Raw genomic sequence first — 132,887 nt, 5'->3', positions numbered from 1 at the left:
AGACTTTGCCCCATAGAAAGTTAAAAGCCATTAAAACTGGTGGTGTGGCATGTACAAGTTAGCATTTTAGAGAGGTTAGGTGGCTGGTTTGGAGGCAGAGATATTATTTAGAGTTGATGGATCATTTATTAGGTAATAGCTTAGTGCCAGGCCCTGGGGTAGGTGTGGGAGGAGATACAAGGTTGAGTAAGACATGGTCAGATCCCAAGGAGCTTGTCAGATTATTGGGATTTTTTTTTTTTAAGATTTTGTTTATTTATTTGACAGAGATCACGAGTAGGCAGAGAGGCAGGCAGAGAGAGAGAGATGAAGGGAAGCAGGCTCCCTGCTGAGCAGAGAGCCTGATGCAGGGCTCAATTCCAGGACCCTGGGATCATGACCTGATGATCATGACCTGGGATCATGACCTTAAAGCCAAAGGCAGAGGCTTTAACCCACTGAGCCACCCAGGTGCCCCAACTGTTGGAATATTTTAAGTGTGAGACAATGAAGACTTGGAGAGCCCCTTTGGAAAGAAAGGAATAAAACTGGGGAAGAACTAGTTGTACTTAGTAACCGACTGTATGGAGAAGAGAAAAAAAGGCACCAAGATTTTGACCATAAATCATGGGCAGAACTAGGGTCTCAGGATAGGTTTGAGTCTGAGGAGATGGCAGGGCATTTAGAAGCTAGGAATCCAGTTGTCAGTGAAAATGTTAAATTGAAACTTAGGAAGAGATTAGAGCTGAAAGAGTTGATTTGTGGATCATTTTGCAAGAAGGGGCAGGTTAAAGTCATTGAGGGTGGATGAGAACTTGGGAGAAGCAGTAGGGGAAAGATCAGAGAGATGAGGAACGAGACTTGGCGAACGAATTCTCATGTTTGAGAGGTGGGAGGGGGAAATGGAGGCAGAGAAGGAGCGAAAGAACCCCCAGAAAGGCGGGAAAACCAGGGAAGTAGAGTCGTAGAAGCCAATAGGGATGGGCGTTTATTAAGGGAGAGAATGTGAAGTGCTTCACGCTGTAGTGAGGTCAGAGGGGAAGACACCAGGAAGAGAGGAAGAAAATATAAATCAATCTAGAACAACGTAGAAAATGTGAATTAACTGCTAACCATAAGAAATGATTAAAATATTTGTTAAAAGACTCTGGGCTAGGGGCGCCTGGGTGGCTCAGTGGGTTAAGCCGCTGCCTTCGGCTCAGGTCATGATCTCAGGGTCCTGGGATCGAGTCCCGCATCGGGCTCTCTGCTCAGCAGGGAGCCTGCTTCCTCCTCTCTCTCTCTCTCTGCCTGCCTCTCTGCCTACTTGTGATCTCTCTCTGTCAAGTAAATAAATAAAATCTTAAAAAAAAATAAAAGACTCTGGGCTAGGTTTTTATTTGGGAGGGGGTGTAATTTTATTTTTTATTTGTTTTCTATTATTTATTTATCTATTTACTTATTTATTTTTTTGACAGACAGAGATCACAAGCAGGCAGAGAGGCAAGCAGAGAGAGAGAGGAGGAAGTAGGCTCCCCACAGAGCAGAGAGACCAATGTGGGGCTCAATCCCAGGACCCTGGGATCATGATCTAAGCCAAAGGCAGAGGCTTTAATGCACTGAGCCACCAAGGTGCCCGTTTTCTATTTTTCTTAAAGTTAAAATATAGTATTTAAAAGTTCATAAAGAATAATAGCAGTGTTATTATTATTTTTCCTCCTAGGCCTATTCCCCCGAGACAACCACTGTCCGCTCTGAGATGTTTCACTGCATTCCTAGATAGTATGCTTATGTTACCACTTCTCGATGATAAAATTTGGGCATTATCTATTGATTTTCTGTTAAAGGATGAGGATATAATTCTCTTAAGCTGCTACCCACTTCCCTTCTCTGCATCTTTCATAAATCATTATATTACACATTGTAGTTAAATGAATGTTATGTAATTTGGATTCTGTAAATGTTACATTATTACGGAACCAAGTTGTGTGCTGTGATAGGTTTCTTTTTGTAAAATTTAGTGTTTTCCCTGGAGATGATGATTACCTTATTTTTTTTAACCAGGCAGAATTTTCCATATCCATATCTTTAATCCTTTATCCAATCTATCACAGGCCTTCAAAAAGATGATCTATCAATTCTGGGGCGCCTGGGTGGCTCAGTGGGTTAAATCCTCTGCCTTCGGCTCGGGTCATGATCCCAGGGTCCTGGGATCGAGCCCCGCATCGGGCTGTCTGCTCTGCGGAGAGCCTGCTTCCTCCTCTCTCTCTCTCTGCCTGCCTCTCTGCCTACTTATGATTTCTGTCTGTCAAATAAAAATAAAATCTTAAAAAAAAAAAAGATGATCTATCAATTCTGTTTTCACCTCCTCAAGATCTTCCAGAGTCCTCTTTCTCTTTTTCCTTTTGGACTAATTGTTTTGGCCATTTTTCATTTTAGAATTTTCTTATCTCCTTTCTCCTATTAGAGTCTTTCCGTTCCTGGATCCCATTTTATCCACTCTACCTGTTCACTTCCCGTTTTTCTGAAGTACACCTCTGGTGGCTTCTTAAGATAACATGGGAGGCAATCTTTTTTTTTTTTTTTTTTTTGAGTCATTGCCTGTCTTTATTCTTTCCTCACATTTGACTGGCAATTTGTTTGGGTATAGAATTCCAATTAGAACATAATCCTTAGTTTTGAAGGCTTGTTCCTTTGGGAATATAGAAACAAGAGTTACTCTCTGCTGGCCATATGATGAAGTCACATATAAAGCTGAGTCTGGAGGGGACCATATTTAGGTTTTGTCTAAGTAGTAATGGAGTAGAGGAGTATGCACAAAATAAAGGAAATATGCAGAGATGAGAGACCTTGCTGCCCCAGAGAGATTGAGACTGTCACTGTTTAGGTTCTGTTGGCTTTCTGGTTTCTGATTTCAGAACCCGGATCTCATGAGGGCTTTATTCCTTTATTCCTGCTTTATTATTTGTTCCTTTTAACCCATGGCAGCTTGAGCAGATTCTGTTTCTTTACAACTAAACGTTTATTAAGACAACCATCCATTTTATCTCAAATCCATCTCTGTCACAGCGTGAAGGCTCAGTGTCTGTATTTAGAACTAGGACCACATTTCTTTTTTTTTTTTTTAAGATTTTCTTTATTTATTTGTCAGAGAGAGAGGGAGAGAGAGCGAGCACAGGCAGACAGAGAGGCAGACAGAGTGGCAGGTAGAGGCAGAGGGAGAAGCAGGCTCCCTGCCGAGCAAGGAGCCGGATGTGGGACTCGATCCCAGGACGCTGGGATCATGACCTGAGCCGAAGGCAGCTGCTTAACCAACTGAGCCACCCAGGCGTCCCATAGGACCACATTTCTGAGAGATCTCTGAATTAGAATCAAGAAAGCCTAAATTTCAGACCTCTATCTGCTTTACTGGCACTGGTCAGCAAGACAAATTGAACAAATTGCTTTACCTCCATGTAACCCAGTCTCAGTGTCAATAAAAATGAAATTATTTATCTCAATAAGATTTTTAAAATAAAAGACAGAATGAGATCACTATTGTATTCATGCTGTGAGCATTTGCCACTACAGTGGGACTGTGGGAAATGACTGAGTCATGGGAAGGACTCTGAAGTAACTATTTCTGTCTCCAGTTGCTGACCCTGCTTATTATCTCATCTGGTGGCATGTGGGATGTCAGAGCTCACCTGTGACTAAAATAGAGAAAAAGTGACCCTGAAGGCGGATGTCTGGCTTCCGGCTTGTGGCACAACACTGGTAGGTCCCACTGTCCGATGGTGTGATTTGGTTTATGGTGAACACCAAAGGAGATGGTATTTCACTGACACCATCTCTCCCGGGATTCCGTTTAAATCTCAGTTGCTGCAAGCTGGTCTCGGGGAAGCAGTCAGAAGATCTGTTCTTGCACAAAAACACTATAACCCCCTCAGCCTCTTCTTTCTTATACTGCAAAGTACAGATCAAGTGTAGTTGTTTTCCTTCCTGGTGAAATGAGCTTTGGATCTGCATGCCCCCTGGAATGGGAAGGGAGAAGAGTTAGCCAGGGGAAGTTCACTCACATAGACTAAGTGCACTCACCCAGAAATGTTGAGGCAGAGGAGGCAGCTGCCCAGCCTACATTAAATACTACCTCTTAGAAGAGTAGTTTACGGGCTATACCTGTATCTGAGGGAGACCTGTAATCCCAGTTATTTGTTAATTCAGAAATGGTTTAGATTTTATTTCTACTCCAAATGGAACTTATATAGGACCTTTATTAAATTGCATTTATATACATCTAATCCTCGGTATAGCCCTAGAACCACGTACTGATGGTCCCATTTTATAAACTGAGCTACACAGTGGTTTAGTGGGTTGCTAATGCTGACATATATATTTCAGAGAGAGGAGAGGCAGAGGGAGAGGAGGAGAGAGAATCCTAAGCAGGCTCCACGTCCAGCACAGAGCCCAAAGCAGGGCTTGATCTCATGACCCTGAGATCATGACCTGCCTTGAATCAAGAGGTGGATGCTTAACCACCTGAGCCACCCAGGCGCCCCCAAGTTGACACACATTGTACTATATGGATCTCAAACCTGGATTTCATAAATTTAGAATGTATAAGATCCTGAAAGTATCTTAGATTGAGGGCCAGATTACCAGGCTCTTGGCAACACATAGCAGAGGCAGAATGTCTGATGGGGAGGGCAAAAGCATTAGTTTTAACAGAAAAAGAAAAACTATATTTTTCACCCTTCCATTAGTGTCAAGAGGGAGTGGGTCCTTTTCTTCCCTACCAGAAAAAAAACCTTGGGATCCATCCCTTCTCCTGAATCCAGGATTTTCCCTGATGGCTATCTCTGCTCTGGGGATCTGAGGAGGGGCTGTCCTCACCACCAAGCTGGGTGTCCACGATTGCCAGCAGAATGGCCAGGGTGAAGCACCCTCTGCCAGATGCCATCAGTGTCCTGCACAGTGTCAGCAGCCACAGGAACTTGAAGCGAATGTTGGCTCCAATGATGTCTTTGCCTCACTTTCCTGAAAAGGAAATGTTGGCTCCAATGATGTCCTTGCCTCACTTTCCTGAAGCACATGAGGACTCCTCCCAGGGCTCCAAGACCATCTCCATGTTCCAGGCCCTAGCTTAAGTTGGCTAGAGTCTGGTGGTAGAAGGCTTGGGCATGAAAGTCCAGCTGGCTGGGAAGCGAGAAAGTTAATCAAATGAGGTTCACTGGAGAGAAGAGAGGAGAAAAGAGGGAAGAGACAGAGACACTAAAGGCTCTATTTTCAGAATAATTTTTTCTAAATTAAGTTGCATTACTAGGTCAAAGACTAGGAACACAATTTTTTTTCTACTACATATTATCAGATTGCTTCCCAGAAATATGGTTGAGATTCAGATATTCAGCAAGAATGCGCTTGTTAGGGCACCTGGGTGGCTCAGTGGGTTAAGCCTCTGCCTTCAGCTCGGGTCGTGGTCTCGGGGTCCTGGGATCGTCCCGCATCGGGCTCTCTGCTCAGTGGGGAGCCTGCTTCCCCTCTTCTCTGCCTGCCTCTTTGCCTACTTGTGATCTCTCTCTCTCTGTCAAATAAATAAATAAAATCTTAAAAAAAAAAGAATGCACTTGTTAGCACTGAATATTTTACATTTTTGCCAATTTTGATGAATGAAAAATTAGATTTCACTGTTGATTTATTTTGCATTGCCATGACTAGTGAGGGTGAGGCTCTCTTCTTACATTTATTCGTCATTAGTATTTCCTCTTCTATGAATTGCCTGTTCATATCCTTTGCTTTTTTATTCCCAAATCAACTTTCTAAAAAATCAGCTTTTCTCTGTATTAGAGATATTACCCTGACTTTTTTTTTTTAAACAAGTATTTTCTCCCAATTCATTGTCTCTTGAAAAAAATGTTTTTTTCCATCAGGAAAATTCACATTTGCATGTAGTTAAATACAGTCTATCTGTCTTTTCTTTTAAGTGATCTGTAGTTCTCTGTATTGTTTAAGAACGTTTCCCTCAGGGGCGCCTGGGTGGCTCAGTGGGTTAAGCCTCTGCCTCGGCTCAGGTCATGATCCCAAGGTCCTGGGATTAAGCCCCACATCGGGCTCTCTGCTCAGCAGGGAGCCTGCTTCCCCCTCTCTCTCTGGCTGCCTCTCTGCCTACTTGTGATCTCTATCTGTCAAACAAATAAATAAAATCTTAAAAAAAAAAAAAAAAACTTTCCCTCAGGTTGAAGTTATACTTTTTTCCAATATTTTATTGTTTTGCCTTTTATGTTTATATGTTCTTTTTTTATGTTTATATCTTCTAATCCTAGCTAGGAAAAAATGCTCTCATCTCAAAAAACCCAAACTGAACCCAAAGCAAAAGCAAGATAAAACCAGGGTTTTCATCAGTTGGAAATCCTTGAAGAAATTTTGAATCATTCATACAGTAGAAAATCATATATTATTAAAAAGAATGAGTTCTGGGACGCCTGGGTGGCTCAGTTGGTTGGACGACTGCCTTCAGCTCAGGTCATGATCCCAGGGCCCCGAGATCGAGTTCCGCATCGGGCTCCCAGCTCCACGGGGAGTCTGCTTCTCTCTCTGACCTTCTCTTCACTCATGCTCTCTCTCACTGTCTTTTTCTCAAATAAATAAATAAAATCTTAAAAAAAAAAAAAGAATGAGTTCTTTAAATATGAGCTTGAGGAGGGATCAATAATCCACCATTATATCAAAAAAGGCAAATTGCAGGGCTATGCATATAAAATAAATATTCTTATTTTTTTTAATGTTCTTTTTTTTTTTTTAAAGATTTTATTTATTTATTTGACAGAGAGAAATCACAAGTAGATGGAGAGGCAGGCAGAGAGAGAGAGAGAGGGAAGCAGGCTCCCTGCTGAGCAGAGAGCCCGATGCGGGACTCGATCCCAGGACCCTGAGATCGTGACCTGAGCCGAAGGCAGCAGCTTAACCCACTGAGCCACCCAGGCGCCCAAAATATTCTTATTTTTTAAAATCCCCTCTCTTTATATAAGTGTTTTTAAAATATATTTAAACACTTTACTAGTTTGTAACTTTTTGGATAGATAATTTCATTCACAGGGTTCAAAGGGGTAGAGCTGTGTAGTTAAAAGTTTCCTTCCTACTCCCACCCCCAGTGATCTATTGCCTCTTCCCAGAGTCAACCGATGTTGCCTTATTGGGGATACTTCTAGAGCTATTCTATGCATATTTAAGAGGTTCCATATCTTTCCTTTTGTAAAAAAAAAAAATCAATAACAACAATAAATGATAGCGCACTGTATATTCTGTTCTATATTTTGCTTTTTTCACTTACCAGTATGTCCTGTGGAGACATTCCTTATCAGTACATAAACAGCTTTCCCTCCTTAAAAATTGTTGCGCAGGGACGCCTGGGTGTCTCAGTCGGTTAAGCCGCTGCCTTTGGCTCGGGTCAAGATCCCAAGGTCCTGGGATCAAGTCCTGAATCGGGCTCCTTGCTCAGTGGGGAGCCTGCTTCTCTCTCTGCCTCTGCCTGCCACTCTGCCTGCTTGTGTTCTCTGTCTCTCTCTCTCTCTGACAAATAAATAAATAAATGAAATCTTTTAAAAAAAGTTGTTGCACAATGTTCATAATTATGTGAATTTATTCTCATAGATTCCTACCAGTGAAGATTTTGATTATTTCTAATCTTTTTATAGAGGTATAATTCACATACATGATATGACTTACAAGTAATGATTTGACAATAGTTATGCACTGTGAAACGATCACCACAGGAAGTCTAGTCACCATTGATCACCATAAAAATTTACCAAAAAATGTTTTTCTTTTGATGAGAACTTTCAAGATTCACTTTGCTGGCCACCTTCAAATGTGCACTACAATACCATTCGCTGTAGTCCCCATGCTGCGCACCATATCCCCATGACCTATTCATTTCACAGCTGGAGGTCTGTACCTCCAGACCCTGTTCACCCATTTCACCCACCCCTCAGTCTCCTCTTCTCTGACAACCACGATTCTGTTCTTTGTATCCAAAAGTTAAGTGGAAAATATTAGAAGAGGTGAACTTTAAGGGGGGAAGGGCAGTTCCTGTCAGTTGGGAGGCACATAAATGTAAGGAGGCTTTTTTTCCTCATATAACACTCTTCCACTTAATGTAGTAACACTACTTTTTATTTTTTTATTTTTAAAAAAGATTTTATTTATTTATTTTACAGAGATCACAAGTAGTAGGTAGAAAGGCAGACAGAGAGGAGGAAGCCGACTCCCCATGGAGAACAGAGCCTGATATGGGGCTTGATCCCAGGACCCTGGGCTCATGACCTGAGCCAAAGGCAGAGGCTTTAACCCCCTGAGCCACCCAGGTGCCCCTACTACCACTTTTTTAAAAAGTAGTTTTATTTATTTTTGTGTGCGTGAGATAGAGAGAGAGAAGGAATGAGCAGGGGAGACAGGCAGTGAGAGAAGCAGGCTCCCTGATGAGCAGGGAGCCCGAAGTGAGTGGGACTCGATCCCAGAACCCTGGGATCATGACCTGAGCCAAAGGCAGATGTTTAACCAACTGAGTCACTCAGGTGCCTCTTAGTTTGTTATAATCCTAATGAAAACTCCCAGTCGTCTTGCCCCCAGGGCTACTGCCCTAGCCTTGACCTTGTGTTCCTTCTCCTGTGTGTTGTCTTACTTTCATGCTCTTCCATGTCTCCACCAGAATGTCCTGCTGACTCTTGAAACAAAACATTGAATGACATGCTTTGTGTCTAGCCACAAAGTATTATCTGATTTGAAAAGGAAGATAAAGAAATGAAATTTTGCCGTTTGCAAGGAGAAGGAAGGAACTGGAGGGTATTATGCTAAGCCAAAGTAGTCTGTCAGAGAAAGACAACTATCATATGATCTCACTCATATGTGGAATTCAAGAAACAAAACAGAGGAGCATAGGGGAAGGGAAGGAAAAATAAAACAAGATGAAATCAGAAAGGGAGACAAACCATCAGAGAATCTTAATCATAGGAAACAAACAGGGGTGCTGGAGGGAAGGTGAGTGGGGGATGGGGAAACTGGGTGCTGGGCATTAAGGAGGGCATGTAATGAGCACTGGGTGTTATAGAAGACTGATGAAACACTGAACACCACCTCTGAAACTGATTATACATTATATGTTAATTAATTGAATTTAAATTTAAAAACTCGAAAAAGGAAGATGAAGAAGAATTGCAGTTATTCATTTAGCCTAGGTTTGTGGTTTAAAGCATAGACTCTGGAACCAGACGGCTTGTGTCCCAACACTTACTGATGCCAGATCTAAGGAAACACTTATACTTAGGCTCCTGGGATAGGAACCATCCTCAGCCCTTAATAAATGAATATATTTGACAAACACTGAACAACTATGATGTGTTAGGCACCACAGAGCCCAGAGAGACAACTAAAACAGAGGCTGACTCTCTCAGTGGTTCTGTGCAGCCTCTAGTCAGAAGGACCCATCTGTACTCTGGCTTTGGCAAGTTTCTTAACCTCTCTGAAAAGCAGCTTACTGAGCTGTAAAATGATGATCATATTCTCTTTCCAGGGTTGTTCTGTGGGTTAAAGGAGGCAACCCATGTAAACTGCTTACATGGTTTAATGCCAGGGTAGTGGCTGGCATAGAGTAAAAACTCAGTAAATGTTAGCCATGATTATTTTTATGCTTCCTCATATTTGCAGCAATTTACAGTGTCCCAAACACCTCCACATCCACAATTGTGTTTAGTTCTTATAAAGCACGACTTTTCTAGTTATTTAAAAATGTGTCACTTTTACCAAGCGTATGGAAGCTTAGAAAGGCGTTGTGAGGAGCTTAAAAATCACAGCTTCTAAGTGAAGGAGCTAGGATTCTAACTCCCAAGTTATGCGGGTCTTTCATGTCCTTTGTCCCTCTCCTCACATCTATCTAGCCACTCAGGAACGGCTGCAATCCAAGGAAGGCTGTGATAACAAGAACAAGGTCATAAAGTGTATCAAGGAATAAGAAAGGAGAAATTCTGAATGAGAGGTCTGGAAAGGCTGCAAGACCGGAATGCAGTTAGGCCTTGACGGATGTTTGCTGACTGGGGATCTGGTGGTGAGGTAAGGCAGGGAACGATCTGGAAAGATTGGGCTTCCAGTCCTGGCTGTGCATTAGCTAGCTGCGAGATGTTGAGAAGGTCACGTCCCCTCTCTAGGCGTGTTTCCTGAGGGACTGGTGCAGCGGGATGGGAGGGGCGTGGTAGGGACCGCTTCCAAGAAGAGAGCGGCAGAGTGGCGGGCAGGCTCCCAGGGGCTGATGCAGGAGTGGCCGCGCTTCGTGGTGCCTAGGGCCGAGCTGGAGCAGAGCGTGTAAGTTTATCGTGGGCCGTTCAGGGGGCCTGGGCAGGTAGGGGCCATGGGGAAAAGATGCTCTTGGAGTAGGTGACCTTGGTGCCTGGAGGGGGAGCACCCCGGTGTGATGCAGGCAGGGCCGGGTGGAGAAGGCACCGTTGCTTCTGCGTTATGACCACTAGAGGGCGCTGCCTTCTAGTTGAAGCCGGAGGTGGCGCGGGGTAGGGTGTGCAGGCTAGCTGGGGAAAACCTGAGCTAGTGCTGGAGGTGTGGGCGGTGCAAGATCCGGTTTGGTGGGTCTTGACCTATACTAGACCCCTCCAAAGCGGGAAGAGGTGTTGGGGAGCGAAACGTGGGGACTTTCTGGGTCCACAGGCTAGATGCAGGTCTCCTCTTCCTCATAAGACATGGCGAGCCCTGGAGTTGGCAACGATGAGGGTCCAGGTTAGGTTGGCATCGTCACCTTTCAGCCTTCCCCGCGGTCCCTGAACTATGCTGGGTGCCCAGGACCTTTGGACTCTGAGGATGTGCCTCTGGAGGTAAACACCCTCCTTCTCCCTGACCTTAGAAAGCAGGAGGCATCTGGAGTCCCAGACTCAAATCCAAGCTTCATATGATCTGGGGCATGTTACCAACCTTGCTCAGCCTTACACTCCTCCTGTGTTTAAAGCTCCCTCCTGTGAATGTTGCGATAATTAAATGACACATGGGTCTGTGCCTGACATTTTCTGTGGAGTGTGGACCCTCTGCTGGTGGGTAAAGACTGGAAGGAAGAGGCTCTTCTTTTTGCTACCAAAGTCCTGATCTAACCTCTCAGAGGAGCTGGAAGGTTAGCAAACAGCTTCACAAATATTCGTTTGCAGATTGCCATTTGCAGATCTCCCACCAAGCTGAAAAAGATGCCCCAGACCCAGAGATGGGATTTCATCAACCACCACACACCCAACTTTCTTAAAATAGAAACAGATTAGTAAGTAAACTGAAGTCAGTCTCAGAAGGCCCTTGGAGCACTTGTCTGCTTTCTCAGGCTTGAGGCCCTGACCTGCCTTGACACACAGAGTTGGGCTTCTCAACCATAACATAAATGCACCACAGACACCTTTGGTATGTCTGGTGAAGCCTGTGGGTCCGCTTCTCAGAATAATTTACAAATTAATAAAACAAAATATAAAGGATAACAAAGGAAACAAATTATATCAAAATAGACATCTAAACATTGTAACATGTGATAGTGTAGTGTGTTTCCTAAGATCTAGCATCAGTAAATCATCATAATCTCATAGTAGTGATGAATCTATGTGACATTTTGAGAAATCTGTAACAACTGTAATGAGATTTGGAAATGTTTCTGATTTCTATTGATGGCAAATTCTATTGTGGTTGGTTTCCTACATTCATAATTGAAACAAATGCTAACTTTCAGCTAGAAACTGGTGGAAATAAAGATATAATGTTTCTCTCGGGTTTATGAATCTCATGAATGGACCCTCAGTTAAGAACTCCTACAGAACAGGCTCCTTGTGGGGCACCTGGGTGACTCAGTGGGTTAAGCCGCTGCCTTCGGCTCAGGTCGTGATCCCAGGGTCCTGGGATCGAGCCCCACATTGGGCTCTCTGCTCAGCGGGGAGCCTGCTTCCTCCTCTCTCTCTGCCTGCTTCTCTGCCCGCTTGTGATCTCCGTCTGTCAAATAAATAAATAAAATCTTTAAAAAAAAAAAAAAAGAACAGGCTCCTTGTTTTGTAATTAGGGAAACTGAGGAAACCAGCTCTCCTGATTCCTAGGTGAAAAGTCTTCCACTAAAGTGCATAACTCTGGAACTTAGAGGAAAACCCTTTCTCTCTCTCTCTCTCTCTTTCTTTCTTTTTTTTAATATGGGCCTTAATTCATAACCCTGAGATCAAGACTTGAGCTGAGGTCAAGAGTCGGTTGCTTAATAGACTGAGCCACAACAGGTGCCCCAAGGAAAACTACTTGTTCTTCTTTTTCTTTTTTTTTTTTTTTTTTGGATTTACCCATTCATTTTACAGAGAGAGAGAGGGGAGGGAAGGGGAGGAGAGGGAGGAGGGAGAGAATCTTAAGCAATGAGCATGGAGCCTACGTGGGTCGATCCCCCCGAACCCAAGATCACAACCTGAGCTGAAACCAAGAGTCAAACAGTCAATTGACTGCACCTGGCATCCCATGGAAAACTATTTCCAAATCATTATTTTCACTCTGGAATTCACAAGTTTATTCTGCCAAAACATGCCAGTTGGCCTGAAGCCTCTCTTGTTGGTATCCCCCCTCCCAGAGCATACATCTGGGATATAAACTTCCCTTGGGGTGCCTCACAGGACCGTCTGAAGCTCCATGCAGCCCCGTGGCTTGTCCTAGGCCAGGCTTTGAGGGATCTGGAGGACAGTGGATCCAAGTCTTGAGAACTTTCCTCTAGTGACCATGTCCTTTTTATTGATAAAAATGACCCTTTGTCATTCATCTCCCATGAACACTGACCAAAACAAAGTGGCCTGTAGGATTTAGAACAGCATAAGAGATTTGTGCTTGGTCAGGTTTGTTACTTCGGGAGCTTGCCTGGATTTCCCTCCCATGAACATGCAGTACAGTTCTTTCATGTTTGAGGCAAGTGTTAGAATGGGGCCTGGATCCCTGGAAGCCGACTTGGGAAGAGCAAGCATGGTGCCCCAGCTGGCACAGTAACACTTCTCTTTCTAGCGTCCTAAGGGTAAAGAGCATTGCAAAAATTAGGGGTTCTCAAGGACCTCACTGGAAGCCTGTCCTTACCTGAGCAGTTCTGTCAATGGTCCCATTCCCACTCCCAGACCCCAGTTCCCCAGTGGGCCTCATTACCTTGGGACAGAAGTTCTTCTTTCTTGCTCTCAGCCTGGGGGCTCTGGTGAAGGCACTTTGAATGAGCTCTCAGCCCCTGTCTTGTTCTTTGGTCGTCTCCCACTTCCGTCATTGCTCACACCTTCATGACCTGTATATATGGTCTTTGAAAACCACAGCATGGGTTTTTGTAGCAATCAGGGGTCTTCCTGCCTCTCTCTCCTTCACCCCCACTGTGAACTTTTTCTTTTCCACCTCATCCTCTGCTGCTTTTCCTCTTCCTTTTTGTGTTAGGGACAGACTATCTGCTGAGGGGGCTGAGAAAAAGCACTCTTTGAAATTGTTTTCTTCACCTTGGGGGACAAAGATTTTTCACTGATAGTTCATAATGAAGATAAGACTGATGATAGAATGACTGAGCATGTGCTCTCAAGTATAAAGAAGGGTATCAAGTCTTTTCCTGAGAGAAGGCTTTGCTTAAGGACAGGACAGAGGAGAAAGCAGCTCCAGGCTGAAGGGGGAAGAGGGTGGCACAGTGAGGGAACCTGAGGGCGGCGTGGGAGATGGAGAGGGGGACAGCCCAAACGGTCCTGCATGGGGTGGGGGTGGGGGTTGAGTGGGTGAATGGCTGACCTTGTTTCCCCATCTATGACCCCTTCAACCCATTTCTATTCTGTTCTGATCTGTTCCTCCTTGGTCACTGGTGTCCAAGGGAGGTCACTGGGAGATTGCCGGGATTATCCCTGAATTCTAGTGTCACGCACCTTGATGGAAAGAGCATCGGTCTGAGAGTGAGAAGTTTGGGGTTCTAACTTCTGCAAGGCTGGGCCAGGCTCCATGCCGGAGAGGACCCAGCACAATGAGAAGCCCCATGGTTCTGAAACAAATAACCAACGTGATTGTTGAAAATGCCAAGCTACCCAGGAGCCCAAGGACTGTCAGAAGAAGAGGGGTCAGGGAAATTTTTCATGACAAATCTAGAGTCACTCATCCATGTGTGGACAGGGATTTCCTGGTTTGTAGTACTCTGTGGTCCTTTGGTCCTTTCATGGGACCCACCAAAGCCATTGTCATGTTATCAGGTGAGACAGGCATCAGCTCCATCTCCTTATTCTGTTAAACTGCTCGGCTTTCACAACAGAATGTGTGGATTCCTGGGGGATGGAAACCAGCTGGGTGGTGGGAGGTTGCTGGGATTGCTGAGGGGTGGGGGAGGGGAGTCTCTCCTCTCATCTGCAGGTCTCTCACCATCATCCTGGGCCCAGGACCGGTCCACGACAGCCATAGGACACCGGGCCCCACAGACATGAACTGCTGAATGGGGTCTAGTATTTTCTATCCCAGCCCCTACAAAAGTGGCCAAATTTATGACTTCTCTGTTCCTTGAAATGGAGACTTGCTTGTGCTCATCTCTGTGAGACACCCAGAAGTTTGGCCATGACACCCTTCAGTCTTTGTCATCAGCTGGAGGCTATGCAACAATGAAAAAAAAAAGTCAAAGATAACAAAACTGTGGAGTTGCAACTTTGGGGCCCCTTGAGCACCAGCAGACACACGTGTGCTCACAGTGGTTGTTGCCAAACCCTCAAAATTCTGCAAAGACCTCAGGCTTGAAAGCGAATGGCAGAGGACTTCCTTCCAATCAGGGTGCATCTGCCCGTCGTGCAACACCTGCGTACATGATTTCCTCAAGATGCTGCTTCTGCTCCCTCCTCACTGAATGCCATTGTGTTTTGGGCCCTGCGGGGTTGATGTGACGGAGCACCAGCTGGCCTGTTCTCAAAGAGAGCACGCTTGGTGGTGAGGGACAAGGTGCTGGCTGAGGCAGAATGTGCCCGGTGCTGTAAGCACCACACAAGTGAGAGGAAGCCCAGAAGAAGAGAAGGAATGAGAGAGGAAATGGAGACTGTCCCCGTGACAGACAGTGTGGGGCACTTACTTCAGTGGACCAAGTGACGTTTGAATTAAACTCTGAAAGGAGGTGGAATTTCAAAAGGCAGTGGTAAGCATTTTTCAGGTGTACGAACAATATAAACAAACATGGTATAGGGGGACGCCTGGGTGGCTCAGTTGGTTGAGCGGCTGCCTTCGGCTCGGGTTATGATCCCAGCGTCCTGGGATCGAGTCCCACATCGGGCTCCTTGCTTGGCGGGGAGCCTGCTTCTCCCTCTGCCTCTGTCTGCCTGTGCTCGCGCTCTCTCTCCCTCTCTCTCTGACAAATAAATAAATAAAATCTTTAAAAAAAAACCAAAAAACATGGTATAGGGATAACTTGACAGGCTTGTTGGAAACCAATGAAGCCACTGAAGTGACCGGAGTGTCGGCTGTGTCCCCTTGCGGGGGCTTGGGGCAGCCTCCTCCGGCCCACAGCCTCCCAAATGTTTATCCTGTCAGCCTTAGGATGTCTGAGGTACCTGAGGCCAGTTGTACAAGCTAGCAACTGACACGTTGTGTTCTGGGTATTACTAGGAAGTGCTCAACATTAAAAGAAGATCTGGTTGGATGTTAAATAATCTCTTGCTCCTGGAGAATGGTGAGGTCTAGTCCAGTCGCTGGCAGGGTGCAGAAAATTCTAGGCCAGTGATTCTCAGACTTGAGTGTGTATTAAAGCCACTAGACAAGGGTTAAAATGCAGATGGTTGGGCCCTGCCACGGAGTGTCTGATTCCGTAGGTTTGCCGTGGGGTCCAACCATGTGTTTGTGTCCCCCACAAGCTTCTTGGTGTGGCATTCACCGAGTTGCTCCTTGCGAACTGTTGTGTGTGATACCTCTTGCAGACTCTGCTTTCATCTCTCTGGTGGTGTGTGGCTCATTACCATCCAGAGTACCCGCCCAGCGTTCTTTTTGAGCACCTCCGGTTTACAAATTCTTTGTCGTATTGCCTTCAGATCTGCCTCCCGTTAACTTCCAACCATGGCTCCCTGTTCTGCTGAGGGCCGCACACAGAACATGTTCTGGATGGTGGTTCAGCCCCAGGCACAGGAGTCAGACTGCGAGGTTCATCTTCTGACTCCATTTAGGAGATGGCCTTGGGCAAGTCACTCAACTTTTCTTAATTTCCTCCTCCATGGAATGGGCCTGATAATAGCACTTTTGTCATGGGATCAATAGCTAGTTTCAATGAGAAAATGTATGGAAAACAGTTAGTGTGGTACTTGGCACATAGTAAGTACTCAGTTAATGTTAGTTATTGTCATTACCTAGTTTCCCTTCCCACACAGAAGTCCATCAAACCTCTGAAGAAAGGTCTTCATACTAGTTAACACTTCTCCTTTCGGGGCTAAGTGTCCCCGGCTCCTTCAACTACTCCTTATGGTCCAGTGTCAATGTGTCCTTCAGCCTCGTCATTCTCTCTGAACATAGTCTAATTTGTCCCGTTCCCTTGTCAAGTACGTGGAGCCTCAGACCTGCCCCCTGCCTAGCATAGTCACAGTCTTGTCTAGTCAGTGTAGTCAAAGATTGCTTTAACTTTGGTGATGAATTCTCACTTTTCACTTGACCACATTGGACTTTAAGGCAACGAAGATGCTAGCGGCTGACATCTGCAGGCAGAGGGAAAATCTGTCATTGTGTCACATTCCCCCTGAGGCTTGCCTGGTTGCAGCCATGCAAGGCTCTTACTGTGTGTGGGTTTGTGGGGGTGTTGGTTGGGGAGAGTACCTCTGATCCTTGATTGGACTTGGGGCTTACACCTGTTTCATGACTGGTGTGATGGGTAGGAACCCAAGTGACTGTGAGGAAGGATGTCAGAAGCTGAAGGATCTATATCCCTCTCTGCCGTGGCCTCAGCCCATCCTGGCTCCAGGGACTTCGTGGGAAACCCAGCAGCAACCCTGGAGAAGATGAACTGAGCCATCTGCCGCAGCCAACAGTTCTCTGGAAGGAAACCAATCTCCAGCCAGAGGACATTTAAAGCAAAGCTGTGTGGGCATTCCAGTCCTCGTCCCCAGCCGTGTCACCACTGGCTTCTTGCCCAGAGTCCTTGGTAAAATGTGAGGAGGGAGTCAGGGCTGTTTCACTATGGAGACCGGGTTTGAGTATCAAGATGGCAGAACAAGCCTTGGGAAGGATGTCTCTCTCAGTTTCACTTCTCATTTCCAGTCTTTAGTGAATGGTTCCCCAGGAATATTGACCCAAAGTTCTGTCCTTGTAAATAGAAGGCAGAGAAAAATCTCATGTCACTATGGTGCACTAGAGAGTCTATCTCGTCTGTCCCTGGTCCCAGAGGACACCAGCCAGGCCAGGCCTTGTGCTGACAGGGGACCAGGCCCACAGGACCACTGGCTCAGCTGTCCAAACCCTGCCACCGGCTCACCCACTGATCTGCACAGAGGCGCACTGAGCTTCTCCAGGACACACCAGCCTTGTGGTAGAACTAGCCACAGTCTCAGCTCTGTCTGTGCTCTGGGCTGGAGCGCCCCCTCACTGCTACCCCAGAGCCACGCTGTGCTGTGTAAATAAATAGGAAGAAGGCTTCTCTCCGCAACTCCAGGTACACTGAAGTCATATAACACAAACACTGTGGCTACAGATGCCCCATCCTCCTCTGCCTCTCACCTCCTGGGACCAGCCGCATGAAGCTATCGCCGAGTTCCTCCCTGAGGCTCCTGCCAAGCTCTGCCTTTGGCCACAGGAGCTGAGGAAACCAGCCTCCCATGCTTTGTGACATCTGTACTTTCTCAGTCTTCCCACAGCCCCCGGGAACCTCAGGCCTTCCTGATGCCCGATTCTTTGAATCAGGGATTCACATTTTGTCCTCCAGGATATTTTCAGGCTGATCTAGGGGAAAGGTAAAAGATGGTGTTTAGCAAAGGGTACCCTGCCAACAGAGGACTCGCAGGCAGTCCTCTGGCTGGCTGGGCACAGAGGCTGTGCTCCACCTTACGGCAGATCAGATGGGACTCTCCTGGTCCAGACTTGGGCTTTTGAGAAGAAAATGTACATTCTTCAGTGGATAACGAAGGCAAGCATCACTATTATCTTTTTTCTGGCAAGTTAGAATTCTTTTTTTTTTTAATTTTAAATATTTTATTTATTTATTCAACAGACAGAGAGAGCTCACAAGTAGGCAGAAAGGCAGGCAGAGAGAGAGGTGGAAGCAGGCTCCCTGCTGAGCAGAGAGCCCGATGTGGGGCTCGATCCCAGGACCCCGGGACCATGACCTGAGTTGAAGGCAGAGGCCTCAACCCACTGAACCACCCAGGTGCCCTCCATGTTGGAATTCTAAACAGTGGGAAAAAACAAGGTCTACATAGATTAGTGCTCCAAACTGGAGTGTCAGGAGGCACTAGAACCATCCCAAAGGAGGCAAAACTTTGAGATAGTGGTGTCTTTTATTTTCATTCATTCATTCATTCATTCATTCATTTTAAGTAGGCTTCAGACCCAGTGTGGAGCCTGACATGGGGCTTGAACTCCCAACCCTGATATCAGGACCTGAGCTAAGAGTCAGATGCTTAACTGACTGAGCCCCTGAAGAAAGGGTGTCTTTTTTTTTTTTTTTAAGATTTATTTATTTATCTGACAGAGAGAGGGAGATCACAAGTAGGCAGGCAGAGAGAGAGGAGGAAGCAGGCTCCCTGCTGAGCAGAGAACCCAAAGCGGGGCTAGATCCCAAGACTCATGAGATCATGACCTGAGCTGAAGGCAGAAGCTTAACCCAGTGAGCCACCCAAGTGACCCAAAAGGGTATCTTTTAAATCATGCTATAGACTTGGGGCCACTAGGCTGCTCCTGGTCTTGATTCTCTCTCACTGGCCCTTCCGCCTTGGATAGTCTCTCTGTGAAGGGTAGAGTCAGGGTGAGGCTATAACCTCGAGAGGCCTGGTACTTTCCTTGCTGTTCTCTTGTTCCCGAACTTGTCCCTCTGGGGCCCTTGAGAAGGGGTCCAAATTTCCCAAGAACCACTGATATTCTGTTTCTGTGTTTCTCAGAAAGATGCAGGTGGAGACCCAAATCCAGACTCTGAGAGGACTCAGACTTGGTCCAGGCAGGAACCCAAGACTGTTCCTGTTCTGCACCTCAGTTTTCCTTTTAGTGGAAAAGTATTGTGTATTCTGCCCCCTCAGCTGGGAAAAAGAATCAGGGAGGGAATGACTGCTAAAGTATCATTTGCAGCCAGCTTGCAAGTGTTAATAATTCACAGCTCTCTAGGGGTCCTCGGGCCTCCCCTGACCTGCCACCTTGTTGCGGAGAAAAACGAGAAAAAGTTCAGATCAGCAATCATGTGGGGCTCCAATGTGCGATGTGGCGGGGGACAGTGGCCTTGCACCGCTGTAAAACATTTATCTCAGGTCTGCATCTGGACCCTGGCCTAATAAATTCCTCAGCAGGTATGCAGACTACACAGATTGTCTCTTCAGGTGGTGGATGAGGCCAGAGTAACATGGGGAGTCCAAGCGGGGGGGAGGAGTCATAAACACTGACTCAGGACAGGGACAGAAACCCACTGGAGCTGAAAATGCTAGACTCCAAGTTAATGAGCTACTACAAAGACAGGGTAAGACAGGGATAATCAGATCTGAAGTTGGAGTAAAAATTTGGGGATATCAGGGATGAATCTTTTTTTTTTTTTAAAGATTTTATTTATTTATTTGACAGAGAGAAATCACAAGTAGATGGAGAGGCAGGCAGAGAGAGAGAGAGAGGGAAGCAGGCTCCCTGCTGAGCAGAAAGCCCGATGCGGGACTCAATCCCAGGACCCTGAGATCATGACCTGAGCTGAAGGCAGCGGCTTAACCCACTGAGCCACCCAGGCGCCCCTCAGGGATGAATCTTAAAGGTGAGGATTGGAGGCTGTTATCTCGTACTGAGCCGGGCAGATTGGTGTAGTAGGAAAGGGCTTTGGCCTTGGGAATAAAAGTGCTAGGTTTTAGCCATGGGTCTGCTATGAACCTGAGGTGACCTTGGCTAAGTCACTTCACCTCTCTGGATCTTGGTTGCATAGCCAAAAAATTGAGACTGTACAACTCAACAAAAAAAAATCAAACAAGCAGATTAAAAAATGGACAAAAGACTTGAGCAGACATTTCTCTGAAGAAGATATACCAAAGATCAATAAGCACATGAGAAGATGCTCAGAAGCATTCATTTTCAGAGGAACATCACTCAAGTGAGATGTCACCTCACACCCATGAAGATGACTATTATTGGGACACCTGGGTGGCTCAGTCAGTTAAGCATCTGCTTTTGGCTCTGGCCATGGTCTCAGGGTCCTGAGATCGAGTCCTGCATCGAGTTCCTTGGTCAGCTGGGAGCCTGCTTCTCCCTCTGCCTGCCACTCCCCCTGCTTGTGCTCTCTCTCTCTCCCTGACAAATAAATAAAGAAAATCTTTTTTTTAAAAAATCAGGATGACTGCCAACAGAGTCATCTGTTGTCAGAGTCACCAAAACCCAGAAAGTAACAAGTACTGGTGAGGATGTAGAGAAATTGGGAACTTTGTGCTGTTGGTGGGAATGTACATTGGTGCAACCACTATGGACAAGGGTATGGGGGGTTCCGAAGGACACTAAACAGAAAATCACCACATGATCTGAGAACTCCACTTCTGGGTAAGAACCCGAAAGAACTGAAAGTGGGGACTTGTGTTCATAGCACCATTATTCACAATAGCCAAACTGTGGAAGTAACAAATTCATCACCAGACGAACAGATAAATGAAATGTGGTGTGTCCATGCAATGGAATATTCTTCACCCGCAGAGAGGGAGGAAATTCTGACCCATGCTACAGTATGGATGAACCTTGAAGACATTTGCTAAGAAAAATAAGCCAGTCACAATAAACAGATACTATATGATTTCGCTCATGTGAGATATCTAGAGTAATGAAATTCATAAAGACAGAGAGTAGAATGGTAGTTGCCAGGGCCTGGGGACAGGTGAAAATGGGCAGTTGTTTCCTGAGTATGGAGTTTTAGCTTGGGAAGAAATAAATGAGAACTGAAAGGAATACATCAGAACAATTTATTGGAAAAGACCAAACTTTCCCTCTGTTCTTTGTCACAAATCAACTGTTTTTATTTGTTTGGGTCTGTTTGTGGGGGGTGGTTTCCTAGTCTATTCCGTTGGCCTATTTGTCCATCTGGTGCCCATGCATATTGTAGTAATTACCATCCTCTACTGTCTTGTTATCCAGGAGGGCTTCCTGAGTCTTATTTTTCAGAACTAGCTTGTCAACTTCCACCAAAAAACCCCAACCAAACAAGTAAGCAAACATGCCCTGCGGGAAGTTTGATGGGGAATACATTAATCTGTCAGTTTGGAGAGAATGAACATCTTTACAGTGTTGAAGTTTCCGTCCATGACTATGATATAATCTTCATTTACTGAAGTTTTCTTTAGTGGCTCTTAGTAACATTTTATAGTTTCCTATGAGTGTGGCAAAGTAGCAATCCCTTTAACCTTTAAGGAGTTTGGGAGAGCTTAGGGCAGATGGTCCTAGATGAGTCACTCCAGCCTTGAAGAGCCTCATCTGTTTACCCTCGTGAACTAGACAACTGTTAATTTCTGTGTGACATGGTGGGGAAAGTGTTGGGAAGCACTGGGAGGTCTTTGAAGTTTTCTGTTTTCTGTTTCTGATCAGTTGCACAGAATGCTGTGCCTTGGGCTGGCAGGCGTACCATCCATAATGCCCCCAAACATCCTGAACTCCTGACTTGCCCAGGGCGTACTCCTAGCCTGTTTGTTTACATGAGCTCGTCTGTACAATGTGTGCCCATAAATCAGGAGAGCGTGACTTGCAGAAACAATAGTAATAATGGTATTATGTGCTGCACATTTACCCGATTCCAGGAGATCAACAAAAGTCTTTTCACTTAAGCCTTCTAAAAACCCTATGAGGTTGTTAATATTACTGATACTTACAGAAGAAAAAGCTGGAGCTTTGAGAAGCAAAGTAACTGCTAAGTGGCAGAGCCATTTCTGGAAATGTGGAAGACTGATAACCTGAAAATCCTCCCTCCTCAAAGGCCATAGAAATGCTGGGTTAAAATATATCAAACACTTTTTCAATAGATAGTTAAGCTTGCAAGAAAGGAAAGAAATTTCTAAGGTCCGGAAGTGAAGAGGAAGCTAAAAAAACAGCAAGCAAGCAGTTTGTTCTCATAGGGTCACTTTGGGATAGGAGATAAGACTGAGGAACTGGGACCCTAGATAGAGCTGAGACCCCAAAAATCCACCTTCTTAGGAAAAGGCCAGACTAAAACCAAGCTGGCAAAATGAGATGTATATTTTCACTCCTTTGCTCAATTTCATTTTTTGAAAAGCTTGCTATAATTTAGGCTCCTATTCCAGGCACTTGGGATGCAGTGAGAAATATAATCTTGCCCCTGGGGAATTTATATTGTGGTGGGGGAGAGACATAAAATAAATAATAAACATAATATAAATGTATGATGAAGAGGGATCTATTTATGGAAAACACAGAATAGGGAAGAACTGATCAGGGATAGCTAGGAAACCATCTATCTTGGCCTGGACTCTGTGAAGAAAAAAGAATTTCCTCCTGTGAGTTCCCAAACACAGATTTGCCTTTAGAAAGGGCTTGAGTAGAGATGTCTGGGTGACTCAGTGGGTTAGGCGGCTACCTTCAGATAAGGTCATGATCCCAGGACCCTGGGATCGAGTCCCACATTGAGCTCGTTGGTTGGTGGGGAAACTGCTTCTCCCTCTGGCTGTGCGCTTGTGAACACTCTCTCTCTTTCTCTGACAAATAAAATCTAAAAACAAACAAACAAAAAAAAGAAGGGGCTTGGGTTGGGGGGCCTGGATGGCTTAGTTAGTTAATCATCTGGCTCTAGATTTTGGCTCAAGTCACGATCTTAGGGTAGTGAGATCGAGCCTTTTGTTGGGCTCTGTGCTGGGCATGGAGCTTGCTTAAGATCCTCTCTCTTCCTCTCCCTCTGCCCCTCCCTGACTCAAAAAAAAAAAAAAAAAAAAAGAGAAGGGGCTGGGGTTGTAACTGATGTGAATTGTTTGCATGATCTAGAAACACTAAGGCAAGTAACTAACACAAATTGGCCCTGTTGCCAGTGTCTTTCTTCATCATTCTAGGGGGATGAGGGGTGGGCTGCCTCACAGAAACAAAGCAGACCCTCCACCCAGGCTGCCAAGAGTTCCTGCAGATAAAGCCCAAACTTGAGCTCACAATAAAAAAAGAACAAACCCATCCAAACTATTAATGGCAGAGTTAGGGTTCACTGCAACATCTGTTTGATGCTGGAGCCCATGCTCACAACCCTTAGCCATACGGCCTTCCACACACACACCAGGGCTTACAGCACCCACCTTCCTAGCTCAGCTGTCGTAGATCCGTGGTGTTCAGCATCTAACAGATACACAGCCATCCACCTCTGCTTGAATACCCCTACGGAGGAGAGCACATTCCTTCTTGGGTGGCTAGGGGCCTTTTTGTACAGGTGCCACAACGCCCAGACAGGCTCCTCAGTTCTTCTGCACCAAATGATCCCAGACAGAATAACTGACCAGGTGAGTTTTCGCTTTTCTTATCTGTGAAATAGAGATATTGGCCTGAAGCATTGTGCCCTTTTAAACAGAATAGTGGATATAAAGGCTTACCAGGTACATAATAGATAATGCTGTTTGCTCCTCTCATTAATGTCTAGGTCTAAGCAATCAATAAGACCAGTTCTGCTTTGTATTAATCAGATCAGATCCATTCATAGGCAGGAGTGCTTTTAAAACTCAAGCTCTAGGGGCCCCTGGGTGGCTCAGTCATTAAGCGCCTGCCTTCGGCTCGGTCATGATCCCAGAGTCCTGGGATCAAGCTCTGCATCAGTCTCTCTGCTCAGCGTGAAGCCTGCTTCTCCCTCTTCCACTCCCCTGTTTGTGTTCCCTCTCTCACTGTCTCTCTCTGTCAAATAAATAGATAAAAAACTTCTAAAAAAGTAAATAAAATTCAAGTTTTAGTGAGGTTAAACCTCATTTCGTTCAACATTCCAATGAGAAATTCTTTAGTCACTTAAAAAAGATGTTTGTTTCTATTTGATTTTGAACCAAAGCTTACTCTGCATTTCTTTCTTTCTGTTTAAAGAGTTTATTATTTATTTATGTATTTATTTATTTAGAGTTCTAGCAGCAAGGAGGGACAGAGGGAGAGGGAGAGAGAGAGAATTCAAGCAGACTCTGTGTGGAGCTCAACATGGGACTTGATCTCAAGACCCTGAGATCAGGACCTGAGCTGAAATCAAGAGCCTGACGCTAAACGGACTGAGCCCCTCAGGTGCCCTGCTTTCTCTGCATTTCGATGTCTTTTCTGTTTCCTGTCTCAAAGATTGTGACTATTTCCCCTTCTGCACTGGGATGGAGGGCCAGTCTGAGAAGTCTCCTGATGAGTATATACTCCACTGGGAGGGCTGTTTTCATTTTATTTCTGTCACCCAACTTTTAAAATTTCACAAGGGTCAAGAATAAATATTACTGATGTAGGCTTCTTAGCAATTAAGATATCTTTTATATACAGTGTGAATCACCCTTTTACATGTATAGATTGATGAAATTTGGTAATTTTAGACAATCGAATATCCACCCCCACATTCAAGATAGAGAACAAGATCTAGAACAATTCCCTCACTTTAAAGTTCCCCCTTTAGACCCTTGATTTTAAGAGGCAAATTGGGGACACCTGGGGAGAAGCCATGAAGTCATGGCCTCTGCAGATCGCCTTAGGGAATAAGGGGCATTCATTTTATCCCAGAGAAAAGAAGGTTTATGGAGAGTATAACAACCTTCAAATATCTGAAGGGCTGCTATGTAGAATAGAGTAGACCTAGAGTAACTCTGGAGGGAAATATTAGGATTTATGGACAGAAGCGAGAGACCTTTTGACTCAATAGTAAAAAAAACAACAACTCTAGGGCGCCTGGGTGGCTCAGTGGGTTAAGCAGCTGCCTTCGGCTCAGGTCATGATCTCAGGGTCCTGGGATCGAGTCCCGCGTCGGGCTCTCTGCTCAGCAGGGAGCCTGCTTCCCTCTACCTCTCTCTCTGCCTGCCTCTCTGTCTACTTGTGATCTCTCTCTGTCAAATAAATAAAATCTTAAAAAAAAAAAAACTCTAAAAACAATATAATTACAATTATTTACAGATGATGAAGGTTAAGTGAGACTCCGAGTCAGAAATAAATTACTCTTGGGGCACCTGGGTGGCTCAGTGGGTTAAAGCCTCTGCTTTCAGCTCAGGTCATGGTCCCAGAGTCCTGGGTTTGAGCCCTGCATCGGGGGCTCTGCTCAGCAAGGAGCCTGATTCCTCCCCTCTCTCTCTGTCTGCCTCTCTGCCTATTTGTGATCTCTGTCAAATAAATAAATATAAATCTTTAAAGAAAAGAAAAGAAAAATTACTCTAGAGAGTAAAGCCCCGAAATGGCGAAGTCAGCATTTGAACACACGTATTCTGATCTTCAGTCAAGATTTTTCCCTTCTCCATGGCCATTTCGGAAGAGACACAGGAGGCCCCGGGGGCAGGGCAATCCAGATGGACAGGATCTGATTTGAGTTAGCTGCTCAGATGTTTGTCATTTTTGACCATTTACCCTCTGGCTTGGGCCAAGCCTTTCTTGGGAAAACCTAAGGCCCATTCAAGGTCAGTAGCCCTTTAGGCATGGGTGGAGGAGGGGGTCTCCCATCCACAGACTGGGGTTAGCTTCGCCTTACTGCCTGGAGCACCTTCTCGCCCTCATTTGCAGCGTGGGCTGCGGATCCAGGTCCGGCAGGAGCCTGGCTTGGGTCTGCCTGTGTGGGTGCTGCTGGTAGGGCTGAGCTGCTGCTCTGGGTGCCTGGAGCCCTTCCCCACTGCCCAGGCGGTCCTCAGCCTTCCACCTTCCCCCGCTGGGCTTGCCTGAGAGGGAAGTGAGTGGAAGGGGAAGGCAATTTTCAAGAGGCTGGAGAATAGAGACCAAGCATCCTCAGGTGAGAAAAGGGAGGGAGGAGAGCACGGGAAAGAGGAGGGGAGTCTGGGAAGTAAGAGCAAAGGTTTTGAGTGTAGGTAAAAACTCCCGGGGGGGGGGGGGGGGGGGGGGGGAGAAGGGCGCCTGAGGGGCTTTGCTCCATTTACTGTGGCTTGTCTGCCTCAGGCCTTCTACTAGGTAGGGGGTCTCAGAGGTTCCTGCTCCCCAGGGAGGCCTCCGTGCTCGAGGGTCCTCTGGTGGTGGCCCGCAGCGCCCCCACAACCCTGGGATGGGGCACGGCGGAGGGTCCTAATTCACTGAGTGTTGCTTGGTGTGACCAAGGCATTTGCCAAGGGAGAGAAATGAGGAAAGCCGAGGAGCCTCCTCCCCCAATGCCCCTTCTCTTCTCCCCGCCCCCCCTTCTTTGGGAGGGGCAGAGGAGCAGCAGCGTCCCCTCAGGGCTTAGGTGGGCGGTGGCACTGGGCTTGTTGTGGGTTGTCTCAGGTTTGAGCTGCTCAGGGCCCACCAGCTGGCAGGAAGCAGGACAGAGGTCACTTGAACTCAGACCACAGGTCCCTGTTAAATACATCAGCTTTTAAATCAATCTTTGTTCAAAGTCCAGTGAGTTCCAAGACTAGAGCTCACCAGCAGAGAGAGAATTCCCCGGTGAACGGACCAGCTTTTCTTCTTTCCACATTCAGGTAAGAGCTGACTCTGGTCGCCCTGACTGAGGGCACCAGCTGTCTGGGCTTGAACCTCCTTCTTTCTTTTCCTTTCTCCTTTGCCAAGCAGTGGCTGGCTATCCAGGGCAGAAGGGAGGCCTATGGGGAAGGAGCCAGGGGCCTTCTGTGGTGGGGGTGGCGGGGGGAATTGTTCACACTCTGAGGTTCTCTCTGCTCGTGATGCCTGACCCTCACAGGTTAGGGTCTGTTTCACAAAGGAATTGGTAAACTGATCCTCAGAAAAAGCTTTCCCATGGTTGCCTAGGGGGTTGGCGTGCAGCCCAAAGGGAGCGTGACAACAGACCTCACAGGTCACCAGGGGGATACTCCTCTGACCTCCCCACTAGGCAAGGTCTTTGTGTATTAGAGATTTTCTTCTGGAAGCATCCCTTCAAGGGTAAAACCTAACTTAACTTTCCCACCCAATAAAAACAGGCATCTCCTCTTTTCATCACATAACAACACTAAGAAATGAGAAAAAAACAGTGAGTTTCTAGGTGGCTGAGTTTTCAAGTAACCTCCCCAGGCTCTACCTTTTGAAGTTTATAATTCTTTGGGTCTTGTGTGGGTCTGAAAATCTTTGTTTCTTTAACATTCCAGACGATTCTGGTGTGCAGCCAGGTTTGGGAACCACTGGTCTCTTCCTAAGAGGAAGACACTAAGGGACTTAAAGGTGACTTTATATAAGGGTTTTCCAGCGGAGGAGACCCTTGATCCGGGCAGGTTCCTTCCTCCTCAGCTGTCCCTGCAGCCCTGTTCAATGTTCAAGCATTGCTCTCAGTCCTATATCCAGAACTCAGTCCTACATCCAGAACTCATAGGCATGCGGGTGTCTAGTCACCTGTAGTCACATGTTCTTTCCTGCAGCAAATAACTCAGGGACTTTGAGTTTGTGTGTTATGACTAAGTAAATTGTTCTTATCTTTAACTCTTCTGTATGTTCTCTGCACCATAAACTATGAAGTAGCTAGTAATGATGTCTTGTGTTTGTAGACAGCTGCTTCTCCTCCAGGGGAAAGGACACGGGACTGGGGCACAAAGAGCCCGTGCTGTTGTTTGGTTAGTGGTGACAGTTCCGTTAGACAAGACAGCTGGGGCTTCAGTTTCACCATCTATCAGTGATGGCCTCGCTTTCCCCAGGGCTGTACTGAATATAAAATTATAAATGAGACATGTTTGAGGGGATTCAAAGCATAAACGTAAGGTGTGTACATTTCCAGCGTGAGTACCAAAGGCTCTGTGGGAGGAAACAGGCTGTGGTCAGTGAAGGCACCTCGTCCTGGTGTTTTCATCTCAACAAGCCTCTCTGGACTCCCTATAAATCGGGAGTTGGGACTAGATCATGGCCAATGTCCTCTTCAGCCCACCAAGTCAAGGTGGAGCCCTAAGTATGAGGACTTCATTATCCTGCAGCTCAGAAGGCTGGCTCTGTCTCGTCGTCTGGGTTTGAATCGAAATGCTACCTTCCCAGGAAGGGCTTTCCAAGCCAGCCTCCCCCTCAGGCCCATCACCACATCTCCTCGTTCATAGCCTTTGTCCCCAGAGGTCCTCTCGTTTACTTTCTACTGGTCACCCTTGCCAGACGTCAGGCTTCAGGAGAGCCGAGATCTCCTCTTCTGTGTTACTGCTCTAATCCCAGCTCTTAGGAAGGCACCTGGTGTAGAGCAGATGCTTAGCTATTCAGCTAAATGGGCTGCCGGTTAGTGTGTCAGGGAACGGGCTGCAAGAATGGAATCAGGGTGTTTTGAGAAACCGCTCTCCAGGAGAGGATGCTCAAGTGCTCTGATACTCTCGGGGCATCTGAGGGCCTGGCTTTGATCACGGAGGGATGCACATCTCTGGCCACAGCCCTGTTAAATGGTTTTCATATTTGTTGCATATGAGCATAGCAAGTTCAACTTAGATATGTTTCCTCAAGATCGTGGCAACTCCTCTCCTTGGCATTTCATGAGGGGCTGCCTCATGATGTCTTACTCTCGTTGGCTAAGTGGTGAAGTGCATGGATGCTGGAAAGCTGCATTGCAAGCAGACATATTCTTCTTTTCTGAGACTCTGTGTCCTCCTCCGTCAGACAGGCACAGCCACTTCATTGTGGTGTCTGGAGGATTAGGTGGGAGAACGTACCTTGGAGGGTCTCACACACAGACCACAGCCTGTTTCCTACTGTTATGATGATTTTTTTTTTAAAGATTTATTTATTCACTTGAGAGAGAGCACAAGTGGCAGGGGACTGGGGCAGTGGCAGGGACAGGGGCATGGGGAGAGGGAGAAGCAGACTCCCAGCTGAGCGGGGATCCTGACCTGGGGCTCAATCGCAGGACCTAGAGATCATGACCTGAGCTGAAGGCAGAGGCTTAACCATCTGAGCCGGCCAGGCGCCCCTGTTTGATGGTCTTCAGACAACTCTGTGATGGGCATAGCCCCAGAGAAGGTAGGACCCCAGGTAGCGGCAAGGAGTTTTGATAAATAGGAACAATAGCCTCTAGGCAGCTTGAGGGTATCTCTGCAGGGTTTGCTCTTGGTCTGAGGCGGCCTCCAGCTTCTGAGGCTCTAAACCTCATGCAGCACGAACACTGGAGATCTCCTGTAAGACTGAGCCTAACGTGCTTCCCAGGCTCACCTGAACTGCTTCTTCCTTTCCATATACACTTCTTCTCCTGGCTTTCTGGACTATTCACTCTTCCTTTTACCTGGGCTGCCTTCCTCCTTCCAGTCTAACTACTTGTGTCCCCTAACACAGCAGATACCTCAGGGGTGGGAGGCTGGGGAGATGGGGAAAGGAGCCTAGACTCCAGTGGGTTTGAATCCAGGCTCTGTGGCTTATCCAAATAGCCATGGGAAACCAACTTAACTCTTCAGAGTCTTTTTTTAAATTTATTTTTTACTGGTGGCATGGGCCATTAGGATTTCTTTTTTTCTTTTTTTCCCTTTTCTCACTTTTATTTATTTATTTATTTATTTATTTAATTTATTTATTTTCAGTGTGGACCATTAGGATTAAATGTAAACCATAATAGGTACCTAGGCTGGTGCTTGGTGCTTAGTAGGACCTCAATAAACACATTTAACAATAGCAAGACATTTTCTTTTAGATATTACTGTACCCATGCCATTTTTGGATAATTGTGTTTCTAACTTTCCCCACTGCACTCCTGGGCTCTGTGAGGGCAGGACAGTGTCTTTTTTTTTTTTTTTTTAAAGATTTATTTATTTGACAGATAGATCACAAGTAGGCAGAGAGGCAGGCAGAGAGAAGGGGGGAAACAGGCTCCCCACCAAGCAGAGAGCCCAACATGGGGCTCGATCCCAGGACCCTGAGACCATGACCTGAGCCGAAGGCAGAGGCTCCAACCCACTGAGCCACCCAGGCGCCCCGGCAGGACAGTGTCTTAATTTGATTAGGGCCTTGGGATCTGTCTGCCCCAGAACCAAATATACCTTGTCGATTGTATAAATGATACTTAAAATTCAGACAACAGAGTGATGCCCTCAGACTGAGGTGCTTAGGAAAGGATTTATGTTTAAAATTGACCTGAGCCTTGAAAACAGGTAGGTTTTAGATTCATTCACTTGGAAAGAATGTTTACTTAGGAGATACTATGTATAACTAATCAGAGTGGGGAAGGTACTCCAGGCATGAGCAAAGGGCAGGCTGGGTGTGGGTGGCCATGCGCAGGCCAGCTGGGTATCTGCTGAGGGCCTAGAGGAATGAGGTAGGGCAAGATTATGCCCGAGCAAGGAGTCTGGATTCTGCTTCTTGAATGATTCTTTTGTTTTTATTTATTTTTATTATTCTTTTTCTTTTAGAGATCAAGAGGGCAGGGGAAGGATAGAAGCAGAGAGAGAATCTTAAGCGGCGCATGGAGCCTGACATGGGGTTAGATCTCACAACTCTGAGATCATAACCAAAGCCAACATCAAGAGTCACATGGTTAACTGACTGAGCCACCCAGGTGCTCCTTGAATGATTCTTTTAGAACCTGATAGGATGATGGCAAGATCTCAAGGCAGTAGGTCGGAGAGCCTGGGGGCAGGAGGACTGTGGAACACATGAAAACAATGTCGGGGTAGAAATTCAAGGTCAAGAGGTCTTGTAGAACAAGATGCCAATTTGAGGGATAGCCGCTGTTCCAACCATCCCTCAGGGTGACTTGGTTATTCTCAGGTTTTACCAGCTTTACCAGCGGCAAAAGTTATCCTCTGTGAGGGCGTCTTTGTTCCCACATAATGTTGACTCTGTCCTTCTCCCAGCTTGCAGAACTCTTAGGTAAGCAAGTCAAGTGTGAAAGACCTTGACCTCCAGCCCAGAGTCCTGCTATGTAGGACAAAGTGTCATTCATGATGCCTGGGGACTGGGGGTAGTATTTGGTACCAGCTGGCCACATGAACTTTGAGATAAGCAGATTCATTCCTTATCATAAATGAGGAGTAAGAATTAACTCCCTGGGCCTGGAGTCGCTCTTTTCCACATAATGCTCAGTGGAATGCATTTCATTAATTTCCCACATTTGAAATCTCTTGCTGGCTAAGACCAAATGGTAACTGTGACAATGGGAAAGTAAAGTTAGCAAATACATATCTTAGGCTCCCGCTTATCCTTCTGTTTTTGACACTAATTCTTTAAAATGAAGACACTTGAGTGTTTGAACTTCCATAGGTCTTGCTTTTCCAAGGAGGAACCCAGGTGGTCCCAAGTGAATTATCTGCAGTGAAGACCTAGAACCTGCTCCAGGTGAAATGTTTGTGAAGAAAGATGAAATCTTTATCTCTTCCTTGCTGGGGACATCTGTCAATCCCAGCTGGGACACGATAGGATTCCTCTTATGCCATTGGAAGAAACTGCGTGTCTGAGGCTCTGAGGCTGCCCTTGAAGGAAGGCAGACACGCCAGGGCAGGAGGAGGCCTTGGTCAGGGCTGATGGCTGTTGGGGATTCTTGGCCTGTCCCTGTGCTGACTTAACTATCTCATAGTCTCCAACAATGGCATTTTTCTGATAGAACTCTAGTGTTTGTCTGTCTCACTCATGACACAGATGCACACCAGGGAGGGAGGGACAGTGTTCTCCATGAGGACACAATGTGCCCAGATGCCTGGTCAAGGTTCCTGGGAATGTTGCCTTCTCGCTGAAGTTCCAAGGGTTTTATAGACTAGCAAGGAGCTCAGTGCAAAACGAATACCATCCAGGTTGAATGTTACCCTGGGCTCCCACCCTCTCTTCCCTTCATGCCTTGATGAAACAGAAGCGATTTTTCTGTGGTACATCCTAGTCCTACAAACAGCCATCCACAGTCACAATTACTAGGGTTAAACATTATTCACCTGCTGCGTGGCTCAGTGACTGCTGTGTAGTTTTCCACGGCTCTGGTGTTGGTTACATAAGTGCCTTTTGAGGAGAGACTGTTTTCTTTGTGGTCTGGTACTCCCTGCACCACTGGTTCCCAAGTATTAGACAAGATAGCACTGGATCCATCGTGACTAGTGGCTGTAGGCACCGTGTTTGTAGACCAATTCTGCTGCATCCTAGTCAGAAGAGCCCACCCCTTCCTTCTTGGAAGTCCTTACACCAGGCTGTGGGTCACAGCTGACAGTGCTCATCTGTTTTTCTGCTTCCAAACAGAATGCGTTTCTCCCATGCCCTTTCTTGAATCTTTTGGAAATTCAGGGGTGTGGCCTGGCAGGTGAGCCTGCTCACTAGTTGCTGCTTGGCTGCCATGGTCCCTACCTGGAGAAGCTTTCTGAGTACAAGGTCCCGCTTCCCTCACGCACCTTCTCCACCCTTGTCTGTTCCTTGGTGCCTGTGCTGGTTGCCTCGTGTGCACCCCTTTTAGAGCTCATCTGCTTCCGGCGGCACCACCCCCCCCAACTTGGTCTGGAAGTTTTGTAAAGCTCCCCAGAATCTTATGCTTCTATGATATATGGTATTTGGTTTTATTTTTGTAATTCCCTGGCTTTCAGACTTACGTGCTCCTTCTGGGGTCGGTCGGAGAAATCGGAGCTCGTTACATGAGTTTTAGTTCCCGAGGAACAAAATCTTCAGCCCTGTCTTTCCGGTGGTTAATGCTAACTTTAAAGAGTTGGACTGCAGAGAACCCTGGCCTGATGATCAAGGGGCCCTCTTAGCCCCAGCCCAGCCCTTCTCGTCTGCTTTAGAGAGAAAAACAGAAATACTGCTCAAGTGTTCTCGCAGAAAAAGGGATTGGGGCTCCCACCAGAGGACCAGGCAGACAATGTGCATGGCTTGCCTTCTATGTCCCAGATACTGTGCTCAGATGCTTTACTTGGTTGATCTTAAGTCCTCTTCACCATGTCTATATGCATTTCCTATTCCAGGTGTACCTTTGTCTTCAGCTCAAAATTAAAGAAGTCACCCATGTTCTTACAGCTAGAAAGTGGTGATGCTGGGGTTAAAAACTGGGTTATCTCCAAAACTCTAGTTCTTAATAATGTCCTTTACTGCGACTTGAATGATATGGGAAGATAGAAATAAAAATATGAATTCCCTTCACATCAGCTATATACCCAGACATCTCTTTTAGACTTTTCATGACTAGAAATTACTCTGTCTTATAGATCTTTTCGGATGACCTTTCCTCTGTTGATCCCTTAATTTTTGAAACCTCTCCTTCCATTCCTTCCTTCTCCGCATTTGTCCTGCCCAGCCAGTCCCTGACACTCTACATCTCTCCAGCCCTATCCTTTGACTACTCTTACCTGCCAACTCATGTTGGTCTAACATTCCAGCTCTATGCTCATTGTAAGTATAGAAATCCTCATCTCCAAACTTTCTGTTTTTTAAACATGTCTAACCCCAACTTACGGTAAAAGTTACCACTTTCTCCTTCTATTCATGGACCCTGTGGTGAGGAAAAAGCCATGAGAAGCCATCCTGATTGGTCTACTGTCAATTAATGAGATTGGCCTATCTATCTAATAGGAAAACATTAACCCAAGTTGTTTCTTAGAAAATTGTATTCAATTTGTTGACTCATTGTAGTGAAGCAATGCTGTGGCTATTGGAAATCCTTTTTGGCCAGTGGTTATAAACTGACAGCCCAGGGGCTCAATTCTGTTGGGTTTACATGGAGTTTCTTAAAAATTTGAAATAGCTGTCAGCTTTTTACAGTGGGGAAATTTTGCATAAAACTGGATTTCCAGATTCTCTTGAGAAATTGACAGGTCCAGCATTCCTGGTTCCTATCCCCTCCCAGAAGCTGTCTCAAAGTGCTAAATAGCAGAGCAAATCCACAGGCCTCTCCTGACCCTAGCGATTTGCCAGTTTGAGCCCACTGGACATTTTGGTCCATATCCTCAGAGTTCCTGATTTGTCTTAGTTACTCTGCAGGAGAGATTGGAGCCAAGGTAAGTGACCTTCTTTTCTTCTTCATCTCATTTTTTTTTTTTAAAGGTTTTATTGATTTGACACAGAGAGACATCACAAGCAGGCAGAGAGGCAGGCAGAGAGCAGGGAAGCAGGCTCCCTGCTGAGCCGAGAGCCTGATGTGGGGCTCGATCCCAGGACCCTGAGAACATGATCTGAACTGAAGGCAGAGACTTAACCCACTGAGCCACCCAGGCGCCCCCCCACCCCTTTTTTTTTTAACTTCGGCCCTTGTGGAAATATTCTACCCATCGAGGTAAAACCCATTTCCTGTGCTCCCTGTATTCTTCCTTGATACACTAACACACTGCTCATTTTTTTCACAGAATAAAACCACCAGCCCTGCTTTCCCCCTCAAGCTGTTATTCCTGTTCTGTCCATCATCTGTTTCGAGATGTGTCTATATCTGTTGTCTCTGTTACTGTTTGCTAGCTTCTCAGGCCCTTCTCCATCCTGGACTCCTGTGTTCTAAGTTTAGTGACATGTTCTGTTTTCATTCTCTTTACCTCTTAATGTCATTTTGCATTGTCAATTACAATCTTGAAATGCTTTTCATTTTGACTGCACTGTAAAATCTCAGCCTTCTGCTTATTCCTTCTCTGCTTCCTCTTCTGATTGCCGGGATATAGGATTACCCCAGGCCTTATCCTGGGTACCTCATCCTCCATGTTCCCACTCGGAGGCTTTCCTTAACTCTGTGGCACACGCCCAGTCCTTTGTCCTGAGCTTCAGGCCCATACTCCCGTCACTCTTCTGTTAGTCATCAGGACATGGGCTTCTCTGACACCTTCCCTTGGCAACATCATACCTGAGTGGAAAACTCATTAGTCTCCTCGCTGCTATAATCAGAGTACCACAGACTGGGTAGTAGAATGTGTGTGTGCTTAAGCAACAGAGATTTAGTTCTTCACAGTTCTAGAGGCTGGAAGTACAAGATTAAGATGTTAGCCGGGCTGGTTTCTTCTGAGGCCTCTTTCCTTGACTTGCGGATGGCTACCTTCTGTGGGCTCACATGGCCTTTCTCTGGGTGCGTGCACTTCTTTCCTGTCCCTTCATCATCTCACAGGGATTACTGGGTTATTCCCCACCCTGTGACCTTATTTAACCTTCCTTATCTCTTTGTAAAGCCCAGTCTCCAAATACAGTCACCTCGAGGGTTAAGACTTCAACATCTGAATTTTGGGCGGGACACTTCAGTCCACACAGAAAGGGAGGCTAGGGTTTAACGGAGGAGAGCTCTCAGAGATGGGTAGCAGGAAAAACTGAGCTAAGGTCATAAATCCAAGTAACACGTGGCCTTTATGGAGCAGCAGACGGAATGGGAAGACGACTGCAGAAATCGAGTATCCTCCTAGCTCAGAACCGAGAGGAACCAAAACACAGCCATGGTCTGTGGCCTCAGGGGCGGCCTCAGAAGGCTGTACTGCGCATGTGCCGCTTGCCCCGCCCCCCGCCCCCCCCCCCACCTTTCTGGTGATGTGGGACCGCCGACAAGCTGCGTGGAAGTAAGGTCTGCAGAGGCTGGGGAGAGCAACAGGGACCCCCCCCCCCCACACACACACCACCGGGGGCTGCGGCCCTGTTGAACCTCCTGTTCACTGGTCACAGTGAGTGTATGTAAATAAGTATTTTGGACATCTGTGTTACAGAAACCTCCCTGTCTGTGGCCACCTCTGCATGGAGAAATTGGAGGGAACAGGATTGAAGAACTGATACACTCTGTCCTCGCTGTAGTTCCCCCACCACTGTCACCTCCTCTCTGTTCTCACAGCTGCCATCCTAGGGCAGGGCCTTCCTGGATAATCCTCACTGTGAGGAGGATTAGGCAACAGCCTCTCACCTGGCCTCCCCACAGAGCATCTTTGCTTCAGTTCATCCCACCTGCGATTCTTGGAGCCCAGCTCTGGGCCTGTCATCCCTCTGCTTATATGCCTTGAGCTCCTTGGGCTGACATTCGAGGCCCTTACAGGCTAATGTGTCACCATGACGGAAGGACACATTGGCTGCTGTCCCTCAGTCACGTTGAGTTCTTAACTCTTCCTTTACTGTACCCCAGCACGTTCCCACTTCCACAGTGGAGGTTTACATTCTCTGTTTAGAATGTTCTCTTCCTACTTTCATATCTGCTGAAATCCTACCTATCTGCTGTCAAGGTCTACATCAAGTCCTACCTAATCCATGGAGCTCTCCTGAGCTTGTGTCATGTAGGTCGTATGGCATTTATACTCTGTTCATGGTGATGGCTATTTTTGTATTAAAACTTTTCCTTCACTCCTATTCAACCACAAAGTCTCTTGAGAATAGAGGTGGTTTTTTTGTCTTTATCCCATCAACCACTGAAGAGTGTTTTGGATTTAAGTGTGAGGCAAGCACCGGTGGCATGGACTAATGAAATCAGCTTTAGGGTTCTAGGTCTTCTTGATGTTCAGGAGAAAGTTGAAGGACTTTTGTTCATGATGCTAAATAGACTTCATCCACTCCCATATGCTAACTGAAGAAACTAAGGCGGAGGGATGGGGAAGAGGTTGATAGGGAGCAAGAAACTGTGAGGTAGAGCTGGCAAGCATCACCCCTCCCCAGGGCCTCACAAGATGACTGGTAGAATCACAAGATGACTGGTGGGGCCTCAGACAAGGATGGAACTTGAGACTCTACCTATAGGGTGATGGGGGAGGAGGCATGGCCTCTGTGATGGTTAGATTTAGGGGTTGGGGTGTGGGCCCACACACTTAATTCATAGAGTAAAGAGCACATGGGAGCTGTTCAAGGTTGGTTTCATCCGTTTTGTTCTTTTTTTTCTTTTAAAATAAACATTTTATTTATTTGACAGAGAGTGAGCAAAGCAGGAGGAGCAGCAGGCAGAGGGAGAAGCAGACTCCTGGCTATACAAGGAGCCTGATGTGGGACTCGATCCCAGGACTCTGGGATCATGACCTGAGCTGAAGCCAGGCACTTAACCGACTGAGCCTCCCAGGTGCCCCCCTCTGCTTGATTTTGTTTGGCTCAGAGCTGGGACTTGGGGAGGGAGGCACGAGGCCCAGACTAAGGTCATCACACACTCCTATACTGTTGGCCAGGACATTGGCCATGGTCAGAGCTGGATCCCAAGGACCACATAGGGTGGCAATGGCCTCCCCTAACCAAGCTGCCCACTTGGTTTTTCATGTTGACTAAGGGTGAGCTTAAGGTGGCTGTTAATAGTTCACCCAACCTTTACATTCTCTCTGACCCATGAGGGTGTTATGCCAAGACTGAGGAGAGAAAACAGGAGTTAGGAGCAGCAAGGGATGGTTTTAAGCGCTAGTTTCTTAAGCTAGTTGGGTGGGAGTGGTTCTCAAAATGTGCATGTTCAGGTTCAAGCTGGGAGATTGAATCAGTAGATCTGAGGTAAGGTTTAAGCATCTATTTTTATAAATCTCTATAGGTGAATCTGTAAGGTGATGGGGAGGGTTTGGTGAGGTTCTGTACCATGCCTGACATGTAATGAGTTTTCAAATGGCAGTGAGATTTATTATTGCTGGCCTCACCTGAAGGTCTATGAATTTATACTGTTTGAGCTAAATATATCTGTTCCCTCTGATGAAACCAGATGGTGCCTTTGGACATGAGTGGATGACCCCCAGGTCTGAGATGAATGAAGATCCTATATTTTTTGCTTTAATTTTCTAGGAGCTGTCCTTTCTTTTCCTTCCTCAGAAGAATTTGATCTCACCTGACTTGTGTTTTATGTGATCTTTGGCGACCTCAGGATTCCTTTACCAAATAATACCTGGAAGCTCCCAGGTGTTAGACAAACTCTGTGTTAGAGTAGGGCAGTGTTTCAGAGACTGTTGTATTGGGAAATGCTTTGTGTTCTTATCAGGCTCCCACTGACCTTCAGACTCTCAAATACGTGTAGATCATGGATTTTTGATGAGCTAAGTGACTTTAAAATCCCTTCCCTCCTACCCCAGTTTCCTACACTGGGTAGGCTTGTGAGCGTTCATGCCTATGATAGTTTTTTTTTTTTTTTTTTAAAGTAGGCTCCACGTCCACTGTGGAGCCCAACACAGGGCTTGAACTCATGACCCTGGGATCAAGAATCAGACCCTCAAACGACTGATCCACCCCAGGTGCCCCTTTATGATAGTTTTTTTCTTTTTTTTAAAGATTTTATTTATTTATTTGACAGACAGAGATCACAAGTAGGCAGAGAGGCAGGCAGAGAGAGAGAGAGAGGAGGAAGCAGGCTCCCTGCTGAGCAGAGAGCCCGATGTGGGACTCGATCCCGGGACCCCGAGATCATGACCTGAGCGGAAGGCAGCGGCTTAACCCACTGAGCCACCCAGGCGCCCCTTTATGATAGTTTTTAATTAGAAATTTCCACATGCAGCCATTGTTAGAACAGAATGTTCTATTTTTTTTAATTTTTATTTTTTCTTGAAGTATAGTTATTGACACAGTGTTACATTAGTTTCAGGTGTACACATAGTGAGCAGACAACTTTGTTATGATATGCTCAAGTGTAGCTGCCATCTGTCCCCCTACAGTGCTATTCCAACACCACTGACTGTATTCTCTCTGCTGCACCTTTCATCCCCATGATGGCAAGCCTGTCTCTCCCACTCCCCTTCACCTCTTTTGCCCACCCTACCCCGTGCCCCCTGGCAACTGTCTGTTTGTTCTCTGCATTTATGGCCCTGTTTCTGCTTTGTTTGTTCCTTTTTTAGATTTCACATATAACTGAAATCCTACCCTGTTTGTCTTTCTCTGATTTATTTTATTTAGCACAATACCCTCTAGGTCTATTCATGTTGTTGCTAATGGCAAGATCTCATTCTTTTTTATAGCCCAGTGATTGATATATATATATATATATATATATATATAAAATATTTATTTATTTTTGTTACTGGTCATTCTGACAAGTGTAATATGATAACTCTTGTGGTTCTGATTTGCATTTCCCTGATGTTAGTGATTTGAGCAGCTTTCTGTGTGTCCCTTTGCTCATCTGAATGTCTTCTTTCTTTCTTTCTTTTAAAGATTTTATTCACTTATTTGGCAAAGAGAGAGACAGTGAGAGAGAGAACACAAGCCAGGAGAGAGGGAGAAGCAGGGAGGTTCTCCCTCAGAGCAGGGAGCCTGATACTGGGCTCAATCCCAGGACCCCCGGATCATGACCTGAGCCGAAGGCAGACACTTAACAACTGAGCCACCTGGGTGCCCCCTGAATGTCTTCTTTGGGAAAACGTTTATTGAGGTCCTCTGCCCATTTTTAACAATCAGATTATGATTATGATTATTTTGGCAGAACAGATAACTTTTTGATGTGCAAAGTGACAGGGCCAGCACACTTCACTGTAAGTCCTGCTGGCACAGGGATCAGTTGAATGGAGTCTCGCTGTGGCCCTGGCTAACCCTGCTGAGGGAAGTCCTGTAGCTTCCAGCCCCAAAGAGGCGAATGGAGGGCAAAATGAGATGACTTCTTAGCCTTGGCCAACTAAGCCGAACTCTCCTGGCTTTTTGGGTCTTGTTTATGTAGATCACGCTCCCCTCAGGAACACCTCCTGGCTTAGACTTCTGCTCTGTGTGAGGGGGTGTTGACTCGGGGTCAGAGATGGGCCCATGTTGATGGCTGCCTGGGAGCTGAGATGCCTTGGCCTGCCTTGGACTCAGAAGAGTCCCTAGTTTCCACCAGATATTTCTTTCCTAAGGAAAACAGCTCAGTAGCTTCAGTTCTTTCTTGTCTGGCCATCTCCAGAGGTCCTGCTTGTCTTCCTCTGTTGTCATTGTCCTACCTGCCCAACTTGTAAAGTATGGAAATATTACTCTCTTTTCTGGTAGCAATAATCTAGTTCTTTTGGAAGAAGGGGTGGGTCTAAAGGTATGATTAATAATTAAGAATGATTAAAAAGAACCCTGGCTTTCCACCCTGACCACCAGCCAGCACTTTGTTCTCTTTCCCACAGACAAGCAACTTTGTTGCCAAGAGTTGACTTTCTTCCCAGAGCTCAGCAGGGGTTAGAGCTTCCTTTCATTTCCAGTATTCTATTTTGGCTATCTGAACTGGGGGAAAAGGCTGCTGAAGATTTAACAGACTCCAGCATTTGATGACTGCTGGTACAGTATTATGGAAACCATATGCTTTCACTAGTTAACTCCCTGTTCACCATAGGGGTCCAGTCTGGATTTTCTCCGGAAACAGAAGATGGGGGCTGGGGGTGAAGAAACAGGAATAAGTATCTTTAAATACAGATGAGATCAGGCGCGTTCAGGGTGGTATGGCCATAGACAGTATCTTTAAATACTAAGATCCTTCCAGTTAGACCCTGTTTTCCAGAGTCCCAGGCATCCTCATCACGGAGCAGGGATAGTCTTGCTACAGTCATGGATCCCAGCCCCGACTTAGGGGCGGGTGTAACACCAGATGGACCCAGATCTGGAGCTGGACTAGAGCCAGGCTCTTTGGCTTCTAGTTGAAGTGTCACTTAGTGAGACGGCAAAGGAAATCGTTTTAGGGCACCAAGGGTCCCACGGAAGGCCTGGCTTTTGGGGTATCGATCTGCTTTTCTCTGTTGCTATGGTTGATGGGGTTAAATATTTCATCAGCGTGGCGTGGGCCCGGGCATCAGTGGCTGGATCTCGTGGAGGGGCTGACGTGGTGGCAGGAGCCCGAGGGGGCTCAGAGCGGTAGCCATCTCCTGGCCCGCACCCGAGGCTTCAAAGACAGATGCAGATCTGAGTGATTGCTGTCTGGTTGTTTGAAAACTTTCACCAAATAAATAAACAACTTGGGATTTTGCCAAGAAATAGAGCTTTGTCTTTCCTTGTGGGTCTCCTTGAAGACCTAGGAAAATGACGCCTCTTTCCCCTTCCCTAAACATGGGACTAGTCTGGCTGACAAAGAGTTTCACTTTCTATCCTCGTAGAACTAAAGAGGAAGCAATTACGATACTGTGGCTGACACCCAGGGTGTGAGATCGCTGAATTTTAGGGGTGGGTGCCTTAGGAAGGAGCGTGCATGTGCTGACCACAGACCATCTCCTCTTTTGGTGAAAACACAGCATTGAATGGCCTCTATTTTGATTATAAGGACATGTTGTGGATTTTGCAAGTTTTGGTTGAAGTTTCTCTATAATTACCCCCAAATTTCAGAGAGCCTTGGTTTTTTTCAGTTTTTAGTCCCATGAAATTGAAAGTTGAGAGGGATCTAGAGGTGAATTTGGACATAGATGTGGGTTTGAGCTGGAAAATGGAACTGATAACACACAGGCCAGATGCTCAGCCAAAAGAAAAATAAAGGTTCCGGGAGACCAGGTGCCTGCACGTGAGGAAGCCCCTCGGGTGCTGCCCAGTTCCCCCCAGTACCCTTCTTCCCGGTCTCCTTCCACAGCGGTGTCTTCCTGGCAGTGGGTCATGCTTCGAGAGCTTGCCAGTGTCCCCCAGGGGTGGCCGCTGCCCACATGATTGTGGCTTGACTTTTCTTTTCCTTGGAGATGCAGTGGGGAGGGCTCAGTCCCTGGGCCCTTGGCGAGAGGTCACTTGAAACCATGTCTCTTGGTTTGTTTTCGTGACTGCTTAGTCATTCCTGCCACTAATGGCGTGGCTGCCAGACTCAGCTGAGACGACTCCCTGCAGTGGCCAAGCTGTCAGGCAGTGGGAGCCTTTCTGCCTAGTTTGTACTGTGTGTCTCTGTGGGCATGAAGGTCAGAGATGGCTATCTGGAATCACTGTGCTGTGGCTGCTAGGGAGCCTGGAGCACTTTGCTGTCTCTCCTCCACCCCACCCTCCATGCTCATCTGTCCCTGTCCCTCTAGGAGGGAAGGGACAGACGGTTTATTCTCCGATTTACTGGTAGGCAACTGTGACGAGCCAAACATGGCTCGCCCTGCGGGCAGTGGCAGCAGCAGAGGCCAGCCTTCTGCTCCCCGCCTCCGCCTGGCACCAGCCGTTCTGGTCCCCACTCTTATTCACCTGTGAAAGAAAACGCTTCCGCCAGGAGAGATGGATGACACCAGCAGCAGCCTTCCCCGTAGGAAGTGGGTGCCCAAGCACACGCTGGTGGTTTTCACGCTTGTCCTTTCTTCTGTGGCCCAAGACCTTGCTCTGGCAGTGGGGCCAAAGGATGGGGAGGATGGATGGAAGTAGAGGCTGCTTCGGGTGGGAGAAGTCAGACCTGGCCACGGGAGTTCTTTCTCTGTGGGGCATCTCTACTCTGCTTGGGCTAGAGCTTCAGGGTCCTGGTCAACCGCTTTTCTATCTCCTCTCCAATAGATCAGGCCAGCTGTGAGGGCTGGTGTCTTTGTTCTTACTTGTTTGAGGTCTTCCTGATCCTGTCCTACCTCACCTGACTCCCACCCATCCTTCAGGTCTTAGGAAAATCATTTTCCCAGGAGGCCATTCTTAATTCTGCCTGTCCCATTCCCTACTCTCAACATCCTCTGTTATACTCTGCCTCATCAAATCCGTTCTTTCCTAGCATATCATTCACTATGTGTTGTGAAAATACATTCTCCCTGATATGGGGGCAAAGGATAGGTCTGTCTTGCCCACAGATTTATCCTCAAGTCCTAGTCCTTGGGAGGCTTGTCACCTATTTGAATGAGAGTGGGCTTGGATTTTCTTAAAAATTTTTAGGTCAGGGGCACCTGGGTGGCTCAGTGGGTTAAGCCCCTGCCTTCGGCTCAGGTCATGATCCCAGGGTCCTGGGGTCGAGTCCTGCATCAGGCTCTCTGCTCAGCAGGGAGCCTGTTTCTACCAGCACCCCCGCCTGTCTCTCTGCCTGCTTGTGATCTCTCTGTCAAATAAATAAATAAAATCTTAAAAAAAAATTCTTAGGTCAGGTATTTAGAGCTCCTTTTTTTTTTTTAGATCAGGGGACAGAGAAGAATTTAGTCTTAGACCTATTGAAACTGAAAAATCTGTGGTCCAGGATGCAGCCAAATACATGGGTCTGAAACTCAAATAAAGAGATCACCCTTGGGGAATAGATTTGGAAATCATTAGCAAGTCCCGGAAGGTGGCCTCCTGTGCCCCCAGTGTTGGCTGCAGTCTAGGTTTGGCATGGTTAGAAGAATAGGATTATGGGGGATGGAGGACAAGGGTTCTATCTCCAAGCAGATTTTCTTTCCCATGGGTTTATCCATTTGTTTTTCATCACAGAAATGGCTTCCACCTTCCATCCGCGAGAATGTGAACTGTCTAAACAAGAAGGGCAAAGCTATGGCTTCTTCCTGCGAATCGAGAAGGACACTGATGGCCACCTGGTCCGGGTGGTTGAGAAGGGGAGCCCGGCAGAGAAGGCGGGCCTCCAGGATGGAGACCGAGTTCTTAGGATCAATGGTGTCTTTGTGGACAAGGAAGAGCATATGCAGGTGAGTGGGCTATCTGGTGTTCTTCCTCCAGGATCTCTTTAGTCCCCACATCTCTACTGATTAGTTTTTGGGGTCGGCGGAGAGTTCCCAGCTGCCACTGGCAAGGCAGACCCCTTCATGGCCCTACCTTCTGCCTGCTACACAAGTCCCTTCCAATGAACTGGGAACTGTAAAATTATTCCTAGATTGAATAGTGTCAGAGTCCATAGGCATCATGTTTGCTATATGCCAGGAACTATGCTAGGCAATTTCATATTCATGATTTTGTTGAACCTTTATCACAACCCATGAGCTTCCATATCACATGCCACAGAAGAGGGCTCAGCTGCTCAGAGAACTTTGCTTGCTCATGCGTTCATGCAGCGAACCCATGGATGGTCTGACCTGCCCCAGTTCTCCCTACCACCTAGTGGATGTTCCTTCCACTATGCCATGCTGTTTCCATTAGCCCAGCTGGGACTGGGCCACAGTCTAGGTTACACTGTTGTAACCACAACAGTGCTAGAGCCCTGTCCCCTCCAGTGTGCCCCTGGATCTTAGGAGGGATGGGGTACAGATGGCTGGAGCCCCATCTGCTGACTCTTTGGGCTTCAGGGGTCAGCAATCTGAATCTCTAGATGCAGAGAATGAGCCAGATGGTGAGGATCCCCTATGGGGGCTTCTTGGTTAAAGTGATCTTTTTCTTCTTCCTAGGTTGTAGATCTAGTCAGAAAGAGTGGGAATTCAGTGACTTTGCTAGTCCTGGATGGGAATTCCTATGAGAAAGCAATGAAAAAACAGGTAGACTTGAAAGAGTTGAGTCAAAGTCAGAAGGAGCCGAGTTTGAATGATAAGAAACTGCCCTCTGTGGTGAACCAAGGAGCACAGACTTGGACCCAGCCACGGCTCTGCTACCTGGTGAAGGAGGGGAACAGCTACGGCTTCTCTCTGAAAACTGTCCAAGGTGAGCTCAAGGGTGGCCTTTCCTGAAGAAAGATATTATTATTGGTTAATGACTTCTTTGACAGATTTTTCAGATGCTCTGGCTGTCCAACTGCAGCTTCTCCCTCCCATCCTCCCTCCCTCCCTGGCCTTTCCCTTGCTTTGACAATTGCGCAATGAGGGATCAAAACACTGGACCCAGCCCAGGGCAGGGAGGGGCGCTGGGCACTGCTGTCCCCCAGTGTTTGTTGGGCTGAGCCTTGGAGGCTAGAGGGTGAGAGGGCTGATGCTTCTTTGTTATTCTTTCCTTTGTGCCTTAGGGTGAGGAGGGAGGGGAGAAGGGAAAGAAAAGGCAAGAAAAAGGAGATTCTTCATCATAGCTACTTTCGAATAGCTACTTTTTCACTTCTGAGTGCCCAGATGCTCCTTTATTCGGCAAATTCTGGAGCACCTGTTGATGAGGCAGACCCTGATCTAGTTTCCGAGGAGGCTATACTAGTCCCCACCCTCTTGTGACACTGAAGTAGTGCCTAGCCTCCCCTGCTCTGAGGTGCCTCTGTCTGACAGGAAGTACTAGAAGTACTAGAAGATCTGTTTCTAGAATTAATAGAGATGCAGCCTGGCTTTTGCTCAGTTGCCCGTGGTTCTGTGATGGTGTCTCTGTGATGTAGGCAGGAGACACAGAGGCTACATTAAGACTTTCGGGTTCGACCTTGAATGTTGCTCCTCCCACGTTCTTTCTGCTACTGGAGAAGCACGGGTCATAATTGAGTAAATCATAAAGAGCCGAGCAATAGTAGACATAAATTGTTTCCGAGTCTTATTTAACCTATTGCAAGTGATGTAAAGTAGCTATAAGAGGTACTTCTCGGGGCGTCTGGGTGGCTCAGTGGGTTAAATCTTCTGTCCTCAGCTTGGGTCATGATCTCAGGGTCCTGGGATCAAGTCCCACATCAGGATCTCTGCTCAGCAGGGAGCCTGCTTCCCTTCCTCTCTCTGCCTACCTCTCTGCCTACTTGTGATCTCTTGTCTGTCAAATAAATAAATAAAATCTTTAAAAAAATGTACTTCTTAAGTTTGTCCATTATTAAACATGAGAAAGGTGGTCAAGGGAAGCTGGGCGTTTCATAGAAGTCCATTATCAGCAAATTGGTGTAAAAGTTATCATAATTCAGGTTCTACTCCTTGGACTCTTGCGCTAGTATACATAATAAATGGTTTCGATTAGCTTTATAAAGAAAATGTCTCACTTATTTTGTCTTTATGAAGTTACCCTTTGACCAGGTTGAAATATTAGTATTTTGAAAGAATTGGCAGCATTTCTATAAGAAGCACCTAAGTCACATCATCTATTAATCCAGACTGACTGTGTGTGCCCGCCCTTCTGCGCCTCTGTTCTCTTAAGCCGGTATGAGTGAGATTTCGTGACTTCACTGGTCACGAATGGTTGGCGATAGTACTAATTAAAGAGGACAGAGTGGAACAGAAGCCTTCTAATTCCACAAAGGCAAAGAATGGGAGTAAGGCACAATGAAGCAGCACGGGCACAGCTTGGTGCTTTCTGCCTCAAGAGGCCACTGCCCTCTGAGATTCCTTCCTTGCATTCAGCTGGGCTCAGAAATTGTACTCGGATTAATAGAGACCAACCAATCAACATCCGTGTCAAGCTTTGTGCCAGGAGCTATAATTTTAATTCCAGATCAGAAGCCCCAGGCTATTTGAGTTAGCCTAAAAATCGGAAGTTGTAATTTTGCATTTTTGGGAGAAAACCCTTTATAATTGGACTTTCCATGAAATAGAGTTGTAATGCTTGTCCATGCCCTTTCAGGTAAAAAGGGAGTGTATATGACCGATATAACGCCTCAAGGTGTGGCTATGAAAGCTGGTGTCCTGGCTGGGGATCACTTGATTGAAGTGAACGGAGAGAATGTGGAAGATGCCAGCCACGAGGAAGTGGTGGCAAAGGTACAGCCCAAAGGGGACTTTCCTTACTTTTCACTCTACTCTTACTGGAAGTGACAGGAAGACACGAATGGCAATTTATGATGGGAGGATTATAGTGATGAGAGGTTAACCAACCCTTTGCATTAAGAGGGTCCAGACACACTAGTGGTGTCAGCAGTGTTAACATGGGCTTCTGGAATAAGGCCTTTGCTGGTTTCAGGTTCTTGGAGAAAAGCATTCTAAAGTATTGTTACCTTTAGCTTTTGGATCTTATTTGTACCTGATTGGGAGCCCCCTCCTAATTTATAACAAAGTCAGTGTTCTAATAAAATGTTTTAATACGAGCTGGCAGATAACCAATGTGGTGATGGATAGAAAGCTACACAGAGAGGGTATTGGAAGACATGTTGCCCCAAATCTTATGTTCCAGCACAGTTCCCTGACACATGGATAGCCCTCTGAGGTTTTCCTTTGTGGTCATATGGAACCTTGAAAACTGACCAACTTGATCTTCTCTTGGTAGAATAATTTTTCAAAGTAGACCTTTTCATGCTTTTCCAAGCTCCTTTTCTAGACTTAAGAACCTCGCTTAAGTACCTTTCTGGGTTTTCTGAATTCTAGCTCTCACTTGGATTCCGTTAGCATCTGTGTGGGTGAGGTCACACTTAGCAAAGGCAGACACAGTTATGGACATGGAGATAGTGTTGACCAGTGAGATGGTAGGAAAGAGTATCATAGTTTAAACTTGGGCCTTACATTCCATTATTTTCTACCGAGTCCAGAGACTGTGTGCCTCCAGGAAGAAACTTTCCTGCTTCCCACACTGTTCTTGGAGGTGGCTGTCGGTCTTACCTGTGTGTGCTGTTGCAGGTGAAGAACTCTGGAAGCCGTGTCATGTTCCTGCTGGTGGACAAGGAGACTGACAAGCTCCATGCTGAGCAGAAGATAAAATTCAAGAGAGAGACAGCCAGTTTGAAATTGCTACCCCACCAGCCCCGGGTTGTGGAGATGAAGAAGGGAAGCAATGGCTATGGTTTCTATCTAAGGGCAGGCCCAGAACAGAAGGGTAAGGTACTAGAAGAATAGAAAACTTGGTGGTATAACCATCTAGTTCTTCAGCCACTCTGACTCCGGAGTTCTTTTAGGCCCCCAAGTCCCTACCCGCTGCTGAGGGGACAGCGAGAGACTAGAGAGCATAGCTGGATCATTTTCCATGGGGGCCATGGGGATCTCAAGGTATCCTTAGCAGAATGATGAGGCAGAATTTTGGATCTGGGCAGTAGTATGCTGTACTTTGCTCTTGGGAAAAAAAATGCCCTAATTTGTAGCATTTGTTGATTTTTTTGGTTTATATTTTTGTGGTGAAAATACTCCCAATATACCTGATTTCAAGCCACGAATGTGCTGTCCTAGCGTGCAAAGTTGAGAAGTCTGGAGCAGAATTAGTTCTGGATCTGAGTAAGGGGTGTGGGTTGGGGTCTGGGAATCAAATAGTATCCGAAATCTTTCTGATTCCTTCTAACTCAACAGGGAAAGAATTAAGGTCCTTACAGGGAAGCTGACTATATAAAGGAATGCAGGGTCAGGCCATTAGCAAACTGTTGTTCTATACGTTGCTATTTTCTTTTCATCGTGTATATTTATATGAATATGAATCAAATTAACATTTGATGAATTATATAAAAACATCCTCAGGGCCTTATAGAATATCAAGTGACTCAAACAGGAATTCTTCAGTCAAGGAGCCCACTATTTAGTAGAGGAGATACAACACGTATGTCCATGACTGAAGGTGGAGGGTGAGGGGCACCATAATAAGGGGTAGAGTACTATTGGAATTCAAGGTTGGAGCAAATTTTTCCTACTAAAAAAATACTGGAAGGCCTCATGGTAGAGATAGCACCTGAGCTCAGGCCTTTGTAGTGTGAATAGAATTTGAACAAGTAGATGGTGTGGGGACAACGAAGGCCATTCCATGAGGATAGGATTGTGTGAACCACGCAGGGAAACGTGGGTGCAGTTTGATCGGCATCTGATGTGTGGCACAGAAAAGCATGTCAGAAAGGGAGGTTGGAAAGAGATGATGAGGGCCTTTAATGCCAGGCTGAAGAGTCTGAACTTGGCTCTGTAGTTGATGGGGAGTGAAAACTTTTTCAACAGTGTGAGAGACAAAAATTAAGCCTGCAGCATCTTGGGGGCTTTAGACATCTCCGTTACTCCTAATAATTCTGCAAGAAGAATTTCTGAAACTGAGGGCTGGGAAAAGATACAGGAATTATTATAAGGACAAAGAGTTATGGTTTAACTGGGATCAAATTTAGATCTTGTTCCGTTCTAGAGTCTGTGCTTGTGCTGTTGTAACCAGGAAGACTTGGTCAGACATTGCATCAAGATGAATCTGAAGGCAGACCTGCATTGGAGAAAGCAAGGATTAGGGACAGGGAGAGCTGTTGGTAAGGTGCGGTAGTCGCTAGGTAGATTTCAGGCAGGAACTAGATGAAATGCGTTTAGGGAGAAGAAGTGGGACCAGAGAAGAGATGTGTCAAACATTAAGGTAGCATCAAATGACCTAGCAGTTGATTGGAATACGGGGAGTGGATACTGTGGAAGAATTGATGTCAGTGACTGGGGTGATGGTGCTTTCATGAATAGGTGACCGAGAGGAGGAGCTTTGGGATGGGGGAGATGGGCAGAGAGACTTTTGGTTTGAACACGTTACATTTGAGGGGACTATGGGCTATCAACTTGGAGATGCCCAGCAGCAAGCTGGAAAAGTGAAACGAGCTTGTTAAAATAGTGGGAGGAACAAAAAAAGTGTGAGAGATCTAAAAGCATCTGGTTACGGCAGTTCAAGTGAGGAGAGGAAGGGTAAATATGCATCTTTGAGGCACGCACACACGAGCACATTCATAGTTGAATACATCCAATTGCTACTAAAATGCCAGCATGTGTTTCTTAGGCTCTGAGTTCTTTGGTTTTGTTCTTCTTTCTTCTTTCTGCCCCATCTTAATGGCTTAGCATCTACATAAGATATATGGGTACAAGGATGCTCACTGACTTCCTGGGAACTTGCTCACTCTTAATGCTTAGCATGCAGTTTTGTCAAGATTATGTCTCAGATGTGTTTAGTTACAACATGATTCTTTTCTTTAAGATCCGTTCATCATTAATGGCTGAGTTTGTTCCTGGAGTAAGTTGTGGGCAGGGAATGTGGCTGGATGGTGTGCTTATCATCTTCCTTGGATGCTGGTGGGAGGGGCAGTAGTATTCAGAATGACTTTTAAATCTATCTTATCTGATAAAATAAATGGGTCCCAGCAGAGAAATTCTACAGCTTAATTTAGGGTTTTTTCTGATAATTTTATTTCACTTTTGGGGAGGGTAGGTCAAGTCATCAAGGACATAGATTCCGGAAGTCCGGCAGAGGAAGCTGGCTTGAGGAACAATGACCTGTTAGTCGCTGTCAACGGCCAATCTGTGGAATCCCTGGATCATGACAGTGTGGTGGAAATGATTAGAAAGGGAGGAGATCAGACTTCGCTGCTGGTGGTAGACAAAGAGACGGACAACATGTATAGACTGGTAAATAATTTAAGGCTGTATATTCACGCATTAAGGTTGGCGTCCATGCCCTCAAGTCCTCAAACTTTGGCTAAGTTACCACTTTGATTTTCAAATTGGAAGGGCGTAGCAATCATCATTAAGGCAGCACTGAAGTTCAAACTGGTAGTGATAAGAGAACGCCAAGTAATAGGTACCTGAGTTTTAAATGCTTAGATTCAAAATTTTGAAAGAATTTGCAAATGTAACTACAGAATTACTCTTGGTGATCTAAGAAAAATCTATGAACTATAGCCTGGGAAAAGGCGGATATAACCCTAACTTTCCCAAATAGGAAACAATGGGATTTTAAATCATAGACCAACGAATCCCATTCACCCACATAAAAGACTAGAAAGGATTTTTATTTTTATTTTTTTAAAGATTTTATTTATCTGACAGAGAGATAAAGACAGTGAGAAAAGGAATACAAGCAGGGGGAGTGGGAGAGGGAGAAGCAGGCCTTCTGCTGAGCAGGGAGCCCGATGTGGGGGCTCAATCTCAGGACCCTGGGATCAGGACCTGAGCCAAAGGCAGATGCTTAACGACTGAGCCACCCAGGCATCCCTAGAAAGGATTTTTAAATAGCTTCTAAGCCCTTAGCAAGGAAATGGAATCACAGATTCACCAAGACTAACTAACCCTAGTGTCAAACTAACCTTATTTGCTCTCAACTTTTAATCACAACTGGTGTTATCTGCATGTTTTGTTTCTTAATAATCTTTTAATTTTATCACAGGAAGTGAGGTGTTCAGTCTAGTTTAACAGACATGTGGGGGCCTTCTATGTACCATCTGACTCGCTAGGTCATGGTCATAAAGATGAACAAAGATGGACTTGTTCCATGCGATACACAATAATGGAAGCATCTGAAGGTGCATAAATGATACAGAGGAGGAATGTGGTAGGGTGTGGTATTAGTCTCTTTTTATAGATTAGCAATTTCTTAGTCTCTTTAAACTTCATTTTAAAAAAATGTCACCCACTTTTTAAATTTGAACCCAACCTGAATTTGAACGCAGGTTCTTTTATTTTTTTTTTTTTAAAGATTTTATTTATTTATTTGACAGGCAGAGATCACAAGTAGGCAGACAGGCAGGCAGAGAGAGAGAGAGAGAGAGAGGAGGAAGCAGGCTCCCTGCAGGGCAGAGAGCCTGATGTGGGGCTCGATCCCAGGATCCTGAGATCATGACCCGAGCTGAAGGCAAAGGCTTAACCCACTGAGCCACCCAGGCACCCTGAACGCAGGTTCTTTTTTTTTTTTTTTTTTTTAAAGATTTTATTTATTTATTTGACAGACCACAAGTAGGCAGAGAGGCAGGTGGAGAGAGAGAGAGGGAAGCAGGCTACCCGCTGAGCAGAGAGCCCGATGCGGGACTCGATCCCAGGACCCTGAGATCATGACCTGAGCCGAAGGCAGCGGCTTAATCCACTGAGCCACCCAGGCGCCCCCTGAACGCAGGTTCTTAATTCATTATACCATATACCCTCTCAGCACATTTTGATGAACTATTTCAAGATACTTGCGTAAAGAAGATTAAAGAGTGAGCTGGATGATAGAACAGTTAATGGGTTTTTAAAATGGGTTTTAGCTAGTTGTACAATCTTACTTGAAGAATCCTTGATATTGGAACAGTGTCAGTCTGAATAGATGACTCCAGTGGTAGGCTTCTTATCTTAAGCAAGTTTTTACCAAATTTGGATGACAACATGGAAAATACTCAACATACTTAAGTCATATGGATGGCTTAATGTATTGATGGGTAATTAATTTACTAGAGATTGTATTCACAATATCCAATCAGGATAGAAAGAAGGGTAAAAACTAATGAGTTTAAGTTTAAACAGGAATAAATTTCAGGTACTAAACTAACTTAAAACTAAATTGTATGAATACCAAATGGTGAGACCTGATTTGAGGACTACAAAAAAGACCAGAAACCTGATTATACTCTAAGTAGCCACCCCCACCCCAAAAAGGCAATTTAAAGTTACCTTCACTGACACTTGGCTTTTGGAGATGATAGTCTTTCTGTCCTGAGTTGTTCAGACCATACTTTAAATGACCCATAATGTGATCTTGGGCAAGTTACCCTCCCTGTGCTTGCCCGCTTAGTTGTAAGATGGGGATTGCTACTGTGAAGGGTTATATGAGGTAGTATTTAGAACATTTAGAATAATGTCCGGCACATAAATATGTTATGTTTGTTAAGACAACACTGTGTCCAGTTCTGAGAACATAACTATAAGAAGGCCAGTGTCCAGAAAGGAAATCAGGGCAGAGTTTTTGGAGATCACCATATGAATATTTAGTTTGAATAAGCGTAGACTTTGGGGAAGAAAGGAGAACATTTTCAAGAATTTGAAAGGCTAGGGATGCCTGGGTGGCTTAGTTGGTTGTCTGCCTTTGGCTCAGGTCATGATCCCAGGACCCTGGGATCAAGTCCTGCATGGAGCTCCTTGCTCAGCAGGGACCCTGCTTCTCCCTCTGCCTGGCGTTCCCCCTGCTTGGTGCGCTGGCGTTCTCTCTCTCTAACAAATAAATAAAAACTAAAAAAAAAAAAAAAAAAAAAAAAAAAGAATTTAAAAGGCTAAATGGTAACTATGTAAGGCAATAGATATGTTAATTACCTTGATTGTGGTGATCACTTCACAATGTGTACATGTATCGAATTACACCATACACCTTGAATATATACAATTTGTTAATTACACATTAATAGAGCTGGAAAAAATGAAGCAAACACTGACAGACTTGAAAGTAGAAATAGACAATTCTACTATAATGGTTGGGAGACTTCAACATCCCATTCTCTATCATGGATAGAGCCACCAATCAGAAGATAAGGAACTCAAGGGCTTGAACAAAAGAAACTAACTAGATCTAACAGAAATACAGAGCACTCTGTCCAGGAACAGAACACATTCTTCTTGAGGGCACGTGGGCCATTCTCCAGGACAGACCATATGTTAAACCACAGATTAAGTCACAACAGCCAAAAGATGGAATCAAACCAAGCGTCCACTGACAGATGAATGGATTTAAAAATGGTGGTAAATATAGTGTGTATATATAAAATTAAAAAAAATATATTTAAAAGAATTCAGAAGGTTATTACATGCAAGAAGCCCCTACATTTGGGGGTGTTCTACGGGGCATAGTTTAACTAAATAGAGAATGTATAGGGAGCTAGCTTTTGGCTTGACACATGAAGCTGCCAGGAGCAGGGTAGCCATTTTTGCCAAGTGGTGACCTTCCAGCTTGTGGAAAAGTTTAGGCAGAAGTCAGGAGGTCACTGCTCTGGCTGCTGTAAAGGGGATTCTGGCATCAGTTATTTTCCAGTCCCTCCTTATTTTATGACAATGATTTCTCTGTAATGTTCTGGTTTAATATAAGAGAAAACTTTGATCTGAAAAGATGCCTGTCCCCATCTTCTCCTCCCCCTCCCCCCGCAAAAGCCCTCTAAAGTAGGTTCTGTACAGTGCTTGCTTCGGCAGCACATATACTAAAGTAGGTTCTGTACAGGGGTGGGTGGCTGGCGGTGGGGGGAACTTTGAGATCTATAGGTGAATCAAACAAACCAGTTCTTGGCACATACTAGGCACCCAAATATATGAAAGTGCATAAAACCTCATGAAGTGTTTAATGTTATGGTACTTCGAGGTCAGCTGCTACTATCCCATACAGCTGATTGGCCTGTTGGGTAGTGATGTCAGGTATTTTTGTATGTATTGAGTCACTGGTAACTTTCCACATTGTAAAGACAGAAAGAAATGTGGGACATTTGCAAGCATATCACTGAAAGCTCTGAAATTTAGTTCACCTGGGTAACTTAGGAGTTCTTAGCTGGTGCTACTCTTGTTTAGAAAGGAAGATGTGGTCTTGTGGTTAGTGAGAGAAATGATAACCAGAGGACCCTATTCTAATTTTAACCAGGTGGCTGAACAGTACAATCTGGGGCAGAGCACACATTGTACTCACTTGCAATTGCTTGATTTTCTACTCCTTGCCCAACAAATGTCCTGGATACTTGTAAGCAGTGATATAACTGCTGATGCAGGATCTTATCATACCCAAATCTACCCTATTAGTTCTCTCAGTTAAAACCCACAGTCTACTAAGCTTTTAATTCTTTAAAAAAAATCAGTCATGTGTTTCCTGTTCTAGGTCTCTTTTGTATTCAAGACTTTCACTCCCTTCTTCACATGGATGGTCTGAGAGAGGAGATGGATTAGAAGTATTTAAAGATGGTGAGGAGTTTGGCCTAACAGGAGTGTCAGCTAATGATTACAACAAAAAATAGTAAAATGAGTACAACAAATTACTCTGTGTACTTCAGATGGTGATAAAAATATTGCTCTGTTGCACTTTCTCTGATGTGTTCAAGGAGCTCTGAAGACCATCTTATTGAGGAGGAAAGGGCCCAATGAACCTATTATGCAGGAGTTACAGGGCAAGTCACAAGAAACTAGCACTTTTGTTACTTATTTTGGGATCTTTGCGCGGCATTCTATACGCTTTGGATTTTTGTGTATTTGTGCATTTGTTTACTCCATAGCTAAGCTCCATCTTTCTTTACATGTTTTGCGGTTGGGGTAGTATAGAAATTTTCCCACCCACAATCAGATGTATCCTCCAGGCTTATGGAACATGGGTGACACCTTGTGAATGAAGCTAGCACTTTTCGTAAAGTATAACTACTCATACTTACAATTAATGTAAACAATTAATGTTTTTTTTCCCCTTTATTTTCAAAAGGCTCATTTTTCTCCATTTCTCTACTATCAAAGTCAAGAACTGCCCAATGGTTCCATCAAGGAGGCTCCAGCTCCAATGCCGGCTCCCACTCCTCCAGAAGTGTCAAGTCCAGATATTACAGAGGAAGTAGGAGATCATAAGCCTAAGCTTTGCTGGCTGGTTAAAGGGGAAAATGGCTGTGGCTTTCACTTAAACGCCATTCAGGGTCAGCCAGGCTCCTTCATCAAAGAGGTATGGTCCTCTGGTTCTAGCAGCCCAATGAGCACAGCCACTGATGGCGTAGTAAAAAGCTTACATGGAAGGCATACACTGAGGGTTTAAACAAATGCTGTCATGGTCCTCTACCCTTTAAGACAGTGACTAGTACAGCCTAAGCTCACCTCTTTTCTTTTTTTTAAACACCTAATTGTCTTTAGATACTTTCAAATCAAATAGAGTGATTTGGCATGACTGTAGTTGACAGTCACTGTCAGCTCTGAGTGGGAGTGATACTTGGTAACTTGCACATTTGGCATAATGTCCCTAGCCTGTAGGGACTGACCACGAGAAGACCATCCTTATGGCTCCTAAGTTGGGAATGCAGAAAGGGAACCTATGAAGGCGAATCAGTGCCTTCAACTCAGATCTATAGTATGACATTCAATCACTGTAATGCTACACATTTTTTTTTCTGATGCTTTTAATGATTTTTTAAAAAAATTGAAGTATAGTTGACATACAATGTTATATCAGGTGTACAACATAGTGTTTTAATAATTATATACATTACAAAGGCTCATCATTGGTTAAGTGTAGTTACCACTGTGTCATACAGTTATTAAATATTGTTGACTCTATTCCTTAAGCTGTACTTTTAATTCCTGTGACTTATTTATTTTATAACTGGAAGTTTGTACTTCTTAATCCCCTTTGCCTATTTTGCCCATATCCCCCATCTATCTCTGCTTTGGTAACCCATCAGTTTTTTTCTCTGGATTTGAGTATTTGTTTGTTTTGTTTCTTGGATTCTGCATATATGTGAAATCATAAGGCACATGTCTTTTTCAGTCTGACTTATTTCTAAGCATAATATTATTTAGCATAATATTAGCATAATATTTAGCTAATATTATCTAAGCCCATCCGTATAGTTGTGAATGGCAGGATTTCGTTTTTTTTTTTTTTAATGGTTGAGTAATATTCTATTGGGACACATGCACACGCCACATCTTCTTTATCCATTCATCCATCAGTGGGCACTTAGGTGGTTTCCATACCTTGGCTAGTAGAAATAATGCTACTATAAACATAGGAGTGCACAGATCTTTTCAAATTGGTGTTTTTGTTTTCTTTGGGAAGATACCAAAGTGGGATCAAAGGGTCTTATGGTATTTCTAATTTTAATTTTTCGAGGAATCTCCATACTGTTTTCCATGGGGGCTGCACTGATTTACAATCCCTACCTGCAGCAACACTGGGGTTCATTTCCTTTTCTCCACATCCTCACCAATACTTGTCATTTCTCATCTTTTTGGTACTAGCCTTTTTTTTTTTTTTTTAAAGATTTTTATTTATTTATTTGAAGAGAGAGATCACAAGTAGGCAAAGAGGCAGGCAGAGAGAGAGAGGAGGAAGCAGGCTCCCTGCTGAGCAGAGAGCCCAATGTGGGACTCAATCCCAGGACCCCGAGATCATGACCTGAGCCGAAGGCAGCGGTTTAACCCACTGAACCACCCAGGCACCCGGTACTAGCCTTTCTGACAGGTGTGAGGTGATACCTCATTGTGGTTTTGATTTGCATTTCCTAATTAATAATGTTGAGCATTTTCCCTGTTTCCTGTGTCTCTTGGCCATGTGTGTGTCTTCTTTGGGAAAATGCCTATTCAGGTCTTCTGTCCATTTCTTAATTGGATTATTTGTTATTTGTTGTTGTAGGAGTTTTTATATATTTTGGACTTCAACCCCTCATCAGATATATCATTTGCAAATATCTTCTCCATTCAGTAGGTTGCCCTTTCATTTTGTTGATGCTTTCCCTCTGCTGTGTAAAAGCATTTTAGTTTGGTATAGTCTGAATAGTTTCTTTGTGCTTTTCTTTCCCTTCTCTGAGGAGACAGATCTAGAAAAATGTTCTAAAGCTGATGCCAGAGTTAATTATTGCCTGTGTTTTCTTCTAGGAGTTTTAGGTTTCATATTTTTAGTTTTAGTTTTCAGGTTCCATATTTATAGGTCTTAATCCATTTTGAGTTTTTGTATGTGGTATGAGAAAGTGGTCCAGTTTCATTCTTTTGTTCCTATTTTCCCAGCACCATTTATTGAAGACAGTCTTTTCTGTACCGTATATTCTTGCCTCCTTTGTTGTAGATTAATTGATCATATAAGCATGGGTTTATTTCTGGGCTCTCTACTCTGTCCCATTGATCTATGTGTCTACTTTGTGCCAGTACTACACAGTTTTGATAACTGTAGATTTGTGGCATACCTTGAAATCTGGAATTATGAGACCCTAGCTTTTTTTTTTTTTCTTAAGAGTGCTTTGCCTATGCAGGATCTTTGTGGTTCCATACAAATTTTAGGATCTTTCCTAGTTCTGTGAAAACCACTATTGGAATTTTGATAGGCATTGCATAGAATCTGTAAGTTGTATGGACATTTTGACACTATTAATTCTCCTAATCTGTGATCATGGAATATCTTTCCATTTATGTGTGTCATCTTCAGTTTCTTTCTTTAATATTAGTCTCACAGTTTTCAGAGTATAGGCCTTTCAGATCTCCTTCTTAGCCTTCATTGAGTTTATTCCTAGGTGTTTTATTCTCTTTGATGCAATTGTAAATGGGATTTTCTTCCTTCCTCTCTATGTTATGCTAAGCTCAACCACGGCGTAGCTACCATCTGTCACCATAAAACATTATAGCTGTACCTTTTACTTCATGATTTATTCATTCCATATTCCACCATTTTTGAGTGTGAGAAAGTGGTCATTCTCTTAGGTAGCTGTCCAGTTTTCATATGAACTTTTATTGAAGGGACTCTCTGTTCTCCACTGTATATTCTTCCCTCCTTTGTTGGTTCATTCACCATATAAGTGTGGGATCATTTCTGGGTTTCCTATTCTGTTCTATTGATCTACATGTCTATTTTTTGTGCCAGTACTACCGTTTTGATTACTGTAGCTTTGTAAATCTGGGATTGTGATATACCAAAATCTGGGATTGTGATATACCAAATTTTCTTCACCCGTCTCAAGATTGCTTTGGCTATTTTGCTTTCTTTTGTGGTTCCCCTACGAATTAGCATTATTTGTTCTAGTTCTGTGAAAAATGCTGTTGGTATTCTGATAAGGAACTGCACTGAATCTATAGATTGCTTTGGGTAGTTTGAACATTTTAACAATATTCTTCTAATCTATGAACATGAAATGTCTTTCCATTTGTTTTTACATCTTCAGTTTCTTTCATCAATGTCTTTTAAGTTTTCAGAGTATAGGCCTTACACCTTCTTGGTTAAGTTTATTCCTAGGTATTTTACTCTTTTTGGTGCAATTGTAAATAGAACTGTTTCCTAAATTTCTTTTTCTGCTACTTTATTAGTGTATAGTAACACAACTGATTTCTGTGTATTAATTTTATATCTTGTATCCTTACTGAATTCATTTATTCTAATTTTTTGGTGGAGTCTGTAGGGTTTTCTATGTATAGTATGTTATCTGCAAATAATAATAATTTTGGATTTGGATGCCTTTATTGTCTGATTCTTACAGCTAGGTCTTCCAGTGTTATGCTAGGTAAAAGTGGCAAGAGGGAACTTTGTCCAATTTATTGGCTTCTAAATTTTCGTAATAGTTTCTTATAATCCTTTTTATTTCTATGGTGTTGGTTGTGACTTCTTTCGTTTCTCCTTTTGAGTTCTTTTTTTTTCTTGATGAATCTGCCTGAAGGTATACAGTTTTGTTTATATTTCAGAGAACCAGCTCTTGATTTCATTGACCATATATATATATATGGTCAAATATATATATATATATATATATATATATATATATATATATATATATATTTCCACTCAGATCTTTTTCTTTCTTTGACTAACTTTGGACTTTGTTCTTTTTCTAGCTCTTCTGGACATAAGGTTAAAGTGAAATGTTCTTGTTTTTTGAGGTAGGGCAGCATTTCCATAAGCTTCTTAGAACTGCTTTTACTGAATCCCAAAGACTGAATTGTGTTTTGTCTCCATGTATATTTTTTTAATTTTTAAAAAAGATTTTATTTATTTACTTGACAGAGAGAGATCACAAGTAGGCAGAGAGGCAGGCAGGAAGGGGGGGGAGCAGGCTCCCCACTGAGCAGAGAGCCCCATGCGGAGCTTGATCCCAGGACCCTGAGACCATGACCTGAGCCGAAGGCAGAGGCTTAACTCATTGAGCCACCTAGATGCCCCATCTCTATGTATTCTTTTATTTTCTCCTTGATTTCTTGGTTGACGCATTGTTTAGTAGTACATTATTTGTGTTCTTTTTAAACTTTTGTGATACCTAGTTTCATACTGTTGTGGTTGGAAAAGATGCAGGATATGATTTCAGTCTTAAATTTATTAAGACTTATTTTGTGGCCTAACATGAGATCCTAGAGAATGTTCAAGGTGTACTTGAAAACAACGTGTATTTAGCTATTTATTTTTATTTTGTATTTAGCTATTTTTGATAGAATGTTCTGTATATACTTGTGAAGTCTATCTGGGCTAATGTGTGGTTCAGAGTCACCATTTCCTTTTTAATTTCTGTCTGGATGACATATCCATTGATGTAGGTGAAGGGTTAAAGTCACCTATGATTATTGTATTACCGTCAGTTTCTTGCTTTATGTCTATTAATAATTGCTTAATGTATTCTGGTACTTCTGTGTTGGGTGCATAGATATTTACGATTGTTATGTTGGACTGTTCCGTTTATCATTAGATAGTATCTTTGTCTCTAGTTACTGTCTTTGTTAATGTAAGCATTGCTACCTTGGCTTTATTTTTGGCTTCGATTTGCATGATGTGTTTTCTAGTCCGTCACTTTTAGCCCGTGTCTTTAAGGCCTGAAGTGTGTATCTCTTATAGGCAGCCTATAAAGCAGTCTTGTGTATTAAGTTGATGGTTAGTTAATTTCAAACTTTTTTTTTTTTTTTGAGAGTGAGCAAGTGAGAGCACACAAACAAGCGCAGGGGAAACAGGGGCAGAGGGAGAGACAGAATCCTAAGCAGGATCCATGCCCTGTGTGGAACCTGATGCAGGGGGATTGATCTCACAGCCAAGATCATAACCTAGGCCAAAATCAAGAATCAGATGCTTAACCAACTGAGACATCCAGGTTTCCCGAATTCAAATACATTCTAAAAGCCATACATTTTTATTCCTTTCCCTCCACATTTAGTGCATGTCTTATTTTACATCTTTTTATTTTGCAAATCTTATTTTTTTAAGATATAATTGGTTTTACTACTTTTGTGTGTTTCAACCTTCATGCTAGGTTTCTACTACCTTACTATATTTTTGTTTTTATTGGTGAAATTTTTTCCTTTCATAATTTTCTTCTAGTTATGGCCTTTCTTTTCTGCTTGGAGAGGCCCTACATTTCTTGTAAGGCTGATTTAGGGGTTTTGACTTCTTTAACTTTGGTCTGGGGAAACTCTTGCCTTCGATTCTGAAAATAATCTTGCTGAGTAGAACATTCTTGCATGTAGGTTTTTTCCTTTCAGCCCTTTGCAGGCTAGAAGGGGAGTGGGATTAAATATATAATCCCAAAGTTTCTACTGAAAAAGCAGTTGACAGCCTTTATGAGATTTCCCTTGAATGTAGCTAGTTGCATTTCTCTTGCTGCTTTTTGGATTCTCTATCTTTTAATATCTTTGACATTTAAATTAGGGTTCATCTTGCTTGGGATTCTCCTGGACGTCTGTCTCTTTCCCCAGGTTAGAGAAGTTTTTAGTTATTTCTTCAAATAAGCTTTTTGTCCCTTTCCCTCTTCTCCTTCTAGGGTCCTTATGACATGAATGTTACCATGCTTGATGTGGTCCCAGAGATTCCTTAATCTAATCTCAATTAAATTTTTTTTCTTTTTGTTGTTCAGCTTGGGTGCTTAACTGTTTTTCCAGATCACTGATCTGTTCTGTATCATCTGCTGATTCCCTCTAGTGGTTTTAAAATTTCAGTTACTATAAAAACCAATCAGAGATAAAAAATATATTTTCTATTTCTTTAAGTTCTCACTGAATTCATTTACTCTTAAGTCTGGTGAGCATCTTTATGACCATTACTCTGAACTCTTTCTCAGGTTTGTTGCTTATCTCCGTTTTGTTCTGTTCTTAGGTTTTGTCTTATTTTTTCATTTGGAGCATATTCCTCTGTCTCATTTTGTCTTCCTTTTGGCTTGTTTCTATGAATTAGACAAACCTTTACCTCTCCCTATCTTAAAGTAATCTTGTGTAAAAATGTCCCCAGTGTAGACTGTGTGTACCTAGTGGCTTTGGGTGGAGCCCGCTCTGATGGCATGGCTGAAGCAGGCATGGGCTGGGGTGATTTTGGGGTGCCTATGCCATGACTGCTTTGGTGAGACAGCTGAGGGTGTCCTGGTGTGTGCTATAATGGGCCCACCTTGAGCTGGTGTGAGCTAGGGTCCAGGGTTTGCTGCGGTGGCAGAATGGCTAGAGCACTTGGACCCTGGGCCTGTCTTACACTGTCAAGGTGCAGAGGGAATGTAAATAGTGGTATTTGCTAGTACCTGTGACCCTGGAGAGCTACAGCAGTTTCCCTACCATTTGAAGGATGCTCCAGGGTTAGTAAAATGGTTCCCTTCATAGTCCAGTTGCTCTTTAAACTGCTATTTTTTTTCCCGTGTCCCAGGTCTGGGGAATCTGTGTGCAGATTCCTTCATGCTCTCCCTCCCTACTGCAGTTTGTAGTGTCAAGGGTGAGGGTTTCATCATTACTGTCTCCATCTCTCCTGCTGTCCTCTCTGTGATCTAGCCCATCTATTTTTTTTTTTTTTTTGGTGCTGAAGCTGCTCCATCAGCCCTGTTCTTCAGGAGGAATTGCTATTTATGTAGGTGTAGATTTGGTGTCTGTAGGAGGAGGTGAGTTCAGATTCTCCTTGTGCTGTCATTTTGGAGCCCTCTTCCCAATGGTACTCATTTGAGTATGGAAGTTGGAGCTTTCAGAAGCAGAAAAGCATCAGAGCACCTTTCTTCTATATCTCAGGGAGAAATAACATGGTTAAGAATACATTTTCAAGCTCCTCTCTCCTCTGAAGGGAAGCTAATCTAACATTCTTTTATCCACGTTTGGAAGTAGTAATTGAGAACCTCTTTTCACAGGTACAGAAGGGCGGCCCCGCTGAGCTGGCAGGGCTGGAGGATGAGGATATCATCATCGAAGTGAATGGAGTGAACGTGGTGGATGAACCCTATGAGAAAGTGGTAGAAAGAATCCAGAGCAGTGGGAAGAATGTCACATTCTTAGTCTGTGGAAAGAAGGCCTATGAATATTTCCAGGCTAAGAAAATCCCTATTGTTTCCTCCATGGCTGATCCACTGGATGCCCCCACTGATTCCAAAGAAGAAACACCGGCAGAACCAGAGCATGATTCACACATGGCAAAAGAACGAGTGAGTGATGGTAGAATTCCTTCAGTGATGTAAACTATCAGGGAATGATAAAGTCCTTAATAAGTACACTTCAGATCTATGTTTACTACAGATTTCCTAGAATACTAGAAAATTACAAAGGTAACAAGTAAATAAAATTATTTTGGTGGAGAGGAAGTGGTAGGAGGACAAGCTACTTTTTCATAGCATGAAGTTGACAGTAACTCTCCAGATAAGTATCAATAAATAAAAGCTTATCAAAATTATAATGGAACCACCAGAAGAACCTGAATCAGACTATGTATAAATTCTGGTTCTGCCACTTAACAGCCTTGCAAATGGATTTATTTGATCTTGCTTCACTTTCCCCACCTGTAAACCAAGGATGACTTGTTGGATTATTATTAGGATTATATTAACTAAGACTATTTTAAAAATTACTAATTTTTAATTTTTAAAATTTAAAATCAATTAACATTGTATTAGTTTCAGAGGCAGAGTTTGGTGATTCATCAGTTGTGTATAACACCCAGTGCTCATCGCATTAAGTGCCTTCCCTAATGCCTGTCACCCAGTTACTCCATCCCCCTAACCGCCTCCCCTCCGGCAGCCCTGTTTGTTTCCTTCTTAACTAAGATTAAAGTGCTTCAAACAGTGCCTAGTTAATAATGGTAAGCATAAAATGCATGGTTTTTAAGATAATTGGTAGGTATTTGTGTTTTATTAATAGGGAGGAATAAGAATTACTCTGTATTTGTATTAAAATCCTTGGTAAGTCTATTTTTGTCCACGTTCATAGAAATGTATGGCAAAGCCAAGACTCTAAAAATTTTATATCATTCTTCTTTCCGTTAAATTCTATTCCATTTACATTAATTTTACGGATTGGTCTTAAATTAAATACTATTTATTAATGAATACACACTTAGTTTAGGGTGCTATAATAAAATACCATAGACTGGTGGCTTACAAACAACACACATTTATTTTTCTGAAGGACAAATTTGATGTCTGGGGAAGGCCCTCTTCCAGGTATAGGCAGCCAATTTCCTGCTATGTCCTCACATAGGGGATAGGGGGCGGGCTCTTTACAAGGCATTAATCCCAATCACAAGGGCTCCACCCTCATGACCTAATCACCTCCCAAAGGTCTTACTGCTTAATATCATCACCTGACCTTAGGATTAGTATTTCAATATATGAATTTTGGGGAGATACATTCAGACCACAGCACACACCATAGCCACTGACCTTGCATTCTTTTTTTTTTTTTTTTTTAAAGATTTATTTATTTATTTGACAGAGAAAGATCACAAGTAGGCAGAGAGGCAGGCAGAGAGAGAGAGGAGGAAGCAGGCTCACTGCTGAGCAGAGAGCCTGATGCGGGACTCGATCCCAGGACCCTGAGATCATGACCCGAGCCGAAGGCAGCGGCTTAACCCACTGAGCCACCCAGGCGCCCTGACCTTGCATTCTTGATTGCTTAACAAAGAAAGCATTCTATGTGTCTTTAAAAAATTTTATATTTCCATAGCAAGTCAATAATAGGCCTGTGCTAGCTTTATAGAAAAGATATACAGATATTAAGAAATGTTAGTGTCAAACAGCAAGCTGGAAACAAAGCCAAGTGTAAAATTCAGGTTACCTGGCTTCTAGTGAGCGACTCTACTCCCTGCCTGAAGTCCTGCAACTGTTGCCATTCACGCTCTCGCACTTACAGATCTTTTGTTTTCTTTTGCACAGGCGTACAGTACAGCCTCACATTCTTCTTCCAATTCTGAAGATACAGAGATGTGATGAGAGCAAATAAAGGCTTTGGCTGACAGCTGTTTCTGGGTATTTAGTAGGAATCCTTTCCCGAAGAATGAGCTGCCACCCATTTACTGTTTCTGTTAGAGAGAAACTCCTCTGGGAACCGGTTCATCATGTGGGACTGTCTTCTGTTGTCATTTGTCTTGGGGGTGACTACTGCAGTAGATGGCTTATTTATGGTCAACTTAAGGCAGGGACCAGATTCTTTTCATGTGATCTCTTTCAAGCTTTCAGCTTCACTACATTTCTCTGTATGACAATTATCTCTTAATTTTATAGGCTCCCTGAGCACGAACGATGATTCATAAATCTGTATATGTGAGAGCTGCTACAAAGTTCTGAGCAGATAAGCCTATTAAAACTATGCTTTTGTAAGAATGCTGTGGTTGCTAAAATAGATATGCCATTAAGAATGCCTTTAGAGTATATTGGAATCTTCCATGTTAGCTGATAAAGCCTTAATAGTGCTTTTGTTTTTGGTAAACTTGCTTTTACGCTTTAACCTTCATTTTGCCTCTAGAAACCCAAAACATAATAAAATTCGGAGTAAGATCTTAAGAGACTTCCTGGTAATAAAACTAAGGATTTCTTTAAATTGCATTTCTCAATGTTCTATAAACTTTCCAGCATTTTCCTTTCACAGGTGGAGAAAGTATGGGCTAGGATAGGAAAATTACTTATTCCATTTAACAGTTATTCATTGTTTTACCCCACAGCATGAGGGACAGATGAGACATCGTCACCAAATTGAATGTACGGTAATTCACTCTCAAATAATACTAACTTAAAAGGAGATCAATAAAGAAAATATACCTGAATGCTCTTGGTAGCATCTATTTCAGTAGCACATTGTCCCATCCCCAGATAAGAACAGAGAACCCGTTGGTTATTTTAAGGGGACAGGGTCTGGCACGGGGATGCCAACCATGTTAGCTTGCACAAGCCCACTACACCAAGCTATCCTTGAGAAAATGAAGCTAAGGCCAAAGGGTTACAATCTGATTTTAATGATAGTCAATCTCAAGGGAAAGCCACGTGAGTCTTGAACAGAAATTCTGGGAGCCTCCTCCCTGTGAGCCTTGAACAGTTATTCTGGGTGTTTGGCCCAGCCACCTGAGACTTCCCCTTATCCCAGAGTTCCAGTGTATTCCCTCCATCTAGTTTCTTGGCTCTTTCCCACCCCATTCCTCCCTGTGTTGCACCAGCTGATGCTCTCAGCTGAGTGCTAGCTTAAGTTTACTTCAGGCTCTCATGTTCTAGCCAATGCTACTCATGATCACAGTACCCACAGAGGAGGAAGACATAAGCTGAAGGTAGAATATGCTACCTCAGCAGTTTGTTTAAGAAAAATTAGGCCCTGGTCCCATCCATTTTTTCTCTTATATCCAAATTCTGACACCACTGGCCTGTAGCAGTCTGTAATAGGCATGAGTTCAAGGTGCCATATGCTTTTCTGGTGCCTGTTTGTGAGCCAAATAGAGGAACAGTATGCTGGAGAGAGCACTGACCAGGAAGATCACATCAAACCAACGGTGATAGAAGTTGAATTGCAGCTCTCCGAGGACTTCGGTGATTATGGTGCGGTATTCCAGAGGCATGCTCATTCGAATCAGTAGCACGGAGGAGACAAAGTACATCCCCTGTAAGTCAATCCAGAAGTCACTCTGAGCGCAGTGAAGGACCAAAGGGAATTGTTGAAATACTGAGAAGTATCAACACTTCTGGTACTTTACAGTTGTGAGGATAAAACTGGGTCATCAAACTTACCATTATCTGTGCTAATAGCAGGACAATGACGTTGGAGGACTTACTGCTAGAGATGGCATAAAAGAACTGTCAAGAAAGGGAGAAGAACTTAGGCAGTGCTGCTAGATTCTTGGGTCAGGAACGTTAAGTAGCAACAGTTAACATTTAATGAGAAGTGCCTCTTCCCCATAGCAACCCAGTACAGAAAACTGATATGATTAATGCTGTTAAGAAGAGAGACAGATTGAGAGCGAAGGATCCAGCTACGGTGTCCCCAGAGGGAGGGTTGGTGGTTTTAAGAATTACATTATGACACGGAAGGATTCCAACTGCTATCAAAATTTTCAGAAACTATGCGATACATAGGACTGTCAGATCACTATAGAATATTCAAACGGATACTCTAGGCCACTCCAAGCCCTTGTAATTACTAGCCTCCTGAGCTCTTTCCAAAATTGTGCTAGATACCTGGAGAGCCCTTCTCTTCTCTGACCTCTTCACTCCTTTCAAACAACTCTTGGATCTTGGGCTTCCTTATACCTCTTCTCCAAGAGAAAGCTTACCTTCTGCTTCCACAAAGCCTTTCTATGTTGATCAGAAAATAGTCATTCTGTTTCTCCTACTTACATGTCCTCCTTTTAAGTGGCTCTTAAAGTTACTCTAACATCAAACAACTATCTTGTTCATCCATTCCAAGTATCTCTGGAGCTCCTACCATGTGCCAGTTTCTACTCCTAGATTCTGGTGCCACATCAGTGAACAAAACAGGCCGTGAACTCATTCTATGACCTTTGGTACATGTACTCTTCTGACTGCTGTATGATATAAGTCCATCACCATTGGTTTATTGAGCAGTTTCACTTTAAAAAAATTTTATTGTACGTCTTTTAAATATTTGTGACTGTTTAAGTTCTCCGAAGGCAGAATTTTCTCATGGTGCCACATGAAATGTTGCAAATAATACCTTAAACTCAGTGCTGCAACTTACCTTGGTAAGAGTGATCAGTAAACCTCTGATAGATGTGACGATGATTATTCCAACCAGAATGAAGGAAATGTGCTGAGACCAGAACTTCACCTGCCACCATAAAAGGAAGGAAAAGTATGAGTGAAATCTCTGTTGAGAGACATGTGAAGGCTATTCTTCTGATGCATTCTGATCTCTTATGTGACTGAGAGGGAACTTCATTAGGCCCTGCCTGATTTAAAAAAAGGAAGAATGCAGTGGATATCTTTATAAGCAGACTTAATCAAAACTTAGGACAGCAGCAAGCAAGTGCAGTGGTGATGAAAATAACACCAGTCAAAGAAACACAGATGGAACTAATGACACAGCTTCGATGTGTTAAGTAAAAAGCACTAAAACTGCACTAAAACACTTTGATGTGTTAAGTAAAAAGCATTAAAACTGCACAATTTTTTAACATCTGTGAATGTAGTCCCCTAATCACCCAAAACTTAAAGAAAATTTTCTTTTTATAATAGAAGAACATGTAAATAATCTCAGCTATTGGTCTAGGAAATAGTTGCCCTTCACTTGAATCACATGATATTACATTTTTCTCCTCTTGGTTTGCTTCAAAGTAGGAAGGTAGCTTTGGGACCCTGTGCTTGATTCGGGTCTGAAATCTGAAAATTATCTGTGGGGGAACTGCTATTACTAATATCTAAAAGATGTTATTCAGGGGCGCCTGGGTGGCTCAGTGGGTTAAGCCGCTGCTTCGGCTCAGGTCATGATCTCAGGGTCCTGGGATCGAGTCCCGCATCGGGCTCTCTGCTCAGCAGGGAGCCTGCTTCCCTCTCTCTGCCTGCCTTTCCGTCTACTTGTGATTTCTCTCTGTCAAATAAATAATTAAAATCTTAAAAAAAAAAAGGTGTTATTCAGAATTCTGAAGTGTGGCGTATACAGATGGATTACAGATGAAATAGACACCACAGCAACTAGCCTCAGAAAGCGCTGAGGAGGAAGAACACTTCTAATAATTGAGCCTAGTAAAAATTTTAAAAGAGGAAAAGAGAACCATATGTGGCAATAGTGAAGCCTATTTTATGGTATAATTTATAAACTACTTGGAGGAAAGATACCATGCTCCCTCACATTAAAAAGTTTACACTATTGATCTAGCATCAAAAAATGGGTACTCTTGAGTTGTTCATCAAGGACTGGAGCTCAGTTTGCTCTGGTTTACTCTCATTTTATCTAGCTACTTGGAGCATGTCTAGCTGAGGCGGATGGCTGGGGGGAGCTTGTGGTGTGCCACTAGATTCACAGCATAGCTACATGGCCCTCAGAGGGACTAAGAGGATTCTGGTCTTACTATCACATCAAAGTGCTAATCAGCTGGAATCACTGGCTATTTATACATATATACCCACATAGATTTAGAAAATATATTCTATAAATAAAGACATTAAACTTAAATTGGGACAAGAGTGTGTTTAACGATAGTGGTATTATAAAACAGGTAGAAAGAGGATTAAAACTGCACAGGTTTCAGTTACCATCTTTAGCTCAAAGTCCACATTAATTAATTGGTAGTTTTTTTTTTTTTTTTAAAGATTTTATTTATTTATTTGACAGACGGAGATCACAAGCAGACAGAGAGGTAGGCAGAGAGAGAGGAGGAAGCAGGCTCCCTGCTGAGAAGAGAGCCCGATGCGGGGCTCGATCCCAGGACTCTGAGATCATGACCTGAGCTGAAGGCAGTGGCTTAACCCACTGAGCCACCCAGGCGCCCCTAATTGGTAGTTTTTTTTTAACAGCAGACATAATTTCACTTCTAACATGAAACACTAATTGGTAGTTAATTTTCTACTAGAGGAATCAAAGGTGAGTTTTGGATTTGACGATGTCATGTATCACAGAGAGAAGAATCCAATATTTGGTGGGGAGAACCTGGGGAGGGGTAGTTGGCTACAGAAAAGCACAGGAGGACTACAGAAATAATCAGCATCTAAGATGATTATAAGTACCAGCCATCACTTATGGTTTTATGTCCTTCACAAATTTGCCATATGAGTATGTCAAAAAACAGGGAAGAGTGGGAAGAACAAAAGCAGAATAAGAAAGGAATTAGAACCCTAACAATTGTAATTTATAGCAGATAAAATTGAAATGTCTCAAACCAGGATCTTGGTACAACTCTTACATCGAACTGGATCCCCAGATAATTCACAGTGATCTCAATGCCTCTTGTGACAGGATCCGTTTTCCCAACTCGGTCAAAAACGATATTAATCGTTGCCTGCAAAGACATGGACCTTTACATTAGAGCATCTCAATAATCACTATTTCAAAAAGTGACACAAAATAATTAATCAATATAACATGTCTTACAGGTGGGTATTCCTAAAAAATGCAGTACTGGTCTCAATCTAAATCACATATAAGACATTTATTTTGGTTACTCAACAGAAAAAAAGTTGTTATCTACCCTATCTTTCTTTTCTGTAAAGAATAAAAGGAAAAAAGGTACGGCATAGACATCTTAATTTCACAGAAGTTAGAAAGGTAACATTCTGGTGGATAAAGTCTGAGTAAGAGAGTCAAGAATTCTAGGGTCATTCACTCTGATTATTTTCTGAATGCTCTAAGAGCAATCCCTATAATAAAAAGAGAGAGCTAACAAACCAACAACAGATTACACAGAATTGTGAAAAATACCCAATTAATCCAAAAGAAGGCACAAAAAAGAAAAATGAAAAAAAGAACAGATGGGACAAATAAAAAACATGTAACAACACAGTTGTTTTAAATCCAACCATATTAATAATTGCATTAAATGTAAACAGTCTAAACCAGGAGCTGGCAGACTCTGATACTGCAATGATAGTAGTCACAGATGATGTGCAGATTCATGAATGGGCCTGGCTGTGTTCAAATAAAACTTTATTTACAACGGCAGGTGTTGGATGGATTTGGCCTATGAGCTGCAGATGGCTGAATCCGGGTCTAAACATGCCAATTAAATGGCAGAGACTGTAAGACCTGTAAGACTGGGGCGCCTGGGTGGCTCAGTGGGTTAAGCCGCTGCCTTCGGCTCAGGTCATGATCTCAGGGTCCTGGGATCGAGTCCCGCATCGGGCTCTCTGCTCGGCAGGGAGCCTGCTTCCTCCTCTCTCTCTCTCTGCCTGCCTCTCTGCCTACTTGTAATCTCTCTCTGTCAAATAAATAAATAAAATCTTTAAAAAAAAAAAAAAAAAAAAGACCTGTAAGACTGGTTAAAGAAGTAGAACCGACTATATGTTGCTTACAAAAAACCCACTTTAAATATAAAGATACAAATAGGTTAAAAGTAAAAGAATGGAAAAAGATACATTATGCTAACACTAACCAAGAGAAAACTGTAAGGTCTATGCTAATATAAAAGTAGATTGCATAGTAAAAAATATTGCCAGAGATGAAAACGGTAATTTCAGAATGATAAAAGGATCATTTCAACAAGGAGTATACAATGACCCTAAAGAAGCAGGTACCAAATAATAGAGCTTTAAAATACATGAAGCAGGGGTGTCAGAAGATGGTGCAGTAGGAGGATCCTTACCTCATCTTGTCTCACAAGCACATCAAGATAATAGCTACCTCTGTGCAGCTCTGAAAATCACCTGAAAACCGGCAGAACAGACCTTCCACAGTTAACTATTGAGAGGAAGCTACACTGAAAAGGGTAGGAGGGGCTGAGTCACACCTGGGAACCCAACTCCCCGTGAGATTAACCACAGACAGGAGGGACACCACAAGCCCAGGGAAGCAGAGAGGATCATACCCCGAGCAAGGTACCTTAGGCAGTGGGGTGATGAGTTCCCAGTAACATCTGGCTTTGAAAACCAGTGGGGATTAACTTTAGGAGTTTTTAAAATCAGCAGGGCTTAAGTCCAGGTACTTTTAAAATTAACAGGGCTTAATTCTGGGAGAGCCAGAGGGCAATCAAAAACCACCTGCTCTTAAAGAGCTAGAATAAATAACAGCCTAAGAGACAGCACAGAAACAGCAGTTTGAAAAGTGCTTGGGTATATAAAAGATATTCATTTACTAGTCTCACCACGTGCTGGAGGGCCAGGGAGTCTTCTCTTCAGGAGAATTCCAGCACAAAAGTGCTGGTGGGCACCATTTCTCTTCTTTTCCCCCAGCCTAGAGAGCTAGACACTTGTGGGAACTAGCACTAATACTCTCTACCTATCCTCCTAGTGCCCTGTCCCAATTTTCACCTCAGCAGGTGGTCCTTCAAAACCACTCCTGCCCCACCACACCCTGCAAGCAGCCTCAGCAGTGACCTACACCCTGTAAGCAGCCTGAGCAGGGACCCATACCACTCCAAAAGTGACTGCAGCCCTGGAGAGAGAGAGATAACCCTAAATATCAGTGTGTCCACAGTTACAAAAGCTGAGCCTCTCAGTTGGCTATGTAGGGACTAAACCTTGCCCAGTATGACCACAGCAGGCAAAGCAGGTCACTGTAGCCAACTAAGGCAAACGCAACTCAGCTGCAACAGTAGAGTGCATGTTGCCCACACAGAGACCCTCTTGGAGCACCTGGTTCTAGTGCTTGGGGGCACTGCCCAACAGGGCACTATAGGACCTAGACACAAGGCCATTACTTTCAAGACCAGGAATCATAGCTGACCCCCTAATACAGAGAAACAAATAGAGAGCTAGAGAGAATGAGGAGATAGAGGAATATGGCCTAAATGAAAGAACAGGACAAAATCACAGCAAGAGATCTAATGAAATGGAGATAAGCAATACGTTTGGATAAAGAATTCAAAGTAATGGACATAAAGATACTCAATGGACTTGAGAAAAAAATGGATGAATTTAATGAGAACTTCAATAACAATATAAAAACGAACCAGTCAAAGGTAAAGAATTCAGTAACTAAAATTGAAAAAAACACACTAGAGGCAATCAACAGTAGATTGGAGGATGCAGAATGGATCAGCAATTTGGAAGACAGAGTAATGGAAAGCAATCACGCTGCACAGCAAAAAGAAAAAAGAAAAATAATAAAAGGGAACAGGTTAAGGGAACTCAGCAACACCATCAAGTGTTATAACATCCACACTATAGGCATCCCAGAAGAAGAAAAGAGAGAAGGGGGCAAAAAATTTATATGAAGAAATACTAACTGAAAACTTCTCTAATTTATATGAAGAAATACTGAGAAGCAAACAGGTATCCAAATCCAGGAAGCACAGAGACCCCCTAAAAATATTAACACAAAGAGGTCCATACCAAGATATGTAATAATTAAAATGGCAGAAAATAATGATAGAGAATTTTAAAGATTTATTTTATTTTTGAGAGAGAGCGAGAGCATGCACAAGCAGGGGTAGGGGTCGGGGAGAGGGATTGAAACTCAAGCTGAGTTGGGGACCTCAATGTGGGGCTCAATTTCACAACCCTGAGATCACAACCTGAGCCAAAATCAAGAGTTGGATGCTTAGCTGACTAAGCCACCTGGGTGCCTCTAAAGCGAGAATTTTAAAAATAGCAAGAGAAAAAAACAGTTACCATGAGGGAACCCTATAGTTATTAGTTGATTTTATACCATAGCTATTAGTTGAAAGCTATTAGTTGATTTTATACGAGAAACTTTGCAGGCCAGAAGAGGGTGGCAGAATATATTCAAAGTACTGAAAGGAAGACCTGCAAACCAAGAATACTCTACAAGGCAGTTATCATTCAGAATAAAAGAGAGACAAGGGGCGCCTGAGTGGCTCAGTGGGTTAAGCCTCTGCCTTTGGCTCAGGTCATGATCTTGGGGTCCTGGGATCGAGCCCCACATTGGGCTGTCTGCTCAGTGGGGAGCCTGCCTCCCTCTCTCTCTGCCTGTCTGACTACTTAAAAAAAAAAAAAAAAGAGAGAGAGACAAAAAGTTTCCCAGACAAAAGTTCAAGGATTTAATCACCACTAAACCAGCCCTATAAGAAATGTAGGGGCGCCTGGGTGGCTCAGAGGGTTAGGCCTCTGTCTTGGGCTCAGGTCATGGACTCAGCATCGTGGGATCAAGCCCCACAATGGTCTCTCTGTTTGGCAGGGAGCCTGCTTCCCCCTCTTTCTCTGCCTGCCTCTCTGCCTACTTGTGATCTCTCTCTCTCTGTCAAATAAATAAATAAAATGTTAAAAAAAAAAAGAAAGAAATGTAAAAGGAAATTATTTGAGTGGAAAGAAAAGGCCATAATTATAAGAAAGTTATGAAAGGAAAAAATTTCATAGGTAAAAGTAAACATATAATACATGTAGTAGATTAATCACTTATAAAGCCAGTCTGGAGCAAAAGTAGTAAAATCATTTATTTCTACAAAAAACAGTCAAGAAATACACAAAATAAAAAGTAAAATATGACATCATATACATAAAATGGGGAGGGGGAGTAAAAATGTAGTACTTTTAGAATGTTTTTGAATTTCAGCTTGACCTTAAGTTTAACCATCAACCTCTGCTATACACCTAAGATATAATATATAAGCCTAATGGCAACCACAAATCAGAAACTTGTAATAGCTACACAAAAAAGAGAAAGGAATGCAAACATAACACTACCATAAGGGGAGAGAGCAGAAGGAACAGAGAAGAACCACAAAAACAACCAGAAAACAATGTACAAGATGGCAATAAATACATAACTCTCAATAATTACTTTAAATGTAAATCATCTAAATGTACCAATTGAGAAAGACAAAGGGTGACTGAATGGATAAAAAAACAAGACCCATCTATGTGCTCCTTTAAGAGACTAACTGCAGACCTAAAGATACATAGAGACTGAATATGAAGGGCTGGAAAAAATACAACATATGAAAGACAGGAAAAAAGCTGGGATAGCAATACTTAGTATCAGATCAAGTAGATTTTAAAACAAAGACTGTAGCAAGGGACAAAGGAGGGCGCTACATAATGATAAAGGGATCAGTCTAACAGGAGGATATAATAACTATAAATATCTTGCCCCCAACATAGGAGCACCTAAATACATAAAGCAATAATTAACAAACAAAGGGAGAAGTTGACAATAATACAGTAATAACAGGTAACTGTAACATTCCACTTGCAACAGTGTAGATCATTCAGACAGAAATCAGTAAGGAACCAGTGGCTTGAACAACACATTAGAATAGATGTACTTAACAGATACACACTGAACATTCCATCAAAAAACCACTGTATACATGTTCTTTTCAAGTCCATGTTAAACATTCCCCAGAATAGATCACAGCTTAGGCCACGAAACAAGTCTCAATAAATTCAGTAAGACTGAAATCACATCATGCATCTTTTCTAATCACAATGGTAGGACACTAAAAACCAATCACAAGAAAAAAATTTAAAAAGAATACCAATACATGGAAGCTAAATAAACAATGAACGGGTCAATCAAGAAATCAAGGAGGAAATAAAAAAATACATGGAGACAAATGAAAATGAAAATGTAATGGTTCAAAGTCTTTGAGAAGCAGTAAAAGCCATTCTAAGAGGGAATTCTTTTTTTTTTTTTTTTTAAGATTTTATTTATTTGACAGAGATCACAAGTAGGCAGAGAGGCAGGCAGAGAGAGAGGAGGAAGCAGGCTCTCCGCTGAGCAGAGCCCAATGCGGGGCTCGATCCCAGGAACCTGAGATTATGACCAAAGCTGAAGGCAGAGGCTTTAACTCACTGAGCCACCCGGGCACCCCTAAGAGGGAATTCCATAGCAACAAAGGCCTAATTCAATAAACAAGAAAAATCTCAAGTAAACAACCTAACCGTACACCTAGAAAAGCTAGAGAAAGACCAAAGCCCAAAGCTAGTAGAGGGAAAGAAGTAATAAAATTAGAGCAGAAATAAATGAAAGAGAGAAAATAGGATCAATGAAACTAGAACCTGTTTCTCTGAAAAGATCAACAAAATTTATAAATCTGTAACTAGACTCATTAAGAAAAAGACTCAAATAAAATCAGAAATAAAGGAGAAGTAACAACTGACACCATAGAAATACAAAGGATTATAAGAGACTGTTATGAAAAATTGTATGTCAACAAACTGGACAGCCTAGGAGAAACAGATTCTTAGAAACATAATCTTCTAAAACTGAATCAGGAAGAAACAGAAAATCTGAACACAGCAATTAGTAGTAATGAAATGGAATCAGTAATAAAAAAAACTTTCCAAAACAGAAGTCCAGGATCAGATGACTTCACAGGTAAATTCTACCAAATATTTAACAAAGAGTTAATACCAAAGAGGAGAAAGACCTACACTCTGAAAACTGTAGCACACTGATGAAAGAAACTGAAGCTGAATCGAACAAATGGAAAGACATCCCATGCTTGTACATAAACTAATGTAACATTGTGTATCAGGTCTACCAAAATAAAGAAATAAGAGTTAACATCTACTCTTCTCAAATGATTAAAAAATTATTTACTGAGTTATTTTAGAGAGAGGGGGTGGGGAGGAAGGGACGGGAGGAGGGAAAGAATCTCAAGCAGAACTCCACCCTGAGCACTGAGCCTGATGCGGGGTTCAATCTCACGACCCATGAGATCATTACCTGAGCCAAAACCAAGTCGACTGCTCAACCAACTGAGCCACCCAGGCACCCCTCTCTCCAAATGATTAAAAAAAAATAGAAGAGGAAGGAAACTTCCAAATTCTTTCTATAAGGCTACCATTTCCCTGATACCAAAACCGGACAGACACTACCAAAAAAGAAAACTTTAAGCCAATATTTCTGAGGCACATGGATGCAAAATTCCTTAAGAAAATTATCAAACTGAAAAAAAAAATTTAGCTAACTGAATTCAATAATACATTTAAAAAATTGTTCACCACAATCAAGTAGAATTTATTCCAGGAATACAGGGTAATTCAATATTCTCAAATCAAACACGATAAACCACATCAACAAAATAAAGTATAAAAACCATATGGTCATCTCAATAGATGCAGAAAAAGCATTTGACAAAATACAACATCCATTCATGATAAAGTGGATTTAGAGGGAATAAAGTGGACTTAGAGGGAACAAAGTGGGTTTAACAAAACACGTGTCAGCATAATAAAGGCCATATATGAAAAATGTTCACTGGTGAAAATAGGCATCACACTCATTTGTGAAAAACTGAGAGCTCTTCCTCTAAGATCAGGAAGAAGACACGGACATTCACTCTTACCACTTTTATTCAACATAATACTGAAAGTCCTAGTTGCAGCAGTCAGACAAGGAAAAAAAAACGGCATTCAGAATGACAAGGATGTTAAACTTGCTATTTGCAGATAACATGATCATATAGAAAAACCTAAACTCCACCAAAAACTATTAGAACTGATAAATGAATTCAGTAAAGTTGTAGGATACAAAATTAATATACAGAAATCAGTTGCATTTCTACAACAACCAGAAAGATTATCTAAGAACAAACTTACCCTAAAAGGTGAAAGACCGATTACCCTAAAAACTATAAAATACTAGGGTGCCTGGGTGGCTCAGTGGGTTAAAGCTTCTGCCTTCAGCTCAAGGTCATAATCCCAGGGTCCTGGGATCGAGCCCCCCATCGGGCTCTCTGCTCACCAGGGAGCCTGCTTCCTCCTCTCTCTCTGCCTGCTTCTCTGCCTCCTTGTGATCTCTGTCTGTCAAATAAATAAATAAAATCTTTTTTTTTTTAAAGATTTTTATTTATTTATCAGAGAGAGAGGGAGAGGGAGAGAGCGAGCACAGGCAGACAGAATGGCAGGCAGAGGCAGAGGGAGAAGCAGGCTCCCTGCTGAGCAAAGAGCCCGATGTGGGACTCGATCCCAGGACGCTGGGATCATGACCTGAGCCGAAGGCAGCTGCTTAACCAACTGAGCCACCCAGGCGTCCCCAAATAAATAAAAAAAATCTTAAAAAAAAAAAAAAACTATAAAATACTGATGAGAGAAATTGAAGGCAACATGAACAAATGGAAAGTTACTCTGTTCTCATGGACTGGAAGAATTAATATTGTTAAAAATGTCCATACCACCCAAAGCAATCTACAGATTCCATACAATCCCTACCTAATTACCAATAGCATTTTTCACAGAACTAGAATGAATAACCCTAAAATTTGTATGGAGCCACAAAAGACCCCAAATAGCCAAAACAATCTTGAAAAAGAACAAAGCTAGAAGTCTCATAGTCCTGGAGTTCAAGATATACTTTAAAGGTGTAGTAACCAAAACAGTATGGGACTGGCACAAAAGCAGACATACAGATCAATGGAACAGAACAGAAAAATACATGATCGGGTAATCCCACTACTGGGTATTTACTAAAAGAATATGAAAACCCTAATTTGAAAAGCTATATGCACCCCTATGTTTACAATAGCTGAGATATAGAGGGTCTACTGATAGTTGAATGCATAAAAAGATGTGGTGCATATATGCAATGGAACATTACTCAGCCATAAAAAAGAATGTGAGCTTGCCATTTTAACAGTCTTAAAGGGTACTATCCTAAGTCAGACAAGGAAAGACAACACATGATTTCACTTATAAACAGGATCTTAAAAACGAAACAAATGAACAAAGAAACAAGCAAACAGACTCTTAAATACAGAGAACAAACTGGTCAGAGGGGAAGTGAGTAAAGGGATGGGTGCAATGGATAAAGTGGATTAAGAGGCACAAACTTTCAGTCATGGAGATGAAATGTATAGCGCAGAGAAGAGTCAATATTAAAATAACACTGTATGGTGACAGATGGTGACTACACTTACAGTGAGCCCTCTGTAATGTATAGAATTGTTGAATCACTATGCTGTACACCTGAAATTAACATTGTACATTAATTATAGTTGGGTAAAAAAAATATACAAAGCAAAAACTGACAGAATTAAAAAGACAAATCCACAACAATGGTTTGAAATTTCATCACTGATGAAACAACTGATAAATCAGAAAATTAAAAGGATAAAGAAAACTTTAACAATACTTTCAACTAATTTGACCTAATTGATATTTATACAACATTCCAGCCTATAGGAGCAGAAAACAGGTCTCAAGAAATTTGAAGAAATTTATATCATACTAAATCTGTTCTCAGATCACATGGAATTAAATTAGAAATCAGTTATAGAGGGAAATTAAGAAGATCCCCAAATATTTAATAACATACTTCTAAATAATGCATGAGTCAAAGAAGAAAAATTAGAATTATTTTGAACTGAATGAAATAAAAATACAACATATCAGAAATGTTATATTTTGTGAGATGCTTAGCAAGAAATCTATAGCACGAAAACAACTATATTTAAAGTTTTGAATCAATGATCTTAGCTTGTACTTTACAAAATTAGAAAAAGACCCCAAATAAGCAGAAGACAAATTATAAGGATCAGAGCAGAAATTGATAAAGTAGAACACAGAGAAACAATATAGAAAATCAATTAATCCAAAAGCTGGTTCTTTGAAGCGTTCAATAAAATTGATAAACCTTGATCCAGACTGATCAGAAAAAAAAGACAAGACACAAATTACCGATATCAAGAATGAGATACCACTTCAGCCACCAGGATGACTCTAATAAAAAGATAAGTAAGTGCTGGTGAGGCTGTGGAGAAATGACAACTGTTACACTGCCAGTGGGAATGTAAACAGGTGCAGCTGCTTGGGAAAAGAGTCTGGCAGACTGGCAGTTTATCAAAAGGTTAAACAAACAGGTAGCATATGACCCAGCAATTTTGCTTTCACAGGCATGTACCTAAGGGAAATGAAAACATATATCCACATACAAATTTATCAAAAAATGCTCACAACAGCATTATTTATAATGGCCAAAAAGTGGAAACCACCCAAATGCTTCTCAACTGATGGGTGGATGAATAAAATGTGGTATATCTATATAATGGAAAGAATGTTATTCATCTATAGAAAGGAATGAAGTGTTGCTAGAGGCTACAATATAGATGAACCTTAAAAACATTTACTAAGAAGCCAATCACAAAAGACCACATGTTGTGTGATTCAATGTACATGAAGTGTCCAGAATAGAAAATGTATAGAGACATAAAATAGATTAGTGCCTGCCTAAGGCTAGAGAAGAAATAAGGAATAACTGCTAATGAGTATGGAATTTCTTTTGGGGTGACTACATTATTTGTGTGCACAACTTTGTGAATATATTAAAAACCACCAAACTATACATAAAATGGGTTAATTATTTTGTATGTGACTATCTCAATAAAGGTGTTATACAAAAGGAGAGGGGTGATATCAGTACAGATTTTATATATATTGAAAGGATACTAAGGGAATATTAAGAGCAATTTTATGCAAATAAATCTGACTTCAATAAAAATGGACAAATTCCTTGAAAAACAGAAACTACAAAAGCTCACTCAAGAAATATATAACCTGAATAAACCTTATAGTCTATTAAAGAAACTAAATCCGTAATTAAACGATTTTCCTGCAAAGAAGACTCTAGGTCTAGATGCCTTCATTGGTGAATTCCAACAAATGTTTAAGAAAGAAATTATAATAATTCCACAGAAACTCTTCCACTAATTGGAAGAAGAAGGAATCCTTCTCAACCTCTAAGGCTAGCATTATTCTGACACCAAAGCCCAAGACATTACCAAAAAACTATACTCTGATATTTCTCATTAACACTGATGCAAAAATTCTTAAGAAAATATTACTAAGTTAAATCCAACAACTTACACCATGGCCAAGTAAGGTTTATTATAGGAATTCAAGGCTAGTTTAATATTAAAAAATTAACCAATGTAACTCATTATACCAGCTGAATAAAAAGGAAAAGTCAGGTGCTTCTCTCAAAAGATGCAGAAATAGCATTTGACAAAAATCAAACACACTTTCATGATTAAAAACACTCAATAAACTATGAGTAGGAGTAACTTTCTCAACCTGCTAAATGGGAGTCCAGGAAAAGCCAACCGCTGATACCATATTTAACAAGATCAGGATGACTGCTCTTACCACTTCTGTTTAATTTTGTACAGGAGGTTTTGGTCAGTGCAATAAGGCTAAAGGAGGAGAAGAAAGAAGAAAGATGGGATAGGACAGAAAAGGAAGGGAAAGAAAGGGAAGAAATAAAAGGCATCCAGATAGGAAACAAGGAAGCAAAACCCTTCATTTGCAGAGATCTGATTGTCTATGTAGAAAAAATCCTATGAAATCTATGAAAAGCTTTTAGAATAAGGGGATTTAGCAAGGTTGTGGAATAGAAGAATCAACTGTGTATCTATATACTAATAACATTCAGGATCTGAAATTATAGAAACAGTCCTATTTATAATAGCATCAAAAATATCAAATACTTGAGATAAATCTAATGAAAGATATAAAAGACCTGTACACTAAAACCTAAATATTGTTGAGTGAACCTAAAGAAGATTTACATAAATGAAGAGTTACACTGTGATCATCAAATGCAACACTCAGTATTAAGATGTCACTTCTCTTCAAACTGATCTGAAGACTGGACATTCTAATACGTATTTCAGCAAGTATTTTGTATTCAGCAGCATTAAAAAAGCAGCTTCTAAAAATTCATATGGAAAAGCAAAGGACACAGAATGGCCAAAACAAGTTTAAATAAGAAGAAAGAGTACTTAAATGTTCAAGCCTTATTTCAGGGTGCCTGGGTGGCTCAGTGGGTTAAAGCCTCTGTCTTCGGCTCAGGTCATGATCCCAGGGTCCTGGGATCGAGCCCTGCATCTGGCTCTCTGCTTGGCAGGGAGCCTGCTTCCCCCTCTCTCCCTGCCTGCCTCTCTGCCTACTTGTAATCTCTGTCTGTCAAATAAATAAATAAAATCTAAAAAAAAAAAAAGACTTATTTCAAGACAGAGTGGTATTGGCATAAATAAAGGCAGACATACATAACAGTAGGAAAGAAGAGAGTACAGACACAGACCCACCCATATGCGGTCAATTAGGTTTTGACTAAATTGCAAAGACAACTGAATGAGAAAGGATAATCTTTTCAGCAAATGGTGCCAGAACAAGTGGATATCTATATGAAAAAAATGAACTCGGATCCACATTCCAACACTGTCTGAGAAAATTAACTACAGATGGATCATGTGCCGAAATGTAAAAATCTCAAACTATAAAATTTATAGAGTAAAAGATGAAAAAATCTTGGCGACCTTGGGTTAGCCAAGATTGCTTAGGTACAACACCAAAAGCATAACCCATAATAGAAAATAAAAGATAAACTGGACTTCATCAAAATTAAAAACTTCAATTCTTTCAAAGACACTGTGCAGAGAATGATAAGCTAAGGTAGTGACTGGGAGAGAATATTTGAAAATCACAAAGGGTTTCCAGATATAGTGAAAACCCAATAAAAAGAAATCCTAATTTAAAAACTGGGCAACAAATCTGAATAGCTCTATCTTCCTCCTCCCTCCAAAATACACAGGCGGCAAATCAGCACATGAAAAGTTGTTTAGCACCATTAGGCATTAGGGAAATGCAAATTAAGCAACCCGTATCACCTCAAATCTACTAGAACGTCTAAAATTTAAAATACTGACTACAAAATGTGAGCAAGGATGTGGAGTAAGTGGAGTAAATGAAACTCTTGGACTATGCAGGTGGGGATGTAAAATGGTACAACCTCCTTTGGAAAAGTTTGTCCATTTCTTCAAAGGTTTAACATCCATCTGCCATGTGACCTAGCCACGCTATACTGAAGTGTTTTCTCCTAAGAGGAAAGACAGCACGTGTCCACATAGAAACCTGGACACAAATATTCATAGCAGCTTTACTTGTAATATCCCCAAACTAGAAACAAATAGCCAACAGCAGGTGAAAAGATAAACAAAATGTGGTATAATCATACAACAGAATACTACTCAGCCATGAGAAGGAATAAACTACCGATCGCATGATAACATGAATGAAACATGAGATAATTCTGCTGAGAAGTTGTCAGAAAAAGGGTATCTACTCTAATAAGATTTCATTTATATAAAGTTCTAGAAAATATAAACTAATGTATAATGAAAGCAGATTGGTAGTTGACTGGGGATGAATGCAAGAGACATTATAAGGGGACATAGGAAACTTTTTGGAAGTGATGGATGGATATGGTCACTACCTTAAGGGTGGTGACAGTTGTTGCAACAGGTGTACAAATCTGTCAAAACTTACCCAACTATACCCTTAAAATATGTGCAGTTTATTAAACATCAATTAAACTTCAATAATGCTGTTAAAAAAGGATATACTCCCCTAAAGTCTATAACTCAGGAAAAACTTTTTAGTAGCTTAGCTAACTGAACATACTATCTTCATTTATCTTCTCCCACTGTATGAATTAAGATTAAAAATTGTTCTCTGAATAGGTTGACATAAATTTATTATAATATTAGATCTATTAAAATCCAGAATCTTTCATTCATCTATAGTGGCCAAAATTAACAAGCTGATAAAGCTCCTCTTTATGCAAACACAACCCCAGGAGAGTCACAGAACCAGAAAGTCCAATTAGTCTTTTCTGTAATCACACCGAAACCCATGAATATCTACAGATGAGTCATAAGAAGAATGTACATAAAATGAACATAAAGAATAGAGCATTAAGAGAGAGCCACAAAAGAACGAGAGCCATAAGCACCTAAAATGAATTTATTTCCAGAAATATAAATGTTTTACTTTTAGAACTTACTTTAGATTGAACTTTTTAAGGTGTATATAGATTACTAAAAAGGAGAGGTAATTTCTGTTCTGAGCTGAAGGTAGGGATTGTGTCACATAGATATACTCAAGGGTAATATGGAAAACAGAGTGTAAAATAAGAAACTTTTGTATTCCCTTCATATAGTTTATAAACTATATCTGATTAATGATTTCTGAATGAAGAAAAATGCAATGTCTAGGTGACCTAAAAAAGAGAGGGAAAGGAGTCAGGCTCAAGGATGTGAAAGACAGCATTCCGTGTGACTTGACTGGATTTGGAATTTAGTTTAGTGCCTCAGTCAAACCCACTTTTCTCTCTGCCATTAGCAGGGAAAATAACCTCAACCCTGACAGCTAAAACTAATATACTTACCATGAAAATTTTCCAAACACAGTAAATAGAGAAAAAGTAACCCAGAAAATTAAAGTATTTCCCCTTGAAAGTTTTGGAATATTCTATTCTCTCCTGAGGGGAAACAAACAACAAAACACTGTTAGTTTCAGCAAAATGTAAACTTATACTCAACCAAAACATTCCTGCTTCTATGAAATTACTGTTTTGCTGGAGTGAAAAACCCACACATTACATTAATCTTAAAATAATACTAGTAGGCAACATTTATTGAATGCTTACTTTAAGCCTGAAGTTGGGAAAAACACCTTACATACATTATCTACTTCAATTTTTATAGCAACTGTTATATGTTCTATTATCTTAATTGTACACATGAGAAAACTAAGGCTTACAGGGGTTGGATAACTTGCCCAAGGTCACACAGCTAGTGAGTAGAGGAATTTATGCTCAGGTCTGTCTTCAAAGCCTATGTTAATCTCTACCCTATATGGCTATTCCTATGAAGGGATCCTTGAAAAGGATAAAAATAGTCTGAATGAACTTAACTAATAGATTTTGCATATTTAAGTTATATTGCATTTTAGATAAAAATAGGAAAGCTACTTCTTATAGTTAGGTCACTTCTTGATCTGGATCCTTTCCTTTTTCTTTCTTTTTTTTTTTAAGAGAGAGAAAAAAACCTGGCTGGTGCGGGGAAGAGGGGCAGAGGGAGAGTGAGAATCTTAAGCAGGCTCTACACCCAGTGCAGAGCCTGATGCAGAGTTGAATCTCAAGACACTGAGATCATGACCTGAGCCAAAATCATAAGTTGGACACTCAACTAACTGAGCCACCCAGGTGCCCCTTAATCTGGGTCTTTTAAAACATGGCTAGCTCACGGCACTGCTCTTAAAATATCACTAATTTATAAGAAATAAAATGCAATCAGAGGAGCTACCATCTTGACCCTGAATCAGTAGGAAGTGGTGTGTGCCACTTTCTGAAGTTGAAGTAGGATAACCTCTCCATTATCCTACTAATTTCTATTGAGTGTTCCAGTACGGATTTTGCTGGGGGTTGGAGCAATGTCATAAAGGATGCAGACTCCTAATGCTTCATGGCTCATACTGGAGCGATAAGGTCACTTTCACACTGCTTGGCCATAGAGGACACTAAAAAGCTATTTAGTCTTGTTCTTTCTTCTGGTAGAAACTGGTAAAAATCACACTTTTGTTTCCTTGCCTTGTACCTTGGTAGCATATAGATCAGCTGTTTCCAGAAAAAGCTGCCTGCTTAGTTCTTCCAATGCATCCACTTCCTGTTGAATAAGAGTAAGATCTGGCACAAAATGGGCATCAAGGCTTAAAACACATAGAAGTTTCAAGAAATAGTAATGAAGAAAGCATATATTTTTGGTTTTTCCTACAGTAGATCTTAGGAACTGCCTATATATTCAATTTCCCGCTTCATGGACAACAGTACTCCTTTAGAGCATTTCCCCAACCTCCAACACAGGTGTGTAAAAGCTTCTCCATTATCTAACAACTACCACTCAGTTTCTCACTAGTTCAAGTGGCTCAGACAGATGGCTTTGCTCACTGTGGCTTTTCTTTGATCAGTTAAAGTCAAATAGAATTTTGAAATCTCAAATAGTTATACAGTAAAACACCTATAATACAATATAATTTTCCCCTAAATTATCTAATAAATGTAATATTAGGAAAGGGAACTAATACTACTGAGTTCCAATACAGGCTGGGTTTTATAAATATGACTTTTTAGTTCTTTATAGACATTATCTTCTATTGTACTCCTAACAGTCTCATGAAATAGGTATTATTACCCATTTTGCAGATAAGGAAAGCAAAGCTCAGAGAGTCAAGTAACTTGCTCAAAGTCATGCAGCTAACAGGTGTGGATGCAAAGTCAGATCTGCTCTCCTCCAAGGCCTGCTCTTTCCATTACACTATGCTACTTTCCAAGAACTTACTGAGTTCTATTGAGTCTTACTCAATAGAGTAAGAACTACTGAGAACTATTAGTTTCTCCATTTAGGAGACAGGGCCTCAGAGAAGTGAAATAATCCTGATACTTTTGCTGACTTGACTTATTGTCATAAAGACAGTTTAAACCTAAAGTTTGGCTTTTATGGACTTTTAAGTAATAAAAATAGAGAAGACAGCCCACTATAGGCATACCTCATTCTGTTGTACTCCGTAGATTTTTTTTTTTTTTTAAACAAATTGGAGGTTGTGGCAATCCTGCGTTGGGCAAGTCTACTGGTGCCATTTATGTCTCTGTGTCACATTTTGGTAATTCTCACCTTATTTCAAACTTTTTCATCATCATTACTATTATTATTATTATTATATTTTTTAATGGGGATTTGTGATCAGTAATTACCACTCACTGGAAGTTCAGATGATGGTTAGCCTTCTTTATACACTTTTTAAAAAAGAATGCTCTTACACACTCAATAGGATACAGTATAAATATAAGTTCTATATGTACTGGGAACCCAAAGTATCCATCTGACTCCCTTCAATGTGATAGCCACTTTTTGTGATATTCTGGAACCAAAACTGTAACATCTCTGGGGTATGCCTGTAGTACTCAAATTACTGACTATCCTTCTGCTCCTTACTCAATAAGGAAGGCTGCTATTCTCATGGTTCAGGCAGTCAAACAACAGGGTTAAACTAGTTCCATGTCTGCCTCTCCCGTGATTAGACGGCTTCTTGAGAAAAGAGAGTATACTCTGTTCATCATTTTATCCCTTAGGACTCTGCCTGTAAATGGGAGATGTGAAATAAATGTTTCTAGATTAAATGAATTCAATGTAATCCTTTTTTCCCCTCTCATGGTCATGTCACCCTGCCTTTTTTGCTCTAAATCTTACCTACATTTGACACCAGAAAGATGTGCCACAATTTATAGCAAGAACCGATTACATCCTTTTCCTAGAGTTGAAGCAAAAGGGAATTTGTACTTCCACAGGCAGAGGAAGGAAGCAAGAATATGCTGTCTCCCTCCAGGTGCCCCAAGTTTTAACTTAATAGCCTGGCAGCCACAAAGAGATTTTGTTTCTCAATTTGGGTGTCAGTTAAACACTGCAACCAGCTGGGACAAGAACAATCTTTAACCCAATCTCCCTAATTCTTTAAGCCTAAAGTCCCTGAAGATACAGCACTGCTTAAAATTTGTTTAGAAATACTTACTGCGGGGCACCTGAGTGGCTCAGTGGGTTAAGCCTCTGCCTTCGGCTCAGGTCATGATCTTATGGTCCTGGGATTGAGTCCTGCTCAGCGGGGAGCCTGCTTCCCATTCTCTCTCTGCCTGCTGCTCTGCCTACTTCTGATCTCTCTCTGTTAAATAAATAAAATCTTTAAAAAAAAAAAAAAAAAAAGAAATACTGACTGCTTTAGAAATAGGCCCTTACCATCCCATACATATACAAGCCATCCATTTTAGGGAGCCACTGTGTTTTAAGCTGCTTGTTCAGACCTGGGAAATAGAAGAGCGTAGTGGAAAGAACCAAGAGGAGGTCCTGTCTTTGCCACAAACCACAGTGTAAGTTAACCTCTCTGGGTCTATTTTCTCATCTGTAAAATGGAAAGAGTTACTTTTAGGACTTCAGCTCAAAGACAATGGTTTTATGATCTTTTAGAGGTGTTGGAAAGATGACTCCGTATTTCCTAAGCCTAGCCCTGGCCAGCTGGACTCAGATGTAGTCAAGTACCGTAGGAGAGACCATCCCAATACTACTTTTTTCTTCTGGCCTTTGGTTCAGAGTTGAGAAAAAGAATCAAACAGAGTGATAAAGGATACTTTCACTTCCTGGTGCTGAAGTGGTAACACTTTTTATCATTCCCCAGAATCCTGATGGTTTGTTATGCACCTCCCCCTTCTGGAACATAGTTCTCCGTGTCATTGCCATCCTGAAATGAAAGAAAAGATAAAACCTCAGCAAGGGAGCTTGGAGCCTCATGGCCTCTCATCTACCTTCTAGTCTCATAAGTGCCCCTTTCCTTTGCTGAGCTGTTCAGGAAAGAATGCAAACTCTGGAGTCTCGCTTTTCTACTGTTTACAACTGAAGGGCAACTATACACTCCCAAGAAGCAATGTGGCCTAGGCAAAGGAGCACAGAATTTGGAGAAGACAGTAAATGTGGAGACTGGCTCTAACTGAGAAGCTGTGAGACTTCAGAGTTTCTATTTATTCATCTCTGGTAGGTGTGAAGATTACTGAAATCATATATAAGAGTTCTTATTATCAACTACAAGGCACTACACATATATTAATAATTATTACTGTTATCATTTAAGGACAAAATAGTCAACACACCTAAAAGACCAGATTCAGGATAGGAACTAAAAAAGTTTTTCCTTCCTTTTCAAAAGCAGACCAAAGAACAACAACAAAAAACCCCAGTAAGATCACATAAACCTACCCTCTTCTAAAACATCATTCTCTAACTCTAATCCACCCCCCCAACTATTGAATAAGTCAACAAGAAACTTACTACTATTCCTTCCTCTTGTCCTCTCAGTTCTATGGAGAACTCACCGCCTCAGCAGCAGATGCTGGCATGTTCCAGCCTACCACAATGGTATTAAGAACAGGGTCCTTGCAAGCAAAAGGAAGATCACTTGTACATAACGGTTACTTGAAGGGTATAACGGGCAAAGTCCTTCCAGTTTAAAATAAACCAGGTTAGGTGTAACAGAGATAGAGTAGTAGGACTAAAGAAAAGTTGAAAAGAAGATGGAGATTTTTGAGTGACAAGAGACAGAAGTGGTAAGGAGGAAGAAACGGCATTAATATTTACAGTTGGAACCAACACAAAATGGTACCAGTGGTACCAAACAGTATTTCCATGGACTAATTCTTTTTTTTTATTTTTAAGATTTTATTTATTTATTTGACAGAAATCACAGGTAGGCAGAGAGGCAGGTAGAGAGAGGGGGAAGCAGACTCCCTGCTGAGCAAAGAGCCCAATGCGGGGCTCGATCCCAGGACCCTGAGACCATGACCTGAGCATGGCAGAGGCTTAAACCACTGGGTCACCCAGGTGCCCCTCTATGGACTAATTCTTTAAGCTACTGGTTAAAACAATATTAAGAAGAAGAACATTAGGTGTATTGGGCCATGGTGACTTAACTGTTTCCTCCCCTAAATGACCTCTGCCTGAATACTGAGTGAATAAAATATAGCTCCAAGCTTTAGCTCTTCTTTAATTACATATGTTCACTGTAACTCAGCATTATTGGAAGATGTAATTAGCAACCAAGAATAGGCTCAGACCTAGGGAGATTTTTGACTTGGCAGGACTCCTAACCCTTAGTTTTCCCAAATATTTTCATTGGTGGAAAAGCTGGAACAAGTATATGAAGAGGGAAGAGGTTCTATCTCACTCATTTAAAAGTTCACTTCAGTTTACATGCTGGAATAAAGGACAGGCCTTGGAGAGAGAGGACACACAGAAAGCCATTTCTATTATCCTCAGTTTTCATGTCTTGGTACAATAAACACAACAACTGTGGAGTGGAAATGGCTTATTTTCTAAAGGTGACTGACACTATCATGGCTCCTAACAGGCAGAGAGAGAGGAATAACCACAAGAAGTGAAGGTTGTCTGCACACAGCAAGCATGACCTTGTTTTAAACAACTTACTTTCACTTTTTATCACTCAGCTATAAATCAGGTTTGCTCTTACCAAGTTAGTTGGAGATGAACAATAAGTATATATTTTCAAAAGAAATAGTAACAGGGAGCCTGGGTGGCTCAGAGGGTTAAAGCCTCTGCCTTCGGCTCAGGTCATGATCCCAGGGTCCTGGGATCGAGCCCCGCATAGGGCTCTCTGCTCAGCAGGGAGCCTGCTTCCTCCTCTCTCTCTGCCTGCCTCTCTACCTCCTTGTGATTTCTGTCTAATAAATAAATAAATCTTAAAAAAAAATAGTTAACAATATCAAACTCCCTGAGATGTGGTAAAAAAGGGAAAAAAAACAGTATGAGATACTAGCGAAGTCACTAAGTTTTATATTGAACTTTTGTCACTATCCTCACCAACCCCACTGTGAGCATCACCCCTATTGTTTCTTTATAACGGGTAGGCCAGATCAAGAAATTATCTTTTCGGGCGCCTGGGTGGCTCAGTGGGTTAAGCCACTGCCTTCGGCTCAGGTCATGATCTCAGGGTCCTGGGATCGAGTCCTACATCGGGCTCCCTGCTCAGCAGGGAGCCTGCTTCCTCCTCTCTCTCTCTGCCTGCCTCTCTGCCTACTTGTGATCTCTCTCTCTGTCAAATAAATAAATAAATAATATTTAAAAAAAAAAAAAAAGAAATTATCTTTTCATTATTAGCTGAACACTATTAAAAAACCCATAGTCTGGAAAGACACATGCACCTGGCTGAGGTTTAGTGGTAGATTTCAAGTCAAGAAGTTGCAAAAGATCTACTGTGGTTTAAATATGCCATTCTGTGGTTTTCTGATGGAAACCAGAAAGATGGGAATTCAACAATTGCTTTTTTTTTTCCAGCAATCTCTTTTATAATTAAACATTTTGAGATAATTGTAGATTTGCATGTGGTTATAAAAAAAAATCTCAATTACCCTTCACCCAGCTTTTCCCAATGGAAACATCTTGCAAATTTATAGTACAGTATCACAACCAGGGTAGTGACACTGATAAGAGTCAAGGTACAGAACATTTCCATCACTACAAGAATCCTTCATGTTGCCTTTGTATAGCCCACCTCCCTCCTCTCAACTCCAACTCCTCTTTAATTACCCAGCAACCACAAATTTGTTTTCCATTTCCATTTTGTCATTTCAAAAATGTTACACAAATAGAATCAGATAGTCTATACCTTTGTGGATTGGCTTTTTTCACTCAGCCTAATTTTCTGAGAGTCACCCAGGCTGTTTTATTGATAGTTCATTCCTTCTGGTTCCTTAGTAGTATTCTGCGGTATAGATGTGCCACACTTTGTTCAACTATTCATTCATTAAAGAATATCTAGCTTATTTCCATTTTTGGCTACTATGAATAACACTGCTATACACATCAGCGTACAAGTTTTGTGTGAACGTTAAGTCTTCATTTTTTTGGGATAAATGCCCAGAAATGCAATTCGCTGGGCTGTGTGGTCGTTGCATGTTTAGTTTTTAAAGAAACGGCTAAATGTGATCCAGAATTACTATTACGACATTTTAACCAGCAGTGTATGAGTGATCCAGTGTCTCTGCATCCTTACTAGAATTTGGTGTCATTAATTTTAGCTGTTCTAATACATGGTTATCTTGTGGTTTTAACAGCATTTCTCTAATGGCTTATGATGTTAAAATATCTTCTCATGTACTAAATTACCATCTGTATATGCTCTACAATGAAATATCTGCATGTCTTTTGCCAATTATTATTATTATTTTTTTTAGATTTCATTTATTTATTTGACACACACAGAGACAGCGGGAGACAGTGAGCATAAGTGGGGGAGTGGCAGGCAGAGGGAGAAGCAGGCTCCCTGCTAAGCAAGGCGCCCAGTGTGGGACTCCATCCCAGGACCCTGGGATGAGGACCTGAGCTAAAGGCAGATGCTTAACTGGCTGAGCCAGCCAGGCTCATTTTTAAATTGGTCTTTTTATGTTTTTTTAATTCTGTTTTGAAAGTTCACATATTTTAGTAGCCCCTCCCCCCCCCAGATAATGTGGTTTGCAAATTTTTCTCCCAGTCTGTAATTTGTCTTTTCATTCTCTGAGCAATGTCTTTCCCAGAGCAGAATTTTTTTAGTTTGGACGAAATCCAACTTATTAATTTTTCCTTTTATAAAGTACGCTTTTGGTGTCAAGTCTAAGAACACTGCCTACCCGGACGCCTGGGTGGCTCAGTTGGTTAAGCGACTGCCTTCGGCTCAGGTCATGATCCCAGTATCCTGGGATCGAGTCCCACATCGGACTCCTCCCTTGGCAGGGAGCGTGCTTCTCCCTCTGCCTCTAGCCTGCCACTCTGTCTGCCTATGCTTGCGCTCTGTATCTCTCTCTCTCTCTCTAACAAATTAAAAAAAAAAAAAAAAAAAAAAAAAGAACACTGCCTACCCCTAGGTCCCTCCTATGATTTCCTAAGTTTTTTTCCCCCCTAGTTGTAGAGTTTTATAGTTTGAGTTAATTTTTGTGTAAGATGAGAGCTTTATATTGAGATTCATTAAAAAAAAAAAAAATCTACGGATGTCAAATTGCTCCAGCATCATTTGTTCAAAAAGTTACCTTATCTTCACTGAAGTTTCTTGTATCTTTGTAAAAAATTAGTTGGGCAGACTTGTGTTGGTCTGAGTTTTCTACTCTGTTCCATTGATATGTCTATACCTTTGCCAATACCACATAGTTTTGATTAGTACAGCAATATAGTAAGTTTTGAAATCAGACTGAGTCTTTCCATTTTATTCTTTTTCAAAACTGTTTTAGCTGTTCTAGTACTTTTGTCTTTTTATATATTAGAATAATTTTGTGTAGATCTACAAAAATTCTCATTGGGACATATGTGAAACCTGTGTGTCAATGTAGAGAGAATCAATATCTCCCCTATTTTGAGGCTTCCAATTGATAAACCTGTTATACCTATTTAGATACTTGGATTCTTTCATAAAGTTTGCCGCATGTGAGTCCTGTATGTGTTTTGTTAGACTTATACCTTTCATTTTTACAGTGATTGTAACTGGTATGGTATTGCAGTTTATATTGTATCTAATTACCAGTATAAAGAAATATAGCTTATCTCTGTACATTTATTTTGTACTTTGCAACATTGTTAAATAACCATTAGCTTGCATGGTTTGCATGTATGTAACATTCTTCTCTTGCTGCTTATAAAACTTTTTCTTTGTCTTCCTCTTTTATCAATTTGACCATATGAACTCGGTGTAGTTTTGTGTTTATCCCAGTTGGGGTTCTTTAGGCTTTTTGGATCTGTAAATTAACATTTTCCTCCAAATTTGGGAAGTTTCTGGCCATTATTTCTTTAAATACTTTTTTGCCTCTTCCTCACTCTTTAGGACTCACAACTCCATGATGAACTGTTTGATACTGTTTTATACTGAGACACTATGCACTTTTCCCCAGTCTTTTCTCTCTTTTTCAAACTGAGTAATTTCTATTAATCTGTTTTCAACTTGAATAATTTTTTCTGCTATCTCAATTTCTGCTAAACCACCTAGTAAAATTTTCGTTTCAGTTATGGTACCTTTTTTTTTTTTGTTTTTTTTTTTTTAAAAGATTTAATTTATTTATTTGACAGAGATCCTAAGTAGGCAGAGAGGCAGGCAGAGAGAGAGAGAGAGAGAGAGAGAGGGGAAGCAGGCTCCCTGCTGAGCAGAGAGCCCAATGCGGGGCTTGATCCCAGGACCCAGGGATCATGACCTGAGCCGAAGGCAGAGGCTTTAACCCACTGAGCCACCCAGGTGCCCCTCAGTTACTGTATTTTTTAACTTTTGAATTTCTTTTTCTTTTCTTTTAAAAATACAGTTTCCATTTTTCTTTTGGGATCCTTTATCTATTCACTAATATTATGCTTACCTTCATTTCTTAGAATTTATAATAGCTGCTTTTAAGTCTGTTTGCTAAATCTATTATCTGGGCTCACTTTAAGTTAAGTGTCCATTAACTGCTTTTTGTCTTGAATATGGATTGCATGTCCCTATTTTTTGGTACGTATAGTAAGTTTTAGCTAAAAACTTAACACCGTATATATTATGTTGTAGTGCTTTGAAATCTGTTTTGTTTTTCTGAGGATTTTTTGTTGTTGTTGTTATTCTATTAAGCAGTTAAATTCCCTGGGTTCAAATTGTGAAACTGTCATATCTACTATATGCAGCAACTAATGTCTTTGCTTAGTTTTTCAGCATCCAGCTACTCTCTTTTTGGTCTGACTCTGATGGTCTCTGTTGACCACAGACCTGCTTAAGCTCAGCAAAGAATGTGAACAGATTTTACAGTCAGATTTTAAGGTTTATCCTTTCTCTGGTCTCTTTGTTTCTAGCAATCTCTCAAAATTTCTAAGTGCTTTGCCAGTTCTCAGTTCTACCTTGTGACACCTAGCCAGTAAGAATATTACTTTCTGTCATTTGAGATCTGTGCCTTCTTACACATAGTTCAGACAATGCACTCAACCAAAGGCACAATACACTTGCAAATCATAGTAAGAGGCAGTTATGTCTTTCAAGGGTATACCCCCTTCTGGTTTCTCCCTGCTTTTTCTCAGGTTCTCTGGTAAATACCAGAGATGCATTTGCAAATGCACTGTTTAGTGATGAGTGTATTCAGACAGTTTATACTTAGATTCTATTATCTTAGTACTTCTGCATCTCTTTTGTCTCCAAAACTTCACTTCAAAGTTCAAATCAGAGTAACTGGAAATTTATCAGTCTGAGTGGGTGCTAGGAGAGCCGGCAGTGGTTAAAGAGCAACTCCAGGCAAGAAAGCCACAAACATGAAATAATCTGATACTCTTCTCAAAATTTTATCTCTCTGTTCATTTTCCAGTGCATTTGAATATTATTATTATTATTTACAATTTTTCTAATTTTTATGGTTTTCTGTCAAAGGAATTAGTTAAACTCTTGGCAGTGCCATACTTTAAGGGCAGTTGTGGCTGGTTCTAAAGTTTTACCAGTGAATGCATTTTTTTTCTCTATCCCTACAAATTTTCAAAAGAGAACCTAAAAAAAAAAAGAAAAATAACAACCAACTAGAGAGTAAAGGTTAAGATTTCTTCCTCATAGTAATAGCTTGCATTAAACTTTTACATGCTGTAATACTCTAGTTTTTGTGTAATCCACAAGCTGAAAATTATAAATTCAGAATTTATGGGCTGAAAGGAATCGTAGAGACCCTTTAGTTAACCCCATCATTCTATGAGGAAACTAAGACCGTCAAGATATGCCCAAGATCACTTTAACATGCTTAATATAAAGTGATTGTCTAGGGGCGCCTGGGTGGCTCAGTGGGTTGGGCCTCTGCCTTTGACTCAGGTAACAATCTCAAGTGTCCTGGGATCGAGCCCCACGTCGGGCTCTCTGCTCAGCAGGGAGCCTGCTTCCTCTCTCTGCCTACTTGGGATCTCTTTGTCAAATAAATAGGTAAAATCTTAAAAAAAAAAAAATAAAAAAAATAAAAGTGATTGTCTAGTTTAAGTTCTTTTCATTATACCATAGTGTAGTTACATAGTTGTATTTTCTATCTTCCACAGGACCACAATTTCAAAATTGTATTAATATTGTTTGTGAATACAGGCTATATTCCAGCTATATCAAAGATTACCAAAATAAAAGCTTTAATATTTAAGTCAACAGAAAAACAAAACAATGTAACAGAAGACTTAACTCTCTCAGCATGAAAAATGATGAAGGTTCTGACCACTAAATCAGCATGTTCATACTAACTGAACTAGGTTTTTGAGGAAGGTTTTTCAAATACTATAGACCTCATCTTCTCTTTAGTGTTTTAAGTGAGAACGCAGTGCGCCTCTTTCTTGCAATTTTCAACCACTAACTCTTATACATAACAGATGTTACTTTTCCTGCATGCCATCTCACTATGGCCCTCTGCTGTTATATTAAAAAATGGTTTTCTGGCCACTACTCCCCAACTATCAGTGTTTGTGAAAACAGTTTTCCTAGTATGAATCCCAAGGGCCCCAGTGTTGTCATTTTAGCTGCCTGTCTGTCCTATTAGCTCCACTGCTGTGCTAATTAGGCCAAGTTGGAAGGCTGACTTTTCGGAGAGCCACTCAGATTAATAAGATCTACTGCAGGACCACACACCATCCCAGATTCTGACTAGACAGAACCTACAGGGATACATGTATGGCTCAAGGCCAATTCCTAACCACGGGAAAGGAATTCCTAACCACTATGATAAAATGGCTTAAAAGAACACATCCAAGGAAAAGGCTGAAGATGGTGATGTAGGAAGACTCTGAACTTTCCTCCTCTATAGACACATCAAATCTATACCTATTTATAGAGCAATTCCTCCTGAAGAATAACTGTGGGCTGACTAAACAGCTTCTGTATAACAAAAGATAGACCACATAGAAAACAACAAAACAGACGGAGACTCAATTAAAGGGAACCCCTCCACCCCCAATGCTGTGCAATGCGCGGCTGGGGAGAATGGGCAGGGGGAAAGAATAATACTGAAGGATCATGAGCAGATTTGTCTGCTCCAAGGCACAGAAAAAAAGCTGTGGTTTCAAATAGCAAACAGAATATAAAGGAACCAGCTCTAGAACCCTATCAGACAGCAGAGGAACTGCTGAAACTCCCTTCAGGTGGGAGGGGCTGGCAAGCACCATAGTTTATGTTTCCCCTCCAACTTGACAGTATAGATAGGAGCAGGGGCTGGGCACACTAGTCAGATTACCATCTCAGTGAGCCCCTAGACCACATCATCCCCAGCTGTCCCACCAAGGGAGGCCCAAAACTATGCACACTGGGACACCCTGGTCACTAGAGCTCCACCCATCACCTATCTCCATCCACTAGGTGACACAGGTACAAAGGTGCAAAGCACCAGGCCCACACCAGTTCAGTTGCAGATGGCTTGCTGGGGCCCCCCTGATGCAGAGCACTCTGGGACCTCGTAGCTCATGGATGCTTTAGCTCTCGCTCTAGCTACCCTGCCAGGGTACCCACTGTGTGGGAACCCTGGCCTGTGAACCCCTGGGAACCTTGGGAACCCCTGGCCTGTGCCTACTTCAGTGCCAGCTGTCCTGCCAGGGCACTCCCTGAGTGGAGCATTCTGGCCTGTGGCAGCTTTGGCTCCAACCACCCCTTCAGGGTGCTTCCTTTGTGGAATGCTGTAAGATACCCTGGCTTGTACTCATTGCAGCTGCAACTATTTTGCAGAGCTCTCCGCAGAGAGAGGCCCACGACACATGCCCCCCACCCCAATTTACCTTCAGCTATCTTGCTGAGGCACTCTCTATACAGAGAGCCCCAGGACCATCCCGGACCACACCCACTTCAGCTCTGAACATCCCAGACCCAGAATGGAGTGCTTCAGGACCCCCAGCCCATGCCAGTCACAGCTCCAGTCAGTTAACCAAAATTACCAGTCACACAGTCTACACAGAGGATGACCATACACAGGGGCATTCCCTCAAGTTTAAGAGAAGAAGCTGTTCTACCAAATTCATAGAACAGGCACAGAAAGGCAGGCAAAATGAGAGAGAGGAACATGCTCCAAACTAAAGAACAAGATGAAACCTCATAAAAAGAAAGGAAGGAGATAAATGAAATGGGGACAAGCAATATGCCTGATAAAGAGTATAAAATCATGATCATAAAGATGTTCACCAGACAGGAGAGAAGGGTAAAGAACTCACTGAGAACTTTAACAAAGAGATAGAAAATATAAAAAGAACCAGAGTTGAGGGATATAATAACTGAAATGAAAAATATACTAGAGGGAATTAACCCAGATTAGTAGATGCAGAAGAATGAATTAGTGATCTAGAGGACAAGTTAATGCAAGTCACCTAAGCTGAACAGCAAAAAGAAAGAAGAATTAAAAAAATAAGGGAAGGTTAAGGGATTTATTGGACAATATCAAGTAAACAAACACTCATATTACAGGGGTCCCAGAAGAAGAGAGAGAGAAAGGGGCAGGAAACTTATTTAAAAAAATAGCAGAAAACTTCCCTAACCTGGGGAAGAAAACAGACATCTTGGCCTAGGATGCAAAGAATTCCAAACAAGACAAACCCATGGAGGTCCACACCATGACATATTGTAATTAAAATGTCAAATATTGAAGAGACTCTTAAAAGCGGCAAGAAGCAAATAGTTATACATAAGGGAAATCCCACAAGGCTATTGTCTGATTTTTTTTAGCACAAACTCTGCAGAACAAAAAGGAATGGTATAATATATTCAAAGTGCTGAAAGGGAAAAAACCTACATGCAAGAATACTCTACTTGGCAAAGTTATCATTCAGAATCGAAGGAGAGAGTTTCCCAGAGTTAAAGGAGTTCAGCGGCACCTGGGTGACTCAGTCATTAAGCATCCGCCTTCAGCTCAGGCTGTGATCCCAGTGATGAAGTTCTAGAACCTAGGTGAGGTTCGGTGGGCTGAGGTCCGGAGCCGATGACCAAGAAAGAATTCTTGAGACATCTTTGGTGCAAAATGGTGGTTTATTAAAGCACGGGGACAGGACCCGTGGGCAGGCAGAGATGCAGCCGCTCCCGGTTGGGAGGGATAGCAGGTTTTTTTTTTAAAGATTTTATTTATTTATTTGATAGAGAGAGATCACAAGTAGGCAGAGAGGCAAGCAGAGAGAGAGAGAGGAGGAAGCAGGCTCCCTGCTGAGCAGAGAGCCCGATGCGGGACTCGATCCCAGGACCCTGAGATCATGACCTGAGCCGAAGGCAGCGGCTTAACCCACTGAGCCACCCAGGCGCCCGGGATGGCAGGTTTTGTACCCTGCAGTTGGGGGAAGGTGAGGGGAAGGGAGGTTTCAATGGAGTTTTCATATGCTAAAGAGGGCCTACAAGGTGCCAGGATGTCAGAGGCCTACCGGAGGCCTTGCCCCTGCGGCTTGATCAATGTTGTCTTTAGACCAGCTATTAACATTAAGATAGCTGGGAGACTTTTTGGTGGGATGTCACAATCCTGCTATCAATCGCCTTTGTTAGTGAGATTTAGGACATTTGTAAGCCAAGGGAGACTCCTGTCTAGAAGGATTGTGAGCTCCGCAAGTTAACTATTTGCTTATTGTTCAGGGCAGTCAGGGCTGCCTGAGGGATGCTACACATATGACAGAGGGGGAGCGGATGGAAGGCGCCAGCTTTTGTTTGGTCTTCAGCCAGCCCCGTGCTCCCTCATCACCAGGATCCTGGGATTGAGCCCTGCATCAGGCTCCCTGCTTGGTGGGAAGCCTGCTTCTCCCTCTCCCACTCCCTCTGTTGTGTTCCCTCTCTTGCTGTGTCTCTATCAAATAAATAAATAAATGAATCTTTAAAAAAATAAAAGAACTTAAAGGAGTTCATTACCACTAATTTGGCCTTAGAAGAAATGTTAAAAGGACTTCATTAAATGAAAAAAAAAAAAAGGCTCTAAGTAGAAGAAAAGGATAATATGAAGATATATATCTATATCGATATATATAGATATATCAATATATATATATCTCTATAAAGTTAATATAAAGTTAACTTTATAAAGTTATATATCTATAAAGTTATAAAGATATAAAGATTTATATATATATAAATAAATATATATATATATTTATATATATATAAATAAATCTTTATATCTTTATAACTGATATATAAATCTTTATATCTTTATAACTATATACCTTGAAATCTATATAAAGATAGAAAACATTACAACATAAACATAAAATGGGGGAGCAAAAAAAGTTCTTTTAGAATGTGTTTGAACTTAAGTGACCATCAACTTATAGATTGCTACATACTTGGGATGTTATATATGAACTTCATGGTAACAACAAAACCAAAATGTGTAATAGATAACCAAAAAATAAAGAGAAAGAAAGCCAAGCATACACTAAAGAAAGTCTTCAGTCACAAGAGAAAACAGCAAGAGAGAGCAAGAGAAGGAACAGAAGAACTACAAAAATAGCCAGAAAACAATGGACAAAATGGCAGTAAGTACATGCCTATCAATAATTACTTTAATGAAAATGGTGTTGGCGCCTGGGTGGCTCAGTGGGTTAAAGCCTCTGCCTTCGGCTCAGGTCATGATCCCAGGGTCCTGGGATCGAGCCCCACGTTGGGGTCTCTGCTCAGCAGGGAGCCTGCTTCCTCCTCTCTCTCTGCTTGCCTCTCTGCCTACCTGTGATCTCTTCTGTCAAATAAATAAATAAAATCTTTAAAAAAAAAAAAAAAAGAAAAAAGAAAATGGTGTAAATGCTCTAATTAAAAGACATAGAATGACTGAATGGGTGAAAAAACAAGACCCATCTGTATGCTACCTACAAGAGGCTCACTTCTGACCCAAAGACACATACAGACTGAGAATGAAGGGCTGGAAAGCATATTCTATGCAAATGAAAGTGGGATGAGGCATGGTGGGGAGGGGGTCAGGGTAGCAGTACTTATCAGACAAAGCAGACTCTATAACAAAGACTTTAACAAGAGACACAGAAGGGCATTATGTAATGATAAAGAAATCAATCCAACAAGAGGATATAAGTGTAAACATCTTTGCACACAACATTAGAGTATGTAAGTACGTAATACAAATGTTAACAGACATAAATGGAGAAATTGACAGTAACACAATAATAGTAGAGAACATTAATACCCCACTTACATCAATAAAGAGAATATCTGGGCCAAAAATCAATAAGGAAACAGCATCTCTGAACTAGACCAGATGGACTTAATAGATACAGAAGATTCCACCCCCAAAACAGCGGAATACACATTTTTTTCAAGTGGACATGGAACATTCTCCAGGACAGATCAGATCACATGTGGGCCACAAAACAAGTCTCAATAAATTTAAAAAAGACTGAAATCATACTATGCATCTTTTCTGACTGCAATGGTATGAAACAAGATATCAATTGCAAGAAAGCAACTGGAAAAAATACAAACACATGGAGGCTAAATGTGCTCCTAACCAACCAATAGGTCAATGAAGAAATCAGAGAGGAAATAAAAAATATAGAGAGACAAACGAAAGTGGAAAAACAATCATCCAAAATCTTTCCGATGCAACAAAAACAGTTCTAAAAGGGAAACTAATAGCAATACAGGCCTATCTCAAGAAATAAGAAAAATCTCAAACACTTTAACCTTATAACTAAATGAACTAGAAAAAGAACAAACAAAGCCCAAGCTTAGAAGAAGGAAGGAAATAATAAAGACCAGGCAGAAATAAATGAAATAGACTCTAAAAAAAGAAAATAGAAAGATCAATGAAACCAAGAGTTGGTTCTTTGAAAAGGTAATAAAATTGATAAAACTTTAGTCAGATTCATCATGAAAAAAAGAGAGACAGACAGACAGACAGGGCCCAAATAAATAAAACCAGAAATAAAAGAGAAGAAACAAAAACTGACACCACAGAAATACAAAGAATTATGAGACCACTACAAAAAATTATATGCCAACAAATGAGACAACCTAGAAGAAATGGATAAATTCCTAGAAACATACCAAATACAATACAAACATACCAAAACCAAATGAGGAAGAAATAGACAATCTGAACAGACCAATTACTAGCAACAAAATTCAATCAGTAATAAAAAAACTCCCAATAAGCAAAAATCTAAGACCAGATAGAATCACAGGTGAATTCTACCAAATATTCAAAGAAGAGTTAATACTTATTCTCCTCAAATGGTCCAAAAAATAGAAGGGGAAGAAATTCATTCTATGAAACCAGCATTACCCTGATACCAAAATCAACCAAAGACACTACAGAAAGAGAAAACTACAGGTCAGTACTCCCAATGAACATAGATGTAAAAATCCTCAACAAAATATAAGCAAACTCAAATCAAGACTATATTAAAAGGATCATTTGCCACAATGAAACGGGAATTACTCCAGGGATACAAGGACGGTTTAGTATAAACAAAACCAACATGATACATCACATCAACAAAACAAAGGATTAAAAATAGGGGTGACTGGGTGGCTCAGTGGGTTAAGCCTCTGCCTTCAGCTCAGGTCATGATCTCAGGGTCCTGGGATCGAGGCCCAGACTGGGCTCTCTGCTCAGTAGGAAGCCTGCTTCACCCTCTCTCTCTGCCTGCCTCTCTGCCTACTTGTGATCTCTCTGTCAAATAAATACATAAAATCTTAAAAAAAATAATAAAATATTGCAAATTGTGGTCCCAAGGCAATGTACAGATTCAATGCAATCCCTGTCAAATATCACAGCCTTTTCCATAGAACTAGAACAAAGTGTTCAAAAATTTGTGTTGAACCACAGAAGACCCCACATATCCAAGTCAATCTTGAGAAGGAAGAACAAAACTGGAGGTATCACAGTCCTGGAGTTCCAAATGTACTACAAAGCTATAGTAATCAAAAACAATATGGATCAATGGAATGAAATAGAAAGCCCAGAAACAAATCCACACTTACATACTCAACCTATAACAAAGGAGGCAAGAATATACAAAGGGAAAGGACAGTCTCTGAGATAAATGGTGCTGGGAAAACCTGACAGCTACATGAGAATGCAGCTGGACTACCTTCTCACACTATATGTAAAAATAAACTCAAAATGGATTAAGACCTAAACGTGAGACCTGAAACCATAAAACTCCTAGAAGAAAACACCAGTGGTAATCTCTTGGACATTAACTTTAGAAATATTTTTCTGGGGCGCCTGGGTGGCTCAGTGGGTTGAGCTGCTGCCTTCGGCTCAGGTCATGATCTCAGGGTCCTGGGATCAAGTCCCGCATCGGGCTCTCTGCTCAGCAGGGAGCCTGCTTCCCTCTCTCTCTCTCTCTCTGCCTACCTCTCCATCTACTTGTGATCTCTCTCTATCAAATAAATTAATAAAATCTTTAAAAAAAAAAAAAGAAATATTTTTCTGGATATGTCTCCTCTGTTGAGGGAAACAAATGTAAGAATAAACTATTGGGACAACATCAAAATAGAAAGCTTTTGCACAGCAAAGGAAACCAGTAAAACAAAAAGACAACCTACTGAACAGCAGAAGATATTTGCAAATGATGTATCCAAGAAGGGGTTAATATCCAAAATGTATAAGGAACTTATACAACTCAACACCAAAAAGACAATCTGATTAAAAGTAGGCAGAGGACCTGAATAGACATTATTCTAAAGAAGACATACAGATGCCCAACAGATACATGAGAAGATGCTCAACATCACCAATCAAGTAAATGCAAAACAAAACCACAATGAGATATCACCTCATGCCAGTCACAATGGATATAATAAAAAAAGACAAGAATAACAAGTGTTGGCAAGGATGTGGAAGAAAAGGGAACCCTTGTGCACTATGGGTGGTAATGCAAACTAGTGCACTGACTGTGGAAAACAGTATGGAGGATGCCTGGATGGCTTAGTTGGTTCAGCAAGCCTTCAGTTCAGGTCCTGGGATCGAGCCCATGAGGGGCTCCCTGCAACAGGAAGCATGCTTCTCCCTCTCCCCCTCCTGCCTGGTCATGCACTCGCACCCTCTCTCTCAAATAAATCTTAAATAAAGTGTACCTCCACATTTGACATGGGTCATTACTTTCATCTCTCCATATGAATGAAAGAAGTACAGTATATGGGAGAACAATCACAGGAACCAAATAGTATTATTCCTTTATAATCATCTTTCAATATTGAATAATGCTGCTTTTACTATATAAATCTAAATTTACATTTTTATGTAAAATAAACTGTATAGAATCAATGTGAACAAAATGCAAAGAATAAATGTATATTCAACATGTGAATCAATACTCTAGGACAGATATACAGAAATGGAGATCAATAATGAGCTGGTAAATCAGGCCCTCTTTATCATTCTAAAGTCTATGTTATCTCTTACATTAAGCCTTCTTTGACGTGATTCTGGGTCTTACTACAGAAAAATGTTGAAAGACAAAACATGAAATGCAGAAACACTCATGCAATTTAAAACATCTATTTCATTGTTTTTATTTGGGTAATAGAACTTTAAAAAAGACTAATGAGCTTCATGAAGTCAGTAACTTATCTTTTTTTTAAGAAAGATTTTGTTACAGAGACAGAGAGGAAGCTCACCCGAGAGAGAACACAAGTTATGGGGTGGGGAAGGGCAGAGGGAGAAGCAGGTTCCCCACCAAGCCAGGAGCCTGATGCCTCAGGGCTTGATCCCAGGACCCTGGGATCATGACCTGAACCGAAGACAGGCGCTTAACCAACTGAGCCAACCAGGCACCCCAGTAACTTATCTTGTTCCTCATTCTATCTCTATGAGTTCAGCATTTAGTGCAGTACCTAGCATAAACTAGGCTTCCTATAATTACTAAGAGAATGAAAATACATAAATGAATAAATGAAGACAAAACACTAAAACCTAATGATTGTCCTCCAGAGACAATATTAGTAAGTTCAATAGTATTCCTCAGCTCTGTGTGGTTCACTGTTCTAAGAGTTCTACATGTCAACTCATTATTTCCATTTTTCAGATGAGGAAACCAAGACATAAAGTAACACCTCAAGGCCACACTGTGAATTGTGGGCCAAGGATTCAAATTCAGACAGTCTGAGTATACAGCCTAGGCTGTGACTCAATGTGATAGATTTCTAGAAATGCCACTTTAGGAGCATACATTGTAAAAGTGATTCTTAAATGATAAAATGACAATAGCTAGAAGACTTGAAGGATTTTTCAAAGCGGTTGGAGAAAAGGAAGTTGAAAAGATTGAAATCAGGCACGCAAAAGTTTATAAAAATGTAAGGCAATAGACTTTTAGAGCATCCAATGCAGAACACCTTCAAATGTAAACATTATATTAATAGCTAATCTCAGAAGAATTTATCTAAAGCCAGGAAATAAGTGGAATTTGAAAATTTCTTTCATGCAAGACTAGACACTAAGTCTTTGATGATACTTTAATTTATTACAACAATAAGTAAGATGAAATTCCCTGTTAGCCCCAATTCATAGTCACATTTCTTGTTGAGAAATTCTAGGAGTACAAGTTTTTTAATGTGCTGATATCTTACCTTTTCTTTTTGCTGATGATCATATCCATGGTTTGGAGCAGTCGCCGTTCCAGGGCTAGAATATCTGCATCAGTCACATTTCTATAAATAGGCACAAACTGTTAGCAATGTTTGGGGATCTCATCCTTGGGCATAATAAATACAAGACAGCTGGAGAAACACATAAACCTTAGTTGTTACCCAGTAATTCAAGGACCTTTTCTAGAGAATACTAAAATGACTATAAAAAGCAAAAATGCTTTTGCTGTCATTTTTTTTATAGTTAAAAGTTTTGCAGTCTCAGGGTAGTGGAAGGTAACTGGCTCTCTTATAGTCTTTCTTAGCTTTGAGCCAATGACATTTATGATGCACATGTAAGCACTCTTACAACTTATAAGAAGGGATTGCCTTCTACCATTCTACTTCTAGGAGGAACTGATTTACTGAAGTGGGGATTAGCTCACATTGCACGAGACATGTGCCTTTAAAAAGTGTAAGAGGAAGTAAAGAGAATCTGACTAAAATCACCATTTTTAAAAAGATTTATTTATTTTAGAGAGAGACAGAGAGTGAGTGAGTGTATGCCTATGAGTGGGGGTAAAAGGAGAGGGAGAAGGAGGATCTCAAGCAGACTCTCTGCTAAGTGCAGACCCCAATGTGGGGCTCAATCTCAAGTCTCACAACCCCAAGATCATGACCTGAGCCGAAATTAAGAGTGGTATACTCAACCGAGTTACTCGGGTGCCCCGAAATAACCATTTTAAAAATAAGTGAAAGTAGGACAAACAAAGGGCAAATAATATAAGATTATTTATTTGGAGAGATTATCCTAGGATAATGCCTTTAAAGACAGAGGGAAAGAATTTAAAAAGCAGTGTCACAGATCTCATATTTAAGTATTAATGGTGATGGCATGCTAGGACATATGTATTCATGAAGCAATAGGAAAAAAAAAAAAGAAAAAATTCTTTTTACCTGAGGAAATAGGACATGTACGTGTATGGGCAGTTGACAGCACCAAATCCAGAAAGCAGAGCCATGAGAGTCACACCAATTACACCTACCCGGCTGATGAGCTGTTCTATGGACAAAATCCCTAAAAACATCAAAGTGATAAAGATAAAATGGCATTGCAAGGGGAAAAATGACAGAAAACCTCAACCATTACATACAACTTAAATAAGCGAAATTTTAATTATCAATATTAAATTTAAGAATTCAATTATCAATATGTAGATCTTCCATAATAAATATATAAAAGTCTACGGATTTTCCTCCTATCCCATATGCTTCCAGAATCATCTCTATTGCTGGGCGATGGTAATGCTAAAATAATATTTGCAGATAGTACTTTTTGACTTAAGGTAGTGTGAACTCTAGCAAAGCACTTTTAGTAGTAAAAGCTTTGGCAAAATAATGTTAGGAAAGTAAATCTGCTGGAAAAGTAGAAATACCAGGTAACACTTTACACTATACTTACCATCAAGATACACACTTCCCCCTTAGGTCATAATAAGTCTTAAGTCTTATAAGCTTATGTCTTACTCATTTTTGTCCATAAACACATAAGGTATCTCACAGATGAGCTGAATTTATACATGAGTATCTTAAAGGCAGATACGTGAGTTTTAGATTATCAGTTGTATTCTAATTATCAATTATTTCTAATTATTTGAGAATGCTGATAATTAGTAGTTAAAATAAATGCCATGGATATTTGGGATAAATGAAAGAAAGCAATGCTTAAGAATAAGCCAGGAAGCTTGGAATCACAGAACAAAACTAGTTTTGTTTTCCCTTCCTGTTTCAAGAATGGAATCCACTTCAGCATTATTCACTCTGGCCTAACACCAGAGCTGCCACTTAGGAATTTTGTTGGCTTTGAAACCAAAATTCCAATATTCTAGTCCTCCTGCTCCTGTGCTTCCACTACACCATTTCAGAGCTCTTTGTGACCTCTGGTCTCTATAATCTTCTGCTTTTTCCTACCTTCCATTTCCTTCTTCACAGAGTCTAAGCTCCAAGCTTGCTTCGTTCAACTTCTCTCATTAGGACACTGTCCTGACTGTCTTTCTTTAGCGCTGATCCTAAAAACTCCCTATCTTGGATCAATCTAACACTCCATCTTCCCTGTGCCCATGACTGAGCTGCTAAAACAGCTAGAGTGCATTGTGATATTGGTGCCATTACAGATATACGGTCTTTAGTCTTAATAGAGCTTACAACACTACTGAGGAATTCTTCTCCTGCCCTTGGTCAGCCATTTCTTCCCAATTCCCTCAGCAGACTAAATCTTTAAAAAAAAAAAAAATTATTTTAGGGGTGCCTAAATAATTCAGTTAGTTAAGCATCTGCCTACAGCTCAGGTCGTGATCTCGGGGTACTGGATCCAGCCCCATGTCGGTTCCCTGTTGAGAGGGGAGTCTTTTCTCCTTCTCCCTCTGTTCTCAATCTCTCTCAAATAAATAAATTAAATTAAATTTTTAAATCTTATTTTAGAGAGAGAGAGAGAGTGAGCGTGCACAAGCACATGGTGGGGAGGGGCAGAGGGAGAGGGGGAGACAGAACCTCAAGCAGACTCCCCACTGAGTGCAGAGCCCGATACCGGACTTGATCTCACAGGATCTCACTGAGCTCATGACCTCAGCTGAAACCAAAAGTCAGACATGTATCTGCCTGAGCCACCAGGTGTCGCACCACTCCCATCCAGCAGAAAATCTTGAATTCATTTTCCCAATCCTTGTTCTCAGTAGCTAATGCCCCTATTATAGAAGTTATTAGATATATACTTCCTTCTACTATATTCACATCTGCAATCATCCTCCCAACTTGTCCCCCTCAAACAAGACAGTGTGCAAACCTAAGAATTCTCTACCTGTGCTTTGATCTTATTTCCTTTCTACTGCCTCCAGAATCTTGTTCCATCACCTGTCCTCTCCATCTTCAATATTTCCTTCCTGGCTGGTTCTTTTCCTTCAGTTTCAAGTCTCCTTCCTAAGAAAGTCTGTCCTTAGCCTTGAGTTTATCTCTAGTTGCCAATCCTCTATTTCCCCCATAAAAGCCAAACTTTTTGAAAGGAACTCACACTTACTATCACCTCTTCTTCACCTCCATTTATTCTTCAACTGGCTGCCATTCGGCTTCCATTCCATTCTCCTACCTGAAGAAAATTGCTTTCACTAATAATCATAATGGCAATAGTAGAGCAACATTCATCAATGCCTGTTATGTACCAGGAACTGTTTGAAGCAGTATTAACTCATTTACTCCTCATGACAGCCCTGTGAGGCAGTATTCTGGAAAACCTCACTTTATAGATTCGGAATCAGAAGCACTGAGAGGGTAAGTAAGTAACTTAGTCAAGGCCACACAGCCAGTGGCAGAGTTAGGATTCAAAAACAAGCAGTGTAGCTCACAACCTATGCTCTTCACCATTACTATAATACGGTCATGACTTTTCTTCTGGTTGTAAAATTCAATGACATTTTCCAATCCACGCTTTATTCGATCTTTCATGACATGAATCATTGTTGTTTAGTCTCATGCTCTACTAACTAAGCTAGCCAGGCCACTGAATCATTGTTATTTAAAATGATTTTTCTTTCTTGGCTTTTATACCATTTCTCTCAGTTACCCTTTAACTTCTCTAGTTGTTATTTTCTTGGGTCTTCTCTGCTCAGAATGGGCCCGATGCTATTTCATTTCACTCTATACATTTTCCATGGGTGATCTTGGCTATTTTCCCAGGTTTATCCAATGGTGTTTAGCTGATGGTGCCTAATTTTTTCGATTCCTGGAATTATTTCCATAAGGACTAATAAGTCCATACCTTCCTCTTAAGTTGCCAACTGCCTGCTGAATATCACTTGGATGTGCATAGGCAACTCAAATTCAACATATGGCAAGTTTGAATTATCTTCCTTCTTCTGCACTACCTTTTCTAGAAAATGACATCAACTATCTAGTCACCAAAATAGAGAAGTCTATACCACTAGTTTCCATTCTGCCTCTTGCTCCCCTTTGAATGTACCATCTTTTTTTTTTTTTTTTTTAACCTCAGTGTTTTACATGATGTCTCTTGTGCCTTCTTGCTGGGTCTAGCTTTGGTCTTGTCCTTTAAATCTCAGCTTAAATACTTCCTCATAAAGGCTGACTCTAACCACTGGCATCTAATTTGACATCCTTATCTACATTGTTGTCTACCACAGTAATCTGTTTGCTCCTTTTTTTTTTTTTTAAGATTTTTATTTATTTATTTGACAGACAGATCACAAGTAGGCAGAGAGGCAAGCAGAGAGAGAGAGGAAGAAGCAGGCTCCCTGCTGAGCAGAGAGCCCTATGCGGGGCTAGATCCCAGGACCCTGAGATCATGACCTGAGCCGAAGGCAGAGGATTTAACCTGCTGTGCCACCCAGGCACCCCAACCTGTTTGCTCCTTAATAATAATCACAACTGGCAATTATTTGTTTATATATTTACTGTTCAGTCCTCCCCACCAGAGGGTAAGTTTCAGGAGGGCAGAAACCAAGTTTGTTTCATTCATGGTTGTGTCCCCAGCACTTAAAATAAAACTAGGTATTCAAAAAATATTTGTGGAATGTTATATGAATGACTAAATCCTTATTCAAATTCTGTTCATTCTACTTCCCACATACCTCTTTACATCCTCTTTATAGGAAGGAATCATGTCTTACTGATCTTTGGTTTTCTTACTGGCTGGCACATGGAAGGTGTTTAGCAAATGTTTATTGACTATAGATATAAAATTATCCAGTAACAAAAAATAAAAATCAAGGGATTAATGTAGGTTATTGAATATTAAAAAACTAGAAAAATGCCTCCTCTACTTTTATTCCCTTTAAGGTGGTATCCCTTTATTAAATATCTTTTCCTGGTCTAAAGTACTTTGAAGATACGATCTACGTAATCTTAGTATTTCTATAAAGTTAAGGTTAATTGTTACTTGTCTTCTAGATAATAAGTATAAAGTCAGGTGGATGATGTGGCATGCAGAAAACCATCTCACTGTTGCCATTTGCTCATGCAAATTCTTTCTAGCTTCATACACTTTTTATTTATTATTTATTTTTTTGTGCACTTCATAAACCTTAGCCTCCTTTACTCCTTCCCAGTATGGAATGCCTTCTCATCTTCCTTGGTTCAGGCACTGCACGAGGAGTACTTCCACAAAAATCTTTTCATTATAGGTAAGGCTGGGGTCCTGCAGTCTTTTTGTGGTCTCTACAGTAATAAATCATACTGGTTGTTGGGGTAGTCCTAGAAAAGCTCTAAGATGGCAGGGTAAGCCTGGCTGCTTCTTATCCATTGCCTAAACTGTTCTTTCTACTTACTTCTTTTAGGCAAATGAATGACACTGGACATAAAACCAAAATGTTTATTTCCTGGAGCACAAAGGAAAACTAAAACAGAAACTATTTCCCTAGCTCTTCCTGCTAGTGTCTTCTTTAGGATATCTCTACAGAATTTTGAAAAAAAGATGAAGATAACAAAGATGTGATGGTCTTCATCTCCCTTCAGGCATGGTCTGGCTACACAGGTCGTGTGAACTGACTGCTCACAAGAAGAAAGCTAGAGACAGACACCAGAGTCTTGTCTTTGGGCTGTGTGTTAGCATGTGCTATTATTGAAAGCAGCCTTGGGGTCCTTTTATAATTCTTGTCCCTCATTTCTGATATCACAAATTTCTCTCTCTTGAGCTTACTTGAAATAGTTTATAGGAGAGCTATATTGTCAGGGCCTCTGTACTCCAAATCTTTCCCTATATGGACATGCGCATGCTAATCATATTAGCAAGTCCTAAAATCCTATCCAGAGTGTTACATTCTTAAACTCATCTAGTACCTTGGAGAGTCTAAGATTGTTTTTTTATTCATTGATTCAATAAACATGCATTAAACATTTATGTGCTAGGTTCCACTCTAGACACTGGGGATAGAAAGATAAGTTAAGATGTAGTTTTTGACCCCAGGGTCCTCAGGGGGCTTATGAGTTAATGAGGAAGTCAGAAAAGGTAACAAGTAATTAAAATTGTTATAGGTGATATAAGTACACTGAGGTGGGAGCAATTAGTATCTTCATGATGGCCAGAAAAATCTAGAATGGACAAGAGTTAAATATTGCAAGAATAGGTATTTTCTAGAAAAACAAAAGGTGAAGGAATATCCTGACTGAGAGCCACCCAGGCGTCCCTGTATATGCTTTTTTTTTTTCCAATTTATTTATTTTCAGAAAAACATTATTCATTATTTTTTCACCACACCCAGTGCTCCATGCAAGCCGTGCCCTCTATAATACCCACCACCTGGTACCCCAACCTCCCACCCCCCCCGCCACTTCAAACCCCTCAGATTGTTTTTCAGAGTCCATAGTCTCTCATGGTTCACCTCCCCTTCCAATTTACCCAAATTCCCTTCTCCTCTCTAACGCCCCTTGTCCTCCATGCTATTTGTTATGCTTCACAAATAAGTGAAACCATATGATAACTGACTCTCTCTGCTTGACTTATTTCACTCAGCATAATCTCTTCCAGTCCCGTCCATGTTGCTACAAAAGTTGGGTATTCATCCTTTCTGATGGAGGCATAATACTCCATAGTGTATATGGACCACATCTTCCTTATCCATTCATCCGTTGAAGGGCATCTTGGTTCTTTCCATAGTTTGGCGACCGTGGCCATTGCTGCTATAAACATTGGGGTACAGATGGCCCTTCTTTTCACGACATCTGTATCTTTGGGGTAAATACCCAGGAGTGCAATTGCAGGGTCATAGGGAAGCTCTATTTTTAATTTCTTGAGGAATCTCCACACTGTTCTCCAAAGAGGCTGCACCAACCTGCATTTAATTTCTTGAGGAATCTCCACACTGTTCTCCAAAGAGGCTGCACCAACCTGCATTCCCACCAACAGTGTAAGAGGGTTCCCCTTTCTCCACATCCTCTCCAACACATGTTGTTTCCTGTTTTGTTAATTTTGGCCATTCTAACTGGTGTAAGGTGATATCTCAATGTGGTTTTAATTTGAATCTCCCTGAGGGCTAATGATGATGAACATTTTTTCATGTGTCTGACAGCCATTTGTATGTCTTGATTGGAGAAGTGTCTGTTCATATCTTCTGCCCATTTTTTGACGTGTTTGCCTGTTTCGTGTGTGTTGAGTTTGAGGAGTTCATTATAGATCCTGGATATCAACCTTTTGTCTGTACTGTCATTTGCAAATATCTTCTCCCATTCCGTGGGTTGCCTCTTTGTTTTGTTGACTGTTTCCTTTGCTGTGCAGAAGCTTTTGATTTTGATGAAGTCCCAAAAGTTTATTTTCGCTTTTGTTTCCTTTGCCTGTATATGCTTTTTAAAACTGTGCATTTTTGGGGCGCCTGGGTGGCTCAGTGGGTTAAGCCACTGCCTTCGGCTCAGGTCATGATCTCAGGGTCTTGGGATCGAGTCCCGCATCGGGCTCTCTGCTCAGCAGGGAGCCTGCTTCCTCCTCTCTCTATCTGCCTGCCTCTCTGCCTACTTGTGATCTCTCTCTGTCAAATAAATAAATAAAATCTTTAAAAAAAAAAACAAACAAACAATAACTGTGCATTTTCTCTGATCCTCATGCAGCACAATCTTATAACCTCTTTCCTCCAGATCCCTGCTACAGGCAAGGAGTAGACACAGATGGATTCATGGTAGATTCTAGACACTGTTTTACTCAACATTCATTCCAATGCCTTTCAGGCATGTCTTCTTGTATTACAGAATCTGGAAAGCCAAATATTCTTTCCCAGATTTCCTTGAAACTAAGGTTCTGAATGTACCTAGGTTGTATCCAATTCACATGCCCATGTGAGACGTCAGAGGCAGAAGTGAATAACATGGGAGTGTGGACAGCATTTGGGACTGTAGCAGTCCTACTATCTGATCCCTGATGTCACAGGTCCCCAGTGGTAGTGACAACTTCAGTGGGGTTTTCTCCAGTGACTACTGTTGTATGGTTGAATGTTACTCTTCACTATGCAGCATTTAAGTTTGACATCTTGCTTTCCTAATTAACTCCCTGAAACCCTGAAATAAATCACTTTCTGCTTTAAATTTGTTAGAGTAGATTCTGTTTCTGCTCTAAGAATCCTGACATAGCGGGACAGTGAAATGAACAGACGTGTATTTTTTTTTAAACCTCCAGTATCAAAGTGCCAATATATTCACTACAGGTGGCATATAGATCTATACCTATATTCATGTATATATTTCTGAAGTAGTTCTGGAAGGACTATTAGATGACGGATTATTGTTCCTGGTTTTTAGCACAGAAAATAGGGCTCTATGATCTGCTCTTGTATTTGAAGATTTCGTTAAGTTTTATTTACGTAATCTCTATGCCCAGCAAGGGGCTCGAACTCATGACCCCAAGATCAAGAGTTGCATGCTCTACCAACTGAGCCAGCCAGGCGCTCCTGCTCTTGTATTTAAAATGAACTTTATTGTGTAAGGAGAGACACTGATACCTAGAAAGCTTTTCTTTATCCACTAATTTTTAATGTTTTATGTCACTGCTCTTTCCTAAAATACATATACTCCCCAAAGACAGTATTCATCATTACTTGAGCAATGGTCATTTATCTTTTGGGTCACTGACCCCTTTGGGAATCTAATAAAAGCTTGTGGATACCTCAGCTCCAAATATACATACAAATATTTCCTGATAATTCTACATACAGTAACAGGAATTTTAAATATATAGACAACTTTCCCCACCCCTTACTCTCTTGAAGTTCATTCACTAACTAAAGGTCAAAAACTCCTGCTCTAAAATCATAGAAGTAGTTTCCAAAGCCAGTATTTGATATTTCCTAGGATGAAGGGAAATTCAGTTTAAAACCACACTGTTAAAAATAATAATAATAAAATAAAACCATACTGTTTTTAGAGAAGTAATTTGCTATATTTCCCACAATCAGAAGTTTAAAAATAGTTGTTTTTTAAAATTAGGAAATGATAAACAATTATTTCCTTCTCCCCACCACATTTATACTCACCATGTTTTGGGCTGAGAATGGGAAATGGATCTCCCAGTTTCCAGAAGAAGTACATGAAGGTCAGCCACAGGAGACAGGAGAAGAGCAGACGCTGTTTATGTACTAGGAAAGAGGAGAAGGACAGTAAGGTAAAACAGATCTATGTTAAAGAGCTTGTTCTACTTACAGATAGGGAATCATACTAATATTTGGTTGGCTTGTTCACTTGACAAATGAGTGATGGAATAAAAGTTTTTAGAGAAAGCATCCTAATCACTGTAAGAGGAATTTGGCTGAAATTAAGATGTGGGTTAAGGGAGCTACTATAGTAGAAATAGAAATACAGCTGTCGCAGCACAAATTGTCTAATCAGTCAACATTGATTTTGCGCCAAACTTCTTAAGATGCTGTATTCGAGGCATCCGTAAACAACAGTCGCTACTGAAAGTAACATAGAAATGAAGCTCTCCACAGCCTCAATCCCCACAAATCCTCATCTCAATCTATGTGCTGACACAAGAGGGTAAAATACTCACGTTTACAAATACTCACATAGTCGGATGTTGCTCACAATAAAATAGCCAATGTAAAAAGGCACCATGAAAACCAGGATCAGAAGGATTACACACAGGTTCATTTTCCAGTGAAAATAACGGGAACTGAAATAAATATTAAAGAATATCACTAGAAGGGGAAGAAGGCAGCAACTTTCATTCTCTTTAGTCTTAAAGATTTCTTACTCGGAACTCAATACTGAATATATCCCATCCAATTAGTCAAGTAGGCTGTTACTGTCTGCTTCTTTATAGAGGTTAAAGAATATATTATAGAGTCCTGAAAGTATATATGAACATCCTAACTTTCTAAAAATTTTACTTATTTAAATAAGAATGGAAATGCTCTAGTTATATTCATAGGCAGTGTATAATAACATATCAACATATACTATTACTCGTAGAATATGACTATTGTTTCATTTATCACCGGGAGTCTCATAATTAAAAGAAAATAAATGTCAATAGTAATCGCTATAAATAGTAACGTGCTATAAAGACTTAAATATTTCTTTTGCATCTTCAATATAAACATTTGATCTGCATGACTACTTTTATTAATGCTTATGAACTATATTTTGTGAATTGATTAAAATATCTTTAGGACTTTTATTTTTGATGCTATGGCTTTTATTCCCATGACTTATGCATTCCATAACTAGAAGCCGGTATCTCCCACTCCCCTTCACCAATTTTGTCCAACCCCTGACTGTGGACTTTTTTTTTAAATAACTATTTTGAGATAGAATCCACCCACTTAAGGTGTACAATTCAATGGTTTTTGCACATTCATAAAGTTGTACAACCATCATAATACATTTTAGGACATTTTTCATCACTCCATAGTGAAACTGTTCCCATTCTCTCTCCTTTTCTCCTCACTGCCCCAGTCCTGGGAAACCCCCAATCTACTTTCTGTCTCTATGGATTTGCCTATACATGTCATCTTATGTCTGGCTTCTTCCATTTAGCATAATGTTTTCAAGGTACTTCATTCTTATTTATAGCTAAATAATATTCATTCAATTGTATAGATATGCCACATTTTGTTTATCCATTCGTTAGTTGCTGGACATTTGGATTGTTTCACTTTTAAGCTATTATAAACAGTGATGCTATGAACACTTGGGTATGAACTTTTGTGTGGACATGTTTCATTTCTCTTTAGGTATGTACCCAGGAGTGGAATTGCTCGGTCATATGATAACTATTTAATTTTTTGAGGACTGCTGCTATTTTCAAGTGGCTGCACCAGTTTACATTCTCCCCAGTAGTATAGGAAGGTACCAAATTCTGCACTGTCTTGCTCACACTTGTTACTGTCTTTGATTATAGCCATCTTCATGGGTGTCAAGTGGTAACTTATCATGATTTTGACTGCCATTTCCCTGCAAACGACTGATGATGCTGAGCATCTTTTCATGTTTATTGGCATACATGTATCTTATTTGGAGGAATGCCTAGTTAGATACTTTACCCATTTTTCAATGTGTTGTCTTTTTATTGTTGAACTAGTAAGAGTTCTTCATATATACTAGATAGATGTCTCTTATCAGGTAAGTAATTTATAAAAATGTTTTCCCATTCTTGGGGAATCTGTTCACTTTCTTGATCGTGTCTTTTGTATTTGCTAATTTTAAACTTACACTTGGGCCTTGTTTCAAAAAGTTAAGTGGTTAAGTGGCTTATGAAGATATATAAAATATAGGATAATAAAATAAACTGTAAGAAAGTAGGAAAAGAAAGGAAAAACAAGGGAAAAGATAGGTATAAAAGAAGGCCAGGGCTGATGCGTATTATGAAAATGCACACCACAGAGCTCTAGAAACATGGTATCAATGGATCAAAAATTTAGCTTGAAGTTTCTAATGGTTGATGTGAAATAGAAAATTTGATCAGTTAAGTAAATGACAGTGTTATAGGAAACCAACTGCTTCAAGGAAGTATAATTATTACTGATTTACTATTACTGAAGTATACCAAGACCATAATGAAATTACTCTAAAGATTTCCTAAAGAAGAAATGTGAAGGCAGTTAACAAGGTCTTCAACAACATCCTTTAAAGAGAAACCTCAAAATGAGTTTCAGAGGGTGGTTTTTTACTGTTTCCCCCCAATACAGGTGAAAGCCATTATAAAACAAAGAGCTATTCATTAAAAGCTGTGCTACAAAAAGCCAATAAATACCATTTAGTCTAGATCTATTGACAACTTTTTATTTCCCTGGATTAACCCACTTTAGAGCATCTAGAGAAACAAATAAGCTACACATTTTCTAGGCAACTGTACTTAGTATTTCAGCAAAATTTCTAAAAGATATTGGGAGGTGGTGGGTTTGAAATGAAAGTGTGACCCATATTGCCAATTAAAAACGAACACGTATTTTAACTTTTTTTTTTTTAAGCTGAAGGTAAATGACATTCTCTTGAGAAAATTAAGGATCCTAACAAGATTATATATCTAAGTAGGAGGCCACAGCATTTATGCTCAGAGGTGTCAAACTGCTCAGAGGTGTCCTCTTTGTTAGGACCAAGATTCTTTTTTGAGAACTATTCTGAATGAAGTCAGTGCACCAAAATAACACATGATCAAGGTCCATATTTCTGTTACATAGTAGGGCCAAGGGTTAGTATAAAAGAAATAGGTGTAACTGAATGTGTCTCAGTCTATACAAACCCAACCCCCCAAAAAGCACCCAAAGAACAACCAGATTTTAGTAATGCAACTTCCTATATTCTTTAAGGTTAACTATTTAAGAAATAAATATCAGAGTAACTGAGTGATGTGTCTTACTCTATGGATTAATTATAAAGGAGTTAAAAGGCGGGGACTTCTACCAAAAACAATTTTGGTTGTAGAATATTTGAGGCATACTCTTTTCTTTTCATACTTAGAGGATGGCAAACTATGGCTTGCCAGACACCTGCATTCATTCATTCATTCATTTATTTAGACACTTGCTTTTATAAGTGACATTTTATTGGAACACAGCCACACCCATTTGTTTATACATCTCCTTTGGCTGGCTTTCACTCTACAAAAGCACAGCTGAGTAATTGTGATGGAAACCATATAATCTACAAAGCCTAAAATGTTTATTATCTGGCCCTTTACAGAATGACTTGCTGACCTTTGGGTAGAGAGCAGTGGAAGTTCCTGGTTGTGATTAATAATTTGTGATTAGTAAGTAAAAGAACACTTGTCTACGCTTGACAGTCATAGGATCTATATCCTGCTCATCCAAAAAAGGTTTGGATTATTAAAGAACTAGTTAAAGTAAGCGTCAGGATACATTCTTGTTTTATCATACTACAAATTCTTGATTTATCAAGAGACATTAATTATCAACTCTGATTCTCAAAGGAATCTGAGAACACCATCTCTCTATAAGTCTCAAGTATCAGGAGTCTGGAACAAGTTATACAGCTCAGTTCAGCACTGATTCCTGATTACAGAGTCAAATGCCACTTTATTAAAAGATTTTTCCAGACAGAGATAAAAAATTACAAAAGTCAACATAGAATAGCTGATGTACTCTACACACAAACAATGGTCTAAAAGAACTCAAGCTTGTAGTTAACAAGCAAAAAATATTTTGGACAGGCTGTCTAATAAACAGGCCTGTTATTTGGAGGGGAATAGGAGTTGCTTTTAAAAAATGCTTTAAAGAAGACTAAGTTCAATCAGACTCAACCACACCTGTGAAATCAACAAAGGTAACTTAGTGAAAGCTGGAGTTCAGACTTCAGAGAAGCCCATTCATAACTAACTCTGAGCAATTCTCATCTTTTCAGGTAGAGATTTTTTTCATTAGCACAACAATATGAAGGGCCATTAGCAGGATTCAAAGAGCAGCCTGAGAAGAATAAAAATTCTGGGTGAAGCCTGGGACCTAGGTTCTCACAGCTTCATTCTCAATAAGGCCTCTCAATTAGCTCTCATTAGAGCTAAAGGTCATATTTTTTTTTTCTTTTCTCTTATTTCACAATTGGTGTCAAACCAATTACTAGATGATTGGGATCCATACTTGCTATGATTTTTACAGTGACTGAGACTAAACTAACTACACGGTGGATTTTTTCAGCTATGGAATTCAGGTAAGTCTTCCATCTCATCACACAGTTCTCTCCATGAGAAGGGCTGATTAGTACTCACTCACCTGCTGTTCAATACTTTTAAGATTTCAAAGATGATGAGCTCAAACATGGTACAAGAGAATGCAAAAGTCACAGAGAAGATCACCTGTACCACATACTGACGAACCTATTAAAAGTCAAATAGAGAATACAAGTCATTTCCTTGCATGAAATACTGAATTAATAATCTGGTCACAAGTCGGAAAACTTAATGAAAAAATTCTCAAGTCATTGGAAACAGGGCTATAATAGCAACTTGCTTGGAGCTAAAGAAATAGATGGAAGTAGGTAGTATTTCTAAATCATGGGTACTATTACCATCATCCTCTTGTGGATGGAGAATTTAAAGCACAGCCTGAAGTGACAGGGCGAGAAGCAGCACTTAGAATTCCTGATGTGCACTGACTTAAAAAAGATCACACACACACACACTTGGATCACTTCAGATCACTTCACTGAAGATCACTTCAGACCTTGGACCAGTTCTGGAACCTGCCCTGGGAGGCCTTGAAGTATTGAGCACAGCAGACTCTCTAGAATCCTGGGCTCTTTCAGACCACAAACCAAACTCCTTGGAAAGGTTTAATGGTGAACATCCTAGAAACGATCTAAAAGTAGTACACAACCATTGAGCTTATCACTAAATAAAGATTAATTAGGAGATGTCTGGGCTGGTATTTCTATGAACTTCTGGCGTAAGAACCAGATCAGCCTTAAGATTTTGGTATTAATTTAGGATGACTTAGGTTATTAACACTGAAGGTCAGATACCTAAATGAATGGGAACATTTATAAGACCCTGTAAATTAAATTCTCTTCAAAAAAATAACTGTCTGCTGTTGTTCTTTATACTGATATTACTAAGGCATGTCAGTTTTGCTCCTGAGTTACACAGAGCCTGCCTTTATTTTTTATTTATTTATTTTTTTAAGTCAACTAATCATAGTCTCCAATTTAAGAATTATATAGTACTCATTTGGCTAAAACTTCCTACCTTGGAAGGGAACATGACCTTTCTTGGACAGGTCATTTTATTTTTATTTATAAAGATTTATTCCCATTTTATTTTTATTTATAAAGATTTATTTCAGAGAGAGAGAGCACACTTGCACAAGAGGAAAGAGGGAGAAACAAAATCTCAAGCCGTCTCCATGCTAAGTACAGAGCCCAACAGGGGGCTTGATTTCCTGACCCTAAGATCACAACCTGAGCCAACACCAAGAGTCGGATGCTTAAAGGACTAAGCCACCATTCTTGCCCATTTTAAAACAATCTAGATTCATACAGTAGCAGTATAATCAAAATGAACTCTTCTTACCTCGTAGTCCTTAAACAGTTGGCGCATGAAGAAGAGCCACCCAAATCCAAAGAAAAGTATCTGGAGGAGAAGGAGATCAAATGTCAATATACATAATCTTTTGAGAAATGCCCAACACAGATTATTTTGAGATAAAAGTTCTGTGAACCAGACAATTAACTTGTTTCCAAGATTAAAGACAAGATCCACTTATATAAGATCTATTTATTAAAACCCACAACACTTATATAAGATCTATTTATTAAAACCCACAACCCACAAGAAGGTGTTAAAATGCTCGTCAATTTTTGAAATTATCCATGTTTTTAGAACATTGTTTATGTTAGGCAAAAATAAAAGTAGAATTTATTTTTTTTCCAGCAATTTACGATTATCATTTTAGTTAGAGAACCTAGCAAGCAAAAAAGGAGCCAGTGAAACTTGCCTCTTATATCCCTGTTTGCAAGTATTTAGAAAAACAAAACTTTATGGGAAAGGAGTTAAAATTTAAAAAAAAAAAAAAAAAGGAAAGAGGAAAGTGGTAGAAAAACTGACTTTTTTAATGTATTTTCTTTCATGGAGCTTTCTTAGCTTCTCCACAATATGGTTTCCCTAACAATGTAAAGCCAAGAGATTGCAGGATCCCACTTCGTCAGTTTTGGTTCAAGCTGGCATCAGATGGTAGGCACATGACAGCACTGTTCAGTGTTCTAAAAGCTGTTTTTTTTTTTTTTTTTTTAAATTGGTGAGCAGAACCTTCTCTGTATACACACACACACACACACACACACTCTGACACAGCTCCTTTTTTTCTCTTTTGTTTTAAACAGTTTTGTCTTATTTTTAAAGTCATCTCTACACCCTTTGTAAGGCTCGAACTCACCATCTGGAGATCAAGAGTCAGATGCTCTATCAACTTTGCCAACCAGGTGCCCCATAACTCCTCTTTTCTTCTGTTAGGAACGTTAAGAATAAAATTCTTTAATGCCTCCCACGAACTTTAGGAGGAAGCATAAACTCTTGAGCATGGTTTAGAAGACTCTTCCAGCTTCTTGTGTCCCTCATTTCACCAAATTCATATTTTCAGCCATGGAACTGCCTATGGTTCTTTAGACACAATACTCTTTCTTTCCTATAAAGACTTCTATGCACATTGTCCTTTGACAGGAACTTCTCTCCAGTCCCTACAAGTCTTAACTTAATTATTACTACCTCTGGAAGGCCGCCTTTGACCTCTCAAAGATGTAATTGCTCTTTTTATATAATCCTATTCGATCTTGTATTTCCAAAGCATTTGCCACACAGTTTTGTAATGTCTAATTTAAACACACTTTCTTAGATGTTAGCTCTGCGAGGACAAGGGTGTTTGAATACTAATCTGTATTCTCAGCACCCTGCACAATGCCTAGCACATGGTAGGCTTTCCATTAATGTTCACTGAATAGGTAAATGGTCCAAGGTGAAAGATGGTTTGTTCTTAAGGAAGAGTCAACCTCAGTTTTTTGGTGATAATTTATATGTGCTGTGCTAAGTGCTGGGGATAAAAAGATGAGTAAGATAGTCACCGCCCTCAAGGAACTTGAAGTGTAGTGGTGGAGACACTAAATAATTATAATGTCACAAGGGGCATACAATGGTATAAATATATACATAATGTAAAATATGGGAAAAGGGAGATCAAACAGGTATGTAGAGAGATAGGATGCATTTAGGATGCATTAGGAATACCTTAGTTGAAGGAGGTTTTAATTGCACATGAAGCTTGTATCATGTGCAAATTTGGGGATTATATGTATTTTTCTAGAGAGAGGCTCTAAGGTATTTATCACACATTCGAAGGTTTCCACCACCCCTAAAATAGTAAAGAACTACTCTCTTCATGGATGAAAGAGCAGTAGTAGGTAAAAGACAGGGATGGAGGTAGAAAGAGCTGGCTTTCTTTGCAGGTAGGAAAGAACATGAGTATAAGCACAGAACTAAGAAACTGCATGATATCTATGTGGGAGTATACTGGGAATATACAGGGGTATATAAAACACATGGTTTGGTGCTGCTGGAAGCTAAAATTTCAAGAAGGAAGTGGTTGAAAATGAGGCTTAGAGAGGAGGAGCAGGAGACCAACTCAGAGGCCTGAAGACCACTCTAAGGAGCTTGCAGTCTGTAGGTGATGAGTCATATTTTAGTAGGAAAAAGACACAGCCAGGTTTGTTCTATATGGACTATGGTGGCCATGTAGAAGATGCATTTGAAAGAAACAACACTGCAGAAAGATACCATACAGGTGGTTACCGTGGCTGTCCAGATGATAGATGCTAAAGGACTGAACTAAGACACTGGTGGCTGGAGAGGAGACAATAGGTTAAATCAGCAGGGAGGAGTCAAGCTTGACTAGTCTGGAATACATGATGAAGAGTGAGGCCACCCAATTTATACAAAGAATATTGGATAAAGAAAAGGTCTGGGAACTAGGCTGGGAGATTAAGAGAGGATTTCAATTTAAGATGTGCTAAGTGCCTAAGGGCCATCCAGGTCAACATAAAAGAGATTATGAAGGCAGAACTCAGATACACCTTAGAGTTGAAACCACTGAAGTATGTGAGATCACCCAGGAATAGTATGTACAGTGAGAAAAGCAATATGGCAAGAAAACAGTGGAGGGTAGGAATGGGAAGAACAGAGCAGGAAGGAGACAGAGAAGGAGTGGACAGAAAATAGACCCAGGAGAGGGTGGTATCCCAAAACCAACGTAATAGTCTGAATGAGTGTTAACTGAAGCAGAGGGGCAATAAAACCAGAAATGAAAATTATTCAAAGGATTTGGTAACTCGGAAGTCAATGCTAACCTATGGAAACCAGTGAATACTGAAATGGAAAAAGGAAACAGATTGCAGGTAGGCTGAGGGTAAAAAGGGTAAGGCAACGGAGACAATAAACACAAATAAACCTAGGGAGAGCCAAGACAGAAATACCAACAGCACTTTTCACAAAACAAGAACAATACTAAAATCTGTACGGAATTACAAAAGACCCTGAATAGCCAAAGCAATCTTGAGAAAGCAGAACAAAGCTAGAGTTATCACACTCCCAGTTTTCAAGATACACTACAGAGCTGTAGTAATCTAAACAGTATGGTACTGATACAAAAATAGACACATAGAACAATGGAACAGAATAGATATCCCGGAAATAAACTCTAGTTTACATGACCAATTAATCTATGACACAGGAGGCAAGGATATACAGTGGGGAAAAGCCAGTCTCTTCAATAAGGGGTACTGGGAAAACTGGATAGCTATATGCAAAAGAATGAAACTGGATCACTTTCTTACACCCTACCAAAAATAAACGCAAATGGATTAAAGACTTAAATTGGAGACCTGAGACTATAAAACCCCTAGAAGAAAATACAGGCAGTAATCTCTTTGACATTGGCCTTAGCAACATTTATCTAGATAGGTCTCTCCAGGCAAGGGAAACAAAAGCAAAAGTAAACAATTGGGGGGCACCTAGGTGGTTCAGTTGGTTGAGTATCTGAATCTTGGTTTCCACTTAGGTCATGATCTCAGGGTCATAGGATCAAGCCCTGTGTTGGGCTCTGTGCTCAGCATGGAGTCAGCCTGAGATTCTTTCTCTTTCCCTTTGCCCCTCTCCTTACTCTCACTTCTTCGCTCTCTAAAAATATATAAATAAAATCTTAAAAACAAAACAAAACAAAACAAAAACTGCTGGGACCATATCAAAAAAAGCTTTTGCCCAGCAAAGGAAAAAGACAACCTACTTAATGGGAGCAGATATTTGCAAATGATATATCCAATAGCTAATATCCAAAATATACAAAGAATTTATTCAACTCAACAACCAAAAGACAAAAATTCCAATTGAAAATGGGCAGAAGACCTGAAAACATTTTTCCAAAGAAGACAAACAGATGGCCAAAAGACACATGAAAAGATGCTCAGCATCACAAATCACCAGGGAAATGCAAATTAAAGTCACAATGAGATATCACCTTATACCTATAAGAATGGCTACTATTAAAAAGACAAGAAATAACAAGTGATGGCAAAGATGTGGAGGAAAAGGAATCCTTGCGCAATGCTGGTGGGAATGCAAACTGGTATAGCTACTGTGGAAAACAGTATCGAGGTTCCTCAAAAAATTAAAAACAAACACACTAATTGGCAAAGATATATGCACCCTTGTGTTTACTGCAGCATATTTGCAAAAGCCAAGGTATAGAAGTAACCTAAGGATCCATATGAGGATGAGAAAGATACGGTGTTTGTGTATATATGTACACACACACACACACACACACACACACACACACAGAGGAATATTATACAGCCATAAAAATGGATGAGATCTTGACATTTGAAGAACATAGATGGACCTGGGGGTATTATGCTAAGTGAAATTAAGTCATGAGAAAGACAAATAACACATGTTTTTATTTATATGTGTAATCTAAAAAACAAAACAAACAAACACAAAGCAGAAACAGACCCATAAATGCAGAGAACTTATGGTTGCCAGAGAGGAGGGAGTGGGGGGATGGGCAGAATGGGTGAAGGGGAGTGGGAGATACAGGCTTCCAGTTATGGAATGAACATCACAGGGATAAAGATACAACCTAGAGAATATAGCATTGTATGGTGACAGATGGTAGCTACACTCGTGGGGAGCACAGGGTAACTCAGAAGACTGGTGGATGACCAAGTACTATTTGGTACACCTCAAACTAATGTAACTTTGTGTATCAACTATACTTTAATTAAAAAACAAAACAAAAAATTGTTTAAAAAGTATGAAAAAGAGGAAACACTAGATAGTAGCCTAGAGAAGGAGGTGGGGAAAAGAAAAAGTTTATAGGCCTTAGGGAAGAAAGTAGTAGAGTAAGGGGCAGGTGAACACATGTGAGAAGGAATCTACACTACATATTTTGGATGTATTCAAATATTTCATATTTCACAATAAAGTCTTTTTAATTTTGTTATTAATTTTTCACATTTCATTACGTCCTTTTAAATCAGTGTCCCATTTTATTTTTGGTGAGTTTATATTTTACATAAAATTGCCTTAAGACCAGTTAGTTATGTGGCAAAAATACTCGAGGCAAAGGTGTTTACAAGGAAAGCTAATCGACAGTGTTAATAATTTACTATGATTAGCAGCAACTAACATTTATTGACCATTTACTATATTCCAGGAACTCTAAGTACTTAGCACTGTAATCTCATTAAATCCTAAAAACCTGAAGTATGTGTGATTATCCTCACTTCAGAGAAAGCTGAGGTTTAGAGAAGTTAATTCATTTATAGTAATTGTCAAAATCAGGATCAAATCTGAAGTTTGTATGGCTGATTTCAAAGCTTGTGCTTTTAAGCACTTTATAATAAGCTGCGCTAAGATCAAAGGCACAGGTGAAGAGGATGACCTTAAGAAGGGGTAAGGGGCACTTTATTTTCTGACATGGGAGGAAGGCAGCTGGGATGGTTGTAGACATACATAATAGCTTAGATTAAGACCTAGGACGTAGAAGGAAATTATATCTTTTGTCCTCACTTTTACTGATACAGGAGGCAAGGTTACTTGCTAAGAGTTTTAAGAAATGAGGAAAGGGGGGCTTTGAGGACAGTGATAGAGATTTCAGAGAAATTAGGAGGGGAATGGCACAAACAGCTGACCATTTCAAGAAAAATAAATAAAGTCTGAAATATTTATTTAGTTAATTTTATTTCTTTAAGTAGGCTCCATGCCTAGCATGGGGCTCAAACTCATGACCCTGAGATCAAGAGATGCATGCTCTACAGACTGAGCCAGCCAGGTGTCCCACAGACTTCATTTAAACTAAACCTTTCAGTTCATATAAAACAGGAAAAATGAGGAAGAGGGGTTTCTAACATAACTACATCTCTATTTACTTAATATTTACTAGGCTTCCATGTATCAGCAGCTGATTTAGATGCTGGGGAATACTGCAGAGAATAATAAAGAATAACCTGGATCTCATGAAGTTTACAAATAGCAGACACAAATAATAGTGATAGAGGCTAAGAAGAAAATAAAACAGGAAAATGGGATTGAAGGTGGCTAGAATGGGTGCTACTGTGATGGGGGTAGGGAGTCAAGACAAGCCTCTCTAAAGTGATATTTTTACTGATACCAAAACAATGATGAAGGAGCTACATAAAAATTAAGGTCAGAGAACAGTCCACACAAATGATTCTTTGGGTCTTAGTTCCTCACTTGTAAAGAGCATTAAATATTTAATATTGCATGTGAATTCATGTGTGAAAGTTAAAGTATTGTATAATGTAAAACAATATGAAGGCCACTTTCTTGCTTTAACTTATCATGCCTGTGTTAAAAATCTTAAGATGCTACAATATAATGGCAATTTCCTCACCCACGTTCTTTTTTAAAAATTGAGTTAAAAAAAAAAAAAGCTACTGAAATATTGTCATTTTTCCTAAGTCAGTAGTAGGGCTGAAACCTGAATTGTCACGAAGGGCAATTAGGCTTAGAAAAATTAGAAAAGCTTAAGAAAGTTAGAAAAATAAGAGAATTACATGTCCAGATTTTTGTGTTAATAAATTTGAATATTATGCAGCCAATAAAAACAATTATGAAAACGATATAAAGGATGGTAAATTTTAAAAGTTATCTTATTAGAGTGTTCCTTGTTTCATATTTTCTAAAATGTTGTATTTGAAGTTTTTCAAGAGCCATGGACAGTGCTCTGTTTCAAAGACAGAAGCATTAGGATGAAGGACTATGGAAACTGGATCAAAGATTTAGTTTAATTTAAACCCTCAAAACTGTTTCTGTCATTTGCCACTTGAAATATAGTCTAAACTATTGGGGAAATGAGGAAGTAAAAATCAATAATTAGATAGTCTGAGCTTCTACAAATATTAATAGTTGGCCAGCCAATACTTGTGTTTAGTACTTGTACTTAAAGGCAGGGGGATAAGACTTGGACAAAACAGGACCTCAAAAAATAAATACATAAATATCAGAGTTACGATAAATGCTATGAAGAAAACAGAGTAGCTGAATGAATGAAAGCTGATAAAAGCAAGAGGCTTCCACTCTATCGTCCAGCAATGGCACTACTAGGTATTTACCTAAAGGATACAAACATAGTAATCGGAAGGGCACATGCACCCATGCATAGCAGCAATGTCTGCAATAGCCAAACTATGGAAAGAGCCCATATATCCATCAACAGATGAATGGGTAAAAGATGAATGGGTAAAGAATATATATAATACATATATATGTGGGAGCTGCTATAGTCCGTACCTTTACATACATATAAAGGAATATTACTCAGCCACCAAAAAAAATGAAATCTTGCTATTTACAATGACCTGGATGGAACTAGAGGGTATTATGATAAGCAAAATAAGTCATTCAGAGAAAGACAATTATCATATGATTTCACTCATATGTGGAATTTGAGAAAGACAACAGAGGATCATAGGGGAAGGGCAGGAAAAACTAAAGTAAGATGAAATTAGAGAGGGAAACAAACCATAAGAGACTCTTAACTATACGAAATAAACAAGGTTGCTGGAGGGAAGGTAGCTGAGTAATCAGCATTAAGGAGGGCACCTTCGATAAGCAGTTGGGTGTTATATGCTACTGATGAATCACTGAACTCTGAAACTAATACCTATATGTTAATTAATTGAATTTAAATTTTAAAAAAGCAAGACATGGGGCGCCTGGGTGGCTCAGTGGGTTAAAGCCTCTGCCTTCAGCTCAGGTCATGATCTCAGGGTCCTGGAATCGAGCCCCGGGCTCTCTGCTCGGCAGGGAGCCTGCTTCCCTTCCTCTCTCTCTGCCTGCCTCTCTGCCTACTTGTGATCTCTCTCTATCAAATAAATAAATAAAATATTAAAAAAAAGCAAGACACTTCCTAGACATAACTTGTACAGAAAAAGGAATTAGTGTTTATTTAGGTTTGTACCCTCAGAGTTTTTATAAAATGGTCGATAAAAGCCTGCGGACTGTGCTAATTAATGAAGGTGACCAATGGGTAAAAAAGGGAGGGTTAAGAAAAAGATCCGAAGCAGAAAGAGTATTAAAGAATGAGGTATTGGTGCACAAATCAAACCTTAAGTACTTTTAAGGTCTCTGAGCTGACCACGGCAAATCCCTGCAAATGGGGATTCAGGATTTGACAACTAACCAGCAAGGTCCCCACGTGTCCCCAGGAGCCAGCTCCCATTGGCCTGCTCCGTACTCCGCGCGCGGAACCACACTCTTCCCCGATCCATGGGTGAGAGGCGCAGGCCAGAAGCTTTGGGGGCTTTGGGGACCGCTCTTTTCTCCCGGCCCCCGCGCTGAGCGCTGAGGCCGTGTGATTCTCTCCAAAAGTGGACGAGAGAGAGGGGAGATACAGGGTGGGTGGGGGAGCGGACAGCCGCAGGGCGCCTTCCCAATATGAGGGCTAAGGAAATCGGACTCAGCAAATCCCACACTCTCCCCCAGCTCTGGGAACCGAAGAGGCAGGTCCAGACGCAGGACGAGGACAGCGAGATTCTGGGCCAGCCAGCACCACTGAAACTCCGAGAAGACAATTCACGGAAGAGTGGCTGAGGGGTTCCCGGGGTGGGAGGCAATAGCTCACCTGGGAGGTAATCATGATGCTGGAGTCAATCAGGAAACTCATGGTGTAGGGAAGGCTCGTGCCTGCACTTTCCACTCCCTGTGACCGCAGCAAGCTCGGGCTACGAGCCCTTTCACAAAGGCGGCCTTCGCCCGAGGGACACCGCGGGGACCGCGGCTAGCCAGCCCGACGCCATCAAGCTGCGCCCCAGTCAGCCAATCCGCGCCTCTCTCCAGTGCTTCCCGCCCTGGGCTAAGAGTGGGCGGGGCGGACGCGAGGCTCTTCGGAGGCGAGGCCCCGGGGGCGGGGTCAAGGACCGGAAGTTCTGGGGGTGTGGCTCAATTATGGATGTCCTGGCTAAAAGGGGCGGGATACAATTAGGTGGTTTGAAAATCCCAAAGCTGATGTAATCCAAGGTAGCATTTTATTTATGAGGCCAAAGATGGTGGGGCCTGAGCTAATATCTTATTTTAAGTGGTAATTCCATTTTGTAGTGGTCATGGTTAATAAGATGAAGTTAATGTTTGTAATGAGCTAGATAGACCATAACTGAGGCATTGTGTTTTAAATGTTGTTACTTACACTTGGCTACCCAAACAACTATTTAATTACAGGTAAGGAAGAGTGGAGAGGCAGATGATATTTTTAGCAAATATAAATAAACTAGTAAATTTCTGAGGTGATAACAAAAAAAAAAGCACACCATCTCTAACAGGAGTGATAATCTCAGCGAACTTGGTAACAATCAGCCCACACCTGGAGTACTGCACTTTTTGTACCACACTTTCAGAGGCACAGAGATGTATTGGAGCATGCTCAGAGGTGAGCCACCAGATGAGGACAGATGGAAGAAACTGAAGTAAGGAGACTCAGGAACATGATAGCTATCTTCGTGTGAAAGAATGGGTAGAATTGATGCGGCCCCTGGAAATATATGTTAGACAAAGGACTGGAAGTTAAACGAAGCTAGATTTAACTCAAAACAAGGAATAATTCTTTAAGGGTCTGAAGATGAATTATTTTAGGAAATAGTCCCCCTCCCTTGGAGTTGCTCAAATATGGACTTCATCCATTTGATACTCATTTCATGAAGGCTTAATGCATTGCTGTGAGGCTTATCCTTTTGCCCTCAGGCTCTAGGTAATCCTGTAGTGCCTGTAGTCTCATAGCACTAGAGGTGGCTTCGTACGAGGGCAATGACCCAGTGTGGGAGCTGCTATAGTCCGTACCTGGAAGCACAGCCTTGAGTGCACCTGGCATTGAGGACCTGAGTGTTTACTGCAGTCTGAGTAACTGATTTATTACACACTGATTTATTACACGCAATTTATTGGAATTGAACTCTGCCGTACTAAGCAGTCCAAACTACCTTTCAGATGTCCAATCCTTTATCCAGAAGGCTAGGAAGCCGTGGAGGTAGCCCTACTATGGGAGAGTCAAGTCAAAGAACTTTGTGTCCTTGGCTACATCTATCAGGGAGGCAGGTAGATGACCAAACGGATGCTACTTGATGAATTAGAATTTCATCTAATTCATCTGAGATTCAAGGCTGTGTGATAATGCAGAATTCTGGGAGAGCATATCAAGGCTAAGAGTTCACCTTGGTGGCTTACTGGGATGCATGGTGGGGATCAGGGTCTCCGTGAACTTGGCAGAGCAGAGAAAGGCATGCCATCCCACTGGCCCCAGCCCTGTGCAAAGCTCTGAATGGCACCAGTCAGGATTTTCCCTACTGTAACACCTGTATCCAGGTCAAGGACAGGTCTTGGTGACCCAAAGAACTACTACCCTTTGCTTTTGATTGCAGAATGTGACTAGAAACCTTCACACTAGATTTATGTCCAATTGACTCACCTCTCAAAGTACTGGGAGGGATGGCTGAAACTGAGAGCTAGGAGTTCTTGCTTTTTTTGTCCTCACCTTCGCTTCTTTCCCATTAGAGCTATTACCAATCCCCATGACCAACAATGGCCTTTGACAGGAAAGGAGATCTTTCCTCTCAATCCCTCCAGGCCAAGTGCACAAATCCTTCCCTTAAATCTCTGAATCCCAGCTGAGCCTAAGGTACAGCATTTAACAATAGAACTTTGCCAGTCATATGTCACAAGACTATGGTAGTTATTATATCACATAGAATAATATTTATGATGGTAGCTAATAGCTAATGATAATAGCTAATACGTACCAAGTGCTTACTATGTGCCTATTCTTAGATCTTGACATGTATTAACTCATTAACTCCCTAACTTAGTCCCTGACTTGCCTCTATATGGCAGACATGGTTGTTTTGTTTCTTTTGGAAGCATATTGAGCACATTGGCACTTGTTGGAATGAGTTGAAATGAGAATGAGGCTCAGGGAGAGAAAGGAGTTCCTTCTTCTTTCTATTTCTTTTCTCATCCTAGAATCTTTCTTTTTTCAGGATTTGACATTGAAATATCCATTTTCTTCACAGTAAGCCTCGCCACCTATGGGGAGTATAGGATCCTATCCTATGTTCATAACTGGACTAGAAGGTGAAAACATAACTATTTATTAGCAGTACACAAACATTATCAGGGGCTGTTTTCCTGTATTTCTAAATTTGTAGGATTATGTCTGTCTACTTGCAAATCAAGATTTGTCTAGATTTTTTCCCCTGGGACATAATCAGTTCCTTCCAATTTATGATTTCAGGTCTTTTATCAGACTTTCTAAGGAAGCTTTGTCCCATTAGATCTTTGATGTTTATGGTTCTCTTGTCCTGACTGTCTTTCAGGAGGACCCATATTTATGTTTGATTTCTATGGCCTTCACTCCATGTCTATTACCTCCTCTGTGATAATTTTCATGCCTTTGTTCCTCCTCTTGGCATTCTGGAGACTTCCTGATGTCGTGATTCTTTAAAGTACTGATTTTGCTTTATGTATTGATAATTTTTCTCCTTATTCTTCAACTCTACTGAGTCTACTGAGACTTTGCTTACTAACTCTGCCAGCTTCTTTTCCAACTCAGTTTACTATCTTATTATCTTCTGTTTCATTTCTTGCTTTACAGAGTTCATTTTTTCTTTTAAAAATTTTGAGCTCACAAAACAGATTTTAAGCTTACTTATTTAAGCTTAAGTAAATATCTTTTGAAATTATGCTATTCTTTTATTTCTGGTGTCCACTGTTTGTTTTCTCCAGGTTGTTAACTGTCTCTTTGTTATTATTTTCCTTGTCTCTTACTCATCTATAAAGATGAGCATCTCTTGGGCGCCTGGGTGGCTCAGTGGGTTAAGCCGCTGCCTTCGGCTCAGGTCATGATCTCGGGGTCCTGGGATCGAGTCCCGCATCAGGCTCTCTGCTCAGCAGGGAGCCTGCTTCCCTCTCTCTCTGTCTACTTGTGATCTCTCTCTGTCAAATAAATAAATAAATAATCTTAAAAAAAAAAAAAAAAAAGATGAGCATCTCATCTGTCTCAGTATATGTGTGGAACCCAACTAGACACAGTAGTTAGCTCAACAGGACTTTTAAAAAGTCAGGAAGGGTCTTTGGCTACTGGATAGGTGAATAGCTAAAAAATATTTAAAGGGAAGACAATTCATATGCAACTCTAGAATAATACAGAGTTTTCCTAGAATTATGGTTTCAGTCTGATACAATCATGAAAAAAGAAGTTGGAGAAAGTTGAAGTTCTGATCTGAGATACATTAGAGATGTCCATATTTGTCATAATGCCATAAGAATACCCCTTGTTGCTGTGTCTGCCTTAAAGATGTGATTGAGGATTTTGGGGTCACATTATATTCTGTGGATTTAGCTCACTTGCATTTATTTGATCTCATCCATTTTCTGTTGGTTTTATTAATCTAATTAAATTCTGGAGATTCCTTGGTCTTTCTTCCATCAATAGGTCCAGCCAGTGTAGAGACGATAACTGTAACAAATGAAAAAGGTAGAAAAATAGACCTGGAAAACCTGGATGAATTAGAAAAGCTGAACATTTTTCAGGAAAGCTGAGTGTTAGAGAAAGAGTAGCTGCAGGGAGGGGAAGCCCCTCGAAACTCTGTTCCCCGCCTAAGGAGTCATGACCAGACATCATCCATGGCTGAGGGCTTTCCTCATGGTTGCAACTGCCCAGGGACCTGGAATTAGCATTATAGATACCATCTGTTCAAATCCTGCCCACTTCCAAGAGCATTTGGAGCAGATTAAAACACATATCCTATATACAATGAAATCATTAAAACAAAGAAAAAGGAACCATACTTGATGGCTTTACCTCAAATCCTCCTCCTCTCTAGTTCGTTCTTTCCACAGGAGTTGGAACAGTCTGCAGGAAAGTGGATAATAAAATATGATGGAAGGAATGGTATGTGATTTCTAAGTTTTGGTCATAAAAGACCTGGAAGCTTTTGCTTGATCTCTTGGATCACTTGTTCTAGGGGAAAGCAGCCACCAGCTCATGAGACCCTCAAGCAGACCCAAAAGCAACCAACCTGCCCACGCTAACTTACTAATCATGTAACCGTGTGAGTGAGTTGGTCCTACCACCCCAGCTTCAGGCCCTGTCAGTATCTGTCTGCAACCTCATGAGAGGCCCCAAGCTTCTCCAGAATTCCTGATCCACAGAAACTGTGAGAGATGATAAATGCTCCTTGTTGTTTTAAGCCACTAAGTTCTGGAGTGATTTGTTATTCAGCAACAGTGAGCTAATACATCAATCATTACAGGTGTCATTTTTACTAAATATTTGCATGGCATAGCCTTGTAGCCTTTGATTTTTTTTTTAAGATTTTATTTATTTATTTGACAGAGCGAGATCACAAGTAGGCAGAGAGGCAGGCAGAGAGAGAGGAAGGGAAGCAGGCTCCCTGCCGAGCAGAGAGCCCGATGCGGGACTCGATCCCAGGACCCTGAGATCATGACCTGAGCCGAAGGCAGAGGCTTTAACCCCCTGAGCCACCCAGGCGCCCCTAGCCTTTGATTTTTATTTCTTCATCATTCACTGTTCAATTGGTAATCCAAAGCAACAGATTTTAGGTTTTTGTTATAACCACATGTAATCTCAATTTCTATCAATAGATAATGTATTGCTCGATCCTGTAATGGATACATCTTGAGATCTCAGAGGACTAACACAATAGAGTTTATTTTTTATTTAATTAGAAATTCAAATGCCCAATTAGAAATTGATAGGGATGGGAAGACCCTCTGATCTACAATCATTCAAAGACTGACTGCCATCTTCAACATATGGCTTCCAAGTTTGGTCTAGGGGATGACATCCTGCAATTCATATACCGTGCCCCCCACCACATTCCTTTATTTATGACAAAGCAAAGCCTCTTTGCTTCCAAACCTGGAACCCCTGGGACCTTTAGGGAATCTCTTCCTCAAAAATATTCCTATGTAGTGTCAGCCTACAGTACATCCCTTTAGTGATGGGGAGTGCTTGGCCCATTTTCTCCTTCCTGCCTTGGGAGATGTCTCAGTACTCATTCAATGCATTCGCCAAACATTACTATGTTCCAGGCACTCTGCTAAGTTCTGAATATTCAAGCTACATAGGATGAAATCTCTATCCTAAATTTGCTTGCAGTCAGATGAGAGAAAAGGGGGAGATAAAACAATGTGATAGACACTTTGGTAGAAGTGTAGACAAATATTGAGGGGTCACAAAGGAGGGAGCAACTAACTCTGTCTTGAGAAGTTTGTGGAATTTCATAAAGAAGGAGACAATAGAGCTGAATGTTTAAGGGTGAGAAGGAACTG

At 41.4% G+C, this 132,887-nt stretch overlaps 3 protein-coding genes across 4 annotated transcripts in view; 1 reads left to right on the top strand and 2 right to left on the bottom strand.

Annotated features, from left to right (window-relative positions):
* Nucleotides 1-4,897, bottom strand: part of CD160 (CD160 molecule) — a 6,235-nt gene extending 1,338 nt beyond the window's left edge. Inside the window, exons 1-2 of the mRNA XM_044236793.1 lie at nucleotides 4,831-4,897; nucleotides 3,645-3,971 (exon numbers count right to left, since the gene is read on the bottom strand). Coding sequence (XP_044092728.1) covers nucleotides 3,645-3,971; nucleotides 4,831-4,897 — 394 coding nt within the window. The remainder of the gene's footprint in view (nucleotides 1-3,644; nucleotides 3,972-4,830) is intronic.
* A 21,715-nt stretch (nucleotides 4,898-26,612) lies between these two features.
* Nucleotides 26,613-64,103, top strand: PDZK1 (PDZ domain containing 1). Its single transcript, XM_044239071.1, has 9 exons — nucleotides 26,613-26,696; nucleotides 43,240-43,451; nucleotides 44,145-44,394; nucleotides 46,201-46,337; nucleotides 47,187-47,382; nucleotides 49,702-49,898; nucleotides 54,676-54,906; nucleotides 62,009-62,299; nucleotides 64,022-64,103. The coding sequence occupies exons 2-9, from the start codon at nucleotides 43,242-43,244 to the stop codon at nucleotides 64,073-64,075; spliced, it is 1,566 nt and encodes a 521-aa protein (XP_044095006.1). The 5' UTR covers nucleotides 26,613-26,696; nucleotides 43,240-43,241; the 3' UTR covers nucleotides 64,076-64,103.
* Nucleotides 64,104-65,076: 973 nt separating this feature from the next.
* On the bottom strand, nucleotides 65,077-127,387 carry LOC122900414 (Golgi pH regulator). Of its 2 annotated transcripts, XM_044239072.1 has the most exons (14): nucleotides 127,171-127,387; nucleotides 118,551-118,610; nucleotides 117,256-117,359; nucleotides 113,095-113,201; nucleotides 112,564-112,665; nucleotides 104,501-104,621; nucleotides 103,547-103,627; nucleotides 86,652-86,761; nucleotides 84,073-84,161; nucleotides 82,863-82,955; nucleotides 68,986-69,081; nucleotides 66,825-66,914; nucleotides 65,858-65,923; nucleotides 65,077-65,730 (listed from the first exon to the last, which is right to left on the bottom strand). In XM_044239072.1, the coding sequence occupies exons 1-14, from the start codon at nucleotides 127,210-127,212 to the stop codon at nucleotides 65,524-65,526; spliced, it is 1,368 nt and encodes a 455-aa protein (XP_044095007.1). In that variant the 5' UTR covers nucleotides 127,213-127,387; the 3' UTR covers nucleotides 65,077-65,523. The 2 variants fall into 2 exon arrangements, with proteins under 2 accessions (XP_044095007.1, XP_044095008.1); XM_044239073.1 differs by lacking the exon at nucleotides 82,863-82,955.
* Between the last annotated feature and the right edge of the window lie 5,500 nt (nucleotides 127,388-132,887).

Source organism: Neovison vison, chromosome 2, assembly GCF_020171115.1.
Source record: "Neovison vison isolate M4711 chromosome 2, ASM_NN_V1, whole genome shotgun sequence".
Lineage (NCBI taxonomy): Eukaryota > Metazoa > Chordata > Mammalia > Carnivora > Mustelidae > Neogale > Neogale vison.
The sequence above is the reverse complement of the archived record's forward strand: the minus strand, read 5'-3'. Positions and strand labels throughout refer to the sequence as shown.

What these genes read in the sequence shown, in the direction of transcription:
- LOC122900414 (XM_044239072.1), bottom strand. Translation starts at nt 127,212, where the DNA reads ATGAGTTTCCTGATTGACTCCAGCATCATGATTACCTCCCAG. An exon ending in CTGATCTATATGCTACCAAG is followed by an intron (nt 82,956 to 84,072) that starts GTACAAGGCAAG and finishes GTTTCCCCTCAG; the next exon opens with GAGAGAATAGAATATTCCAA. An exon ending in GTGTTTGGAAAATTTTCATG is followed by an intron (nt 69,082 to 82,862) that starts GTAAGTATATTA and finishes ATGTCTTTGCAG; the next exon opens with GCAACGATTAATATCGTTTT.
- PDZK1 (XM_044239071.1), top strand. Translation starts at nt 43,242, where the DNA reads ATGGCTTCCACCTTCCATCCGCGAGAATGTGAACTGTCTAAACAAGAA. An exon ending in CTCTCTGAAAACTGTCCAAG is followed by an intron (nt 44,395 to 46,200) that starts GTGAGCTCAAGG and finishes ATGCCCTTTCAG; the next exon opens with GTAAAAAGGGAGTGTATATG. An exon ending in CAGGCTCCTTCATCAAAGAG is followed by an intron (nt 54,907 to 62,008) that starts GTATGGTCCTCT and finishes CTCTTTTCACAG; the next exon opens with GTACAGAAGGGCGGCCCCGC.